At 58.5% G+C, this 138,280-nt stretch overlaps 4 protein-coding genes across 15 annotated transcripts; 2 read left to right on the forward strand and 2 right to left on the reverse strand.

Annotated features, from left to right (window-relative positions):
* The first annotated feature begins 9,574 nt into the window (after positions 1–9,574).
* On the forward strand, positions 9,575–26,554 carry CLPTM1L (CLPTM1 like). Of its 2 annotated transcripts, none has more exons than XM_058564386.1 (17): positions 9,575–9,882; positions 10,321–10,421; positions 11,339–11,528; positions 12,906–13,054; positions 14,279–14,357; positions 16,897–17,014; positions 17,366–17,460; positions 18,364–18,448; positions 19,535–19,638; positions 20,742–20,807; positions 21,974–22,024; positions 22,891–22,973; positions 23,671–23,705; positions 24,436–24,491; positions 24,572–24,616; positions 25,300–25,415; positions 25,992–26,554. In XM_058564386.1, the coding sequence occupies exons 1-17, from the start codon at positions 9,721–9,723 to the stop codon at positions 26,074–26,076; spliced, it is 1,620 nt and encodes a 539-aa protein (XP_058420369.1). In that variant the 5' UTR covers positions 9,575–9,720; the 3' UTR covers positions 26,077–26,554. The 2 variants fall into 2 exon arrangements, with proteins under 2 accessions (XP_058420369.1, XP_058420370.1); XM_058564387.1 differs by having other exon boundaries at positions 9,576–9,882; positions 12,909–13,054.
* Positions 26,555–40,678: 14,124 nt separating this feature from the next.
* TERT (telomerase reverse transcriptase) lies at positions 40,679–83,555 on the forward strand. 11 transcript variants are annotated; one of them, XM_058564390.1, is made up of 16 exons: positions 40,679–40,900; positions 41,042–42,434; positions 46,343–46,538; positions 47,878–48,058; positions 48,964–49,143; positions 49,931–50,089; positions 53,520–53,615; positions 54,264–54,349; positions 55,167–55,280; positions 55,724–55,795; positions 57,610–57,805; positions 59,774–59,900; positions 60,372–60,433; positions 63,066–63,190; positions 64,039–64,176; positions 64,791–65,184. In XM_058564390.1, exons 1-15 carry the CDS (start codon positions 40,682–40,684, stop codon positions 64,082–64,084), a joined length of 3,252 nt encoding a protein of 1,083 aa, XP_058420373.1. In that variant the 5' UTR covers positions 40,679–40,681; the 3' UTR covers positions 64,085–64,176; positions 64,791–65,184. The 11 variants fall into 11 exon arrangements, with proteins under 11 accessions (XP_058420373.1, XP_058420375.1, XP_058420376.1 ...); XM_058564392.1 differs by lacking the exons at positions 64,039–64,176; positions 64,791–65,184 and adding an exon at positions 60,626–60,814 and having other exon boundaries at positions 63,066–63,125; XM_058564393.1 differs by lacking the exons at positions 63,066–63,190; positions 64,039–64,176; positions 64,791–65,184 and adding an exon at positions 83,471–83,555.
* SLC6A18 (solute carrier family 6 member 18) lies at positions 71,262–89,682 on the reverse strand. Its single transcript, XM_058564401.1, has 12 exons — positions 89,523–89,682; positions 83,581–83,721; positions 82,672–82,809; positions 81,825–82,006; positions 79,601–79,711; positions 78,588–78,700; positions 77,333–77,461; positions 75,459–75,615; positions 74,754–74,958; positions 74,177–74,336; positions 72,536–72,698; positions 71,262–71,465 (listed from the first exon to the last, which is right to left on the reverse strand). The coding sequence occupies exons 1-12, from the start codon at positions 89,680–89,682 to the stop codon at positions 71,274–71,276; spliced, it is 1,851 nt and encodes a 616-aa protein (XP_058420384.1). The 3' UTR covers positions 71,262–71,273.
* Positions 89,683–94,233: 4,551 nt separating this feature from the next.
* Positions 94,234–113,227, reverse strand: SLC6A19 (solute carrier family 6 member 19). Its single transcript, XM_058564402.1, has 12 exons — positions 112,967–113,227; positions 104,631–104,771; positions 103,660–103,797; positions 102,012–102,193; positions 101,465–101,575; positions 101,017–101,129; positions 98,660–98,788; positions 98,390–98,546; positions 96,937–97,141; positions 96,661–96,820; positions 94,641–94,803; positions 94,234–94,434 (listed from the first exon to the last, which is right to left on the reverse strand). The coding sequence occupies exons 1-12, from the start codon at positions 113,166–113,168 to the stop codon at positions 94,234–94,236; spliced, it is 1,902 nt and encodes a 633-aa protein (XP_058420385.1). The 5' UTR covers positions 113,169–113,227.
* Between the last annotated feature and the right edge of the window lie 25,053 nt (positions 113,228–138,280).

Genomic DNA, 138,280 nt, shown 5'->3' on the forward strand with positions numbered 1-138,280 from the left:
TGTCAGACTCGAAGCCATGGCCTTTATAACAAACACTTTTATAGTGTCCTCTCACTCTGCTGAAATGAAATTCAGAGACAATGTTACCTACCTGTGCATATCATTTCAAAAAAAAATCAGTTTAATAACCTGTCATAAAAGGAGAAATAAAAGGGTGATTAAGTTTTACTAGCATAAAAGTAGCATGAACTTTGATTTCTGAAAGTGCAGGCACACCTCCACTGGAGGACGTGGTGTGGGAGCCAAAATCCCCTTCACAGGAGCAGGGGGCTGTGGCAGGGCCGAGTGCAGGTGACGTGAGTCCATGCTGTCCAGGTGATGACCCACTGCCCAGATGTTCTCAACAAAGCCAAGTACTAACCACCCTCAATTACCTTATCACAAATTGTAGGAAAATCAGAATATGTTAAAATCATGCAAAAATTACGAGTTTGTATGTAAACAGGTTGGAGTCTAGGCTCTAGCTGTTTAACATGTATCTGACAAGACTTTCCCAGTGTGCACGGGGGAGAGGCAGTTCTTCCTGGCATTTTCAGGGAATCCAGCATCCAATGCACCCTAACACCCTGCCTGTGATCGGGGCGATCAGTCAAAGGCCCCCAAATGTCCAGAGCAGCCCTCGGCCTGGTCCCACCCTGGGGAGGCGGGCATGGTGCCATGGGTGAAGACAGGGGGAAGAAAGAACAAAAGGAGCTGTTGATTTAACGGAGTGCCTGGACCCCACAGCTGTGTGGGACCCACGGCTGTGTGAAACCCACTGGTCTGAGCAGCTCTCTGTGCAAGGCCCAAGCAGCTTCATTCTACCTCTCTCATCCCACCGTCAGAGCCAAGTTTCCTCACCACTTTCCACGGACACTCGACTTGCAGATCTGACATTGGCTGTGACACTGAGATAAAAACGGAGAGTGTGGGTGGGCCTGTTAATCCTTCTCGAGGGCTTTCCGTCTGCCTTTGTATCTATCCTCACGGAGACGACGGGGCCGGAAGGGTTGAGAAAATGGGCAGAATAATGAAGGGAATGGGCTTCCTGCCTTGCACATAATCCCAGCAGCCCTCCCCAGCCTCACGCCTGGTCTCCCAGATCCACCAGCCCCAGCCTCGCCATGCTTCTGTCTGCATGCCACCCGGCCCCCCTCCAGATGCCTTCCAGACGCCTCCTTCCCTGACTCTCACCCTCACTCCACATGAGGGGGCATGGCAGTGCCCCCGAGAACGCGGGCTCCTCACCGCCTTCGTGGCTGGCCTGCTCTGTGGGCCCACCGTGCCTCTCTCTCCCACGGCTCTCCTGCCTGGGCCTAGAGCTTCCACGTCCACAGGGACCAATGCTCTGGCCGCTCCTTCTGACCTCCTCTGCCCAAAGCCGTCGTCTTCCACCCACCTCAGCCCCCGCTTCCTCTCCCGCACCTGGACCCATGCGTCCCACTCTCGGGCTGTGCCTCTGGCCCTCTGGGGTCACTGGTCCGATCACCACCATTCCAGTCACACGTCAGCCTCCTCACGATGCTATGTGGTGCTTCCACCACCGGGTCACCCCCCACTTCCTTCCAACGTGGATCCCGTGGTTCTGCCATACGCACTTCCCTCCAAGCACCCCTGACTCGTCTGTGTCCTTCTCCTCCTCGGTACTCACCTGGCAAAGCCCATCCTGGTAAGTCCAATGGTCCACTGCTCCACACTTGCACCCAAGGCTCTAAATTTGCCCCCAACTCCAGCAACCGTGCCACCTGACGTCACTTTAAAACCCTTCCGTCTCTGCCCAGTGACTCCCGCTCGCTCCTATCGACGTCTCACGCCCTCCTCCACGCCTGGCCAAGAAGATGAACGTCCTCAGGAGGGGCCCTCTGCTCCCGCAGGCACTCCACCCCCTCCTTCTGTTGCAGATGACTGTCCCTGCTCCTGCCGGAGGCCACCCGGCGCCCTGTACTCTGCAGCCCTTCTCCTTGGGCTCTCGGCGCTCTGCTCCGTGGATCCCCCACGGTTTGGCATCATGGGTCTTCTCCTCTCCATTGGGGCATCCCACCAGCAGCCAACACACCCGACATGGCACCTGCACTTGACACCACTAACCACATCCCCTTCCCTGCCGGCTCCCCCCCAGCCCCCGGGACTCGCCAGTTTCCTCTTCCTTCTGACGTGGACATCAGGGACCATGCAGCAGCCCGGGGTGACAGCACACCCACTGTCACAGGAAGTCTGGAGAATGCAGCCGTGGCCAGGGTTGTGCTTCCCTCCAAGCTTCCACGGTGGCCTGCAAGACTGTGAGGGCTTCCCCAGGGACCACTGAGGCATTGGCCCCAAGTGTCCGTCTCAGCACCAGAGAAGGGCATCTCTCTCAGCAGATATGCCCTGAGCTGTGGGGCATCCGATGTCCATAGCACCAGATCTGCCGTGTCGGCCCCCTGCAGCCCGCCCTGTCCCCTGGACCACGTGACGTTGTCCCTGTGTGTGTGTGGCAGGGTGCGAGGGACACAAGAGGCGCTGTCCTGCTGCACGTCCCCCTCTGATGTCTGCCCTGCAACCAGGCAGTGGGTGGTTCCGGGCCGACACTCACCAGCGCTCTGCAGTCTGCCGTTGGCTGCCCAGTGCGAGGGTCCCCAAAGTGACCCTCGGGTCCAGTGACTCACTAGAAGGACTCAGCTCGGCAAAGCTGATATACTCACAGTTGTGGCTTATTAGCCAAAGGTACAGATGACAACCAGCAGAGGGAAGAGACGCACAGGCAAGGCCCAGGAGAGACCAGGCACGAGCTTCCAGTCGCCCTCTTCCCTGCAGTCCTGGACAGTGCTTAATTCTCCCAGCAGCGACGGTGACAACTGACAGCCAGGGAAGCCCGTCCGAGCAGTGGAGTCCAGGGTTTTATTGGGCCCTGTGCTCTGCAGCTCGGGCGCAGTCACACAGCATTGCTGAGCTTAGTGTCCGGCCTGCCCAGAGGTCGGGCTGATAAAACCCCATGGAGATGGTGGTGTGGACAGTCTTGGCCAGATTTTTAGTTAATTCAAGTGGGGACCAAGGACTGGAGCTTCTGCTCTTCTGGAGGCAAGATGGCGAATTCTCAGACATTCAGCCTCACACACCAAGAAGGTGGGGACTTGAGTCAGCTTTAATGGAAGGAAACTCGAGAACAAATTAGCAGCGAGATGGAAACTGGAAAGCCTCAGTGTTTTGTTCAGGCTGAAAATAGAGACTTTGAGAACAGACATAAAGGAAGAGAAATCTGAACACTTAGAACAAGTTGACCTGGTGGCTGCATTAGAAGACTGTGTCCCCAGAAGCCACATCAGCTCTAAGCAGCTGCAACAAAACGGCCTTGAGAGCCCATTGGGAGACAGACAGCAGCCAACAGCCTGGAAGGCACCCTGGAGGGACAGCGTGCAAGGCCAACTCAAGACGTGTGTCCCTCCACCAGTGCGGGACACCTTCCTCTGCCCAGGTGACCCGAGCACACGAGTCACCTGCGGATGAGCCCACTTCTGGAGGCAAACGTGCCCTCCCTGAGGGTGCTTCCACTTTTCCTCTTCTAGCTTTACTGCTGTTAGGTGAGTGGCTGTGCCCCAGGCTCAGATGAAGTGTAACGGGAGTTATGCTCCTGGGGACAATGTCATCTCAATGCAGTTTATTTAAAGTGAGTCTCGTGAGCAGACTGTCTCCTGTTCCAGTTCTAGACGTTGTGGGGACGGGATCAGAGTTTGTATTCATGCCCCGTGTCTTGAACCACAGGAAGAGTTTGAATGAGCGGTGGATCTTACAGTTAGAGCCGTTGGAAACTCAGTGCCCTACTGTAGCCAAGGCTGAATTCGATCTGTGATAAGATATAAATGTTTACCTGAATAAAGTCCAGCTTAGAAGAAAAGCCTTCTGATGGCATAAAGTCCATGGCCTCCCGGGGCCCACAAGGCCCAGCCCAGGATGGATCAGCCCTGAAAGGCCAGGCAGAGACGCTATGCGGATCTGCCCTGGCTGCGCCCTGACCTCCGGCCCCCGGCCCCCGCCTCACCACGCCCATGCTGCTTCTCTGCTCCATGCCCCTCTCTCCCGCCACGTCCTCACGCTCACGTCCTGGATATCGTGTCCTGGGGGAAGCACTGGCTGATCTCCCACCAGGGACGGTTTCTGCGGTTCCACCGTCACCATACCCACACCGCCACCCGTCCTAATTTCCGTGATTTCATAACCGTGGGTGCCACCGCTGCTGGGTGTACACGGCTGCCCACAGCTCCACGTGGCCGTGCCTGTGGTCCACTTCTCTTCACTGACCCGACCCGGGTGTGCAGGGTGCAGGAGGGCGCTGACCACCCTTGCTGCTCCCTCGGCCCCTTGTGACTCGGGGGTCCGGCCTGGCTCCTGCGGCTGACAGGACCTGAGACACACCGTTGGGGCCTCCTGCCCATAGGGACCCTCCCATGCCTTCCAGAGGGCGGTGGGCACACAGGCAGCCCAGGGGGCCCGTGGCCCTGCTCTCTGGACTCTGAGAGCGGGAAGCCCCAGCGCAACAATTCCCCCAAGGAAGCCTTCTCCTGCAACCTTCCTACAGACCTTCCCAGTCCCAGCACCTGGCCCTTTACACACTGGTGGGGGGAGCCGAGGGCTCTGGGGCCATGTGGGCCAAGAGGGCGGCTCAGCAGGTGGTCGGGAGCCCAGACCACAACCCCAGATGCTTCTAGCCTCAGATCCTCCTCTGGAAATCGCTCCTACCTGGGGTGGGTTGTGGGTATTGCATTGAATTAATATGCGTTCAGGTCTCAGGACAGACGGTGTTTATTCTCTTTAAATACCATGACTCAACCTTGTCAGGTGCCCCTGGGGCTGTACCTGTTGGAGCTGTACCTCCTGTGCCTCACGCCTCACTGCCTGCGCACCTGACAGTGGGTGTTGTCCACACCTGCAGCAGAGTCTGCAGGGCCCGCGGGTGTCCCAGTGGACCCGGCCCTCTCAGCTGCGGCGGCGTCTCCTCGCTCCAGGGAGGGCCCTTCGCTCTTGCACCTGGGTTTCGATGGGGTATGTCCAGAGCTGTCATTATTGCCCTCAGTCAGGGGGCACTTGCACGAACAACTGGAGCCCAGGCTGGAGCCCAGGGCACGAGGGCAGCTGGGCAAAGCGTCAGATGTGCCACCTGGACTTGACTTCTCCTGCACAGAAAGGCCTATTTCGATAAGCTTGCAGTTTGGCTCCTCCTGTGCTCCAGAGAAGGGAATCTATTATTCGTTCGAAAATGAGTTTCCTGAGCTAACTGCAGGCCCCAATGTTGACAGTGTCACATTGAAGGCCCTGTGGGATGGTGCGCCTGGCGTTGTGTACGATAATGATAGGGCTGTGTGTTCTAAGGCTGAAACCCATCATCTCATTGATCCTCGGGGAAATTGGGCTGTCGATGAGGGAAAGGCCCTGCTGGGGCGCCAGCACCTCGCTGAGGTCAGCGAAATCGAAGGCCCCGCCCTCAACGCCTGCAGAGGCCAAAACTGCACCAGCCGTGAGGGTCCACTTCCCGAGACCCTCATGACGACCAGACCTCTCCCAGTGCCCCCACCCCCAGACCAGCCCCCTGGTTCAGACGGGACAGCACACGCTGGCACCCGTCCCTCCAGGTGGGGAACATCTCCTGGGACAGCGTGGGGCCCGCAGTCAGATAAACAGAGGAGCCCCGAATTCTGGAGCTGGAGTGCTGCCCTACATCCTGGCTCTGTCTGCACCTCCCTCCTCTCCATGACCCCATGCTCCTCCTCCCTCTCCTCCAGTCCCCAGAGCAACAGGGATCTCGTGACACTTTGGGGAGGATTTGCAATGGAGTTGGGGGGGCTGTTATGGGAGGAACTGTTTCCCTCCCAACTGATACGTTGGTGTCCTAACCCCCAGCACCTCAAAATGTGACTGCATTTGGAAATGGGGTCTTTAAAGAGGTAATTAATGCTAAATGAGGTCGTTAGGGTGGGACCTAATCCAAGCTGACTGCTGTCCTTATAAGAAGAGATCAGGACACAGACACGCAGAGGGACGACCATGTGAGGACACAGGGAGACGATGGTGTCTACACACCTAGGAGAGAGGCCTCAGGAGGAACCAGCCCTGCACACACCTTGATCTTGGACTTCCAGCCTCATGACTACAGGGCGACGAACTCCTGATGTTCAAGCCACCCCAGCTGTGGGACTTGGTTACGGCAGCCATGGGAAACTCGCACAGTGCAATGCCAGGCCCTTCCTTATTGTCTGCCTCCAGCCCACCCACCGTCCTAGAAATGACAAGTGATGGCTAACACGACATGGCTGTTCCCTTGTGCTCAGCACTGGGCTGTGGGTTTCTGATCACGTACTCTTCCCGTCCCCTCCACGAATAGGCATCTTATCCTGACTTCACGAAAGACAACACCAGGAAAGGTTATGCATCTCATCTGAAAACAGAGTCCAGTGTCCAGGACCGACCAGTCAGGGCCTCCTTCACTCTTCTGTGACATTAGAAACACGAGGCCGACTTGATAGCAGAGGGAAGGTGCACGGAGGTGGGGCGCTCACCCCCAGCTGCCTCTGCCAACTGCTCTCGCTGTTTCCCACATTTGTACCTTGGTGGCGCCTAAACTGCACTTTTCACAGTTTCCCAAACCCATAGAGTCACTTACTAGGATTTTACTTTTACTGAATGAATCCTGCAGACCTTGTCTCCACTGCGCTGAGATGAATGGTGGTGTTTATTCCTTGCGCTCATATAATACCCCACGTGCAGCACAGAATGGTACACAGAATAACCACAGCTCCTGCTCCACATGAGGCCAGTTATTTTTCATAATCAGAGAAATGTAAATGAAAACCACAGTGAGCTACAATATCTCACCTACCAGATTGGCACAGCTCCAAAGGTCTGGCTCTGCACTCTGATGGCAGAGCCATAGGGGACAGGCATTTGCATACTTTACTGGTGGGAATACAAGCTGGACACCACCTAAGGAAGGAATTTGGCAATATCTGGTAAATGCACATGTGCGTTTATCATTTGAATCAACAATGCCACGTCTAGGAGTCTATCTCAAAGACACACTGTCAAAAAAATATGAGAATGTGTGTTCAAGGTTGTTCATCAAAGCCTTGGTTTTAATAGCTAAAGGCTGGAAACAACCCAAATACCTATCAATAGGGAGATGGCTGAGGAAACTGTTTTACATCCACAAATGGAGAAATGTGCAGCTGTAAAAAAAATACATGGAATATCTCTATTTACTGTATGGCATTTCTCCAGGATATAGAAAAAAAGAATAAAAAACTCAACGGAACTTCTAGAGAAAAAATATAGCATATGACATGACAAATTCACAGGATGAGTTGAACAGCAGGTTGGAAACTGCAGAAAAAGATCAGCGAACTTGAACAAAAGCCATTAGAAAGAATTCAAACCCAAGCACAGGGAAGGGCAGGTTGAAAACATAAACAGAGCCTCACTGACACTGAAACAGCATCAAGCTGCCTCAGATACAGACAGCTGGAGTCCCAAAAAGAAGAGACAGACAAAAATAGTTGCAGAAATCGTGGCTGCAACATTTTCAAGTTTGATGAAATTCATAAGTTGAATAAGTTCAATAAGCCTCAAGCAGGACAGAGGAAACTACACTACAGCAGATCATCAACAGATTGCTGAGTACCAGTGACTTTTAAAAAAATTCTAATGGAATTAGAGCAGGGGGTGGGCATTGACTACAAAGGGGCAAGAAGGAGTCTTTTGAAGTGACAGAAATGTTCTCCATCTGGTAACAGGGGTTCATGGGTGAAGACATTTGTCCAAACTCACAGAAAAGCACACTTGGAATCTTTGTGTAAATTATACAGCAGTAACCTTGATTTAAAAGGGAAAAAAAGGCTAGCGCTAACAACTAGGATATCCTTTCAAGCAGATATAAAATAATGACTGGGAGAATCATCATCATTCCCCTTGTCTTTTGCAAGCATGCTGCTCTGAGAGAACTGAGGTTCTTTCTTCCCCTCTGACAGCAGCCCCTGCTCCTGGGAACCCAGTCCCACGGCGCATCCAGAGCAGCCAACAGTTATTCAACCTCAGAGGTGCTGGTGAGTAGTTCTTGGAGTCAAAAAATAAAGTAAAAAATTCGGATCATACCGAGTCCCTTCGGCTTGGGGCTTACCACAAGTGAAGTAGGGAAAGGCCCTTGGGGAGAGGGCGGGCAGGGGGTGGGCCACAGGAGAAAGCATGCGGGCTCCCCGAGGCCCTGGATGGTGCCCCCTCCCCATTAGGAAACGGAGCGCCGGGCTCTGTGCAGTCTTCGTATGGATACGTGCATCCGTGTGTTCTGATCTCAGCCAGCACAAACGTCTGAGGGACTCTGAGAATGAACTGCATCCCACTCCGGAGGAAGACGGTTAGCACTCGAGGGCCCCTAACCAGACGCCCACATTCAACAGTAAGTTCTCCAAATATCACCTCGCCGGCACCAGGAGGGCTGCTCACACACACGAGAGCTGTTACAGGTAACTTTCCAACGGCGGAATAATTTTCTTGGGTGGGAAACAAAATCCTGTGGGAGCCGTGTCCCGGCCAGGAGGGCCAAGCATCGGACAGGTCCGATGGCAGACACTTGGGAGTGACCTGTAGTCTGGAGGTCCGGCTGGTCCCAAGTCCCTGCCTATCACGGGGGTTTGTATCTGACCTTCCAGAAAGCCCTGCAAAGCCTTCTTCTAGTTCCCAGATGCACCAACAGCCGGACACCGGGCTTTGCGCGATGGCTCCTGTCCCTGCTGGGCAATATCTGCACCTGGGACGGAATTCAAAGTGGATCAGAACTCGGTCTGCGAGCGAGGAGAGGGGTGTGAAGCCGCGCCCGGAGCTGCGGGATCCGCAGCCTTCCCGGGCCCGCCCGCTGGGGCTCCCGCAGCCGGGGCGGGTGTCTGGCCCCCGCAGACGCAGGGCCCAGCTGCGCAGGCGACGCGGGACACGGCGCCCCTCCCCGCCGCGGGCAGCGCCGGGGCAGCGGTGCACGCGAGCCCCGCGGCCGCACTGCCCGGCCCGTCCAGCGCCGGGCCTCGCCCCTGCATCCCGGGGATGCCTCCTTTCTCAGGACTTGACCGTGAAACTGCCGCCGCAACACGACACCAGGGCCTCGCTTCTGTGACCCTACGGACCATGTCCCCTCTCTGACTTGTATGTGACGCCCCCCAGACCTGAAGGGCCCCGACAGCGCGGAGCCCGGCGTCCCCCGGCAGGCTCCGCGAAGGCTGGCGTCCACCTCCTCGTCGGTGCGCGGGCTGCGGGGGCTTGGGCACGGCGCGCCCTCGGGGGGCGCCCGGGGAACCTGCTGCTCCAGGGGGCCGCTCTGGACGCCCCCCGCCCACTCGGCCCTCCCATACCCGCCTAAGTCGGAGCGCCAGGACCCCGCGGGGCATGCCGGGAGCCCGGCGCTGGCGGGTGACGTCACTCCGCCGCCGCGCTCCCGTCGCGAACGTGTGTGCGCGGCGACCACGGGACTACGCTTCCCAGGGGGCCGCGCGGCGCTCGCACTTCCGGCAGGGCAGCGGACCCGGAAGCCGCGGCGGGCCGGCGAATCCCGCGGCGACAGCTCGGCGGCGGCGGGAGCATGCGGGGCGGCTGGCGGCCCGGGGCGCGCGGCGCGTTCGTTCCCTCGCGGCGGCGGCGCGTGGCGGCTCTCGCGTGAGCTGCGCGGCCGGAGCGGCGGCTGGGGACGGCGGGGCCCGCGGCGGCGAGGCGAGGCGGGGGCGGGGGGCGGGCGCCATGTGGAGCGGCCGCAGTTCCTTCACCAGCCTGGTGGTAGGCGTGTTCGTGGTGTACGTGGTGCACACCTGCTGGGTCATGTACGGCATCGTCTACACCCGCCCGTGCGCCGGCCACGGCAACTGCATCCTGCCCTACCTGGCGCGGAGGCCCAAGCTGCAGGTGAGCGCGGGGGTGGGGGCTCGAGGACCCCGGGCCGGCGGGGCTGAGGGCCCTGGCACCTGAGTGCTGACCTCAGGGCCCTTCTCTCCTGAGCCCACCCGGGGCCGGCTGGAGGCTGCTGGCCTGGTCCCTGACCTGGGGGTCGTACCCTAAAGACCCGGCCTGCACGGTGGCCCCAGACGGCCCGGGCTGGGGCCCGGGCATCCGGGGTCCGTGTCCCCCGCCCTGCCGATCCGGTGGATGCACACGTTAGCACATTGTGTCCGTGCAGCGGACACGGCAGGCGGCCGTCCTTCCACCGGTCAGAGTTCTGTCCCTCTGGAGTGAAAGGAAGCCTCTGCCGGGCGGCTGGTCAGATGGTCCTCCCTCAGTATAGCTGTCTGACCTGTGTTCTCTGCCAGGGGCCTGGGGAGCTAACTTTCTTGACGTCCTTTTCAGCTAAGTGTGTACACTACCACCCGGTCTAACCTCGGTGGGGAGAACAACGTGGATCTGGTCTTGAACGTGGAGGACTTTGACGTGGAGTCCAAATTTGAAAGGTATCCTTGTGGGACAAAGTGCCAGTGATGGGGTAGACGTTAATCTTGAGATGGTTTGGAAGTTAGCGTTCTGTCTGTAGTAAGGTTCTTATTATGAAGCAGGCGGCGTGCCCTGCTGTCTTGGATGGTGGAGCATTTTAAATGTGGACGTGTGTGATGCATACACAGTGAAACATTTGTTGTTCTTGAAGGTAGAGATGGCGTTGTCACTTAGGAAGTAGCTGACACCAGCCTCTGGTTGCCATGGGCTACACGGCCGTGGGGAGTTTCCAGACGAGCGGGTCTAGGGGTGGAGACACCGTAGTGGGGAACAGACAGCTTATGGTTGCCATGGTTCCCATGGCAAACAAGTGTTTCTCCCTAATGGAAGTAGCTTTAAAGTTATATGCAACGTGTGGTTTTAGTTTTAAGATCTCAGCAAGTATAATTTAAGAAACGATTTGTTTATCAAGAGTCTGCCTTTTCCCTCTGCACTGTCTGGGAGGTGTCAGATGACAGTCATGGAATGTGTGGCACTGGGCTGGACTAAGCATCCTCTATCCAGCCCGCCCCCTCGGAGAGCTTCGGGAGGCAGTGCTGTGGGCAAGGGAAGCCCGCACACTTGGGGCAGCCACTGCCTGCCGGGCCTCTTCAGCCTGTGACCTCGGTGAGTGACTGGCCTCTCTGAGCGCTGTGAAGTGGAGACAGGAAACTCAGGCTTTCAGCTTTCAGGGTAGCTGCCATGCTTTCAGGACAAGTTCTGTAAACATCTGCACTCAGGGCTTCAGGAAAGTCGAGGCAGGTGGGTTTCACTTTTAGTGCTTCTAAAGCTAAAATTAGTTTGAAACAGCATAGTGTATAAAGATGTCGAGTGGTCTCAGGTGCGTGTATCTGCATACAACACGAAGTGGTTGAAGTTGTCATCTGTTCTGCTTTAGGACAGTTAATGTCTCTGTACCAAAGAAAACCAGGAACAACGGCACGCTGTATGCCTACATCTTCCTCCATCATGCGGGCGTGCTGCCATGGCACGACGGGAAGCAGGTGCACCTGGTGAGCCCTCTGACCACCTACATGGTCCCCAAGCCGGAAGAGGTCAATCTGCTCACGGGGGAGTCGGCTACACAGGTGAGCGTCTCGTCAGGTTAGCAGCCGAAGGATGCCTGCGCTCTCCCCTTGGAATTCACACGTGCGTGTCCCTGCACATGCAGCCTGCGTCTAGGGTGGAGTGACTGCTGGAAGATAAAGTGATTTGTAGTTATTGGCATACATATCTATGTTTCAGCTGAATAATTGCCTGTGGGTTTGCAGAGAAACGTTACATCAGATTAGTGATGTGCAATTAAAGTAACCCATTGACGTTCTTTACCCAGATTCCTACTCAGGCTATGGTCCTTCTCAACGCCTAGAGCGTGTGCACCCCTGTGGGGTGCGGGACGGCCCCTGCTGCAGAGCTCAGCTGCGTTGTCACATAGAGTTGGGAGACTCGCTGCACTGTGTGTAGGACAGATGGGACAACTCTTGAGTGTTTAGTCTAAGAGTTTATTTCAAGATTATGAAATAGGCACGTATACAGATTACACTTGTACATCGTATAAAACTGTGGTACAAAGAAACTCTGGAAATCACCTGAGTGGTCACTCATGAAGCTATGGATGGAACAGACGGGTTCTGCCCCTAGGGTCTGTGTTGAATGGAAGGTGGGGTGACTGACAGAGAGGAGGCAGCTGCTTTCCTGGAAGTCTGACACTGCCATGTGTGTTGTGTCCTTGGGAAGACCCCTCTTCTCCCTTCTCTGGGGACAGCATGGCACTGCCTCGAAGGCCTTCCTAGGGCATCAGGGAGGCGGGGAGTGTAAAGGGTGTGGAGGAGTCCCTGGAACATAGAGATGCCAAGTAAAGGTTAGCTGTTGCTGTGACTCGGGAAACCATTTTTATTATAAATTATTATAGCTACACTGTGTCTTTACAGATAAATGATGGCACTGGTTCATAGAATTTATCAATTAGATCTGAAATAAAGATTTTCCCAGCAGTCAGTTGCTTTCTGAATTTAGTTGTGTTTAGGATTGATGCCCAGTTGTTGACACGTTTCCTTCCAGACAACTTGACGTACGTGGTGTAGAAGCAGTCTCCTTACACACCACGGGGCTGTTAGCTCCTGATTGGCTAGGCCTCCTGCAAATGTCCCAGGGCCTCGCCCTTCTCAGATCTGAGAAGTGGGCCTGCTTAGGCTGAGGACCCAAAGCAGGAGTCACTGAGATCCAGGACCACATATTGCAATCTCTGGCTTCTGTTGAGAGAAGCAAGTGAGGGTGCAGGGTCTGGAGGAACTGGCAGCCGTGGGCCCCACATGCCCTGCAGGCTCTGCTTCCCAGCTGTGCTGTCTCGGCACTTGGGCTGTTCCCAGGTGAAGGTGCCGACCGCCCTGCTGCCTCGGACCCTCTCAGGCACGGCATCCCACCCCAGGTTCCTCTTCTCCTGCCAAGTCACTTCTCTCATTTAGCAGCAGATCGAAGCGGAGAAGAAGCCGACAAGTGCCCTGGACGAGCCCGTTTCTCACTGGAGACCAAGACTAACACTGAACGTGATGGTGGACGACTTCATCTTCGATGGGTCCTCCCTGCCCGCTGACGTGCATCGGTACATGAAGATGTAAGTGCCGCTGGGCTGAGGGTGAGCTGAGGACCAGCACTGTGGGGGTGGCGCTGCAGGACACGGGTACCTGCCCGGCCCCGAGCATCGCTCGTTTACTCCCTGAGCTGACAGCAGAGGGGGTGACCCGGGGGTGTTGGAGGTGAAGGAAGCCCCCTGGGATGGTGGCTGACCAGAATCCAAAAACGGGTAGGCCACACTAGCATCCTTGAGCCGTCCCTGTGATGAGAGCCCAGAGGGCGAGAAGGCTGCCTGGAGCACGCCCAGCCTCACCCTCCTCTCCTGGAGGTCTTGCTCACCAAGGTTGCAGCAGAGCTTGGGAAGGGGAAAGAAAGAAAGGGGACGGAGTCCTCTTGCCCTCTGCTCTTGGCAGGGGTGTCCACTGGAGAGAAGGTGGAAGGCACTGATGAGACCGTGTCCCTCTGCACCCCGGGAGGTTTTTGTCCCGTCTGCGTACTGATTACCTCTGTTAGGAACCTCATGGTTTGTTCATTTTACGTTTTCTTGAAAATCAATTTTTAAATAGTTACGTTACTCTCCCTTGCCGTCATTAGTTAAGCATAACTATTGAAATTACTTCAAAGTAGATTATGCTGCATCTCCCTACTTGAAGATTCTCCCCTGTTAAGATCTCCGACTAGATCATCAGGTGGCACCTAGAAGTGGCTGTGATGAGAATTGTTTTCCTTCTTCACTTTTCAGTGGTTCCTGGGGTATTATCATGAGCGTTTTTGCCTTTTTAAAATTTTAATCTTGTTTTTGAATATGTAATACAGTCACATAGTTTAAAGTGTAAAAGATACAGAGAGGTCATTGGGTGAAAAGCGCCTCACTGCCGTTCTCCGATCCCTGGCCCCTCCCAGGTGTCAAAGGTAGATGCGTTTTTATTTCTGTTCTCACTGCATCACTGACTACGCCACATCAGTGCACGGACGGGCCCGTCTCTTTCTGCAGCCTGGATGGGTTCCACGTGTGGCCGGGTCCCCGTTTATTTCCCCATCTCCTCCTGGTGGCCCCTGGGGGTTTCCCACCCGTGGCTGTGACTCTCAGGGAAGACCCATCTGCTTGCATCGGGAAGGCAGCTGCTGGGACTATTGTGACCAAAAGCTACTGAAGGCATTGGTGGGATTTCTCTGGGATAAATGCCGTGTCTCTGTGCTGCATTCAGTCCTCTGAAGGCAACAGAGTTCACGTGGACGTTGACAGCTGTGCTTTGACCCTCAGGATCCAGCTGGGGAAGACCGTGCACTACCTGCCCATCCTGTTCATCGACCAGCTCAGCAATCGGGTGAAGGACCTCATGGTGAGTGTCGCTCCTTCTGGACTCCCGAGACCTCGCGTGTGGCTGCGCCGGCCCTGCTGTGGTCACTGGTGCGCGTGTTTCTCACTTGGCGTGGGCGTGCTCTGGGCTTGCTGCTGGCTGGCGGTGGGGTCCCTACGAGCCGCTCCCTCCCCAAGGCCTCACACCCTCGCTGTGAAAGGCTCTGGAAAGATCTTTTGCTAAATGGATGGTGGGTGTGAGGAGCCCGTGGAAGGGCCTCGTGTTGTTCGAAACTGCTTGTGAATGCTGCTCCATTGAACCTGAGGTTTCTGACTCGAAGGCACAGACTGATTCAGAAAGTGTCTTGAGCAAGCTGCTTCCTCCAGGGCTGGCCCTGTGTAGTGTCGCCACCGCCTTGGAGCCCATGGCTGCCCAGGGCGGTCCAAGGGCCCGGCTGAGGCACGCGGGTGGACAGGAGCTCTGGCGCCCTGTCCTCTGGGGCAACGATGGTGCCCCCTCTCTCAGGGTGGGTTGGAGGGTGAATGAGATCTGCCAGCCTTCGGCCAACAGTGGTCATGATGGTTGACGTCCCACATCACTTGCCATGTGCCAGGCACTGTGCCGAGCACGGGACAGACATTGAAAGTCCCGGAGCTGGTCCTGTGGAGGTGTCACTGCTGTCCTTGTTTCACGGGGGCTTTTTCGGGTCACGGGTGACCTGAGCAGAGCTGGATTAACTGCCCTGTGCTGCCGCTCATTTGTGAGCATTCACCAGGAGCCAAGCCATGTCTTCTCCCCCTTAACGTTTCCAGCGTTTCTGAAGTGGGCGCTTTGCCCATGTTACAGACGAGAAAGCAGAGGCCTGGAGAGCACAGGTGGCTGGCCGGGCCCCCGGCCCCGCCCTCCTGCCTCCTGCCAGCCGAGACACCCAGGATTGACCGTCACTGCACCGCGGTTCACTGGGGCCCCACGGGGTCCCTGAGACACTGGGCCCTGCGCTTTCTGGGTGCCGACGGCACCTGCGTGGCCTGCAGGCCAGGGCGGGCAGTTACAGTCCCTTCTTGGTGTTTTCTGGAGGGTGCATGGTGTTGCGTGCAAACCTCCGGCCATGCCCGGTTCTGCTGAGCCGCACAGACGGTGCTTTGTAGCCCTTGATGCCGCTGTGGTTGCTGTGGGTAAAGCCCCAGTGCTGGCTTCTCGCAGGGCCTTAGGAAGTGGTGAGGAGGGTGTGGTGGGGCCGCTGGAGGTTCCGGGGCGGCGTTTTCAGAGCACCTGCCTGTTCCCTGTCACGTGGGTTTAGTGACCCCGTGTTCCGTGGTTTAGTGAAAGGCCTGACGGTCAAGGGTGCCATTGTCCACAGACACAGAATCTCGCGTACAGGCAGCTAGCTTTTCCCAGATCCCCTCTGTGTCCCTAACGGTTTGTCTCGCTCGGAGCTGTCTGTGGACAACCACCAAGCCTGCTGGGGTGATGGGGCACTGCCCACTTGCCGGGGCCTAGACAGCGGCCCTGCCGTGGGATGGGCCTGGTCTGCCGCCCACCTGCCCTGAGGCCGGTGCCCTGCATGGGGTGACCCGATGCCTGGGCCTGTTGTTAGTTGATCTGGGCACGTTCTGGTTGCCGGGCTTACAACGTCAGCCACGTTCACTGAAGGGTCGTGGTGAGTGAGTTAGGTCCAGTGGGTCTGAAGGCACAGCCCTCACTCGATGTTGTGGAATGTGGCACTCCTGTGCCCGTGACCCTTGGGAGTGAGGGGGTCACTGCCCCGTGTGCTGCCGGGGGCCTCCCCGCAGGGCGTCTTGGGACCTGGCCACCATGGCCCACAGTACTGAGGGCCGCGTGTGCGCAGGACGCCGTGACCACGCCGTCCTTCCTGAGGCGGCCCTCCCCCCCATTCTGTGCGTCCTCATGAGCCCGGCTCAAGTTCGGCCTCTCCCTGAAGCTTTCTGCTGTCCCCCAGATGAGGGTGACGCCTGCCCGCGCTCCGTACTTCACCCTCTCCCGGAGCACTCGACCGTGTGTGTGGCTGGGCTGCATGTGCCTCCCACACGTTCCAGCCCTTTCGGGTGGGGTGCTGAGGCTCCCTCAGGCCTGTGCTCGGCTCAGCTGCGCGAGCAGGTACCTCTCACACGCTGGTGGAGCCGCTCCTGCTGAGGAAGGAGGTAGAGGGAGGGCCAGCTCACGGGGCTGTGGTCACGAGAGACGTGTAGGAGGGTGAGTGTGCCCTCAGGAAATGCTGTGAGCACTTCGTGGAGGGGGACCCGGTTCTGAGAGGACAGCGTCGTGGACACCAGAGCCCCGAGAGAGGGGCAGGAGGAGGAGGAGGGATGTTGGGAAACTCAGCCCCGGGTCTGACCCTGCGGCCCGACACCTGGTACGGGCGTCTAGAGCAGACGGTGGCCACGTGGGCCCCGGCTCTGAAGCTCCGCCTCTGCTGCGCACGGGCGTGGTTGGCGTGAAGCTTGCAGAAAGAGCTGTGCTCCCCTCCAGTGCAGTGTGGCCCAGGGCTCGTGGCTCGGGGGCAGGAGTCCCTGGGCAGAGGGCTGCGGCTGGGCTCTCACGGTGCCGTCCTCCCCCGCAGGTCATAAACCGCTCCACCACCGAGCTGCCTCTCACCGTGTCCTACGACAAGATCTCGCTAGGGCGGCTGCGCTTCTGGATCCACATGCAGGATGCCGTGTTTTCCCTGCAGCAGTTCGGTGAGGCTGCCCTACAGGCTGGCCCGGAGCCTGCTGGACGGAGCCATCCTGGAGCTCTGAGTCCAGATAGCTTTATGCAGACTCCAGGAGCCTCTCCGCCTCCCAGTGCGGGCTCCTGCTCATCATTCCAGTCAAGGGTCACCAGTGTCTTGTTTCCGTTTTCTGAGCTTGAAAACGTCCTTGTTGATTACCTGAATATTTGGTTCGTTCGGATTGTGGTATTTGAAACAACACCATTTGGGTTGCCGCCCTTCGCTGCTGACGAGACCAAGTCCTGCCTCCAGCAGCCACTCCGACTTCAAGTCAGGTCCACCCGCCCATTTCACATTGTGTGTTTTTGTGCCTTTTCAGGATTTTCAGAGAAAGATGCCGATGAAGTGAAAGGGATTTTCGTTGATACCAACTTGTATTTCTTAGCGTTGACCTTCTTTGTTGCAGCATTTCATGTGAGTGGGTCACTGCATTCTCGTCGGTGATCGGTCATGGTGGGTGTGGGCAGCTCCTCGGGCACCAGCCGTCCTCACCTGGGGGACTCGGGTGGCACTGCCCACCTTGACGGCCCCGTGGTGGCCAGCAGACCTGAGAATTGGCAGGCCGTCATCCTGGGGCCTCTCACCCAGCTCAGAAGAGGGGGCCTACGGCATCTGGACCTCGGGGCGCTGGCCACCGTAAGGTCTTGGGGCTTTTCTGCTGGTTGTGGAGGCCATTTTGAAAAGAGATCCAGAATCAGAGAGATTAATGAATGACTTTGCAAAATAAGTACTTCATTGTATAAATTGTAGAATGGCGATTTTAATGTTAAAAAATCCAGCCCTGTGTGTGGAATCCCTCTCTGAGTATGGAGTCTCAAGGCTGGCAGGAGAAAGCCGTCCCCACGGGGCAGCTGTGCTGCACTCGGGGTCCAGATGGGATGATGTGGGCCGAAGGAGCAGTGCTGCAGCTGTCGCGCAGAGCCTGGGGACTGGCTGCCAGTCAAGCTAAAGCTTTCCAAAACCGTGCTAGGAAACAGCAGGTGTCATCAACAGGTCAGCGTGTCAGGACGAGCCCGTGCACTTCTGAGGCAGCGGGCACACTGTGCGCTCACTGGCGGCACAGGGATGGGGGGAAGCTTTCAGAGGTCCCTGTGGGCCCCGCACACACGAGTGGAGTCAGAGATGCTCGCAGTAGACGCGGCCCCTGTGAAGCCCACGGTGGTAGATGAGACGCGTGGCCAGGGGATTTCAGGACACTTGGGGGCCGTCTTGGTGTGTCCTTGCGGTCTGGGCCCGGTGCACACCTGCGTCTCACGGAGCACATAAGTGACGGGACAGCTGCGATGCTGACGGCTGTCCTTGCTGCTGCTTTTTCAGCTGCTTTTTGATTTCCTGGCGTTTAAAAACGACATCAGCTTCTGGAAGAAAAAGAAGAGCATGATTGGAATGTCCACCAAAGCAGGTAGACGTGCTCCGACTTCTGCCCCACTCCTGTAGCGTACGCCGCTGTTGGTAAGGCAGGCTGCAGTTCACTGTGAGAGCTGACGTCGACGCACGTCTGCGAGAAAGGCTAGTTGCAGGCCTCATCCCCTGCCCTTGCTCAGGAGAGGCCTTGACCACGTTTGTGACAACCGGGGAGGGTGCTGTCTCCAAGGCTGCGGTGAATGTGGTGGAGCACAGGGCCATGGAGGTCCCACAGCCAGGCCGCCTCGGCGATGACGTGGATGCGGCTTCTCAGTGCCCGTCTCTGTCGGTCAGGGGTCAGGTTTGGCTGCCAAGCGAGTGTCTCCAACAAGAGGCAGTTCTTTTCCTCCCGTGGAAATGACACACCCACGTGGGTGGTCTGGCTGCTTGGGTGGCCCCCGATGTCATCCGTGTCTCAAGTTCCACTGTCCTGCCCTCTGCTTTCCTGGGAGAGGATGGGGCCCCCTGCTGGGTTCTCCTGCCCCCTCCCCTCGCCTTTTCAGGGTCTTACGGGGCAGCAGACGGCTATGGCCCTGAGCAGGGTTTGTGGGTCCCCGAGTCTGTGCCCAGGGAAGGCAGCAGGCGTCCTCCCCTCTGGGGCCCGCACCCCTGGCGAGCTCCCACATAGGCAGGACACTCACTCCATGCAGTGTCTTCTAAAGTACAGCTTAAAGGAAAAAGCACAGCTTCTAAAAGATAGACGCGTTATCACAGAACTGGTGTAAAAACAGGAGAGCATGGAGTCAGAGTACAGGGGAGCAAGTCTTCATGATCCCAGTCAGGAGCCCATTTCTCGGTGTGTTTTCTGTGCGTTTGTCTGTTTGCAGATACACTCATGTTTACAGAGCTGAGATTTCCTTCTGTTCCGTCCTGTAGCCTTTCATGGTCCTTTTAAAACGTTTTCCATAGCCCCGCATGGTCTATTTTTTAATGGATTCAGGGGGAGAAACACTTGAAGCTCTGTGTGCGTGCATGTGGAGAGCTGAGTGCGTGTTCTTGGGGGGCTGCACACGTGTGGGCATGTGTGTGAGGAGTGGAGGCGGCCAGCCCCTCTCATCACGGCCCACCCCGCTCCCATCCCCAGTGCTCTGGCGCTGCTTCAGCACGGTGGTCATCTTCCTGTTCCTGCTGGACGAGCAGACGAGCCTGCTGGTGCTGGTCCCAGCGGGCATCGGAGCCGCCATCGAGGTGAGTTGAATTGTCCCTCTGGGCGGTGGTGTGAGTTGTCCAGTCCCTGGGCCCGAGCGCCCAGTGCAGTCAGACCCTGCCTCCCTGCCTAAGGAGTGATGTGCAGGCAGGGAAAGGGTGCAGCGGCTGTGGGTTTTGAACAAAGCCAGAGCCTGGAAGGTGGCCTCTGATGGCTCTGCGTTTCTTGTTGTGGAGAAAGCATCAGCTCCTCACATCCATCCGTGGAGCATATTTTAACACGTTGGATAAACTCCAGCGCAGCCTGTGCTGTGCTGGACTCTGTACGCAGCAGAAGTATGCGACGTGGCCTCAAGAAGCTTGGTGCCCTGGGACCGGCCCGTGGGGCAGGCGGGCTTGGGGCCAAGCCTTGAGGACAGGGGTAGGGTTGGGATGCAAGAGCAGTGGAGGGGGTGGCAGGCCAGGGTGTCCCTGCTCTGCAAGTCCCAGCCCTCCTCGGGCTCTGTGCTGCCGCCCTGACCATGAGCCTCAGCTGTGGCCATATTCCTACCTCCTTGCCTGCGGATGCCGCTCATGTGACTGTCCCGTCTGGGACTGCACTTGCACTGCCCGTCGAGGGGGAGCGCTGGCAGGGGACCCTCTTGTAGCCTCAACCCACAGTGTAGAAACTGATCTCAAAGACAGTTGTCCTAGTCCTTCATCAGTGAGGCGGCAAGTGGGGGTGGGTCCCGGAGAGACCCAGAAATGGCAGGACTTGAGGCGGAAGCTTGGGGCCTACGGGGTGATTTTGGAGGTGGTGGGGTGGGTGAGCCAGCCAGCTGCAGGTGAGCTGGGAAGGGGCCGGGGCCCAGAGGAGGACGGCCAGGCCGAGTGCCGGTTTTGTGGGTGCCAAGGGGAGGTTGTAGCATCCACGTGGCCGACAAGCTCACTGGGTTGGTGTGGAGGCCACGAGCCAGCTCCCCGGGCGCCTGCGGTGAACTGTGAGAACGGCAGGGGAGGCGGAGCAGTCAGCCTGGGGCCAGGGGTGGAGACGCGGCCTGAGCCTACAGGCCCTGTGGTGGGTCACTGTCCAGTCGTGAGTTCCGGCCCTGCTTTGGTCACGGCCTCGGGATCGTAAATGTCAGTTTCTGGTTCTTTTCTCTCAGCTGTGGAAAGTGAAAAAGGCGTTGAAGATGACTGTTGTTTGGAGAGGCCTAAGGCCCCAGTTCCAGGTGAGCGTCTGTGCTGTAAGGACTCAGCCCCCTCCTCTCTGCGGACTGTCATCTCCCTCCCTCCTGTCCGCATGGACTTCCTTCCTCTCTTGACGGCCCGCCGCTCATCACACCAGATGTCTGCCGGTGTCTCTTTTAGTTACCCCCAGTCAGGTGCGGAACCCTGGGAGGGGGTGACTGTCACTTGATCCCATGGCTGGCCACCTGAGTAGGTGGGAACGCACAGGCGTCTCGGAGGGCGGCGGGCAGAGCTGGTCCCCGCCGTGGCAGCCCTGCAGTCCCCGTGGCCTGTCCTGTGTTGGCTTTGTGATGATGGCTAATTCTGGGTTCACATGGGGATTTCTTGATCATGGGCCTGGCGGTCACTTCCCACTCCCGTAACGGACACAGGACGAGGGTCTGGCGGGCTGGGTGTCACGGCTGTGCCTCCACGCGCTCCCTCAGGGGCGTGATGCTGCCGGGTTGCAGTTCACACCAGATTCCCAAGCAGCTGCTGCTCTGGAGAGGCACTTGTCCCCAGGTACTGGATGTGGGCGAGTTCCCGGCGGGTCAGGGCTGGGATGGGCGCCAGTTGGAGGTTTCTGGCCGTGAAGCTGACTCTTCTTCCTTCGATGGACTGTAGTTGAGAACCTTGACATTCATGACGCTCGGCTTTCCAGGTCTAAGCAGATGGAGGACAGAAAACTCAACAGATGGGGTGCAGTGTGTTGTCTCCTTAGTTACCCCAGCGAGTCCACCTTTCCTGGCTTAAGAGCTGTGCGAAAAGTGTATCTGTACAAAAGAAGTGGTTTCACTGCAAAAAATAGCAGAACTGGGACAAGGAAGCAGCCCTGGAGAGTGAAACACATATTACCGGGGTGGCGTCCCCCACACCTAGCACACGGTGTGGCCCGCGAGGTCCAGGCCAGGAAGGGAGAATCACTGCCCATCAGGTCCTCTCTGGGCCCCTCTGGCTCTGAAGGATGGAGAGAGCTGTGCCGTCATGCTGACTACAGGCCTTGACGGAGGGTTCAGAAAAACTCACCCTGGGGTCGCCAGAGCGCGGCTGGGCGGGGGGTTCCTGTGGGTCAGCATATGGCCTGTCGCTCCTTCAGCCACAGCTGAGCCGTGCTCGGACACCTGCCTTAGGTCAGTTAATTAACGTGGTTGTGTTGCTTTTGTAACAGTTCGGCTCTTACAGTGAATCTGAGAGGAAGACTGAGGAGTATGACACCCAGGTGAGCAGCAGGGGCGACGGGGGTGTGCGCAGGCAGGGAACGCAGCCCGGCATCCTGGGAGACGGTGCCCCTCCTGGACCGCTCATGGCGGAGAGGCCGTGCTGGTGGCACCTCCTTGAGCTGAGCTGCCGGGTGACCACGTCTCCTTGGATTTCCGACTTGGGAAGGAGGGCTGGAAGGGCTTCCCTCTGTTCCCTGTCCTTGCAGGTAACCCCATGTCCGTGTCGTCCCACGTGGTCAGGGGACATCTTTCTTTTTCATAAGGAGATCCTTCTCCTGTGGTTCACTGTGGTTGCTGCGAGCTCGCTCTGTCACCAAAACCGTGGTGACCCCCAGGAGGGCCCCGTGTCCCGAGGCCATCCTGTGGGAGCTGCGGTTTCCAGGGTGATTCATCACATGTCCTGGACAGGGATGGTTTTAGTTGTGGTTGAGTGGGCGTCAGTTTGCCTTCCAGTCTTTGTTGGGATCACAGTCAAGTTCAAGTCAGAATAGACAGCGTGACGTAACTGCATTCCTGGAAGGCAGTCCTGACACGCAGTTCTAGGAGAGCGTCCTCAGGTTTCTCCCGATACGTCCATTCCTTGCTGTGTCGTAGGTTGGTTTGTCTTTCGTGAGCCAGTGTTGACATGTTACTGTTGACGCCCATGGTTCACGTCAGGCCCCGCTCTGGCTCTTGCGTGTTCCGTGGTCTGGACGAATGTGTGCTGGCGTGTGCTCTCCTTTCCTGCACCACACAGACTAGTTCACAGCCCTAAACATCATAGGCTTTTTGCCCGTCTGTCTGTCTCCACCCTTGTGAGTTAGCTCCCTGCAGTACCCTACAGGGTCGGATGCTGGGATGCTAACCGGGGTGGTCTGTCCCACAGGCCATGAAGTACCTCTCATACCTGCTCTACCCTCTGTGTATCGGGGGCGCCATCTATTCGCTGCTGAACATCAAGTACAAGAGGTGGGTGTGCCCAGACTCCACACCTGCTGCCTGTCAGCGGGAAGGCCCGTTTGGTTACTGACAGCCCGCAAACCGTGCCCGGCCTGCTGCTGCGGCACTTGGGGCCAAGCCGGCTCTGGGCCTCTGTCTCCTCTAGCGTAGAGAGTAGTAGGGCCCAACCCATCCTCGTGGGGTCGAGAGTGCTCGTGGGAGCAGAGCTCGGAGTTGAAGACAGCCTGAGGCTCATCACACGGTATCCCCTTGTCCCTTTCTTCTGAGCGGTGGGCACATAGAGAGACGTCCCCAGCCCCGCACTGGTGTTTGAGACGAGGTTCGGAACGAAGCACAGCTGCTCTGTCCGGGTGCCGCAGAGGGGCTGGGGGAAGACGGGTGAGGACGTGGCTCTGAGAGCTGTGCACGGGCCTCTTTCGTTCTTGCATCTCAATGGAAGTTCTGAAGGAAGAAATCTGTCAGCGTGAAGTAGCCTGAGTTCCTCAGAACTTGTCCGTGCAGGTCTGCGCTGGCCGGGTGCCATAGCATCCGGGCGCCAGGCTCGGCCTCTGGAATCCAGCCAGGGCCCCAGGCTGCAGTTTGCAGACCCCACACCTCATGTGGGCACTGAGGGTTTCCACAGAAGAGTCGTTTCCGTCAATGTGACACCAACACCCACGAACAGGAGTCAGGCTTCCCCCGGTGACGGTTCTCTCTTGCGTTTCAGCTGGTATTCCTGGTTGATCAACAGCTTCGTCAACGGTGAGCCCCGGGTTTTCCGACACAGCAACAGCATTTACAGCAGCTATAACCTTTTATTGCTGCTGCTCGTAACCCAGTGGGATTTGAGGTCACCCGTGAGGCCCTCTGCCCTGCCCACCGCTTGCTGGGCCCAGGACACCTGGTGTGCCTTCGAGCACCCCTCATGGGCTGCCCGAGACGGGGAGCTCCGAGCAGCCTGTTTTTCCTAAACACGAGCAGTAACAACACTGCCGTGACACAGGATTCCTCGGAGCAGACCAAAGCACCAGACCCCAGTATGTGGTGCGCTGCATGGGCCGGGGTCCGCTCCTCGGAGGAGCGCCCCTCCTGCCTTAGGTGGGCGTGGCCGCTTCTAGGCTGGCCCTGGCTACAGTGCTGGCTCTCTGTGGGCAGTTAAGGGCCAGGGCCTGTCTACGGGGAGCAGACATGACAGGCTCCTGGCTGCGTGGTCAGTGGGTGTGATTCCTAAAAAGCCGCAGCTGCCAGGGCAGGGCTGTGTGGGGCAGGAGCCCCGTGTTCACTGCCCCAGCGCTCGCTTGCCGCTTTGGGTGAGAGTCACAGTGATTCATACAGAGGATTTGCTCCATGGAGTCAGTCTTTGCCAGCCAGAAAGCCACGGCCTGTAAAGACTGGCCTCGGGGCCTGTCTGGGTGTTAGTCCTCGTGCCCCGGGTGCACAGGGGAGAGGGCGTGTGTCCTGGCTCCTCTCCACGCCCGTGTCTCTTCCTCAGGGGTGTACGCGTTTGGCTTCCTCTTCATGCTGCCCCAGCTCTTCGTGAACTACAAGGTAAGGCCACGTCCCTGTCCCGACGCTCGCCCACGTCCGTGCCACCCACCACTGACGGCACCGTGTCTGCTTGTCTCCAGATGAAGTCAGTGGCGCACCTGCCCTGGAAGGCCTTCACCTACAAGGTCAGTGCTCGGCCGCGTGAGCGCTGCGTGCTGCCTGGCCGAGCTTCTGTGGATGCAGGGGGGGAGTCTCCTTTAAAACGGGAGCCGTGCTGATGCTGCAAGACTGTGCTTCTCGGACGTCGTAGCCACAGGAGACATTTCCTTGGGTTAAAAATCACATTACTTCTTGGCAATGCGCATCAAAAATCAGATGCCCCTTGACCCAGTGGCTGGGCGCCTGGGGCGGTGGATCCGTGTCCACCCGGAGGTCCCACGGGTTGGGCTGCCCTGAGGGTTGTCTTGGCACATCGAGGCCAGTCCCACGTGGTGGAGTTGGGACACGAGGCCTTCCAGTGCTTGTTGAGTCCACGTGACTCAGCCTTGAATTAGTGCTATGCGGTTTGCGAGGGGAACCTGAGTTAAAACGTGTGCTTCGGTTTTCTGAAGTTAAACAGCCCGTCCTGAGAAGGGCCCGTATGCTCCGAGCCCGTGTCTTCAGGACGGTTCTCTGGGTTTCCTGCCATGTGGAGCCTGGGGAGAGGCCGAGCCCCAGGCCATCCAGGGCCCTTCGTGCCCTCGTTTTTGCCTTTTTTCTATTGCCAGCGTCGCCTGCCCTGAGGATGACTGACACAGGGTGGGGTGGGGCTTGGGCCGGGAAGCGTGGCGGGCGTCCTCTCACCTTCCCCGTCTACACCGCACGGCAGGCATTCAACACCTTCATAGACGACGTCTTCGCCTTCATCATCACCATGCCCACCTCCCACCGGCTGGCGTGTTTCCGGGACGACGTAGTGTTCCTTGTTTACCTCTACCAGCGGTGGTGAGTGCGCCAGGGGTGGGATCGCCCGGGCGCCTGGTCATCCTGTGGGGAGGGGGCGATTTGCAGGTGGTGGTCCTCTCCTGTGTAAACGAGCGTTCCGGTTGCCAGTGGTGGGGTGTGGAAGAGGTGGCTCCCCCTGCCTCCGGCTGTAGGAGGGCTTGCTTCTGCCTGAAGGGTGTGAGTAGCCTGCAAGCACAGCTCTCCTTGGAGGACGCGAGCATTCGTCCTCCTCGATGTCGGGCAGAGCGGAAAGGACACTGCCTCAGGCCCCTGTGCTGCACTCTGCATCAGGAGGATGGGGCCCCCTGGGGCGGGCCTCCCCTGGGGGGTGTCCAGACCCCACTGCTTTGGCACAGCTGTCCTAGGCCTCTGATCGCAGAGCTCAGTCCTGAGTGCAGAGCTCTGGCCTGTCCATTAAAAATAAAACCTCAGCAGGAGGGCACAAGGTGAACCCCCGAAATTCCTCTCCCACAGTAAGCTTCAGATGATTCGATTCTTAGTTATTGAAAATCGAGAGCACAGCTGTTCTCCCTTCAGGAAAGGTGGAGCTCCAGGAGCGTCTTGGTGTCGTTGCAGGCTTTATCCTGTGGATAAGAGCAGAGTGAACGAATTCGGGGAGTCCTACGAGGAGAAGCCCCAGCGGAAACCCCACACAGACTGAGCCCCCCGCTGGGGCCGCTTTCAGCTGCCGCCACACAGCAAAGCTTGGACTGTCGGCTACTGAGTGTTTTTGGACGCTTCTGGTGGAATTCCCTGGACATTACATCTTCTGCATTGCCAAAATCTGAACGTTTCCCTTACGTCTCCTGAGCCCCCTTACGTTGTGTTGAGAGGAGCTGGCAGCACTCACGACGTGCCCCCGACGTGCAGACATCAGTCTCGGTCACTGGGCTGCTGGGTGCTCGGTGCAGGGGCCTCACCCAGTGTCCCTACCCGCAGACACCGAGGCAGGGAGGTGCAGATCTGCATTTCAGGGTGTCTGTAAGTGCTCCGTACGTGATTCAAATGCCTCTTTACACCCATTCCCCGTAGACTCTGGGATCAAATGGCTTTTATCCTTTTTGTTTAAATTTGACTATTTTAAAGCTTAATGTATGTATGTTTCTATTTTAAAATAAATTTCTCTGGCTGGAACATTTTTCTTGGCCTCAGATGACATGAAGAGTGTTTCAGATCCTTCAGTTTACCCTGTTCCCAGAAATGAACACGCGATGAGGGTTTACTTATGCATTTGTTAAAAGGAGCAAATTTAAAGAAGCTCTCCCAAGCCTTTGAATCATGAATGTTCTTAAGTATTTATGTCTGGTTTTGAAGGCTGAATTATTATACCGTTATGACCAGTCAGGTTGATCGTGTTTTTATTAGAGAAACGCACTACGTTAACGCAGAGAAAGAGAACAGGAAAGCGTCCTCACAGATGGGGCAGAGAAGGGCAAGATATGGTGGAGGGTTAATCGCATGTGCAGTGAATTTGGGTCTTTGAGAATCTGTCTTCAGTGTGCGTCTGGGTGGGTGTGAGCACACGCCCCAGCCACCCGAGTCTCTGGCTCCACCATCAGTGGCTCAGCCGTCAGTGTCTCGGCCCAGGCGGCACGTGGAGCCTGGCTGGAAGTTAGCCTTTCCCATCGGTGCAGTCATTTCTCTGCTCTTTGGCCCCTCCAGAAGCTCATCGGCGGGCCCCCCGGGGTAGAACATGGAACCAGGTGCGTCAGGTCACCAAGCCTGGCATCTGGGTGGCCGGCTCCCAGGGGGACATGTGTGTCCCCCCTCCCCGTCCTCGCTCACAGGCCAGTCACGCAGCCACACGGTGCCCGTCAGGGATCAGCAGGTTTCCGCTGAGGTGCTGTGAGGCTCACTCAGTGAGAGAAAAGCACTCTGGCTTCAAGTTGCTCTTTGTCACATGACACAGTTGTGCTGTTCGTTACCTGGGATCCTGCTGTGCTCGTGTCCAGCCCTGTGCCAGCTGCATAGAAGGCGGTTTGTGGAGATCAAATCACCAGTGCCTCTCCCTCCACGCCCACAGATTTCAAATAGTTTTTTTCTTTGAGGGAGTGGAGGCTTGCTTTATAAAATGCAGCCCCGCTTCTCTGAGAGTTCCTCCAGCACGTCTGGACGCGGCACCGACAAAGGTCTGTCAAGGGACAGGAACGTTCCCAAGCTTCTCGAGGAGCACACCACCCGCTTGTGTGACGCTGGTGCCACTTCCGGACGGTGTCATCATCATTCTCCGTCCTGCAGCCTCTGAGGGACGTGCCACAGGGGTTCTGAGCGCCTGGGCCCGGGTCCCTAGAAACGACGTCATGTGGACTTATTTCCTCGCGTTAGAAGCCTCAAGACTGGCCGATGTAGAAAGGTCTCTGCAGATGCTTTGCCCTGCTCTCGTTTTTCGGTTTCAACATAAAATCGTTGTTAGGAGGACTGTTGTTTTCGCCATAGCACAGCTCTTCATTTCGGCCAGCGGGCTGTCAAAAGGCCGTCGCAAGTGCCGGAACGGGTGAACCTGACGGCACTGGGGGCATGCTGCGTTTCTGGAAGCATCGTGAAAATCCCCAGAAGGCCGCCACAGCCGGGGGTAGTGACGGCACTTTCTGCTGGCAGGTTAGTCCGCTTTGGGGTCTCAGAGCCCTGGTTTTCAGCAGCCCTCCTGATCCAGGGACATTGTTTTCCAGGTTGCAAATCACATTCCACATGGACCCATCTTCCCTTGGGACTGTTGAAGTCACGTTCTTGTAAAAGTTCAGTCAATAGTTACTCACAGGCTGTTCCTTTTAAAAGCTATAGTCGTATGTTAATAAATTACTCACCTGCGGTCGCTCACGTGCCTGCCTCTCCTCCTTTCTTAAGAGGTTAAATACACCGAGTTTGAGTCTGGGGCCTTGAAGCCCCTTCCAGCTTCAGGACCGAGGGGGAGGGCTGCTTGTGGTACAGCTCTCACGGCATGGCGACCCACGTGAATGTGCGGCTCCGTGACTGCCACACGTCTGCACTCTTGTACCAGCCGCCCAGATCAGCCTCCCATGGAAACATGGGTGACCTTCGCCCCCGCCGGGCCCTTGCCGGCTCTTATATCCGCACAGACTCCCACACTCGACTCTTGGTGCCTGGCGTCTTCGGCTCAGGTTTCTCTCTGACGTTCGTCCAGGTTGCTGCATGGGGCACTAACTTGCTCTTCTCCTTTGGTGTGTCTTCCGTTGCGTGAAGAAACCACAGTTTATCGACGGTAGACAGACGTTAGGCGTCGTCCACTCGGCTGTCAGGAGTGAGGTCACTGTGTGTGTCTGTGTGCAAGTCTCTGGTGGACATCGCCGTCACTTCCTGGGCGCACGCTCAGGTGACCGGCGGTCGTGGAGTGTGGCGTGCTCGCTTGAGCAGCGCTCACTCCACCAGTCCACACGTCCGCCAGCCAAGTCGTGACTCCACCGGCGCCATGCCCTGGCCACGCTTGGCATCGCACCGGAGCTCAGCCTCGTGCATGCGGCAGCTCCTGCTGCGGTCCTGACTGGCGTTTCTCTGAGGACCATGGTGTCAAAGACCTTTTTGTATTTTTACCGCTTGGATCTCCCTTTTTTGGTGAAGTGCTTATTTTGTCTGTTTCCCATGTCCCCCGTAAGCACACATTTCTACTACCGTTCTTGTTGGGTTTGCCCACTAAAGCTGCGTCAGCCCCATGAAGTGAGACGGAAAGCGTCTCCTCTCTTTCTGTTCCTGAAGGTCATTCCTTATGTGGTTTGTGACACAGCTGGTGACACCATCTGGGCCTCAGCTTTCCTCTGTGGGGTCCTCTTTTACCACTGGCTTAGTTTCTGTAATTTTGTGGTTGTGGTACTATGCAAGCATTCTAGTTCCTCTTGAAGTTTTATTTTTTTGTTTAAAGAATCTGTCCATTTGATCTAAATTTTCAAACGTACTGGCATGAAGTTGTTTATAATATCCACCTGTTTTGTGTAACGTCTGTAGCGGTGTTTGCTGTTCCACTCCTGTATCAGCCTCCTGTGGCCTCCAGAAGTTCCGCAGACGGGGTGGAAAGCAGTGAGTTAATTAAAAAGACGGTAATACCGAGTGTAGGCGAAGGCGTGACGCAAGGGGCCTCTCAGGCTTCGCTGGTGGAAGTGTAAACTAGCAGAGATCCTTCCAGAAAACTGTTAGCTCAAACAACAGACATTGATTCTCTCCCAGTCCTGGAGGTAGAGGCCCAAGATCGAGTGTTGGCAGGGTTGGCTCCTTCTGAGGCTGAGGGAAGGACCTGTTTCAGCCTCTCCTTGGTTTGTAGATGGCCTTCTTCATCTTCACGTGGTGTTCTCCATGTCTGCCTGTCTGTCTCCACATTTCCTAATTTTATAACAACACAGTCTTTGTGGATTAGGGCCCACCCTAACGACCATCTTAACCTGATCATCTGCAAAGACCCTATTTCCAAATAAGGTCACATTCACAGGCCTAGGGTTCAGGTGGCAGCATACGAATTCTGGGGGAGATACAATTCAACCATCACAACTCTTTACGTAGTTAGTGATATCTTCCTTTTTTCTTGATCGATCTGCTTTGGCAATTTTATTAGTATTGGTCTTTTCAAAAAAAGTAAAGGTTTAGCTTTGCTGATTCTTTATATTTTATTTTCACTTTCATTAATTTCTGCTCAGATCTTTATTGCTTGTTTCTTTTTACATATATTGGGTCTATTTTGATATCTTCTTTCCTACTTTTGGAGGTGATCAATTAGCTCATTAATTTTTTCAAACAAGGCTTTAAGTTCTGTTTCAGGACCTGCTTCTGGACAAGGAACAACAGGGGCTGGGTGTGCCCTCCATCGGAAGTGACAACAACTGGACGAGACACATGAGCAACAGTCCTAAAGACCCTGAAATCAGACAGGAGAGACGGTGGTCTCTGAGAGGCCGGTGACCAAGGAGATGTGTCCACAGTTCCCACGTGGAAAGACTTTCCAGGCTCCAGTGTGCATGGGGGAAGCCTGGAGGTCTCCCTGAAGGAGGAGCTGGCGCTGGGCATCCAGGGAGGCCGCAGTGACCCAAGTTCTCAGGGCCGCCCTGGAGAGCAAGGCCCAGTGGAGGATGCCCTGAGCATGCAGCTGGCTACTGACCGTGTGAGCGTATCAGGAAACCACAGAGTCCACGTGGGAACCACTCGAGGGGACTTGAGGGAATGGCCCACAGAGCTCTCCCACTGACAGCAGCAGCACTGCTCCCGGGAGCCAGGGTGGAAACCTCGTGGTGCAGGAGGCCCCAGTGAGAGGACTCACAAGAGTCTGGCCTCAGCATTCAGGGAAGAAAAACTTAATTCCAGACTAACCACTGCTCTCATCCCACCAACGGAGCTTTAAGTGCAAGATACAAAATGATCGAGCTGTGTCCAGAGACTCGAAGTGTTTCCTACTAACAGTAAAAAGCCAAGAAAATACTTGTAGGAAGACAAAAGTATCCTTTGGCCAACAAGGTGAAATTCACAACATCTGCATCCAAATTACCAGATATGCAAAGAACAAGAAAATACAACCCACAAGGAGGAGAAAATTCAATCAACTGGAACCGAACCAGAAATGGCAAATGGGACAGAGTTTGTAGCCGAGGATAGTAGAACAGTTATGAAACTTACTCCTTACGTCCAAGAAGCCGGAGGAAAGATTAAAGACGTTCAGCAGAAACGTGGAAGATGTGAAAAGATCCAGTCAAACCTGTACAGATGGAAACTGCAGTATCGGAGGTGAGAAGTACGTGCAATGGGTCAGTGGAGTGTGACATCGCAGAAGAAAAGACATAGCGATAGGAACTCTGTGACGTGAAACAGAATAGAAAGACGGAGACAGAGCACAGAGCATCAGTGAGCTGTGGGCAAACATGCATAATTGGGGTCCCTGAAGGAGAAGAGGCAGGGGAAAACGAACTTGAAGAAATAATGTCTGAAAATTTGTCAAATTTGATTTACATATAGATAAATTTTATATATAGATAAATTTTATCTATATATAAAACCGTGGATCCAAGAAGTTTAACAAACCCCAGCAAAAGAAACAGGAAGAAAACTAAAAGGTACGTCACAATCAAATTGCTGAAAACCAGTGATGGAGAGAAAACACTTAAAGTAGCCAGAGAGAAAACGTGCATCACATACAAAGGAACAAAGAAAATGATACAGAAGATTTCTTGTAGGAAACAATGCTAGCCAAAAATTAAAACACGGAAAGGGAAAAATCTGCTAACAGAATTCTTTACCCAGTGAAAACATATTTCAAAATATATTTAAAATTTAAGGACTTCTACAGACATACAAAAGCTAGAAGAATTCATCACAGCAGAGCTGCTCCACGAGGAATGATAAAGGGAGTCCTTCCAGCAGCAGACGATGGTACTAGACAGAAATCTGATTGACACGAAGGAATGAGGAACACCAGAAATAGTAACGACGTGGATAAATATAAAGACTTGTTTTCTTATTACTGAAATTGTTTTAAAAAATAACAGACCACTTACAGCTAAAGTAATCACACTGTTTTGTGGGGTTCATAAGGGATATAGGGGTAAAACATGTGACAACAGTAGCACAGACTCAAGGTGTGGAGCCATGGCAGTGTGCTGCCATAAAGTTCTTATACCGGACATGAAGATGCGACGTTACTCAAGGCAGGCAGAGATAAGTTAAAGATCTATACTGTAAACCTGACAGCAAGCTCTAAAATAAAACAGTTATAGCTATTAAGCCAATAAAGGAGATAAAATTGAATCATAAAAAACATTCAATGCAAGAGAAGGCAGAAAAATATGGAAAGAGGAACAAAGAACAGATGGGAGAAATCAAAAACCAGTAGCAATATCTTAGATTTAAGCCCACCCATATCAATAATCACATTACATGTAAGTGGTTTAAATACCCCACTTAAAAGGCAGACATTGCCAGACTGAATAAAAAGGCAAGACCTAGTTGTATGCCGCCTACAAGAAGCCTACTTGAAATAGAAAGACTAACAGGTTAAAAATAAAACATTAAGAGAAGACTCTCCCCGTTAGCATTCATAAAAAGAAAGCTGGACAGACTATATTAATATCAGGAACAGTAGACTTTAGAGAAAGAATATTACAAGGAAATAAAGTCTTTTCATAAAAGTAAAGGTATCAGCTCATCAAAAGGACATAACAATCCTAAATATTTATACACCCAATAACAGAGCTTCAAAATATATTAAGCAAAAATTGTTAGAAATGCAAAGAGAAATAGTGGGATCCACAACTATAGGAGATTTCAACAGCTCTCTCTCAGTAATTGATGGAACAAACCTACAGAAGGTCTATAAGAACACAGAAGACTTGAGGGACATCACCAACCTGTGGGACCCTTTTATAGACACTCCATTCAATGTCAGAATACACATTCTTCTCAAAAGCACATAGAACATTTACTAAGAAAGACAACATTCTGGGCCATAAAACAAGCCTGCCTAAATTTAAAATGATTCAAGCCGTGCAAATTATGTTCTCTGGCCCCAGTGGCATTAAATTAGAAATAAATAACAGAAAGATCTCTGGGAAAAATCTCCAAATATTTGGAAATTAAACATCACATTTCGAAATAACACCTGGATCAAAGAAAAAATCAAAAGAGGAATTAGAAAGTACTTTGAACTGAATGAAAACTAAAACAAAAAATATCAAATTTGTGATAGCGTGATAGTAAGACGAAAGTACAGCTGAAGCAGTCAGTAAAGGGAATTCATGGCACTAACAGCCTATAGTAGGAAAAAAGGAGGCTTCAGTGTCCTCAACTTCTACCGTAAGAAACTAAAAAAGCAAATTAAATCCAAAGTAGAAGAATGTAATAAATATAGCAAAAATCAATGTATAGGAAAAAAAAGCGAGTACAGAAAATTACTGAACTCAGAAGGTTGTTCTTTGAGAAGATCAATAAAACTGACAAAACTCCAGGCAGACCAATTAGGAGAAAAAGAAAGAAAACACGAATCACAGCATCAGTGATGAGGGAGGTGACATCACTACAGATTCTTCACATATTTAAAGAATAATAGAGAATATTACGGATATGCAAATATAGTCAACAATTAAGACAAAATGGACAAATTCCTTGAGAGACACAAACTACAGAAGCTCGTGTGAGAAGAACTAGGTGACCTGAAGAGCCCTCTATCCATGTAAAAACTTGCATTTGTGGTTAGACCTTACCACAAAGAAAACCCAGGACCAGAGGGCTTCAGGGTAGATCCACCTAATATCTAGGGAAGAAATGACACCAGGGCTACACAGACTCTTCCAGAAGACTGAAGAGGACGGGGTGCTTCCCCACGCACCCCACGAGGCCAGCATGGCAGACAGACACAGCCAGAAAGGAACAGTGCAGACAGCAACTTCAGGACTCGCACCTGAGCAGCCCTCAAGCTTCTCTGCCGTTGTGGGCATTTTGGCATCTTTCTTTTTTGAACCTCACGGGAAATCTTCCTTGTATCTTACAAATGAGCCTCCATTTCCTCACTCGGGTTTCTCAGGTCACAGACCTTCTTTCCTGAAGTACACTCTTCAGAATTGGGCTGCCGGTAAGATCCGTCCAGGTTTATCCAGACAAAGCATCTTTATTTCACCTGCGTTCTAGAGGGTGTCACTCACAAGACGGTGGCTTCCTCGGGGTCCCTGCGGGCCTCTTCCTGTGTCACCACCGCTGGCGGTCATTCTGTGGGGAGTGGTCTGTCTTCTCCCGTCTGAATTTAAGCTGTTCTTTTTGACAGTTGTGCAGCCCCTTCTCTCGTTCTTTGGTGTGTAACACACTTATGTCAGTGGTGTCTTTGTGTCCTCCATCAACAATAGAAAACGTCACCATTTTCCCTCAAACAGTGCCTCTTCCACACTTTGCCCCCTCTCTCCTGCGATCTGCTCCATTCTTCTCTCTTAATCTCTTCCCGTTTCCAGTCTTCTGTCTCCCTATGCTGAAGTCTGTAGTGTTTTCAGCTAGACCGTTTTCCATATTGCCAATGTTCTCTACTGTGGTACTTCATCTTACAGGATTTTTATCATCATTATTCAGCCACATATGTATAATCGTAGACGTTCCACTTGACTCTGAATCCTCCTGGTCTTTTAATAGTCTTGCCCCTTGCCCTACCTTACCTTCCCACTCTTTGTTCTTAGATTTACAAAACAAATTTGTGCTGTGCTATGAATCTCCTTCAGTAGCTACAGACTCTGCGTCTGATTCTGTTGTGTTTTGTTTTTTATTTCTGCCCTCTCCCGTCATGGTGCTTTGTTCTCTTGTGTGTTTGGAGGTTTCTGATTGTGTGTTCATATGTGATTAAACTTAATCTCTAGGAGCCCTGAGACCTAGAATGTTGATGGTCCCTTCCAGGGAGAATTAGCGCTTGGTCCTATCCCAGGAACCTGGCTCTGTGGACGTGAGGTGCCCTGAGATCTCTCAAGGGCCCCGCTCCACAGGACTAGGGGAGGAGAGACCAGGCGATGCGGATTTCTGAAAGCCAGAGTAAAAAGTCTGGACTTCATTCTAAGCAGCAGTGAGGAGGCATTAGTGGGTATTAGCAAGATGTGACACGCTCTTACTTGTGCTTTTCAAAGATCATTCCGGATGCTCCCTGCAGACTGCAGCTGGCAAGAATGAAGGAGCTGGAAGCCTGTTGCAACAATGCCAGAGATGACAATGGCTACATGTGCACGTGCCAGAGAGGAATCAGGATGGCCCCTGGGATGGTGGCTTCATCTTTCCTTTATCTTAGGCAGTGACCGAGCTGTATCTGTAAGGAAGGTCGAGTTCAGTCCCTCCTTTTGCGGAACTGCTGAAGCCCTCTGCTCAGGAAAACTCAGAAACCCGGCTCCATGGTCATTCCCTCTTTTCTCTCCCCATCTCCCTGCTCTTCTGATGGGAACAGAGCCGCCCAGGGCACTGATTTGCCCAGCCCTGAGTTTCTCGGACCCCAGTGAGGCCCCCTCCTGAAGGGCTTCATGGAGGCGGCACTGACCCTGTGCCCTGAGCTGGGGAACTAGGATGGTCTGGGCCGGGAGTGGGTGTTCACAAAGGGAGTGATGAAAGGACTTAATTCTGTCAGTAAATTCTACCTTTCCACATCCCAGTGGATCATTTTATCTTACTGCTTTCTTAAATTTCATCAAATGACTTTCAAGAGTGCAGAAACCCACAGGCGTGCAACCGGGACCAAGCTGTGTTTGCCAAGGTGCAGGGACTGAGGATCGCGTGCAAAGGGATTTTTAGCCTTGAGCACATTTTATTGGTTTTCATAAGGTGATTTAAGGTGCGGGAGAAAGTATACAGAGACCTGGAAATAGATCAGGACGGATTAATGGGGCAGAGCTGCCAAGGGCAGAAGGTAAACGCCTCGTCTGCCAAGACAGTGGGGAAACATGGCTGTTTTCCCTGGGCACTGCCAGACCCAGCGAGGCTCTGGCAGCAGAGCTTGGCGTCAACCCAGGACTCTGACGCCCAGGCAAGCCATGTCCCCAGAGGCCCCCCCAACTCGCTGCCTTTCTCCTGGCTGTGCTGTGTCTCCCCAACCAGTGGGTGTGTGGGGGTACACTGGCCTTGGACTCCACAGTCCCAGCTCTGCCCCAAACGATCGGGATTTTCAGGAACCACCCGCTCCGAGCCTGTGAGAAAGGACGATGGCACCGTCCACCTGCTTCCCGGGGCTGCTCAGAGACAAGGAGCTCGTGGGCACGAAATCTCCGTGAGTCGTAAAGCTCTATACAAGCGAAGGCCATTATTCCTAGTTATTTATCTCTTCCACTAAGACTTAAAGGAGTGTTCCAGGAACCCCTGCAGGTAAGACAAACCACGCAAAGCAGAGGCAGAAACAATCTCTGCTTCACTGTGCTCCCGGGACCTGCCCGGACTCCTGAGTGAAGAACCTGGGGAGAAAATAAAACGGGGGTGCTCTGAGCCCCCAGGATGGGGTCATAACAGCAGCGGAGCATTGGGTTCCCTAGATTCAGGGAACCTGGGAGACAGAGGACAGACTCCGAGGTTCCGTAGGGCAGCCCCCCCTACGTGGGGGTCCATGCTACCAGGGACGGGGCTCCGTGTCGTCTGCTCCATCCGCCTCCCAATGAACCCCTTGGCTCTCCCTCGGGCCCACACGGAGGTCAGGCCCCTCTGCCCCTCTCTGCTTCTCCAGAAAACACTTCCTACACCCAGGTCCATAAACCTGCCTCATGGCTTTCTCTCGCCTCTCACCCCACGCCTGGTTGCAACAACAGTGCTTCTTAGGTTGTCTTTCTCCTAGGCCAACATCCTCTGAGCCAGAACCAGCCTCGAGCCCCAAGCGCAGGTCCTGGTGTCTTGGCCTGGCGCTCTGGCTCAGTCAGCGCCCTGCCACCCCCCCCAGGACCCCTCCCACAGTCTGCATTGTCGGGGCCCCTCAGGACCACGTGAGAGGCACTACACCCCACAGAGAGGCTACAGTGAAAAATCGTGACACCACCAGTGCTGGCAAGGACAGAGGAATGGGAGTTCACACACGTGGCTGGTGGGAATGCAGAATGGCACAGCCCCTCTGGAAAACAGTGTGGTGGTTTCCATAAACACTAAACAATACGACCCAGCAATTGCACTCCTGGGCATGTACCCCGGAGTAATGAAAATGTATGTAATTATGTACAAAATCCCGTCTACAAAGGTTCATAGCAGCTCTATGTGTAATAGCTTGAAAGGCGGGAAAACTAAATGTCCCTCAACAGGCGAACGGTTAAATTAACCGTGCACACCCACACCTCGGAATGAAGGCTGCTCCGAGACATGAGGGAGGTGGACCATCGACACACCACAGCTACACGGAGAGAGAAAGCCAATCTTGGAAGCTCACGTGACACAATGCCATTTATACAGCCTTCTTGAAATGACACAGTTTCACCCCAGAGCAGGCTGGTGGTCACCAGGGGTCAGGGAGGCCGGGAGGGCTGTGAGTGCAGCAGGGGCAATCCTGGAGGTGGTGGGACAGTCCGCATCTTGGTGGTGGTGCTGGTCACACAAATCTACACAGGAGATAAGATGACGTCGACCTGTACACACTCACCACGCGCCCAGGTTAGTGAGTTACGGGGGGTTAACCACTGGGGTGCTGGGGGGCCCAAGGCAGAACTGGGCCCTCTCAGCAGCTGTACTGTCTCTGCCACGCTGTGTCATGGGCAGACTGATGCCCCAAAGATGGCACATCCTAGTCCTGGCACCCGTGTGACCTCACCTGGCACAGGACTACGCAGATGGGAGTACGTTAAGGATTTTGAGGTGGGGGCATGGCCCTGGATCATCCGGATGGCCCTACATCAATCTGAAGGTCCTTGTGAGAGGCGGCAGGAGGGTCAGGGTCACAGAGGGAGATGTGATGATGGAGGCAGAGGGTCACAGAGAGCTTGGAGGATGCCTCGTTGAAGGCTCCACCAGGGAGCGAGAGGGTCAGGGCAGCACCAGGGGGCCTGCCTGTCTGTCCCAGTGTCCTGTCCTCCTGCCCCAGTGCTGGGCTTGGGATTGCACCTGCCTTTCTGTCAGCAAGGGCACGGTGTTGACCCCAGTCTTTGTTATGCTACCCCCTTTGTGGTCAGCTTCCATGAGGACAGAAGCCCGTGTGCATCCTGTGATGGGGCACTGGGTCTGTTCTGGCCGCTGAGACCTGTCTGGATCCCGATTCTGCTGTCCCACGTCTTGGCTCCTCCCCCAGCGGCAGGTCTGAGACACAAGCCACGTGCTCCCCCAGGACACTGCCAAGAGGGTGCCAGGCGGGGTGTGCGAGGTGCCCCAGGCGTGCCATCGGGTGGGTGTGGGGCAGTGCATGGCAGTCACTACCCTCCCCGTGCTGCCCTCCAGAGCCGGCTCTCCTGCCACCCCAGCCCCCGAGCCCTCAGTCCAGTCACTGTGACCCAGGAGCCACGTGGTGCCCCATGAACACTGAGCCCATGCACGGACCAACGCCGACCACTTACTCAGACGTGACCCTGTGCTCGTCACCGCACAGCCTGGAGGTGACGGATTCTATTTCCTCCCCATGCTCGGGGCTCAGCCTCTGTGGGTTTCTCTGTGATCTGCAGACCAGGGACCAGTGGCCTGTTGGTGTCTCTACAGGTTCTTGGAGCAACCAGAAAGGGGCAGCCCGCAGTCCAGCGGGGGCTCCCTGACTGTCTCTGCAGGGGACCCCCAATGTCCAGGTACTGGGCACACTGTTGAAAATCTCTTCATGTCGGTCCCCCTAGTTCCTTAGTGAGCCCCTCACTCACGCAGGGGGCTCCTCCCACTCCTTCAGTGACCGATGATGCATCAGGAAGCAGCAGGTGTGAAGTGTGACGCCCACGTCCCCTTCTGGAAGTCCTAGAACGGGATTTCGCTGTTGTATTTCTCGTAAGCCAACAACATACATTTTTTCTTGGTACGTTTTTCATGTCTGAAGACACAGTGATTTAAGACCGTGACCAGTTTCTCGCAGAGAGAAACCGTGCACAGGACACTGGAGGGAGCATTCCAGAGGGCGACGATTTCCATCTGAGCTGTATACTGACACACTGTTCATCACGCTAGCATGGTTTTCTGCCTCGGTTTCCTCTATTCTTTTTTTTTTTAATTATGTTTTCCATGCTGGTTTCTCCAGGTGAACCAGCGTACTGTTGTTGGAAAAGAGCAAATTTCCCGGAAGCAGCCCAAATCCTCCAGTGGCAGAATGAGCAGTTCTCAAACGCAGCCTTGGGCCTTGACCGTGCCCACTAGACACACTTCTGTCTAGAACAACAGCCCCGATCCCAAGTCGCATGAGCCCTGGCAGACCCTGATCCAGCAGACAAATATGAGACGCCGTCTGTCCAGGGAAGAGAGTGGAGGCTTGTTTAAATGCCACAGCCTTGAATACAATTTCCTGACTGGGTTTCTTACCTCGTGAAAGATTAACATTTGTTCAGCCTGTTCACTGTTTGCCACGGGCCTCTGGAGACCCAGAAGTTTCCCCATTTCTTAGCGACGCACACGTGAACATCCCACAGTGTCTGGGTTCGGGTGGAATCTCATTATGGTGACTCCTCTAAGCTGTCCTGTTCATGTGACGAGCCATTGTCAAAACTGCCCTCCTGGGTCTGGGGAGGGGCGACTCGTGGGGAGGGTCTCCACCCCTTGGCTGCAAGGCGGGGGCTTCTGGCTCTCTCTGGGGCACTGCAAGGCTGTAGGCGGATCCCTTGACCTGTCCAGTCTCCTCTTCCTCCCAGTGTGTGGGAGGGCAGGTGGTTCTGGGGGCTCGGGGATGAAGGCAGCCATGGGCAGGTGACACCACATTGGGAGCCTGCGGCTCCATTTTCTCTCCTTCCTTTGGTGGATGACCTCATGATCATTGATTATTAGGGAACTGATTTGGGGTTTTTGTGTATGGTTGGGACCACAACAGAAGCCTAAGAACCCGGAAAGAGAAACTACAGCCCGGGATCAAGGAGACCAAGTCGTCAGGGGAAGTACTGCACTGACCGCTGACCACTGCCAGCTGACTGCTGCCCACTGACCACGTGGCAAGGCCTGCCCACTGCACGCTGACCATTGACCGCTGACCACTGCCCACGGCGGGAAGAGCTCCGGGAGCACCACCTCATGCCCGTCGAGGATGCGCCTTTGCCCTCAGTTTCCCCCAACCCCGCCAGGCGGGAGCAGCGGTGTCCATTTTCTCCTTTCCAACGCACCTCATGACACGTTCGCTGTCTTGCTCCTTCCAAACCCCTTCTGCAGGACCCCAGAGCAGCCCTCTGTGCCAGGGTCACGGCCCACGTGAGAAAGTGACAACCCAGAAGGACCCTCTCCCCAGGGGGCGCAGAGCGCACCAGGTCCCTCAGGGACCCACGTTATGGTCCCCTCTCTCGGGTAACCCCCAGAGCCTCTCCGCCGTGAGACCCTTGCTGCGACCCCTGCACCCTGGGATGGGTGAGGGGGCTGCCAGGGTGCAGCTGGGCGGTGGGGGCACGCCGGGTCCTCGATGACACCTGGACGCGGGAATCCGCGGGCCGCAGGGAGGGCAAAGGCCGAGCACCTGCCTCCCGCGACCCCGCCCCTCGGGCCCGGCCAGACCCCGCCCCCGGGCGCTGGGCGACCCGGCCCCTTCCTCCCTCCAGCCCCGCCCCTCCGCGCGGCCCCCGCCGGGCCCCGCCCCTTCCTCCGTGCGGACCCGCCCCCGCCCCGACCCTCCCTCTGCCGCGCCGTGCTCAGGTGGATGCAGCTCGCGCTGCAGCCGCGTGTCTGCGCACGTGGAGCCCCGGCCCCCGCCCTCGCCTGCGATGCCGCGCGCGCCCAGGTGCCGGGCCGTACGCGCCCTGCTGCGGGGCCGCTACCGCGAGGTGCTGCCACTAGCGACCTTCATGCGGCGCCTGGGGCCCGAGGGCCGGCGGCTCGTGCGGCGCGGGGACCCGGAGGCCTTCCGCGCGCTGGTGGCCCAGTGCCTGGTGTGCGTGCCCTGGGACTCGCAGCCGCCCCCCGCCGCCCCGTCCTTCCGCCAGGTGGGCTGTCCCCGGGGACCTGGGTCGGGCGTGCAGGAGTTGGGGAGGGAGGGCCGTGAGGAACACGGCAGGACGCGGGCTGTGCGCCCCGGGTTCCCGGTCACCTTTGTCCCCGGCGAGTCAGAGCCCCCCCTCCCGCAGGTGTCCTGCCTGAAGGAGCTGGTGGCCAGGGTCGTGCAGAGGCTCTGCGAGCGCGGTGCGCGGAACGTGCTGGCCTTCGGCTTCGCGCTGCTGGACGGGGCCCGCGGCGGGCCGCCCGTGGCCTTCACGACCAACGTGCGCAACTACCTGCCCAACACGGTGACCGAGACGCTGCGCAGCAGCGGCGCATGGGGGCTGCTGCTGCGCCGCGTGGGCGACGACGTGCTTACCCACCTGCTGGCACGCTGCTCACTCTACCTGCTGGTGGCCCCGAGCTGCGCCTACCAGGTGTGCGGGCCGCCGCTCTACGATCTCTGCACCACCGCCGCGGCTCGGCCTGCCTCGTCTCCCTGCCGCCGGCCCACGCCACACGCGGGCGAGAGCCGGACGGGCCTCCGACCCACGCGCCAGACCTGGAACGGCGGCGACGTGGGGGCCAGGGGACCCCCAGGGCCACCAGCCCGGAGCGGGAGGCGGCGTCGGGTCAGCTCTGGGGGAAGTCCACCTCCAGCCAAGAGGCCCAGGCGTGGCCTAGCTGGGGAGCCGGAGCAGGGGCCCGTCGGGCAGGTGTCCCGGGCGCACCTGGGCAGGGCACGTGGGCCAAATGACACCGATCCCCACGTGGTGACACCTAGAGAAACCGCCGTGGAAGCCGCGTCTTGGGAGGGCGAACCGCCGAGGACCCGTCTCCCCGTCCCCCCTCTGCACCGAGAGCGCGAGGCCGGCTCCCCACCCACGCGGCGGTCACCGCGGCCCCGGGGCGCACACGATCCCCGAGTGTATGTCGAGACCAAGCACTTCCTCTACTGCTCTGGCGGCAAGGAACGGCTGCTCCCTTCCTTCCTGCCCAGCTGCATGCAGCCCAGCCTGGCAGGGGCCCGGAGACTCGTAGAGACCATCTTTCTGGGCTCGAAGCCCGGGCGGCCAGGGCCTTCCCGCAGGACGCGCCGCCTGCCCGCGCGTTACTGGCGGATGAGGCCCCTGTTCCGGGAGCTGCTTGGGAACCATGCGCGGTGCCCCTATGGCGCGCTCCTCAGGACGCACTGTCCGCTGCGGGGCGTGGCCACCCCAGCAGGGTCCGCTGACCAGGGGTGCGGTGGAGTGGGCGTCAGCGCCCGGGAGAGGCCAGCGGCGGCCCCGGAGGAGGACGCAGGCCCGCGGCGCCTTGTCCAGCTGCTCCGCCAGCACAGCAGCCCCTGGCAGGTGTACGCGTTCCTGCGGGCCTGTCTGTGCCGGCTGGTGCCTGCTGGCCTCTGGGGATCCAGGCACAACGAGCGCCGCTTCTTGAGGAACGTGAAGAAGTTCGTCTCTCTGGGGAAGCACGCCAAGCTCTCCTCGCAGGAGCTGACCTGGAAGATGAAAGTGCAGGACTGCGCCTGGCTGCGGAGCCCAGGTGAGGAGCCCGGGGAGGAGGCGGCGGCCCTGCAGCATCAGGCCCCCACCCGGAACGCAGCAGAGCCCCTCCCTACGCGGGTAACCCCACCTGTGGCTGTCGGGTGGCTCATCTGATTTCTCTGCCTCTGATCCCCTCTCCCATCTAGTTTTCATAAAACTGTAAGACCCACGTATAAACCTACGAGACCCTCATGGACTCAGGCAGGTTCTGGCAGACAGCAGATGGGACACACGTGGAGTAGGGCTCTGGCAGCAGACAGAAGTGTCCGAAGTTCTCCTCAGCGGGCCGACGGGTTATTCAGGATCCCTTTTTTGACATCAGGGTTTATCACCTTGAAATGGTGCCCCACTGATAGAAATGGGAGCTGGGAGATAAGCCTCCTGAGTTTCCTGGACACACCTGCTCAGCCACGCCTGCTCAGCCACGCCTGCTCAGCCAGCGTACAGATCTGAATTTAAGTTTTGATGTGTGTCTGCTGTGCCTGGGCAGGGCAGACAGAGGAGGGTAGAAGAACTGTCTCCTGAACAAGGACCCAGTCCCATCTTTAGGAAGGAAAGGGTCACCAGGGCGACGGGAGCGGCAGGGCTCTCCTGTTTCAGGGAAGTGGCCACCACCAAGGGTGCTGGCGGGGCTGCAGCTGGGGCTGCAGTGTCCCTCCGGCTTTGATTTTCTCGGTTTGATGTTGAGGTTCCTCTGGTCCAGCCACCACTCAGCCCCCTCTCTCCCAGTGCCTTCCTGGTGGGCACACCAACACCACGAGTGGACAGGACCAGCCACCACCCTCCTCTCCCTGATGGTGCAGCAGCGGCCAGCATGGGCCCCAGTGTTTTCGGCTTGACCCCCCCCCAAACTCCCACAACACCCAGGACTCCTAGAAGAAAGAATGGCAGAGCCTTCGTCAGAGCCACGTCTGCCCATGGGCTGCACGTTACAGTCTCCTGGGGTGGGGACTTTAAATATGCCCCGCCCATCCCCAAAGATCTCGATTGCCATGGCCTCCGTTGGGGGGTGCGGGGCACACCCTTTCTGGCTCCCCAAGAGGCTCTGCGGCCAGGTGATGCGGACGAGGTGACCTTCCAGCAACTGGGTTTTTTAAGGTTTTTTTGTTAATTGTGGGGGGGAAAAACACATGAGGTCTGCCCTCCTAACAGATGTTTAAGGGTACGGAACGGTATTGCTGAGTGTAAGCGCGGCGTCGTACTGCTGGTCTCTCTGGTGTTCTCATCTTGCGTGACTTGGCGCCTGTTGGCCAGCAGTCCCTGCCACATGTGACAGCGTGGATGAGCTGGGAAGGCGTCATGCTCAAATGTGTTGTCACATGACTCGTTTGTGCCCTTGGGGCTCCAGTTTGCTTTGAAAGGAGAGTCTGGGTTCTGTAATTTGGCTCCCCGATTTCAGATGAGGTCTGCCGTGCCCCTGTGTCCTGTGGGCACGAGGAGGTGTTGTTTCCCAGGCAGCTGGGACCCAGCCCCTGGACCACCCGGCATCCTCGCTGGCTTGAGCTGTGCCCAGGCGTGTGCCCCTTTCCGTGGCTGTGGCCCCGCGGTTGCCTACTGTCTGAATAAATGATGCACAGTATGGCGTTGGCCTCTGAGCCCCCTTTCCTGGTCACCTCTTCCGTCCTTTCCTGCTGGGACGCCCCTTCCTCTGTGCAGGTCGTCTGCCCTGCCAGGCACTCCATCAGCCCCCCTGGGCTCATTTGCCTCTGTCAAGCCAGCCTTGACCATTGTCCTGTCTGCTTGCTGCCCACTGACTCCCCTCGGCTCTCTGGTCCCCAGCGCTGGAGGCCAGACTTCTGGGGAGTCCACATCTGCTGTCAAGTGTTGCTAGAGATGTTGAAAAAAGGATTCCTGATGGCAACTCGGAGGTGCCTTGGCCCCTTGCTCACTGCCTCTCCCCTGGGCCCCTCATTGGGCTGGTGGCAACCTTTGCTCTCTTAGCCTGGGCGCAGATCAGGCTGCGCTCTGCCTCCACTGGCCCTGTCCCATCAACTGACATCTGACCACACGATCACTCTCCCTAAACTGTGGTCAGGGTGTATCCCTCCTGCTGAGGCCCCCTTGACCTTCAGAGTGGAGCCCCCATGTCCAGGGGGCCTTGTCGGGCCTCTCATGGATCTTTGTTTGAACTTGGCTAAGTTCTCTCTGGGGGTGAAGTTCTTTCTGGGGTGACATCCTTCCCTCTCTTTCTTCAGGGTCACTCAGTCATCCCACTTCTAACTTCTCCGGTGAGCATTTGGCTATGTGTTTCCCTCTCAGTGCTGCTTTAGCTGCACCCCACATTGGGCTGTGTCACTGCACATTTTGATATCAATTGGTTTTAAGTGTTTTCTAGCTTCTGTGATTTCTTCTTTGATCACGAGTTATTTAGATGTGTGTTTTTTATTGTGCAAATGGATGAGTATTTTAAATTATCTTTTTGTTATGGATTTCCAGCTCAGTTGTGTAGTGGTCTGTATGATCCCAGTTATTTGAAGCTGTGGAGACTTGTTTACGTTCCTTGTGTATTTAGAGGCCTGTGGCTGGTTGCTGTGTTCACCACATCCAGCTTATTAAGGTGCCGGAACACCGAGAGGGTGTGCAGTCTCACTCGGGGTGGGTTTGTCCATTTCTTCTTGTTCTCACGGTGTTTACATTGGGTTTTATTAGGCGCCTGCATGTTTTAGGATTTTTATCTTCCTGGTGAATGTCTAGGCGTGCATTTTATTAAAGTCCATTTTCACTGTTGGCAGAGCTGCAGCACTGGCTTCCTTTTAGTCACTGCTTGCTTCTCATATCTTTTTTTGTTGTCTAATTTTTATTTTCAACCATTTTTTAGGTATGTCTTATTAATAGCATGCAGCTGACATTTTAAATGTTTTTTCAATCCAATCTGACATCTTTGCCGCTGACCTGGAGAATCCGATTTCTTTCCATTTTTTTGTGATTACAGATGTGTCTGGATGCTTCTCTTTTCTCTCTGTTTCCAGTTTGTCTGCTTTTTCCGTGTCCTTATTCCTCATTTCCTGATGATTGTGTGCTCTCTCTCGCCATGTGTTCTCATTCTGGTTTTCCCTCCTGGCAGTTAGAAATTACCTGTTCTGTCTCCCTCTCTCACTGGTTACCTTCTCCCGAGCAGCCCGGGCCTCAGCGTGTGTCAGTCTGATCTCACCACTCCTGCTCCTCCCGCTGACTTCTCTGTGTCCACCTCAGACACCGTTGTTCCGCGTCCTGTGATCAGGGTTTGCTGCCTGTACCCCCTCTTTCTCTTCCTTCATTCACCATTCTGTCTTCTGTCTCACGCCTGCCTCTGGATCCCCTTTCTTCTCCTTTACACAGTGCTTCATGTCGGTTCTTGGTGGTAAAGCCCAGGCTCCACGTGTGCCGTGGCCCCTGTGGCAGCCTGGTGACACCTGTGGCCCTCTTCTCATGACATCTCTACGTGCATAGAATAAAATCAGAGCACTGCAAAGGAAGGCAGACATCCCAGCCTGTGGTGCATGTCGGAGCCCCCGTGGCATGTGGTATCCCTTAACTAGTGTGTGAGCAGCTCTGCTCACCTGGGTTGGTCAGCCTGGAAAACCCCAGGCATTTCTGGATCTTGCTGCTTGGTGACGATGCCTGAAATCGTACAGATCAGCGTAAAAAAGGAAAAGGTGAAACCAACTTAAAAATGTGTTTCCTTAAAGCCCAGTATGTCCAAACTGTTGCCACTGGAACACATGGGCAGGAGAAGCACCGTTAACAAGATGCTCCGTATTCTCCCACTACCCGGTCTCTGAGAGCCGGCGTGTGGGCTGCGAGGACTGCATAGCTCAGTGGGACCTGCCCCGTTTCCAGCGGCCGTGGCTGCCTTGAGGATGGTGTAGACGGGCGAAGCTCGCTGGGCCTTGGGTGAGACGTGGCTCCGTGCCTTTCTCGTTCCAGGGGCCCACTGTGTCCCAGCCTCAGAGCACCGGCTGAGAGAGGCGGTCCTGGCCAAGTTCCTGTGCTGGCTGCTGGGCACGTACGTGGTCAAGCTGCTTAGGTCATTCTTCTACGTCACAGAGACCACGTTTCAGAAGAACCGGCTCTTCTTCTACCGGAAGAGTGTCTGGAGCCAGTTGCAGAGCATTGGGATCAGGTATCACAGCCCGAGCGTCACCCCTGCGTTTCCTCCGTCTGCGCAGACGCTGGCCCTGACTCCTGCTCCCGGCTCCCCAGCCCCTCCACATGGGTCCATCACCCCCACTACTCTGGGGGGTGTGGGGCTCTCGGGGCCGGGAGCCAGGGGACTCCGTCATGGTCCTGACGCATGAGGGTCCCACACTGGGCACAGACTCCTGAAGCCCCCTTTCCTCACCTCTGGGGTCTCGAAAGTGGAAGAAGTTAGTACTGAGTGGAAACAGCAGTGCTGGCAAACCTCCTCCTCGTCCTGGTGTGTGGGTCGGATCCTGTTGAATTCATACAGCATAAACAGCGCTTGTGTCCTGTTTCTGCGGCAAGTGTCAGGACAGAGGCGTCCACTGTGAAACAGACCCTGAGGCGGTGACTTCGAGGTTCTGTGGCCTCCGCATGGATTTGTCTCAGTTGCTCAGCAGCTGTTTTAGGTTTATTTTGAAGGATTGTAGCGGATATAAGCTGGATTGGGTTAGGGATGTGATAGCCTGAAAGATAAGGCCTGCCCTTCTGCAGCCAGCCCAGCCATGGTGCCCAGTGTCCTCAGAGGGCTTGGCGAGGACCCCGAAGGCGCGAGGTCGGGGCTCCCAGGCTCCACGGCACGCCCGAGTCAGGACCCCTGCACAGGGAGGGGGACTCTGAGCCAGGTGGTGCTGGGACCCCGGGTCCTGCGTCTGGGAGAGGGTCTGAGGCCTTTATCGTGGGTCTGAGGTAGTACTCAGGGCACTCTATTTAATAATTTAAGTATTTCATGGCACATGATCCAACGTGGCCATGCAGACACTCCTTGTAGGGACCGTGGAAACCTTTGCTCTGTCTGGTGGGTATCCACGTCCCGTGAGGGGCTGTACTCTCAGAGCCCTTCTTTGCCAGGGCCACCAGCCCGGGGAGCATCCTCGGCCCTGGCAGGCAGGAGGTGGGGGCACCCAGCCCCTCCCTGTGGGTAGTTTTGGGGGAAGGCCAAGAGGGAGCTGGCGGGTCCACGGGGAGATGATTCTGTTTCTTGGCTGCGGCTGCACCAAGAGCCCCTGCTCGTTCCATGTGGAGGAATGTGGGGTCCTGCTGCCCAGGGGTCCGTCCAGCCCCAGCCTGCACTACCCAAGGCTCTCTACCTGAGGGAACTGGAGGTCCTGGGCACCTGCCATGGAGGATGCTCCAGCGGCGTCTGGTCCGTGTGTTGGCGTGGCCACAGCGTCCTGGGTGTGGGTGTCCGGGCTTTGCCGACTTCACGGGCACTGGTGTCCTCACCAGCCTGCCCGCCCTGGTTCTCCCGGGGCGGTGTCCCATGAGGCCCTCTGTTTCAGACAACACTTCGAGAGGGTGCAGCTTCGAGAACTGTCGGAAGCGGAGGTCAGGCGACATCAGGAAGCCAGACCCGCTCTGCTGATGTCCAGACTCCGCTTCGTCCCCAAGCCCAGTGGGCTGCGGCCAATCGTGAACATGGACTACGTTGTGGGGGCCAGAACCTTCCATAGAGACAAGAAGGTCATCGCTTTTGTTTCACTTTTGAGTGAAGTGCATTTAAACCCCAGGCTTGGTGTGGACGTACACAGACAGCCTGGAGGAGGGCCCACAGCCACGAGGCTAGAGCCGGCAGCATCTCGGGCTGTGGGAGGGCAGAGCGCGTGGACGGGGCGTGTTCCCGGGTCCAGAGAAGGAGCTCGTAGGAAGGCCAGGCCTAGAAGCTGGTCGATGCGCTCTGAGAATCCAGAGTTCTCGTGACACAGCCTGTGACATGCGGGACCCACATGGTGCCTGTGGTCCTGCCGTAGCGCGGGGCCGCTGCGTGCTTTCCGAGAGCCAGTGACAGCACCAGACTGCTCAGCTGTCACCAGCCCACCAGGGTTCCGAGGACCCCCCCGTAGGACCTCGCGCCCGTGGTTAGCCCCCCGTGGCTCCTTCCATGCAGCCACCATGGCATCTCTGTGTCCCAGTGGCTCTGACCCCTCCTGAGTGCCTCCCTCTAGTGTTTGGGGTGATTTTGTCATTCGTGATGCCCCCCCAAATGAGAAAGCGAAGCTGTCGATGTCGACTGGGGGCCTAGTTTGGTCTTGAGTGAAGATGAAGTCCTCGTCGCTAGTGGAGTGGGGTCCCCAGGAGGCAGATCCCTCCTCGTCTGTGGTGGGAGGATGGGTGGGTAGAGATGCTCACACGTGTAGCTAATTGTAGTTTTTCCTCTAGAGTTTCTGAGATCCAACAATGGGTCCCTGGGGAGACCCTGGGGTCTGGGGGCATTCTGGCCCTTCCAGAGTCTGAGGGAAGCGGGGCGAGCAGGGGGAGGCGTCAGGGGCAGGCGCAGAGGCAGGGCGCTGCCTCTCATCCCTGGGGGCCCGTGGGTGGGGTGGGGGACCCTCTGACGATGCTGCCCCTTCCTGCGCTGGCCCCTGCAGGCCCAGCATCTCATCTCGAAGGTGAAGACGCTGTTCGGCGTGCTGAACTATGAGCGGGCGCGGCGCCCCGGCCTCCTGGGGGCCTCCGTGCTGGGCCTGGACGACATCTACAGGGCCTGGCGTGCCTTCGTGCTCCGCGTGCGGGCCCAGGACCCAGCGCCTCTGCTCTACTTTGTCAAGGTGGGCTCCTGGCTCTGGTCCCCATCCCTGCCCCACCCCCAAGTGAACCAGCTGGGCATTGGGAGCTCCCCCCACTGGGTGACCCTGCATCCTGGGCCCCGGTTGGGTGTGGGGAGTGGCCGGCCTTCTTCAGCACCCCCGTGTCTGCCCGAATGAGGTGCCCCTTGGAGGAGCTGCATCTGTGTCCCATAGATTCTCTTGGGAGCAGGGAGGGCAGGCAACCCCATCTCCATATGGAGGTGTCCGGCCCCTGAGGACAGAAGCTTTGGGCCTTCCCTGCTGGCGTGGGCTCCATGACCCTGTGCCTGACTCCATGGAGGGCTTCTATTCATGGGGAGGATCTGACACTGCTGCCTGCTCAGAGCACGGGGGATCCCCTTTCAGAGAAAGACACACATCTGGCCCAGCTCCCAGTGCCTGGGTACCCTGTGCCCTGAACATCTGCCAGGAGCCTCCTGGTCATCAGCCTGCAGCTCAGAGAGAGGGACGCAGGCCCACCCTGGGGATGCTCAGAGTCGGGGGAGGAAGGGGTGTAGAGAGAGGGACGCAGGCCCACCCTGGGGTACTCAGAGTCGGGGATGGGGGTGTCTCCATCAGAGCCCCATGGCACAACAGGCATGTGTGGCTGGGACGGGGCTGTGGGTAGGGAGTTTGGGGCCTACCCATCATGTCCTGTTCACCCCAGGTGTTGCTCAGGGCAGGTCGGCGTGCAGGCTTAGCAGGGCAGAACCCCAGGGCACGGGGACACGGGCGGAGGTGAGCATGTGAGCATCTGCACTCCCCGTAGGTGGACGTGACGGGGGCATATGACGCCCTCCCTCAGGACAGGCTGGCGGAGGTGATCGCCAACGTGATCAGGCCCCAAGAGAACATGTACTGTGTGCGCCAGTACGCCGTGGTCCGGAGAACTGCAGACGGACACTTCCGCAAGTCCTTCAAGAGACACGTAAGATCCCACAGGGGTGTGTCCGTGGCACAGGCGTGTCCGTGACACAGGTGTGTCTGGTGCAGGTGTGTCTATGGCATGTCCATGACCCAGGCATGTCTGGTGCAGGTGTGTCCATGGCGTGTCCATGACACAGGCATGTATGGTGCAGGTGTGTCAGTGGCACAGGCGTTTCTGGTGCAGGTGTGTCCGTGGCACAGGCATGTCTGGTTCAGGTGTGTCTGTGGCATGTCCACGATGCAGGTGTGTCTGGTGCAGGTGTGTCCGTGGCACAGGTGTGTCTGGTGCAGGTGTGTCTGTGGCCTGTCCATGGTGCAGCTGTGTCTATGGCATGTCCACGTCCCTGAGGCCCTGGCCCTCCTCCGTGGGTGCTGTGTGGTGCTCCCAGTGCTGGGAGACACCCCATTGCCCTCACTCTTCTTCATGTTACGTTCATCGTCTCTTCAAGCTGGCTCTTGCCCCTGCTGTCCCTTCACAGCCTCGGGCCCCCTGGGACTGAAAATCGGGTTTGTGCAGAGCAGGAGGAGGCCGGCGGCAGCAGAACTGTGTACACATTTAGGTGGCTTTCTCATGGCTGCCGCCAGGAGCCCATGCCTGGCCCGTGGCTGTGAAGAGGGGCTGAGTGTGCTCCGTGGGCGGGCTCTGTGCTGGCTCTGGGAGAGGAAAGGGCCAGAGGGTGCCTCGCCAGGACACCTGGACCTCGCTTGCCATCCCTGCTTGAGTGGTCCCACAGTGGCCAGGGTCCTCGGGCCTCAGCGGGGCTGGAATAGGACAACTGGGGTTCAGGTCGTGCCTGAGGCCCCATCAGCGTGCGGGGGTTTCCAACTGATCCTCACGAGCACGTTGGAGCGTGAGGGCCCCCAGTCCCTATAGGCAGCGCCGTGGGGGAGGCAGAAGGGTGCAGAAGAGAGGGACTTCCCCCACGAATTCTCAGGAAAGCCACACGGGAAGCCCCGGGGCCGGGCTCAGGCTGGTGTGGTTTGCACATTCTGAGTGTGGACACAGATGGCAGCCGCCAGCCACGTCAAGACACAGAAGTCACCAGGCCCGAGGGACTTTCCCTGCCCGTCCCCGGGGCGCCCACCGCTCTGACTCCGTCTCGGGGACTCACTCACCAGTCTCGACTTCCGTGAACGTGAAATCGGGCAGAACTTGCCCTCCCGTCTGGCGTCCTTCGCTCCGCAGCGTGTCTGAGATTCAGCCTGCCTCAGGGAGCAGCAGCTCTTGCCTGTCCTCGTTGTGGGCAGTGTCCCAACATGGGCACGCGGCACAGTGGGGTCCTGCTCTCTGCTGCTGGTGGGCATTTGTTTCCAAGTTTGGAGGGTTTGAACGACACCACTGTGGGTGTTCCCGCAGGGTGCCGTTTGGTGGACAGAAGCTCTCGTGTCTGTGGGCAGATTGCAGGGGCGGAGTTGCTGGGTCACTCTGTGCTTTGTTTAATTTTAGGGGATAAACGGCCAAAGACTTTCCCCAGCTGGCTGTGCCAGGTCACACTCCCCTGTGCTGCAGGAGAGGGCCTGTCACACTCACGCTCACGACACCTGCGAGTGTCTGCGCTTCTGGTCGGAGCCCAGGTGTCCTGGTGGGTGCGGAGCCATGTGTACAGCTGTGATTTGTGTCTCCTGACGTGGGGGAGGTCGAGCGCCTTCCGTGTACGGGCCGTGTGGGTCTTTTCTGGTGAGACGCCTGTTCAGGTCGCCTCCTCGCTGTGCTGGGCTGGCTGCCTGTGTTGGTGACCAGCGGGAGGTCTGTGCGTGTTCTGGATGCGGGTCCCCTGTCAGCTGACATACTGCAGATGCCTTTTTGGCTTGTCTGCCTTCTCCGTCGCAGGTGGAGTCTTGATGAACAGAGGTTTTTAACTTTGTGAAGTCCACTTTCTCAGCCGTTTTGTTCTTTTTTGGTGAGGAAAATTAGCCCTGAGCTAACATCTGTGCCCATCTTCCTCTACTTTATGTGTGAGATGCCACCACAGCGTGGCTTGAAGAACTGTGTGTGAGTCCGTGCCCGGGATCTGAACCTGCAAACCCCGGGCTGCTGAAGCAGAGCACGCGAACTTAACCACTATGCCACTGGGCCGGTCCCTCTCAGCCTTTTTTGGCTGAAGCTGTGTCCTGTTGGATACACCCGCCTGCCCCCATGTCGCAACGACACTCTTCTGCGTTTTCTTGTAGAACGTTCATTGTCTCAGCTTCACATTCGTGTCTGGGATCCATTTTGATTAATTCTGTGCGTTGTATTTTTAATCTGTTTCCATCTCTGCTGAAATCTGGGCTTTTGCTACAGACTTGTTTTCCAGTTCACTCAGCTCCTCTCTCTCTAATTGTCTGTTACACCCACTCACTGAATTCTTAAGTTCTACTGTCCTGTTTCTCAGTTCTGGAAATCCCATGCGAATTTTCTCACAGGTTCCAGGTCTCTGGTTAAATTCCTCGTCTTTTCCTTTGTTCTATTGACTGCGTTATCTTTCTTGATTTTAAGTCCCCGTGACTCGGTAACCACTCACTGCGGGTGGGTTTCTGCTGTTTCACTTGAGGTCTGGGACGTGGGCCTGTTCTTCATATGCCTCGGTATTTTTTCACGAGATCCAGACTTTGTAAATAGAAATTCTTAAAGTACAGGTTTTGCATGACGTTTTCTTCCAGAGAGAGTGATATTTTCCCAACTGTGACAGAGTGGTGGGTGGCCCTCCCCTCCCGTGAGTGGAGTGGTGGACGGCCCTTATCTTCCACAAGGGTTGGTGTTAGACCGTGTTTTGCCCCTTCTCTGGCCGTGGCCCTTCTGCTGTCTCCCCCAAGCGCCGTGTACTCCCCTCGGGGGGCCCAGGCCCCTCAGCCCCGGGTGGCGGCGATGACCACACTCCATCAGTCTCCCCGGAGCACCTGAAGCTGAGGGTCAGCGCGGGCTGGACAAGAAATCCCACACTGTCTGGGCTCCTTCCTCTGTGGCTCCTCCTCCCAGACCTGCTCCTCAATCCCAGCTGCATTGGTGGCCCTGAACCCCCACTGTCTTCAGTCTCATAGCCTCCCACTTTCTGCTAGGGCTCCCCCTCGCACGGCAGATAGGCAGGCCTCGGGGAAGTTGGGGTGAAGGTGGGATGCACCCCGAGGACTGGGACCCCACGCCTGCCTGCTTCTTGCCTCTCCAGCACCCCCAGGCAGTTTTCATGGGCGTTTTATGGGGTGGTCATAGTGGTCATGGGGGAGGTGACCACAGGTGACCATTGGTGACGTCCCTGTGACTTTGTAGCACTTTCCCGGTCCCGATGCCTTTGTTCTCCTTTTCCCAAACACACGCTACGCTGCGGAGCCTCCCTGGCTTTGTTCCTGACCCAACTCGGTGATCCGTGTCGTGACTTCTGCTTCTCGGTGTCCCAGGTGGGCTCAGGGAGGGAGGCGTCCACCCCCTCACGCCCTCTCCTGTTTGCCGGCAGGTGTCTACCTTCACGGACCTCCGGCCCTACATGAGACAGTTCGTGGAGCATCTGCAGGAGATGAGCTCACTGAGGGATGCCGTGGTCATCGAGCAGGTCAGTGGGGGTCGGCACAAGTGTCCATGCGCAGTGTGGTGGTCACTCAGCTAACGACTTGGGGGGAGGGGAGGAGCGAGCTGTGGACGTGGCCGAGGACACCACCCTCCTGGGCCCCGAGCCCTGCTTCTGCGTTTGGCTGAATTGTTCTTCCCACCTCCTTTCCACGTTTTCCGCTGCGTCCAGCTGCTTTGTCATGATTTGCTGGAGGCGTCTTGTCCCTCAGTTTTCATCTTGAGCCAGAAAGAGGCGTGTCCCCTTTCTTTCGGAGGACAAGTTGGATTTGACTGTAGACCCACCTCGAGCTGACCTGTCAAGTGGGAAACTGTTTTGCTTGCATCAGTGGGACTGCTCCCCTGAGCCGGGGCCGTTGGAGGTGGGTCGGCCTTGCAGCTCTGTGGCTTTTTGCAGAACTGGTTTAGGGACAAGCCTGGCCACCTGATGAGGCTCTGAGACCTCAGATGACTTTCCTTTGGCCACTGGGGGCCCCGCCGGTGTACCGCGTGAGCTGTCCGGGCCGGTGGCCGTGGGTCAGAGCCCAGCCAGATCGACGGGTGACCCCAAGGCGGCATCCAGCGTGGGGCGAGCGCCCATCTGTGCCGCGCCCTTGCGGCCCGCCGCCCACCCGTGTCTCCTGTCCCTTCCCAGAGCTCCTCGCTGAACGAGGCCGGCAGCAGCCTCTGCGATTTCTTCCTGCGCCTGGTGCACAACCACGTCATCAGGATTGGGGGCAAGTGAGTGGGGGTCCTCCCCACCTCCCATCATCCTCTCAAGATCCCCTGTGCTGCGGCCACTTGGCTGGTGTGGCAGAAACGAGGTGCCCATTGTTACGAGAAGTCCCTTGGGACTTAAATGCCAGCAGATAATTTTTTAAACCGTGCAATCAAACCCAGACTTCCCTGGGCGAGCCCCAGCACGAGTACCCTAGCGTGTGTCTGACGAGAGCAGTGGTCCGGGGGGCCTCAGGCTCACAGCGAAGGTTGTTAGAGGTCAGCTTGGAAGCGGGCGCTTTCTCTGCCATCATTAGCTGCGCGCCAAGTTTGGAAACCTTTTAGTTAAAGGATTTATCTTTATTATTATTATTATGTTATAAATGATTGTAATACTTATTAAAGTAGAATTACATTGGAAATATAAAATAACGTTCACGTCCTGGAGAAACACCGTCACGGTGCACAGCAGGGTGAATCTGACAGAGGATGTGCCTGCACACACGTGGAAACAGCCCCCCAGTCGGAAGAGAGCTTTCTCCACGGAAAAGGCCACTCCTGGGACCCCCTAGTTCTCCCCCAGAGGCACCACCCACTCCTTGGCCTGCTGCGACCTGTATAAAAATGGGTCGTGCCACGTGTGGACAGGCAGGGCTTTGTGGGAAAGAGCGACAGATCTTGACTCGCACTCCCCCCGGGTGGGCATGGTATGGGTGTCTGTGTGAGTGTGTGTGTGCGAGTGTGGGTGCGTGCATGTGGTCTGCGCACGTATGCGTGTGTGTGATGTGACCGTGAGGCCTGCTGTGGCCTGCCCGCCCTTCTGACCACGCTTTCCCCCCAGGTCCTACGTCCAGTGTCGGGGGATCCCCCAGGGATCCATTCTGTCCACTCTCCTCTGCAGCTTGTGCTACGGAGACATGGAGAACAAACTGTTTTCTGGAATTCAGCGGGACGGGTAACGGACTCCTTCTGTGTGTGTTGGTTTGTTTCGACCCACTCGCCTCTCTGGTCCTCTAGAGACAGACAGAACCACAACCAGTCTCTTCATGCAGAGTCGCACGGGAGGCAGTAAGCGGGCCTGGGACGTGGTATGAGTGGCTTCTAGTGCGGCCGGGGTTCTGGGCATTTTCCCGGGCATCTGACTGAGGCTGCGTTCTGATTGGACGGGCCCAGGGGCCTGGGGAGCCCGGCCTGATCGCAGGGCCCCTGCTCGTCCGCCCCCCGGCCAGTGCCGAATCCCACAAGAGGTTTAAGTCTTAGTGGAGCCTCTTCGGAGAAGGTTACTTCATTCTCGTCCCTGTGAACTCAGACGTTTAAGTTTCTCGCCATTCACTCCCCCAAGGAAGGGCGTGATGTTCCAAGTGTGAAAGAAGCCCCTCTCGGCGTCTCTCCTCTCAGGGTGCTCCTGCGCCTGGTGGATGACTTCCTGTTGGTCACCCCTCACCTGACACAAGCGAGAGCCTTTCTCAGGTAGGGCCCTCGCATGCGTGTGTCTCTGCGGGCTCTTCTGTGGCCCGTGTACAGCTGATGTAACTCACGTAATAACGTCCTTCTCGCCTCACGCCCATGCTCCCCGCGGCATCCCAGCGTCTCTAGTGAGTGCGCAGTTGTGCCGTTCCGGGAAACCGGGTGTGCAGTTACCTCCTCCTGTCACTGGTGGGAGCCTGGAGCCATCAGCGTGTCATGAGGTCGCAGGTGCCACCCGAAGGAGCACAGCTCAGGCGGCGGGCGGGGCGGAGCGGGGTCCACGGAGGCTCCTTGGAAGTCGCAGGCACAGGAACACGTTGGACGGTGGAGAGAGCAGTGACGGCGGATCCCCATGCCCCGGGGCTGAGACCCGGAGGTGGCCGGGAGGGACGCACGCAGGAGGAGCCCTGCGCGCTTGTCTGTGGCTTCCGCCGTGGAGGCACTTTGTGGAGCTCACTCGGGAGAGAACGGAGGATTTGGACTTGAAAACGATGTGTTAAGAGGCGTGGGGATCGCAAGGGGGGTTGGTCTTAAAGTTCATTTTGTTCAAACCAAAGTCAGGCCTGTGGGATCCTCGCCTTAGAGCTGCGGTCTGCAGAGCACAGTCACTCTCAGGGGCCCCAGGGCCTGGGGGCTTGTTTTAAAGTGTTTTGTTCGAAGGGAGGAGAAGGTTATAAAACCGAACCCTAAAGAAGTGTCACTGCCTGGGGGCACTTTGCTTTGGTTGCTGGGCTGTCTCTGGAGACACCCGTCTGTACACTGTCCCCGCACCCCGAGTCTGCCCACGGAGGTACTCTGCAGGGCTCGGCCAGTGCGAAGTCTGCTGCGTGCTCAAGGGTTTGATGTCACACACGGCAGTGCAGGATGCCGTGCAAGTGTAAATTCATCAAAGTTATTCAAATGACAAATCCGGGTCCTCGGGGGCACCAGCCACATTCAGAGAGCTCAATAGTCACATGTGGCCAGTGACTGCGAGAGGGGACAGCACAGAGAATGTCGCCTCCATTGTGGAAAGTTCTGGGGGAGGGCACTGCTCAAGGGTGTTGGGCAGGGAGGTGGCTCAGAGTGTGTCAGTCGAGGTACCCACCCCGCCAGGAGACAGACCACTGGGGGCAGATAGACATATCCAGGAGGCAGTTTTTTGCAAGGAATCGGCCCACACGACAGTGGGGATGCTAAGCAAGTCTGAAATCCATAGGGCAAGCGGCAGATGGGCGGGGGCTCATGCTGCAGTCAGAGGGGCTCCACAGTTCTGTTCTTTGGGCCCCTGCACTGATGGGTGAGCCTGCCCCGCTGTGGAAAATAAGCCCCTTAAAGCCGGCTGATTGTGGATGTCGACCACGTCTATGAAACACCCCAGCTGCACCCAGACTCGAGTTTGCACACCTGAGCACCATGGCTGCACCGAGTGGGCACGTCAACTGGCCATCGCAGAGAGGATGTGACCTCTTGGCCTCTGCCCTCCGAGCCCTGCCTCTCCCGGTTCTCAGCCGGGCTCCCATGCTCACTGCTCACCTGTGAACAGGGTCATCCAGGCTTCTGCACATCCTTCAGGATCCAGCCCTGGTCTGTGGGGACTCCATGCTCCGTACCCTGCTGCCTGCCTCTGATCGTTGGCACCCAGTCTCCAGAACGCTTTGGCGACGAGCACCTGGAGGCCAGTGCAGGGCTGGTCTGACCTTCCTTGGTGCCTGCCCGCTCCAGCCCTCCGCTACCCGGCTACCTCTCTGGGTTTATGTAGCATTGGACGAGTACTTCCAAGATGCCCGGACGGCCTCCCTGTCCTCCTGGAGGCTGACATGGCCTCTCTGCTTCAGGACGCTGGTCAGAGGCGTACCCGAGTATGGCTGCGTGGCGAATTTGCGGAAGACGGTGGTGAACTTCCCTGTGGACGGCGGCGCCCTGGGCGGCGCGGCCCCCCTCCAGCTGCCGGCCCACTGCCTGTTCCCCTGGTGCGGCTTGCTGCTGGACACTCGGACCCTGGAGGTGTTAGGTGTTCTGCGACTACTCCAGGTGAGCACGCCCGGCAGGTGGACACGGTCGGTCCAGTCCCGTTCCTGTTTCCGTGTGCCACAGGTGGCTGCGACCCCGAAAGGTCAGAGGCCTGTCTTCCCGTCCAGAGGAGGGCAGAAGCACGTCCTTCTGTGGGAGTGAGGGGACTCTCTAGGTGAGCAGTTGTGTGGGATTTTTGGTAAAAGACTGTGTGGCAGACTTGGGGGCACCAGCACGTTCCGTGGGGAGGCAGTGAGATCTGAACCCAGAGATTTCAGGACCTGCTGGACATGAGTGTCTTTAGGGCACATGCTTTAATGCCGGTCCGTGGCCTCACCGGACGTTATGAATTTGTGGTCACCTCTGGTCCGTTGGGGAAGCAGGGCTGTGGCGCATGGGGCCTGCTCTGTGCGTGATACCATGGGCCCCTGTTGTAGTTAGCTTAGGCTGCCGTAGAACATACCACAGACGGGGCGGTGTACACAGCAGAAATTTATGTCCTCTTAGTTCTGGAGGCTGGAAGTCCGAGATCCAGGTGTGGCCAGGGCTGGTTCCTTCTGAGGCCTCTCTCTTCAGCTTGTAGACAGCGTCTTGTCCCCATGTCTTCACATGGTCATCCCTGTGTGTTTGAGCATCTCTAGTGTCTCCTCTTTCTAGAAGGACACCTGTCACTCTGGATTAGGGCCCTACCATAATGACCTCATCTAACCTCAGTTACCTTCTTAACGGCCCCATCTCCAGACATGGGGTCAGGGCTTCATCCTATGAATTTGGGGGACATAGTTCAGCCCCTAACAGGGCATTTCCTCTGAGCCTGGGAGCTCACAGCCCAGCCTCAGGCCCTGCACAGACCTGAACGGACTCAGGACAGACACAGATGAGGAACCCGTGCTCACTCACTCATGAATAGCACAGACTCCAGAGCCGTGGTGGAAGGCGGGCGTCCCTCCTGTGTTGTAATTCCAGTTGTCCTGGCCTGGACACTCAGGTCCACAGTTGTCCCGTTTCCCAGGCTCTTTGGGAATTTGCTCTGAAAGGGGAGAGGCAAGTGCAGGCCCTTTCTGTGCGTGGTCCAGATGCGTCTGTCTGTCTCTCTGGCCTCCTGCTGCTGTTGTGCGGCCCTGTGTCTGTGCTTCTGTCTTCTGACCCCGTTCCCTGCCCGACTCTCCGGCTCTGTCTCCCTATCTTCGGGCCTCCACTCAGCCTCCCCAGGGGTCCAGCTCCCCCCGCCCTCCAGGCCCAGTTCTACCACAACAGCCCGAGGCCCCATTTCCCTCACGATGGCGGTTCCTCTGCGCTCTCCCGTTGCGGGCGCTGGAGTCGGGCGAGGACACTTCACTCATTTCTGAGGGTGTGGCAAACGGGATGACTTTTCTGGAAAGCTGCCAGTTTGTGTTCAAGTTCTTAAAATGTTCAGACGTTTTCCCAGTAATTCCACTTCTAGAAATCTGTCCTGAAGGAAAAGTCAGAGACGTGATCAGAGGTTTTATTTAAGTGCTCGGGGTAGGGTGCCTTAGCACAGAGACGAAACAACCGACATAAACAGCTGAGTAGATGTGATATGTCACCGAGAAGAAGCCTTATTCTGCGTTAATGTTGTTTTCAAAGAATATGTGATATAATGAAAAACTTATTTCGAGATAAGAGTGTTTAAAGCTGATATAAAAGATCCCACCTGGAGTGTAGACTGTGTCTCGTCTGCTCGTTGTGGATGCCTGCGTGCAGGCAGTGAGTGGTATGGTACCCGCGGTTGTGGTGAGCGGGGCCCTTTCCTCACACGTCCTGACGCTCACGTTTCCCACCAATGACTGCATGGCTGGTCGGCGGGGTCAGGCCGAGGGGGTGTCAGAGTCAGGGGGCGTCCTTCGTCTCCTGGTTGTGTGGGCGGACACCCGCACGTGAGGTGTGATCAGAGCAGCATTTGATGGCGTGGGGTGGGTGGCCTGCATGTCTGGACTCGCGAGGTTCATGCCCGCCGTCGTGTTGCAGTTACGCCCGGACCTCCATCAGAGCAAGCCTCACCTTCCAGCAGGGCTTCAAGGCCGGCAGGAACATGCGTCGCAAGCTCTTCTCGCTCTTGCGGCTGAAGTGTCACGGGCTGTTCCTGGACCTGCAGGTGAGCGCGCTGCCAACAGGCAGCAGACTTCAGACGCGGAGACCGCTGGCTTAGGTTCCCCGTGAGGCTTGCGTGGTTCATGGGTCCCGTTATTGTGGGTTGTGTGTGTGTGTGTCGAGGGCCCCTTGCCCCCACGCCCCTCGGGCCCCACCATCCTCGGCCCCAGGGCCCTTCCTCACAGGGTGTGGGGGTCCGAGGCCTCGGTTGGCTCAGGCTCCAGAGCCGTGGGGCCCAGGACATCCTCCGGGCCAGGCTGGGCACCGCCCCCTTGTCCCTTCCTGCTGGTGCCCTCAGGCGGCCCCAGCGGAGTCCGGGCCCCCCAGTGAGTGAGGACTCGGTGGGATCTCACTGGAGAGACGATGGTTTCTTGTCACTGGTCCTCTATCTTACTCCGTTTGACAAGAAGATAAAGGGCAAGACAGGGACTTGAATCCCAGGATCTCCCCTCCGTCTCTCTCCTTGTGGCTCCAGGTGAACAGTCTCCAGACGGTCTTCACAAATGTGTTCCAGATGTTCCTGCTGCAGGCCTACAGGTGGGTCCCCCGGGCTGCGCCGCCACAAGAGGGAGCACACGGCCGCGGCTGCAGGGCCGGCCTCGCCCTGGCTGTCCCACGGCGGGGACGGTGTTCTGCCTGCCGGGCTCCCAGGCCTTCACGTGAGAGCTCGGGTTTATGAGAAAGTGGTGTTTGCTTATTTTCAACAGCCCACGCTGCCTCTTCATCCAGGTCCCAGGTGGCGGTGGGAGGCCAGCGTGGCCCGGGGCGTCCCGGCAGGACACGGCTCCCTGACAGCCCAGCCACCATTCCTGCCCCACAAACTGGCCCGTGCTGAGGCCCAGCTGTGCTTCTGGAACATTCCAGGACATCCCCTGTCCCTGGTGGTCCGCAGCCCCCCTGCCGAGGACTGGGGCGCAGGTGGGAGATTGTACGGCGTCGTTTGGGGTGCTTTCCTAAGTCTTTGCTGGGAAAACGTTCCCACCTTCAGGCTGTGCCCCTCGGGAGGATGGACGCCCGTCCTTCATTAACCAGGTCACCTTGCCCGCCCGGCCTCGGGGACACAAAGCCGAGCTTTGCTCTCTGGGGTCTCCAGGGGAGACCTGCGCCCGGGCAGCTCCAGGAGGCAGCCAGCTTCCCAGGACTTTCTCTGGGGAAGTCAAGCCGTGGTCGCGGGGCTGGACGAGGGGCAGTAGCGTCTCCCGGGTGATGGGGAGCCCAGTGTCTGTTCAGAGCCTTTGAGAGTTCGCGTCATCCAGGGTTGTGTATTTGTTGTGAGACAAGGTTGTTGTCTCTCGCAGGAGCTGAGTGGGGCTCACGGAGCAAATTCCTCCTAAAACGTCACGCCAGGAAAGCTACTTTAGCCCCAGAGCCCCTGTGTTTCGAGGGCCGCTCGTGGGCTTCGTCCGTCCACCTCTGTGTCCTGGGAGGTGTGGAGCCCGCTCGCCCAGTCCAGGCCTCCCTCAGTACTCGGGGTCCCCCAGCTCTTCGTGGTCGTAATTATTCCTTCATCGCGTCTTCCTAACCACGTCCCCGTCCCCTCGTGTGTCAGCTGCCTCTGCGCCTCTCTGGACATGTGCTCAGCGTGTAAACGTTGAGTGTGCCCGTGTGCCGCTCCCAGCTGAAGACTGGGGGTGGCTGTGACACCTGCTTGCTTCTTGGGGCCCCTCCGGGGGTGAGCCGAGCAGCAGGCGATGCTTCCAAGGCCCTGGGGAACCGCGTCACCTCACCTCGCCCTCATGTCCCCACTAGTGGACCCCTTGCTTGTGGGGCCCTGGTCCTGGACACCTGCCCTCCAGGGGACGTTGCAGAGACCTGGGTTCAGAGGAGGCACCCTTCCGCAGCTCCCCGCTCCTCGGTCAGGGCTGCTCCCCGCTCCTCCGTCAGGGCTGCTCCCCGCTCCTCGGTCAGGGCTGCTCCCCGCTCCTCCGTCAGGGCTGCTCCCCGCTCCTCGGTCAGGGCTGCTCCCCGCTCCTCCGTCAGGGCTGCTCCCCGCTCCTCCGTCAGGGCTGCTCCCCGCTCCTCCGTCAGGGCTGCCACACGCTCCTCCGTGAGGGCTGCTCCCCGCTCCTCCGTCAGGGCTGCCACACGCTCCTCGGTCAGGGCTGCTCCCCGCTCCTCCGTCAGGGCTGCTCCCCGCTCCTCCGTCAGGGCTGCCACACGCTCCTCGGTCAGGGCTGCTCCCCGCTCCTCCGTCAGGGCTGCTCCACGCTCCTCCGTCAGGGCTGCCACACACTCCTCCGTCAGGGCTGCTCCCCGCTCCTCCGTCAGGGCTGCCACACGCTCCTCCGTCAGGGCTGCCACACGCTCCTCCGTCAGGGCTGCTCCCCGCTGCTCCGTCAGGGCTGCTCCACGCTCCTCGGTTAGGGCTCCGTGCAGCCCTGAGGTGACGGGTCAGAGAGCTGCTGGCTTCCCCACCCAGGGGCGTAAACGTTGGCTGTTCCCAAATATAGGTTAGGGAGGTCTGAGAACCCCCTTCCCTTTGAGGCAGGAGGCGGGGTCATAAAGCTGGGCCGTGGTGGTCATGGCAGCTGGGGCTGTACGTGTGCACGTGGTGCTCGGAACAGGATGCTCACCAGGCACCGTCTGAGTGGAACCTGCCGGGCTCAGCGCCTTCCGTGGGAGATGGAAATCCCCACTGGTGGAGGCCTCTCCCTGCTGCACACTAAGCACCACCCCTCCCTCGCAAGAGGGTCCTCCACCTGCAGAACGTGCTCCCCTGCTGAACTGGTGGTGTGTCCCCGACCCTGGGACCCGGGCACGTTAGGTTTGTGTGTTTCCAGACCTGGCTCCCCTCTCCCGTGAGTGGGGAAGAACTTCCCACCCAAGAGGGGTTTTGGGAGTGTGAGATCAGATTGCCGGCTGGACTGGCACTCCCATGTTACTCCCGAGAGGGCGCAGGTGGTCGGCGGGACCAGGAGCACAAGGCATCTGGCAAGGAGCTGGTCTTGTGGTCGCACACACACACGTGCACACACCAACACGTGGACATACGTGACTTGTAGACATGCATGCACAACACGTACCAACTGACTACACATGCACACACGTGCCTGCACACAGCCTGCACACAGCACGCACGTGCACGCCTGACTCCAGGTGTACACTTGCTCACACTCGTGAACACATCCTAGCCCAGAGATTTCCTATGACAAGGGTGGTTGTCTCCTAGGTTCCATGCGTGTGCACTGCAGCTTCCGTTCAATCAGCCAGTGAGGAACAACCCCTCATTCTTCCTCCGGGTCATCTCCGACACCGCGTCTCGCTGCTACGCCCTCCTGAGAGCCAAGAACGCAGGTGCGCAGGGACGCAGGGCGCGGCCGGCAGGGTCCAGGGGTTGCCCGTGGTGCTGGCGAAGCTCGGACGGCTCCCTGCACGCTCCAGCACGGAGCTGCCGTGTGCTCTGGGAGCCCCACAGCCAGAAAGCACCAGCCCCCTGTGTGGCTGAGTTAGGAGGCTCGGCTTCAGGCCTTCTGCCGCTCTTGGGCAGGGTTCAGCTTGATGACCGCTCGCTGGCCTCCTCTCGCGCCCTCGCCGTGTGGGCAGATGGCGGCGTGGTTGGGGTGTGACGTACGTTTGGGACCTGGCTGTTGGTCCTTCCCTCGCCCACTCTGCCTCCCCCTGGGTGCCCTCTCTGCGGTGCTCTGAGGGCTGCACAACCCCAGGCTACGGTCCCTGTAGCCGCTCTGCCCGTCTCGGGGAGGGAAGCCACGTGCGGGGCGCCCACGCGAGCTGCTCGCCCGCCTCTGCTTCAGAGTGCACTGCCCTCTGGCTTGGCTTTCCTCTGGGCGTCTGCACCTGGACCTCCTGTGGAACCGCTGTCTGTGCTCCCCCAGCTTGTGGTGCGCGTTTCTGATCAGTCTGGTGTTCAGGCCAGGCAGTATCTCCGTGGTCCTGAGCCTAACGCTCAGCTTTTTGTTGTTTCTGTTTCGTGGAAGTTTCTTTGGAGAAGAGGGAAACGTTCAGTTGTCAGAATTCTCTGGTGCTTGTGTGGGACGGCCCCTGAGTGAAATTGCCCGTCTGCCCCCCGCCTCCCAGCCCTGCGCTCGGCCTGGAGGGACCCTGGGCAGCGTCTGGAGTGCATGGTCTCTCCTGGGCGGAGCACGGGGCTGGGCAGGGGCCTCAGCCTCTCTGTGTGTCCCCAGGGATGCCACTAGGGACCAAGGGCGCCTTGGGCCCATTTCCTCTTGAAGCCGCTCAGTGGCTCTGCCTCCGCGCCTTCCTGCTCAAGCTCGCTCGTCACAGCGTCACCTACAGGCCTCTCCTGGGGGCGCTCCGGGCAGGTAAGAGAGGGCAGAGTCAGCGCCCGGCCCCAGAGACCCCCCCACCCCATCCTCGAGCGTGCGTGCGTCTGGGCCCGCCCTGTCTGTGTGGCAAGTGGTGGGTGCAGGGTGATGGGATGAGGGGCCCGAGGGTCTCGGGCTCCCCCCCTCATTCAGGGGCCTGGCACGCCCACTGGGCCACCCATGTCTCCAGGCCACACCTCCACAGCCTATATCCCTACCCACGGGAACTGCATCTAGGTGTCTCCCTTCCAGCCCCACTGGCCTACGTGTCCTTCCTCCAACCCCCGACCTGTGTCTCCTCGGGTCCCTGCCCTGGCTGCCCCCCGACACTGGTGTGGGGGTCATCAGCTTCTTCCCTGAACAATCCCCCCAACCTGCACCCTGTGCTCTGAGGGTCCTCACTGGGACCCTCTGGGTCCTTGTCTGCTCCCTGGCGATGGTGGGTGCTGCCCCTTGTTGAGGTTCCTGGCACCCTGAGCCTGGCCTGCCAACAGTAGGCACTCAGCACACAGACCGTCCTGCCTGGACTCTCAGCGGTGTCCTGAGCCTAGGTTGAAGGTTGTTCTCAGTTTCCTCGAGAAACAGGTCTGACATCAGTCATCTCCTTGCAGCCCAAGCACAGCTGTGCCAGCAGCTCCCGAGGGCGACACTGGCCGCCCTGGAGGCAGCAGCTGACCCGGCCCTGACCACAGACTTCAAGGCCATCTTGGACTGATGGCCGGCCCTTCTCATAGCATAGGGTGGACCCCCAGGGCCCTCAAGCCCCATCCCATGTGGTTCCACATCCAATGTGGTTCCATGTCCCATGTGCTTCCACGTTGTGGAGGGGGCTGGCTCCACCGTGAGGGTCTGGCTCCTCTCCCCCAAGACCCCAGGACGTGTGCTGCTGGCCGGGCTGCTCCCGGGAGGGGCTTGGCCATGTCCTCAGGAAGCAGGGCCTGCCTTCCACCACCCTCTGGTGATGGATCTGTCCTTCAGCCCTGATGGTAGAAGGAGGCAGGGAAGGGAGGGGGAGGCGGGGGGTGGGGAGGAGGAGGCAGGGGAGGGAGGAGGGGGCAGGGGGAGGGAGGAGGAGCTGGGAGGAGGGAGGGGGAGGGAGAGGGATGGAGGAGGAGGGGGAGGGAGGGGGAAGCAGAGGGGACAGAGGAGGAGGAGGGAGGGGGAGGCATGAAGAGGCAGGGGAGGGAGGGAGAGGCATGAAGAGGCAGGGGGAGGGAGGGGGAGGCATGGGGAGGCAGGGGGAGAGAGGAGGAGGAGGGAGGGGGAGGGAGAAGGAGGCAGAGGGAGGGAGGAGGAGGCAGAGGGTGGTAGAAGGATGCTGGGGAGAGAGAAGGAGAGAGAGGGAGCGAGGGGGAGGGAGGGGAAGGCATGAAGAGGCAGGGGGAGGGAGGAGGAGGCAGGGGGAGGGGGAGAGAGGAGGAGAAGGGAGGGAGAGGGAGGAGGAGGCAGAGGGTGGCAGGAGGATGCAGGGGAGAGAGGGGGAGGGAGGGGGAGGCGTGAAGAGGCAGGGGGAGGAAGGGGGAGCGAGGAGGAGGCAGGGGGAGAGAGGAGGGAGGGAGGCAGAGGGAAGGGGAGAGGGGGAGAGAGGAGGGAGGGAGGGGGAGGCAGGGGGAGGAAGGAGGAAGCAGTGAGTGGCAGGAGGACGCAGGGGAGAGAGGAGGAGGGAGGAGGAGGTGGGGAGGCAGGTGGGAGACCCTGGCTGGGGCGCTGGGCATCTGGACTGGGGGTATCAGGCCCTTGTCCCCTCTTCTCTGTGGGGGCTGCTGTGGTCTGGAGCGATGGCACATGTGTCCCGTGGACACAGGGGACACGTAGGTGCTTAGTGGTGGGCATGGGCCCCTTCTCGCTGACCCATGCAGCTCCTGGGCTCGGATCCTCACACCTGTCCTGGGAGCAGCACCAGCCCGGCTGTCCCCCAGCCGTGGGGTCCAGCCTCATTGAGCTTCCCCGGAAGCAGAGGGCTCTGTCGGCTGTGTGGTGCCCGTCCCCACGCCCTGTGCAGGCCCCCTGGAGCCCGAGTGTCCAGCACACCCCACATGTCACCCCCACTTCCAGACTCTTCCCCACTGGTCCCCACTCAGCGCATGTCGCCACCTGCACGCCTCCTACCCCCCCACCCCCACCTGGTGTCTCCACAAGGGCTGCGGGAGGAAGATGTGGAGCTTTGGTTTATTTTCATAGTTGTTAAATTTTCTCTTAGCGTTTGTATTAAGGTGTGTGCTACTCAAGTACTGCCATCTGTGATCATAAAAACATGTGTCTATCAGGTGCATGATGCACACGGGTCCCTGGCCTGGCGGGGGTTGGAGGGGTTTCGGGTGTGAAGATGTGGCAGGAAGGAGACGGGAGGCGGGACAGGCGCTCCCACGGTGCGGGTGCAGCCAGGTGGGAAGACCCCAGCCCAGCACCCACCACGCTGACAGCCAACTCAGGCCGAGCTCCTGGACACTCAGGAGAAGGCAGGGAGGAGAGCTGTGTGACCTGGGCATGCACTTGTCCTTTGGCCGTCGCCGTCACTGTGGGCCACATGGTTCTGCTCTTTCTGGAGGGTTCCTCAGAGTGGGCAGCAAGGGCCGTGGACACAGTGGGGTTTGGGAGGGTGGGTGATAAGCCGGCCGCCCCTGTCCCTCCTCTCCAGGCTGCTTGTCTCCTGACCTGCCCCCATGTTCTGGACCTGGGCAGGTGGACGTGCTGTGTGCAGCCGGTCCCTGTCCATCCACCCCCGAGTCTGTCCTGCTGTGCCATCCTGGGTCTGCTACCCGGGTGGGGGCGACCCTGCCTCTCTCCCATTACCCCATCCTGACCACCGTGAGTTCCTTTATTGGTGTGTTGTCACGTCCATTTAGCTGAACTTGGGAACACACCCGGGGAGGAGGCACACGTGGGGCAGACGTGTCGGCTGCAGGCACCCTGGGTTTGGGAATGGGGGTCATGGAAGTGGGGGCTCTGCGGAGGAAGAGCCGTAGATCTGGGTCCTGGAGGATGTGGTCTCCCTCACGGGTGTCCTGCTCACACGGGCAGAGTCCCACACACACGGGGATGGCAGGAAGGGCTGGGAGGCTGGGATGTGGCGCTCTGCTCAGGGTCAAGGGTCATGTTCTGGAGGAGACTGGATTGAGGACCTCGGGGAGAGCAGTCAGCCCCCCTGGGTCATGGAGAGAGGTGGTCAGCCCCTGACTGGGCCGTGGCCAGGAGCCCCCGAGAGAGCTTGTTGGGGGAGGCAGGGCAGCTCAGAGGAGACCTGGGAGATAGAGGAGCAGATGTCAAACTGAGCTCCGGGTCCCCTGGAGGCTTGAACCACACAGATGCTGCCCCCCCAAGTTTCCAGTTCAGGGAGTTTGCATTTTAACAAGTTCCAGGTGGTGCTGATGCTGCTGGTGGGGTAGGGGGCCCCAGCCGAGAATCACTGCTGGGGGGAAAGGGGAGGTCTGGGGGCTGTCTTCTGTGGGTGGCCATGGGGTGGAGCAGACAGCGGCTGGCTGGGTCCAGAGTTGGAGGTGGATAGAGGGCGAGGCCTCCTCGAAAGCAGTGACCTGAGGTTGTGGAGGGGCTTGTTTGAGAGTGGAGGGTCTGGGGCCTTGGTGACAGCAAGGAGCCCTGCCCACCTCCCAGTAGCCTCGCCAGCTTACCCCCAGGGTCCCTGATGGATCCCTGCCTTCTGGGTCCCCAGCCTCAAATCCCTGTGAGGGCCCCCAGAGAAAGAGCATGTCGTGGAGCTGCAGGTTTCCCTCAGGGCGACAAGCCCAGTTCTGCCCTCGTCCTTGTTGAGGACGCGCCGGCCAGCAGGAGACAGTCAGCGTGCCCTTCCAGACCACGGGTGGGTGGGGCCCTGCTGGGTGCAGGTGGACTATACAGGGCGCTGGACAAACGTCCTCGAACAAATGGGAGGAGCTGGAAGGCTTACACAAAGGACAGGAGGGGAGCAGCTCCAAGGGGGTGTAATCTGTGAAGGTACGGCCCCCCCCAGGGGCGTTGGCGTTCTATCTGTCCCCCCAGGGCAGCGCGAAGGCTGGTAAGTGGCATTTCACATCAGTGAGCAATTCCCAAGTCTTCCTTCCGGGATGTCCCTGATGGGGCCACCTACGCTGGCAGGTGCCATTGAGTGTACCTTGGACGGGGTCAGTGCTAACGCAGCCCACACTGGCTGAGCGTGAGTGCACATTGCGGGTCGGGGTTTATGGATATTGCCTTGTTTACTGCTGCCCGGAGAGCATCCGAGCGACTGAGCTTACGCATTTATGACGGCCCCAAGGCCACAGAGCCATCATAAATGCACTGGAGAGATGAGCGGTGAGGGCTGAGCCCCACCTGCCCCCGGGTGTGGCCTGGCGGGGCCCTCGCTGTTATAGAGGGAAGGACTGACCTGCCCCTCGGGGGCGGGTGATGCTCAGGGCGTCAGACAGGACATGATGGGGACACAATGGGGCCCCGCAGCAGGTGCCTGAGCTGACCCGCCACCCGCCACCGCGGACTAACGGCGCCCGGGCCTGTTTCTGGCATTTCCGTAACCGACCAGCCCAAGCAGTCGGTTATTGCTGTTATCCTTCCTCTTCAAGTCTCCAGAATCTGGTTTCTCTAGCAAATGTTTTTGTCGAGACTTTCCACAGGATCACGTGTATTTTGGCTGAAGTGAAACCCTTGAAAAGGCAGATGGACAGGCCTAATTCACTAAGGGCTCTTTCTGATTCATCTCTTTTTTAAAACCGCGTGCAGACTGCCAGTCTCCTCAGGGTGAAATGTGAAAACGATAAAGTCTTAAGAAGCAAAGAGGGGCCAGCCCTGTGGCGGATAGGTTAAGTGCGCACACTCTGCTTCGGGGTCCCGGGGTTCATGGGTTCAGATCCCAGGTGTGCACCGACGCACCGCTTGTTAAGCCGTGCTGTGGCGGCGTCCCATATAAAGTAGAGTAACATGGGCACAGATGTTAGCCCAGGGCCAATTTTCCTCAGCAAAAAGAGGAGGATTGGCTACAGATGTTAGCTCAGGGCTAATCTTCCTCACACACACACAAAAAATTAAGTAAATAAAAAATAAAAAGCAAAGAAAAAAATCTAGTTTTGGGGCTTTCCTAGATCTAAACTGCACGTAAGGAAGCTCATTACTCCTGTCGTGTCCACAGCAAGGGGAATTCCAGACGAGAAAAGGAAGCAAGATGGAGAGCGAGTGTGGACGACGCCCCCAGGACCCCCCAAAGTGCCGAGAGTCCTCCCCTCCCCCCACCTTCCTGCCCTCCTTCACTTGCCAGAGCCCCCAGCTTGTCCTCGGCACAGCTGTGTGGATGCTCACCTGTGAGGGGCACCACGGAGCAAAGGGATTCGCACACGTGGGCAAATACAGAGCCTTGAGCACTTGTGAGAGGGAGAATAACGATCCCACAAAGGTGCCCACATCCTAATCCTGGAACCTGGAGTATGTTACCTGACATGGCAATGGGGGTTACAGATGCAGGTGGAACTAGGTAACTAGTCAGCTGACCTTAAGATGGGTATCATCCTGAATTATCCGGTGGACCTGGTGTGATCACAGAGCCCCTAAAAGTGGAAGGAGAAGGCTGGCAGCGTGTCCCAGAGATGCAGCGTGAGAAAGACTCACTGGCCGTTGCTGGCTTTTCGATGGAGGAAGGGGCCACAAGCCAAGGATCACAGCATGGGAGGGTGGGGGGCAAAGTGCAGGACTCGCCCTACCCATGGGGCCTAGAACACGCTTTGGAGGGCACTTGAATTCACCCCATTTTAATACTCAGCTTCTCTTAGGCGGCAGTAGTGCATGTACTTCTGTTCACGAGGGTCTGGGCTGGCCATGGGCAGGGACAGGTTCCATAACGCACGCCTGGCACAGGCCGTTTACAACCCGCCATATGCATTGTCATCTGGAGCACTTTCAGCACCCTGGACAACGCTTGCCCAGCCAGGGACCTGCTCCTGGGTCTTAGAGCTGTTCCTAGCAGCACGAAGCCAAGGACATGCGTGGTCTCCATGTGGCAAATTAGAAGCCAGCTTGTGTGTCCAGAGCCCAGCACCTCGGACCTGACCCCTGGCTCCTCGGTAGTGTCAGAGGAGGGCAGAGGGAGGAGGGAAGGAAGGGTGGGTGGATGGAAGGGTGGATGAATGATGGGTGGGGCGGGGGGAGGAGCGCAGGAGGGCAGGTGGAGGCAAGTGAGCGCGTGTGGAGTGGGGAGAAGGCGCCTTTCTGAGGGCTCCAGAATGGGGCGGATCATGGCTGAGGGCTGCACGGATGGCTTCGTGCGTGGAAGGCACCCAGAGAGAGACTGGGTGAGTGAACGAATGAGTGAAGGAGTGAGTGATGGTGCTGCTCTGGAGAGAATAGGAACCTGAACGAGAATCAGCCTTTTTGTACCTTCTTGACAAGAGTTGAGCCCTTGAGAAAGCTTTTAGAAAACAAAAGGCAGTGTTTCTCAGAAATAACCGCCAGCCCCCGCAGCCCTTCTCGGCCATGCTGACTTTCCCAGCCAGCGCTCACTGGCTCACTTGGGGGGATCCATCCTGGGGCGAAAGTGCGGGGGCCTTGGGTTCTCTTGACAAGACACCCACACGCCTGCTGCATGCGAGGTTCCCCACCACATACACGGTTATGACAGACCCAAGTGTTCTCGGTAAAGAAAGGGGATTTCTGCAGGCCAGGGCCTTCCCTTCCGAGCTCACCATGGAGACGGCCCGCCACTTTTCCTTGAAAATCAGCCCTGCGGATTCCCTCCACTCATGTGGCGCGAGGACACCCAGCTGCAAAGGATGCGGATGTGGGCCTTCTCAGAGGTCCCTCTGCCAGCCTGCTTACCCCTTGGTACCCCCCTGCCATTTTGTCCGTGGATTTGCCCAGAGCAGTGCGTGCTGACGGTGCCATGCAGGATCTGGACTGCAGGGGCCCAGGAGCCAGGCACCACTGTCTCGTGTTTGGAAAACAGCGTGGACCATAATGTTGGAGCTGGGCTGTGCCATGAGCAGGGTCTGGAGGGCGTGAGGGTGTCGGGAAGCAACAACCACAGGTCTCAGGGTCGGAGGCAAGCCTGTAATAGGGTCGGGCGCTCGGTACTCTGTGAGCCGCACACAGGCTGGGCCCTCCCTGCCACTCTGCCCTCAGCAGGCCCTGCCATCCTGTGGCTTTGGGTGCGTGTCCTGCAGTGTGTCCTTCTGCTTCCGTCTGCACCTGGCAAGCAGCTGGGCCAGCGCGACGGCCGGGACCAACAGTACGGGCAGGAAGGATAGGAGCACGCAGGTGGCCTGCACCCAGCCCGGGTAGATCTTCTCCTGCTGCAAGGGGAACTGGTCCTGCAGGGATACGAGGCCATGGGTGAGCATCCGGAGGGGACAGCATCGCCGAGACCAAGGGCTCTCGCCACTCTGCACCCTTCTGGGGGGAGCGAGGCTGACCCTCAGCTACAGCGAGCGTGAGCTGTGTGGGGCAGCTTCACCCCGTCGTTCCCTGACAGGCAGCAGGTTCCTTCATTCCAGGTGGATGGAATCGGCACACGGCGGGGACAGTGAGGACACAGGGAGCCCACGTGCCGGGACGGGGGCCGCCTGGGCTCGGGGGGCTGCTGTGGCCTGAGCTGCTGGGCCTGCTCAGACCCTGTGCTCCCCTCCCCTACTCTCTAAAAGGGGGTGACACCACCCACGACTCAGGCACTTCCTGTGAGGGTGACACGAGACCCTAACACATGAACCTAGTGGCACGGTATTCACGCAAAGGCCTCCAGAAATTCAGCACATTCCTCCTCCACCTGCCCTGCTGCTGCCCTATGGGTCTGCCGGCACAGCTCCCTCGCTGAGGAGGGTCCGGAACAGTTACTCCCACAATCCCGAGAAGGGACAGCACAGGCGAGCTTCTGAGCGGCCAGGCGGGGCAGCAGGTTGGCCGGCCCACACGGCCCAGAGCGCAGCCCTGCAGGCAAGAGCTGGCCCCAGAGTGCGACCCGTGCACCCTTCCTTCTGATGGGGCTCGGTGGCAGTCAGTGACTGCCTTCTCTCGTGTCAGACCAGGAGTGGACTGTGCAGTGCTCATCTGCACAGCACGTGGGGAGTGCAGCTGGAGGCCACATCCCCGTGTAGGGGCTACAGCGACCCGTGACGTCGCCGGAGTCTGGAAACTGCCCAGTCCTCCCACCACTGACCAAGAGCCTTGCCCAAGGTTGCTCAGGGCTCTCAGAGTCAGCTCTGATGCCCCAGGGGACGCTGGTGGTCTCGCAGCCTTGGGTCTCATAGCAAAGGCAGCCCACATGGTTACTTAGGGTGCGAATGTCCACCCTGAGGGTCATTTGGGCCCTGGATGGCACCAGGGAGGGGCCAGGCCAGGCCCGAGGTTGGTCCCAGAGCTCCCAGGTCCCACCCAAAGGACCTACGTATTGGGGGTTCCAGGCCCTGTAGCTCGGTGGCGTCCTGGCCAGAAGGGCGATGTAGGCCACAAAGATGGTCAGCAGCAGCAGGGGGCTGACGACCTTCCAGGTCACCCGCCAGTAGAGGCCAGGCCGCCTCCCGGTCATCCATGCTATGTCATCGCAGAACCTGCCACGAAGACACGAGGCTCAGGCTCTCACACCTGATCCCAGGGTCTGACCACCCACCCTCTCAGCCAGAAGCCTTTGTCCAGTGTCACCAAGACATGGCCGGTGGGGGCTGTCACCCACCTCCACTCTGACCTTTGCCCCCACACCTTCCTGAGTGGCCACCGGATAGGCAGCCCTCTGAGATCTTGGTGAGAACTCAACCTCCTGGTGGGTGTGAGAAGACCCCAGCCAAGGGAGAGGGCTGGGTAGGTGGCGCTCCAGGGGTTTCTGGCCCTGGCCCGGCCCCGGGGAGGAGGGCATCCTGGCCCCCAGCCCGGCCCCTTGGCGAGTTGCCACTGGACAGGACCTGTAGATTTTACCCCTGGGAGGCTTGGGCCGCTGTGTGAGAAGCAGCAAAGCCCTCGCCGGCCTCAGCTGTGGGAGGGAAGAAGGTGGTACCTGACCTGACTGCCATCAGGGCCCCTGGGGGGGGGCAACAGAGGCGACCCAGGGTGTGCAGCAGCCGGGGCATTAGCCACACCCAGGGGCCGCAGGAAGACTAGACCCTCCTCATGGCCCTTGCCTTGCCTGCTCCCCACCCCTCCTCCCAGCTCTGTTCCAGATGGCTCCTGAGTGCCTCCTTCTGATACCCTGCAGCTGGTCGGAGCCCAGGCTCTCTGCTTCTCCCCGCATGACCAGGCCAGCCTATGCCAGACGGCTGCCTCTCGCTTCTGCCTCTCTAGGTGGGCAGCATCCCACCTCGGGACAAGCCCACTGGCCCCATGCCCACAGAGCAGGGGTGAAGACCCTGGCATTTGGGGCCTTCCAGGAGCCCCTGGAGACCAAGGACAGAGAGCACAACCTCTAGGACCACCTAGGCAGGGCTGTGGTCAGGAGTGGCAGGTACAAGTGCAGGTGTGACAGTGACAGGTGTGAGTGCTTTGTGACAGGTGTAACAATGAGAGTGACAGGTGTGTGCAGGTGTGTGACAATGAGTGACAGGTGTGAGTGCAAGTGTGACAGGTGTGAGTGCAGGTGTAGCAGGTGTGAGTGACAATGAGAGTCACAGATGAGAGTCCAGGTGTGCACCGGCCAGAGCCTGGTGGGCATGGGCAGGACCAGGGCTGGGTCTTCCAAGAGGCCTCCGGGAGGGCGTCCGGGCAGGGCAGGGCTCAGAGCCCTCGGTGGGCCTCCCAGTGCCCTAGTGTCCACTTGTCCTTGGGTTGCAGGAGTCCACTCGCATAGCTGGAGACCAGCCATTTTGTCACCTCTCACAGGCTGGGAGGCTGGAGAGCCAGGTGGGGCAGCCTGGGGGTGCTTCTCTGGACCCTGGGAGCTGCCCTTGAGTGTGTCTTTGGAGGGGCCCAGGTGGTACCGTCTCGTCCTGCGGGTGCCTGGACACCAGCTGCTGCCAGGCCCGTACATCACACACAGGATGCCCTGAGTAGCAGGGCAGGACGCTGACCCCGACTGGACCCCAGGGGAGGCTGAACTCACCGATTCATCCCATATACGTAAATGATGCCGACCACCTCTAGGAACGCAAAGGCGATCAGGTTCAGGGAAGCGGCGTAGCGGTCGAAAATCTCGAGCCAGTAGTTTCCAGACTGCAGTGTGAAGCAGATGGAGGCGAGGAAAAAGGCCAGGCAGACCACTCCTGAGGGAGAGCGACCCCACGTCTGAGCGGGTCGCCCTGACCACTGCTCTCCCAGCTCCCAGCACCTCCCCTTCCTGTCCACTCCTGCCCACCGCCTCCCTGCTCTGAACCCAGAGAGGGAGGGGTCTCGGCCTCGGTGGGCATTGCGGGAGTGAATCCCCTGCCCCCTGCCCCCTGCCCCTCCCTGACCCTCGGCTCTCCCGTGATGGCCCATGGGGGACGTGGAGTCATCCCAGAGCCAGCCGGACCAGCCCTGAGAGGTTACAAGGCTGGCCAGCCCTCCACTGGGACTGCGACACAGTCCTCAAGCCCTCACGGAAGAGGGGCATCTGGACGGTGGGTGGGAGTGGACAGAGGGCTGGGAGCTAGTGGGACAATGGGGACAGACCCTCCAGGGTGGCCTGGCTGTCCACTCACCAGTCAGGACCTCCTTGGGGACCCATCTGGGCATGACCTCCATATCCAGGAGTGGCGTAATGACAGCTTCCGTGTTCCCGAACATGGATGACAGGCCCAAGGTGAAGAGCATCCCGAAGAAGAGCACAGCCCAGCCGGGGGCCCCCGGCATGTGCAGGATGGCCTCCGTGAAGACCATGAAGGCCAGGCCCGTGCCGGAGGCGCTCTGTAACACAAGCGCACGGACACCATGCTGTGACACGTGCATCGACACGCCCCTCACTGTGACGCACGGACACCCATGCTGTGACACGCATGTGACCAACACCCCTCCTGGCGTCGGGGCTGAGGCAGTGGCCCTGCCCTGTTTGGGCTGCGCCATGACACTGCAGGTGCGCCTCTGAGGGAAAGGAACCTTTTCCCCTTTAATAACCTGCAGCCAAAGGTGACCGTGGGGCCTGGGGGCCTTGGGCTCAGGTGCCATCAGACTGCTGCTCTGAAGACCTGCCTCCTGACTGCACCCCCAGCCTGCTGCCCTTGGTCCCCCGGTGTCAGCTGGCCCTGTGTGAGGCTGCCCGACTCCGGCCACGGCCTGGCTCTGTGACCCTCACTCTGGCCCCATGTTTGGGCTCTGTGCACCAGCGATGCCTGCTCTCCTGGTTAGCCATCTGCAGCAAGGCCTCGGCCCGGCACAGCCCTGGTGCCCCATGGCAAGGCCCCAGGTACCTTATCCAGAAAGTCTTCCAGGTGGCAGGACTCCAGGTGGAGCCTGGCCACCCTCCCGGGCTGGGTGGCATTCAGATGTGCGAGGACGGCAGGGTAGTCGTCCCTGGAGATGCTCTGGTCGGGGAGATCAAATGCGTTGATGAGGCTGAGGATGTTTCTGCAGTACAGAGAGAGTCCGGGTGAGCGCTGGGCTGGGTGCCCAGCACCCCACAAACACAGCTGGGAGATGCCCGGGAAGGACAACAGTGTCCCTCAGGTGGGGTCTCGAGGACACCTGCGGCGTGCTGGTACTCGGGGGCACTTCTTTACTCCGTGCACACTCAGGGAGGGAAGGCTGTTCTCGACTCCCAAGGGGACCCCAGACTTGGAAGGGGGACGCTCCCCTGTGGGGTACGAATGGGGCGGTGGCAGCTCCCTGGCCTCCTTGATGTGTGGGTCCCCGATCAGCACTGGGGACAGCGCTCCCGAGGGGCTTCTGGGAAGGGCGGCGGCCCCAGCGCTCTGTCCTCCGCCTCCACTGTCGGAAGTTCACTGTCTTCAGGGCTCGCAGCTCACACTCACCCGTGAGTGTTGCCATATTTGGGAATTCGCCTACTCGCTAGAATTCATTTGTAACCTAGATTTCAGTACTTGTGCTCCTGCAGTTCTGTGTGGATGTGTCCAGAGTGGCAGAAACTTTGAGTCGCCCCCATTCCCAGCTGAGGCCCAGGTCGGCCAGGGGACGCTCTGCCTTCTCTGGGGCTGCAGACGGGTCCTCACAGCTGGTTAGGGCCACCATGTTTGCGTTTTCCTGCTTGTGGTTGGTGATTTTGCTGTGTAAAGTGTCCCCTAAGCATAGCACTGGAGAGCTGCCTGTGTGCTAAATGCAGCAAGAGGCCGGGATGTGCCTTCACCACCTCCTGAGCTTTCTCCAGGCCTGAGTCCCTGCTGTTGGTGGGCGCAGTGGACATGGATCAGCCCTGTGTTCACTGGGCGTCTCCGTGGAAGACCTGCCCCTACTGCTCTCGAGGGGGGTCACGCTGGTCACCAGGGTGTGGGCCCTGCAGCCTTCCGAATGTTCCACGAGGTGCACACACTCAGCAGCTCCCAGAGCCGTGGGGCTCAGGCTGCGCGTGGTGCGGCTGCCCCGTCCTCCTCTTCCTCCCTCTGCGGACGCGACCCAAGCGTGGTTAGAACGGTGTCTCACCGTGGCGCTGTTGCCCCAGGGCCGGACCGCTCCATGGCGCCCCGGGCGCTGTGGACATTTAGCAGCGTTGTGGAGGGGCTGCTTGTGCACCTCTGATGGGTTCTCGCTAGTAGACCACGTCTGGAAGGCCATTTGCAAGCAAAATTGGACAGTCAATGTCGTGCCATTTCTCGTGGTAATTCCAGGTGTCTGTGTCCTGGGGCGGTTGTGACAAGTGACCGCACACCGGAAACTCAAAACCACAGACATTCATCCTCTCTCAGCTCTGGGGCCAGGAGTCTGACAACAAGGTGTCACAAGGCTGCGCTCCCTCCAGAGGCTCCGGGGGAGGGTCCCTCCTGCCTCTTCCAGCTCCTGGGGCTCCGGGCATCCCCCCAACCTCTGCCTCCATCGTCACGTGGCCTCCTCCGCGTGTGTCCCCTTCTGTCTCTTATAAGGGCGCTCTCACTGGGTTCAGGGCCGCATGTCCATTAGGACCTCTTGTTAACCAGCAGTATCTGTGAAGGCCCTGTTTCCAGACCAGGTCACGCTCTAGGTTCTGGGCGGACGTGCACATCTGGGGACACTCTCCACCCCACTCCCTAAGGACATAAGAGGTGGCCGTGTGGGACTCCCCATGAGCACGCAGCGTCTGGTGGCCATGCTCCGAGGACGCCTTGTCCCACGGAGTCAGGGGTGCCAGGCTCACCTGTCCAGGCAGTGCCCATGGTCGTTGCCCGCCTTGAATCCCAGGACGGAGAAGACGATGATGGCCGCATAGAGGGAGGTCATGCTGTTGATCAAGGCGACGGTCACCGCGTCCTTCTCACAGTTGTTCCTGGGCAGACACACACATCATGGGGCTCTGTGGTTAGCGCGCCTTTGGTAAAGAAACTAGAAGGGGGCTTGTTGCCCCGCACCCCCACCCAGGACGGCCCCCACTGCACCTGGGGCCACTTTTGCATGACCCAGGAACGCTGGCACTGTTCCTGGTGGGCTCAGGGCGGTCTCAGACCCCTTCCTCCCCGCTGACCCCTTCCCCACTAATCCCCTCCCCACTGACCCCCTCCCCGCTGACTCCCTCCCCATCGACCCTTCCCTGCTGACTCCCCACTGACTCCCTCCCCACTCACCCCTTCTCCATTGACCCCCTCCCTACTGACTACCACCCCGCCGACCCCCTCCCTGCCAACACCAGCTCAAGGCCTCCGAGGGTCTAAAACACATTCAGCCTCCACCCTCCCCGAGGCTCAGGCGACAGGGAGCTGGGGGCAGTGGTGAGGCCTTCAGGGAGGCAGAATGTCGATTCTGTTGAGATTAACCCCAAATGAGAAATGTACACAAGCTGCTTGAAGTGTGAGTTGAGGCAGTGACACGTCAGTACAGCGGTTTACAGCCCCCAGGGCCCAGCTCACCCTTCCACCCAGAGGAACCCTCCGCCCTCCATCTGCCGTGTCCACGTCCGACCCGCCGTGAGGAGCACATGGAGTCAAGTGTGTGTGAGGTGTGTCACGGTATGTCACAGTGCCTCTAGCTGTGCGGATCCACTTGAGCGCTGTGGGCACACTGGGTCTCCTAGAGTGGAGTGTGTGGGTCCTGGTAGCAGGTGGCAGCCTCGAGTCCACCTTAAGTGACTCGAGAGGCTGACATCTGCATCTCTGCTCTTATGATTCCAGCGTCACACATGGTTCGTTTTAGTCTGTGCCAGCCCCACTTACGGCCTTGTTTCTGGGTTTGATTATCTGGGTTCTGTTCCTGTGGCTGGCTGCGGAACGTACTGGAAGCTGCCAGAAAAGGCCCTAACTTCCAGCCCTCGGGCGATGACTCAGCAATTGCTGGAACCCCTGAGTCTGTTCTATCACAAGTTCATGCGGGTCACCCTGCCCGGTGGCGGATGTCACGATAAAGAACCGCTTTGTGGGGCCTACGTCTCTGCTGGAAGGGCTCCACCCAGCCTGGCTTACCTCGGTGGGTTGTAACTTGCGAAGGCGATGTGGCCCCCAAAGGCTAGGGACAGAGAGAAGAATATCTGGGTGGCTGCGTCCAGCCACACCCGCGGGCTCTGGAGAATCTGCATCTGGAATGAGACGGGAACCTCGTTATGCAGCAGACAGACCACACTGGCCAGGGCGGCTGCTGTTCCAGAACATCCCCAAGGCTTCCTCTGGGACAACCCTCGTTAGCGGCATGACCCGCTCAGGCCCAGGAACAGTGTAGGGCCGAGTGTGAGGGAGCTCGCTCAGACCCGCAGTTAGCACAGCAAACTTGGCCTCCCGGCCCCCGTCCATGTGGACGTGTGGGCTCTAAGCACTCAGCCCGCAGACCTCTCAGGGCTGGGAAATGGTCTGAGCAGCTTGAACTGGGGTGTGTCTGTTCTGCTTCTCTCAGACCTGGTGGCTTTGAGTGACCTGAGGCCCAGGCCAGGTTCCACGTGCACATAGTGCCTGGTGTTTCTGCTGCTGGGGACCCAGGCAAACCCACACCCACACCAGGCGCCCTCCCCTGCCCTGGGGCAGGGCACTGCCTGGGGAGGCTTCGGGAGCCTGCTCTGCAACCCCTGGACACCCCCAGGGAATGCAGGGGTCCTGGAGGGGATGAAGTGTCCAAAGGGGGCAGGATCTGGTGGGCAGGCCCCTGGGTCCTGTGGTTCCTTGCCTGGTGGGGTCGAGTAGCTGGACAAGGCCCTCAGAGGTGGGGGGTCCCAGACACTAGGGGTGGGACATCTGGGTCCCCAGCCGGCCTCTCCCCTGAATCCAACCCTGCAGGCAAGGAAGTCCGCACGTCCCAAACCGCCTCCTCCTCGGGCCTCTTTGCCTCGGACCCTGACCTCCTGGCCCTCGCCCCCACAGGCCCTGGGCAGCCTCCCCTCTGGCTCACGGCGGCTCACATGGCCGGGGGATGGGACAAGCTGGGCTGTGGCCCCCACTCCTGTGCTTTCTGGAGCGTGGCCCCGGGGTTGGATTCGAGACCTACTTACGTTGGGAGTGAACAGGTAGACTAAGCCTTCAGTGGCCCCAGGCAGGGTGAGTCCTCTGATAAGGAAGATTGTCAGGACCAGGTAAGGGAACAAGGCTGTGAAATAAATCACCTTAAAAAAAGACGGATTGTTAGACTTCTTAATGGTGTCTGCTCCAGATGAAAACCTTGAGCGTGGCCGGTGTGCCAGAAACCCCTCGTGTCCAGGGCCCCCCGTGGCATTCCGGGTCGGGGCGGAGGGCACCGTGGGGGATGCTGGGGTGTGGGCTCCGGTCAAGCTGGGAGGGTTTGGGGCTCGCCGTGACTGACCGTCACGAATCCATACATGGATTCACGTATGCTTTTGTGGCCTGTGGGGTCAGCTGAGGTAAGCATGGACCACCCCAGGCGGGCAGCCTCCCTCTCATCCGCGCTGCAGGCTCCTCAGCTCTTGCCACCTCAGCATCCGCTTCCTTCTCACCACGATGCCCACCACCTGGCTGCTCTCTGGGGGTTTTAGGCTGCGTACCTGCCCACACCCCTCCCCTCAGCACAGGCCAGTCCCAAGTCTATCAGGTTTGGACAGGGGTCTGCACAAAAAAATCTACAAATGGACACCTTCCCTCACTGCCCCCGTGTCCTCAAGTACAGACTGACTCTGGGGACTCACCTAGGGACGTCTTCAGGGACTTTCCTAACAGGATTGTGTGGAATTTCTAGCGGGCTGGTTGGGCCTAATGGTGGCTTTGTCTAATTCAGTAATTCCAGTCCTCACATGAGAGTAACTGACTTCCACACGCCAACTGAGAAGACGCACGGGCATGGGTGCACACTTGGATCCGTGCAAAAGCTCCACAACCATGGATCGAGAGGCCTGGAAATGCATGGACCTTCATTGCAATCATTTAAAAGGACTGATCTGTATATAAGATACTGGAAGTATCCACACCCTGAGAGAAGAGGGGGTGGGAAGCCCCTGTGCTGCGTACACTTTGAGAGGAATGCTTGTGAGCTGGAGGTGCAGGCTCCCCTGGTCCTTTCTTCCTGGAAACCACATGAGTAACTATTGTCACGTTTTTTTCTCATCATTCCTCTCTTTAAAAGATAAGTGATTGTTTAAAACAAAAATGCTAACAATGCATTTGCTGTTCATAACACATTATAAGTAAAATGTGTGACAACAACACAAAAGCTGGGAGGGAGGAAGTGGAGGATAATGCTGTGAGGTTCTTCTACCATACGTGGTACAATATCAATCAGAGACAGACCATGATAAGCTAAAGATTGTGCTATGACCCCTAATGCAACCACTAAAATAAAACAGAGTTAACAGCCAACAAGCCAACAAAGGATGCAGAGTGGGATCCTAGAAAATAGTCAGAAAAAGAAAGAAACAGGAACAGAGAACAGGCGGGACATGCAGAAAACAAATACAGGTTTTGGGCTTAAACCAGAGCAATAATCACATTAAATGTAAATGGTCAAAACACTCTAAACAAAAGACAGAGATTGTCAGACTGGGTAAAAAAGCAAGACCCAACTGTGCGCCATCTATGAGAAACACACTTTAACCAAGGGCCCAAACAGGTTAAAGGAAAAAGAATGAAAAAAACACACAATGTTAAGATAGTCAAAAGAGGGCTGGAATGGCTGTGTTAATATCTCAGTCGACTCCAGAGCAGAGACTGCCACCAGGAAAAGGGCGGTCATTTCATAATGATAAAGGGATCCATTCTCCAAGAAGGCAGTAGCCAGCTCTGGGGGTCTCGTAGTTAAGATCACTGCTCTCATGGCGGTGGCCTGGGTTTGTTTCCCATCAGGAAACCACGCCACCCTTCTTGGTTGTCACACTGTGGTGACTGCATGTTGCTGTGATGCTGAAAGCTATGCCACCAGGATTTCAAATACCAGCAGGGTCACCCATGGTGGACAGGTTTCAGTGGAGCTTCCAGACTAATACCAGGAAGAAGGATCTGGCCACCCAGAAAAAATTGGCCATGAAAACCCTGTGAATAGCAGGAAAGCATTGTCTGATAGAGCACCAGAAGGTGAAAGGATGGCGCAAAAAGACCAGGCACAGTTCCCTCTGCTGTCCACAGGGTCCCTAGGAGTCATAATCCACTCGACAGCACTAAGGACAACAGGCAGAGCCTCTAAACCTGTGATGCAATCACCGACAGAAACTGGGAAGGGTTCTCTGGGGCTGGAGGGAGCTGGGGAGAAGAGACTGGCCCGAAGACGCTCACCTTCCCAGTGGTTTCGATGCCTCTAATGACGCACAGGTACACGACTGCCCAGCAGGCCGCCAGGCAGACCAGCAGCCGCCACTGGATGGAGCCGCTGTCGTTGACGTCAGCCGTGATGTTCAGCGTCTGCCGGTACCAGAAGTAGCTCACGGTGCTGCTGCCCTGACACTCCTCCACGAACCCTGGAACCAGGAGGGTCCCATCACAGGCTGGCCGAGAGGCTCGACTGGGATTCAGGCTTCACAAACCACCGTCCGGGAGCACAGGCTGTGGATAGCCGGTCCTGGGGCTGCTGCCCGAGCACTGGGCACACCAGGCAGGGCAGGTGCTGCCCTGAGTGAGGGCAGGGAGGCTGCCAGCAGCCGGTGCCTTCTGCTGCCCAGGGTGTCCAGCCACGGCCTATGGGGCCGCCGTGGGGAGCCTCCTGCCCAGACTCACCATCTGGGCACCCAGTGCTGACCTTGATCACAGGGTGCCAGATACCATGTTCATATCGGCCAGAGGCAGGAAGGGAAAGAGGGTTAACCCAGCTTCATGAGCAAACTTGAGAATGCTGTTTCCCATGTCTCAGAGATCTCCCCAGATGGAGCACTTGACTGAGGTCTCGACCTAAAGGCTTAACTCAGCGAAAGCAGCCATGCCGTCGCTCACCCTCTCCTTGCCAGGCATGCACACTGCTGCGAGGGCCCGCGAGCTGTGCTGGGAACATACGGGGTCTCCGTGGGCCCCCGGGTCCCGCAGTGAACAACCATAGGGTAAAGAGAACCGGATCTCAAATGTGCTATTCAGGGGAGACCGCGGGGGCTCCGTGGGCAGCACCGAGTTCCCTTCAGGCCGTGGGCGTTACCTGTCCGGTTGAGGTCTGGCGGGCAGGCGCTCCAGGGCAGCGGGTGCTGGAAGGAGTTGAGGAAGTACCACAGCACCCAGGTCAGGACGACGTTGTAGTACAGGCCGATCAGGGAGGACACAGTGAAGCAGCCCAGCCCTGCGGGCACCGGCGAGTGTCAGTGCCTCCCCGCCATCACCCTCCCTGTTACAGAACATCCTGATGCCCTCTCCACCACTTCCACTCCCCTAGTTACCCCTAGGGGCCCCTGCGGCTTGCCCCCTCTGCGGGCCTGCATCTGGCCGCATCCGCCTGCAGGCAACACGTTGCTTTTATGGCCATGCGGGCCATGTTTGGCTGGGCCACAGTGCACTGGCTTTCTAGGTTGTTTCTAGGTGGGGCTTTCAGACGGTGCTGCAGCTGCCAGGGGGCACGTCACAGGCCCAGAGGATGCCGCCCAGACCACCTTACCGCAGCACCACATCACAAGGGCATGCAGGGAGCTGGGTGTGCCCTCTGTCCAGGCTTCCCGATACCCACGAGCTCCCGGGATGTGCAGGCTCGGCACCTGGAGTGTGCACAGGCCTGGGCGATTCGCGACATCCTGCTGCTCTGTGGGGCAGGGCCCAATGCCTCCTCCTCCTCCTACGCCCTGAGCTCACCACACACCACCCTGCGCCCAAGCCCTCCTCGGGCTCAGGGGAACCAATCGAGGCTCCTGGAGGAGGCCTCCTCTGAGTGTGACCAGATCAGCTCCCACAGGGACGCTGCGGCCTGGGTTTCCCTGCCCCTTTACATCAGGCGCCTTCTTCCTCTACAGGTTCGAAACCACTGAATGTGATGAGGAACACACAGCACACGTGGACCTGCCGCCCTGGGCCCCCGCCCTCCCCGAGCACCCTCGGCAGGAGTCAGAGGGCAGCCTCGTACCTACTCCGCTCAGGTAGGGTGAGATGGCCCTCCACACCCCAATGCTGCCCCTCCGCAGGCGCTGGCCGATGGCGAGCTCCATGTGGAAGAGTGGGATTCCCTCGAAGGCCAGGGCGATGAGGTAGGGGATGAGAAAGGCCCCTGCAAAGAAGGGCGGTCAGTGGACAGTCGCCGTCTGCCTGGCCATGCCTTGAGCTGGAGGATGGCACATGGGAAAGCACCGAGGCCTCCCTGAGTCGGGGAGAACAACTCGAAAGACGGGGACCTGCTTGGGGCGGGTGAGACCCCCAGACGGGCTGCCTGGCTGCCAGACCTTGTTCTGACTTTGGTTCAGTCTGCGTGACCAGGTGACCCCCAGGTGACCCCCAGACCTCAGCCGTGTCTTGGAGGGGTGAGGGGCTTAATAAGGAGCCGGCTCACCCCCTGAGCCAGGACATGGGGTCTGAGCGAGACCCCCGTCTTATTCAGAGTTTGCTAAAGGTGCTTCGTTGTTCGAGGCACCTGCTGACGGCCTCTTGGAGCTTTGGTGGCCAGCAGTTAGTTAACACTTGGTCCATCTGTGGGAAGAACGAGGCAGTGGGGACAGGACGAAGGAGCTCCAAAGCCTCTGAGATGTGTCTCCCAGAAGGAAAACAGCTCCTTTCATCAATGCGGTTTCCTGAAATTCACAAGTTCACGGACGCAGTGCTGCCTGAGAGGTTGTGGACCGTCCGGAGTTACCTGGGAAAGGCCGGGCTCGCTGTTGTTTACCCACTGAGCAGCGTCCCCCTACACGGTGCTTTGGTGGTAGGTGTCATCAGCTAAGACCCCAGGCTCACCGGGGATGGGAGCTGGTCTTTGTTCACGGAATGTGGGAGAAAGTCAATGCCTCGGGTCGTCTCTTAACCTTCACCTGAGTTGAGGCTGGGACCCGTCTCTCTTCCCCTTCGCCTGCAGCATACCCCCGCCCCCTGTCCGGATGTGGGAAGTGGACACCCACAGCAGTGGCGGGAGGAGGGCTCCATCCACGGTCCCTGGAGGGAGCACGCACCCACGGCCTCCAGGGAGCCAATGGGAGAGCAGGCAGAGGACGGTGGTGATGCCTCTGCACGGTGAGGGGCGCAACGAAAGTCTCAGTCCACGGGTGCCGAGGAGCACGAGCGGGGCCCTGGCCTCTCCCAGAGCCCAGACCACTGAGGCTCCGCCCACACAGCCCACTTCTCTGCACCCCACTGGACCCCATGGACCTTCTCCTAACTGAGTCCCTAGCGCCCGTGTTGGCGTCTCAGTCCTCTGGGGCCGCGCTGCTACTGGGGCCAGTTGACTGTGGTCCACGGGCTTTGGGAGGATGCGTATCGGCACTCAGATGCTCCAGGACCGACGGCAGCTCTTCCCCATCCACACACACGCATTCCTGGTGACGCCAGGCAGCAGCCCTGACTTTTAGGCCTCCTGACCTATGACACTGGCCAAAATGGATGCCAGTCAGCGATAGCGAGGCTCTTCCGTGATACCTGCCTCTCCACCACTCGGCAGAGGCAGCCCAGGCCCGGCATCCGAGAGCCATTTCCGAGAACCACAGGCTTGACCCTGAGCTGTTTGCCAGCACAGCCTTCTTCTGGTTTTCTTCGTCACCATCAGGTGTTTTGACACTGAGTCGGAGCCCTGGAGAGAGCAGGTGGCCATGGAGCCCTCAGTTCACACTGGCTGCTACATAGGACTCCAGGGCCAGCATTTGGGGCAAAACAGTGCCGATTGGTATCTCCTATGCAGCAGCAAGAAGGCGAAGGAGCATTAAAGAAGAAAGTTAAATTCTGGGGGGCCTCCGCCTCGGAGGAAGTGCTGGACACCCAGGGAGGCCCAGGTGCCTGTGGGCCAGGGCTTGGAGTTGGGGGGTGTGAACAGTGCCAGGTCCCCTGGAGCTCCTGGCAGGGAGAGGTGCCATTCACAGGGCAGGGGTCCAGGGCACTCAGGGAGGAGCCCTCCACACTTCTCCCCTTCCCAGCCCGTCTCCAAGCTGCACCGGGGGGGTCTCGGGCAGGTGTGCGGACCTCCCAGCCACCCTCGGGCCGCTGGGCACACACCTGCAGCATGGTGAGGGCTGCACAGGGAGCGGCTGCACGGGCCTGGGACGGGGGCGCCCAGCCATGGGGCAGGGCTCTAGGTCCCACGTACTGGACCCACTGTCGAGAAGGGCTGCAGGCTCCCGGCTGGCCAAGCCCTGGGTCCCACGGGCCCCCTTCTGTGCGGAAGGTCACAGCCAGACGGGGCCAGGACAGGCCTGGAGCCCGAGTGGGGGCTTAGGTGCCGGCAGAGGTCAGCATGGCAGGGACCACCCAAAGGGAAAGATCCTGGGGAGAGACGGGAGCTTCTTTTTGTGGCTGAATCTGCCATGTTTCGGGGAGAATAGAATGGGCAGCATTTCTGTGATTACAAGATTGAAGCCATATGGTCAGGGGCCTCGACTCTGCACGTTTCATGCATTTTAACCTTATTCAGGCCACCATGGGGATGGTAACTCAGGTAAACCAAACACGTGCAGACATGTGATCTGAGGATTGGAGCTTTCAGCCCCTCCCCCGACCTCCGGAGGGGAGGAGAGGGACTGGGGACAGAGCTAATTACCAACGCAGATGATCACACCTACGATGTGGAACCTTCATAAAAACCCAAAGGGCAGGGCTTGGAGAGCTTCCCGTTGGGGAACACGTGGAGGTGCTGGGAGGGTGGTGCCTGGAGGGGGCGGGGAGCTCCGAGCCCTTCCCCGGACCTAGCCCTGCGCGTCTCTTCCATCTGGCTGTTCCAAGTCGTATCCTTTATAAAACCCGGTGATAGGAAGTAAGGTGTTTTCCCGAGTTCCGTGAGCCACTCCAGCAGATTATTGAAACCGAGGAGGGGGTCGTGGGACCCCCCTCGGTGTTTAGCCAGGTTGGACAGAAGCTGTGAGTAACCTGGGGACCCACTGTTGAGATTAGCATCGAGGTTGGCGGGTCTCGTGGGGCTGAGCCCTTAACCTGTGGGGTCGGCATTAAACTCAGGCAGACAGTGTCAGGAGTGAGTTAAATTGTAGGACACCCAGTCGGTGTCCACGGAGAATTGGAGAGCTGGTTGTGCAGGGAAAGCCTCGCACATTTGCTGTCAGAGTATTCAGAGCAGAAGAAGCAGTTTTTTCCTTTAGCACCAAATAGCTGGTGCACGTAATCCGTCTCTGCTTTGCGCACACCTGTCGAGTGGAGACTGTTGTGGACTGTGGACCTTGTTCGCAGTTGCCCACGTGATGGGTGTGGAAGAGCCCCGCTCATCACCAGCATGAGGGACGCTGGATGCAGCGCACACGAGTTCAATCCACCAAGCAAGTGTCGTGGAGAAAAAAGGTGTGTCTAGAACAGCCACAGCGGCTGATTAAAGCTCGCCCAGGTCTCCATGGAGAGTCTCACAGAGGACAGAAGTGAACCCGGGACAGGAGGGTGACACGCTGCCTTCCGAGTGGGACGACTCAGTGTTGTCAAGGTGGAAATTCTTCCCAAATCTGTCGAGAAGTTCAATGCAATGCCGATGAAACCCTGAGGGTCTTTCATGGAAACAGAAGGCCTGGCTGTAAAGTTCACGTGGAAAAGTGACAGCCGATTACAGTTAGAAGAAGAATGAGCAGAAAGGACTTTCTGTGCTCGATGTCAAGATGTGTTCTAAAACTACAGTAATTAGTGCAGCACAGCTTTCTGTGCCAGGATCCGTAGGCCTCTGGAGCCGGCAGAGACGGAAGTTCACCCGCGGCGGTGCGGAAGTCACGGGCCACGTAATAAATGACCCCACGTGTGTGGCCACGGACTCGGCCGTAAATCCTTCCTGGGGTGAAACCGTGACCCCGCGAGTGTTCGGAGTCTCCAGCGGCCTGAGCCCAGCGCTGGGTGTCTGTGGTTCCGCATTCCTGTGACTTAAAGATGATAAAACAGCTCGCCACGAGATGACGTTTATGTCACAGAATCACTGTCAGTTTTTGTCTCAATGTTCTGCTAAATTCTGTCACAGCGTTGCCTTTAAAGTCTTGTCTTTGAAGAGAAAGTTTACCCAGCCCAGTAATCACGAATGGGAGAGATAACATTCACCCTCAGTAGGAATGAGTTGGTGCAAATTAAAAATGCGTCACGTTATCTGCTTATCACTCGCATCTTCTTTCCAGAACACCCAGTGGTGGTGAAAGTGAGACCACCAAGGGCCTTCCCACACACGGGGCGCTTTTTGAGGAAAAGAATGAGTTGAAATTTAAATATCTCATGATGTGTGACGAGAGCTTTCACGTCTGGAATGGAGCCTAAAGAAGAATCTCAGAAATGGGGCCCCCAAAGCCCATGGCATGGGGAGGAGGGTGGGGGCTGCTCTTGGCCCTGGTCTCGCAGGGGACAGCACCACCACGACGGCCTCCTGTCCACCCTTGGGGAGGACAGCCCAGCGTCGGGTGTCGGTGATGAGGATTCGGGTGGGAAGCTCCCGGACGCTCGGCAGCAGCAGCTCTGAGCGGTGGGTGACCGGTTACGGGTGGTGAAATGGTCACAGAACTGTAGTAGCCGCCTGCATCCGACCTGCCCCATCTCGCTCTCCTGACGCAGACGGCAGCGGAGAGGCCTCCGGGACAACCCATGATCTGCTGCCCCTGCATTAGGGGGTTTGTGCTTTCCAGGGTGCCTTCAAGGAGACTCTTACTATCAGGAGACCCCAGTTCCAACGGGCCCGCGGGCCCCAGAGCCCCGTGTGGCTCCGACCCCCGGGGGCAGGAGTTACAGGCCAGTCATCTCCTTCTCTCCATTTGCCATGAATCTTCTTATAATCAAGAAAAGAAATAACTTTAGAGAAGCAGGATCCGTACAGCTAGGGGCGCCGGGTCAGATAGCACTCGTGTCTGCTCTGACCCACGCAGCTCCCGTGGAGCCCTCCTGTCCTCGCAGCGGTTCACTGTCCACCGGTCATCGCCAGGATGGTCATCTGTTTGTCCTGGGAAGGGGGAGGGATGAATCCCCGGCCAGAGAGCCCAGCGGGAGAGTTCACCGGCCTGCAGTGTCTCTCGTGGCCCCGGGTCCTGGGCGAGAGGCCAGAGGGATCGCCCCTGAAGGGCAGTCCCCACATTTCCAACCAGAGACCTGGTGGAGCAGGGGCGTCACCGTGGGGGACTCGGGAGCCCTCGGGTCTCGCAGGAGCAGAGGGAGCCTTGAAGGCAAGTCGACCTGGCACCGAGCCCAGACTGGCCCCCAGAGGTTGGGCTCCAGAAAAGGATGAGCCTGGCCTGGGAAGTTCCCTGCCGTCACCTCTGGGGACAAGTTGGGTGATGTTTCACGTCAGCTCCCGAGGCCAGCGGTTTGGCCTGTGGCACCCTCGTGTCCCCAGCACTGAGAACCCAGCGTGACAGCCGCACATTCACGGCTGTGCCGGGAGAAGCAGGTGCCCCGAGTGGGGGGCGGGATCACGAGAGGCGCTGCTCCCCCTGTCACCAGTGTGCGTCTGTGGTGCGAGTCTGACGTCAATAAAACGACTAACGGGCTGAACCTCCCGGTAGCACCTCAGCTGCCTGTGGAGGTCCGCTGTCTTGGGGCTGCTCATGGGCAGAGCCGGAGCTCTGGAGAGGGGAACGGGTGCCCTGAGGGCCTGCAAAGACCCAGGAAGCAGACGGCTAGTGAGCACGCGCCTGTGGGCGAACCTCAGGCGAGGCTGAGCAGGACGCCATCGGACTGGACCCCAAAGTGACTGTTCCTCCCTGGGTCATGTGTAGGACTAATTCCTGGGAGGAACAGCTCCCGCCGATGGCCAGGGACCAGCGACCCACCGGAGACCAGTTGGAGATGCAGGCTCCCCCCTCCTGCCATATGACGGCCTGCAGGTCCCCTCATGGGGACCTGGGGACTCCCCTCCCCCGTGGGCCGGGCTCCCCTCCCCCGAGGGTCATGATCCCCTCCCCCGTGGGCCGGGCTCACCTCCCCCGTAGGTCTGGCACAGGTACGGGAACCTCCAGATGTTGCCCAGGCCCACAGCGAACCCCACGCAGCTCAGCAGGTACTGGAGCTTGTTGTCCCACCTGGGCCTCTCGTCCCCACTGCTGTCCCCAAGTGAGTCTGGTCCCGGGGCGAGTGCCATGCCCGCCATGCCCTTCTGGCTGCCCGCCCCGGGAGCCCTTCCGAGCCTCTGCTGGAGTTGGAAGCCAGGAGCAGTGTCCCCTCGGGGTGTCTTTTTTGGTTATTTAAGGGAAAACCAGTGGAGCCGGTTAATTGGTAACTCAGGCAGTCCCTCCCTGACCCCGTGGCCTCTGCCCACGTCTCATGCCCGATGCAGGCAGACTGCGGGCTGGGCCACCACCAACGCGAGAGCCGTTCCCCCTGGGGACGCTCAAGGACTCCCAAGACGGGGTGTTGTTTTTTCAAAAATTATATACTTTTTAATTAAGCTTTTGACTGTGAGATAATCGTGGATTCACACGTCGTTGTAAGACACAGACAGCCCACTCGCCCCGTTTCCCCGGTGGTGACATCTTGCAAATACCTGTCAGCGTCACAGCCGGGACGTTGAGGTGGGCAGTCAATTCAGGACACGTCTGTCACCGGAGGGTCCCCCCTGCCCCTTTCACGGCCACATCCACCTCCCTTTCGCTCCTACCCTGTCCCTAACCCCCAGCAACATCCGATCTGTTCTCCCTCGCTACAGTTTTGTCATATAAGCGTCAAGGATGTCACATAAACGAAATCACGCAGGGGGGACCTGTTGGGGTGGGCTTTCTTCTCTCAGCCTCCTTCTTTGAAGCTCTGACTCCTCTGTCGGGTGTGGTGTGAACCAGCTGCCATCCATGTGCACGCTTGCGGGAGAGGTCGGGGCCGTCGGGAACAAGCACTGATTTCTGCATGGACATGGGTAAACCCCGGGGGTGGATTGCACGTCATGTATTGTGCTGTGTTTATTTTTTATTTTTATTTATTTTTTATTAATTTATTTTTTGTGTGTGAGGAAGATCGGCCCTGAGCTAACATCTGCCAATCCTCCTCTTTTTGCTGAGGAAGACCGGCCCCGGGCCAACATCCGTGCCCATCTTCCTCCACTTTACATGGGACGCCTGCCACAGCATGGCCTGACAAGCGGTATGTCGGTGTGTGCCCGGAACCCGAACCGGCGAACCCCGGGCCCCCGCAGTGGAGCGCACGCATTTAACTGCTTGCGCCACCGGGCCGGCCCCCTGTGTTTATTTTTAAACCACATTTATTTTTCAAAGAGATCTCCAAATGTCTCACATGGTCTGAGTGTGGACTTTCCGACTGGTTCCAAACGTTCCTCTTCTGAAGAGGTCCAGGTGGGTTCTGGAAGACCCACCCTCACCTCTGCCTCCGTCGACGCCCAGCGCCTGGCAGTGCCTGTACCTGGCCCAGCCCCCTGCTGGTGCCCAGGAATCTGCTCCAAGTGTAAGCCTGCCACGTGCCACGGATGGGAGCTCGGAGAGGGGGTCCTGCAGTGCAGAGGGGCTCCCTGGGGTGGGGGCGGGGGAGAGGGGCTTCCTCCTCTTGTGCCCTACACTCTCAGGAGGCGGGGGGCTTCCCCCACCCTCAGCACCCACTGCCGCCCTTGGTGATACCCCAGCACATGGGGGAGGGGTGGGTGCAGCCAAGTTGGGGGGAGTTGTGAGGGGAGGGGGCGGGGGAGGCGGAAGGGAGGTGTGGCCTAGCCCCCAGTTACCTGCACTGTCCTTCCCATGCCCTGTCCTGGCCCCCAACCCAGCCAACCTCACCAGCAGCCTCACATCCTGAGGCCAAGGCCCACGCTGCCTGTGCTTCACAGGGTGCCCCGGGCAGTGGAAGGGGCCACCCGCCACTCCCTGGGCTCCGTGGACACAGCCTGGCGGCTTCTGTGGAGAAGATCCCCCAACCAGAACCGCAGCCCCGCATACCCCTCGTGCCTGGGCCTCCACCATTGGCTCGTCCCTCTGCCTTCAGAGCACAGCAGTGAGGCCGAGAATGTGAGATTGAGTGATTTACTTAGACAGGCACATGTTACGCCCACAAAACCCGCATTTCTAGCAATTTGCAAAGACACCAAGTCTGTAAAAGAGGGCGGGCCTCAGGTGACATAAAGTACCTGGATCAGCCCCCCAATGTCACCGCGTGAGTCGCTGCCCCCCAGGCCCCGTGGGTGGGACAGCGTGTCAACAGGCACTGATCGCTGTTTTCCCAATTGAAGATCAGAAAGTTTGAGGGAGAAGAGGAAATTGGGTCCCAAGGAAGCCATTGGCGCTGGTGTTGGGGGGAGGCCCGCAAGGCAGCATGGGACTGTGGGCTTCCTGGCAAGTGCGTGCCATCATGGCCCGGGGTGGAGGACCATGGTGGGCCACCCACTCTGCCTCCAGAGTTTCTGTAGCTCGTGACATCCAGGTGGCCGGCCATACAGGACTCTGGACATGCTGAGGTGTTTGGAGGTTCTCGGCCGGGACCCACTCTCCACTCTGATCTCCCATCCCTGCCCAGAGAATTCTCAGAAAGTCCAGTTTAACTTAAACTTCTAGATTTTTCCATGGAAAGTGGAGGTGACTAATTCATTGAAACAAACACCCCAAGTCCCAGGTCACTTTGGCTGAGATTGGCTGTCACGTCCCAGAAAACAACCGTCCCGTGACTGGAAGGAAAAGCCAATGCCAGCTTCACTGAGTGGCACCAAGTGGATGGTCATCCAGGGACTTCTCAGTCCCTGACGCTGCTCAGGACACGTGGACTGTCCTCAACCTTGGTGGCTGAGGCTGAGTTACCCTATAACTCGTCCTTTCCAACATCTGGCTAAAAATTCACGCAGTTGATTCCTCTTAAGAAAGCACAAAGGGTGTTTCTTCCTTAAATTATACCAAGTTGAGTTTTATTTAACTGTTCAACTATTTGTGGCAGCCAAAAGCAATGATTAAACAGATTAGCATTCATTAAGCCAGAATCTTGCCAACACTCAGAAACTCTTCACAGGCTGGCAGATGGGCAGGACCCAGAAGGACTCGACCAGGTTTCCTCAAACTCACCGGCCCGGGGCCATGGCCGCATCTAAATGGGCTTGAGAAGGGTGCACCTCGGCACAGTGTAGAAAGCACACCGACTCTACTGAAGGAGTTCCTGGGTCAGGGAGTTGACCGCAAGGGGAAGGGGTTGGGGGTGATGACCCTCGTTCCAAGCAGCTGAGGCCACCACGCGCTCCTGTCTGCCGCGGGGTAAGCACAGCAGGCGCGGCCTCCCCACCCCGAGGCCTTCAACTTTCCTTCTGAGCGTGCGCAGGGTGTGGCAGGACCGAGCAGAATCTGCTCCCGGGCGGCAGCAGGCACCCCACCACATCCGTGATGAAGGCAAGCAAGAGGACAGCCAGGCCCCACGTGGCAGGCGTGCGTGCAGTGGGCAACATGCGTGTGTACACACAAACATATGCACATGCATGCACGCACGCACAGCTGTGTGTACACACACACACGTGTGTACATACGCTCATGCACATGGCACACATATACACATTATCACATATACTCACATGCATATACACACATACATGTGTATGCAATACACATGTACACATACTCCGTACACACATTCGTACACACTCTCTTGTATACACAGGCACATGCACACACTCACACGTATACACACATGCATGAGCACATATGCACACATATACACACAAACATGCACACATGCTCATATGTATACACACATGTATGCACATGCACACACACTGTACACACTCACACACATTATGCACATACGTACTCATACGTGTGCACATTCACACAGTATACACACACTGTCACACATGCATACACTCATGCACACATATACACATGTACACGTGTGTACAAAACATATACATGTACATACACTCATCACATGGCACACATATACATATTATCACATATACTCACATGCATATATACACATACATGTGTATGCAATACATATGTACACATACTCTGTACACACATTCATACACACTCTCTTGTATACACACTCAGGCATGTGCACACACTCACGTATACACACAGGCACGCATGAGCACATATGCACACATATATACACACAAACATGCACACATGCTTACGTGTATGCAGATACACACACACTGTATACACACTCACACATATTATGCACATACATACTCATATGTGTGCACATTCACACAGTATACACACAAACACTGTCACACATGCATACACATCCACACATATACACATGTACATATATGTGTACAAAACATACGTGTACATACACTCATGCACATGGCACACATATATACATGCTCACGTATACTCACATGTATATATACACATGCATGGGTATGCACACGCACGTGTACACATGCATGCATACACACATTCATATACACTTGCACATGTGCATACACACTCATGCATGTGCACACATATGCATGAGCACATATGCACACAATACACAAACATGCACACACGTATATACACACATATATGCACATACACTCATGCACTGTATACACACTTGCACACATGTACACACGTTATACATATACATACTCATATGTATGCACATTCACACAGTATACACATACTCTCACACATGCATACACTCATGTGCACACACATATACATGTGCCCACACACATATACACATACGTGTATGCATACACATAGTCACACACTCCTGTGTATACACGCTACATCAGGTCCCCGTTCACAGAGGCCGTGGACAGTGTGCTGACCAGCCCCCGGCGGTCCCCTGGCCTCTGGCAGCGGTTCCTGATGAGCTTGTAGATGGCGAAGCCAGGGGTGGTGAGGCAGGGCACCCCGGCCACGATGACCACCACGACGTACACCCAGCTCGGGTATGCGACTTTCTGGGATTTTGGAAATTCCTCCTGGGGACAGAGGAACCACAGGATAAGCAGACACAAAGGCAGCCAGCGGGGTCTCCTTCAGGGGGCAAAATGCCCCCGACCCCGGTTTGTCTCACCCTCCCGCCTTGTGGGGAAGGGGAGGGAGACCAAGGCCCCTGACCCCCACATGCCTCCTCACACGTACTTGACCCCTGGCTCCCCGATCCCGGTGGCCCCTGCATGCTCACATAGGCAGGGTCCCAGACACTGTATATCAGCTCCTCGTTGACCTCGACCACGAAGAAGAACAGGAAGATGATCAGCATGAGCAGCGGGCTGACCACTCTCCACATGACTTGCCAGAAGATGTTGGGCTTGTGGCCAATCATAAACTCGATGTCCTTGTTGAACCTGGGAGGGACAGAGGCCAGAAGGGAGCCATCACCTGGTGGACATCACCAGGCCTTCAATCCCATCAAGGCAGAGGGCGGGCCAGTCTCCCGTGACAGATGAACGGCCACCGTCCTGCAGCACCGCCCTTTCCCTCATCACAGTTCTAGCCGCGCTTCCAGCAAAGACACGCCTCCAAGGGAAGACCCCTGTCGGCACAGCGAAAGCCATCTCGGGGGCGTCTGGAGACCTCCGCCGTCCTCCGCCCAGTGCTCCAACTTGTAAACTCCCATCAGAGGCCTCATTTTCCTCACACGCCCTGGGCGGGTACTCACACAAAGTCAGGGTCAGTACTTCTGGGGGCGCGGAGGAGGGAGGCCATCCAAGCCGTCCCCCCTCAGCCTCCTCCACAGGGCAGTGGCCCTGAACCTGGACAGCCCATCATCTCCTGCCTGTCCTATGCTGAACGAACTCTCTTCTGCACAAACGAGTTTATTGCTGTGCAAGTCAGAGGGGAGCGGGCAGAAGGTCAAGGGGAGGTCCAGGACCGCCGGCGAACCAGAGGACGCTTCTGAAAAAGCACAGATGCCAGGCCTTGTAGCAGCAGGCCCCGGGAGCTGTGCTGAGCCCCTTCTGCTCGGCCTGTTCCTCCTGAGGCAACGTTGCACAGTATGCCCGGGGCCGGGGGCCGGCTTCAAACTGTCCTCGGGCCGTTCACAGGTGGACACGCCTGCTTCACAGCCAGAGCGTGGTGTGCGCCACACCCGTGCGTTTCTGTCTGAACATCCTACCCCAGGATTGCTGGTGTTACGCCCAGTGGGTCTGCCATGTACTCCTCAGGCTCCCCCACGGCTGTTTGCGTGGTGTTGCTGAAGTGAGCATCCTGCACACGTGCCCTCACACCCGTGTGCGCTGGGTGATGCAGAACAAACAGGCGCCCAGAGTGGGAGCCCCGGCAGGGCTTGGGCACATCTCCTCATTCCATGTTCATAGATCTGGCACATTATTTCTGAGGTTGTGGCAAGTCCAGCCCCTGCCAAGAGCACGGACACGTTTTCTGGTTCCCACCATCTATGGTAATGGGGCGAGGCCCTGAATGTCAGCCAAGGGGACAGCTGCCTGTCTTTGCCTGAGGCTGTGTCTGTCTGCAGAGCACTCTCTCCCCCGAGAAAGGCCCAGAGCACCCCCCCCAGGAGCACCTGGCCATGGGCCCCGAGTTGGAGTAAAACACTCAGCTCACTCCCCCTGGGCGGGCGCCCGGCAGGACCTCACAGGGAAGCCCATCACTCACACCAAGACCCCTTCCTGTCCACTCCCCGCCCCTCATTCCCGGGGGCTGCTGCTAGCCCGACTGAGACACCGAGCGTCCTTCTGCGCTTCAGGCCCATCAGTTTGCAGCGGCGGCTCCCTGGTGTGCGAGGCGCAGCAGTGCCGTCGACGCGGTGCGGCTGCTTTCCTGGCTCATTGTCTGTCTCTTGACTTTGCTTGTGACACTTGGTTACAGCATTTTTAATCACACGGTCAGATGAGAGGTGTCCGTGTTTTCACTTGTGGGAGCCATTTTCTCTCCCCCCCACCAGGACATGCAGAGTCTCCTCGCTCTGCTGTCAGTGTTTACCGTTGTATGTTAGTCTGGAAGCATCTGGAAGCTGGAAGGGGTACAGTTTCTATTGCTCTGGACAAGCATCCGCCTGGGATCCACCTCCTCTCCCTCCACTCTTCCGGGTGCCAGGCCCCGCACCCACAACTCTCTCCCACCGAGGGAAACGCACGCAGTCCCGTGTCGCAGGCACCCGTCTCCCACCCTGCCCTGGACGCGGGACTGCTCGCCCCACCATGGGGATTTCCTGTGACCGTCAGATGGGCCGTCCCTCCTACCTGTCCACGCCGTACACGTAGACGACAGAGAACATCTCGCAGAAGGCGACGACGAGCAGCGGGATGGAGCCAGCATAGCTGTCCATCAGAGAGAGCCAGTACTGGCCCGAGTTCAGCGTGAAAATGAAGGCGATGAGATAGGCCACTAAGCAGATGAGGCCTGCGGGCCGGACAGGGAGCAGAGCCGCTGTGGACAGAGGCTCCACACCTGCCCCACGGCCGTGATGCCCAGAGGTCACTCTGGAGGCTTTGCTCACACGGCCTGGCCCTACATACCTGTGAGCAGCTCCTTGGGCCACTTTTCGGGGGTGATCTTAAGGTCCTGCAGGGGCACGACCACCCCCTCGATGGTCCCGAACATGGATGAGAGGCCCAGGCAGAAGAGCATGACGAAGAAGAGCACAGACCACAGCGGGGACACTGGCATCTTGGTGATGGCCTCGGTGAAGACGATGAAGGCCAGCCCGGTGCCCTCCACGCCCTGCAGGGCGGGCAGGCACGTACCCTTAGCACAGGCTTCCTGGCACCCTGGGCGTGCTCCCCAAGGGTACCCCCTCGGCCCGCTCATGTCCCTCTCCCTTCCTGTCAGTGACCCATCACCGGCACATCCCTGGACAGCTCTCCGCCCGCCAGGCAGCACCGTGCAAGTGTCAGGCTGATCTGAGCCGTGTATGAAGTAACCAGATCTTGTCTTTTGGGCCCAAGTGTAGTTTTTGTTTTTTGTGAGGAAGATTAGCCCTGAGCTAACATCCGTTGCCAATCCCCCTCTTTTTGTGGAGGAAGATTCGCCTTGAGCTAACATCCATGCCCATCTTCCTCTACTTTATATGGGACACCGCCACAGCATGGCTTGAGAAGCGGTTTGTAGGTCTGCGCCCAGGATCCAAACCCAAGAACCCCGGGCCCCCACAGCGGAGTGCGCGAACTTAACCACTATGCCACTGGGCCGGCCCCCCAAGTGTATTTTTAAAAGCTAAACTATGTTTAGAACCAGCATAGCGAGTGCATTGTCCAGCAGTGGTCAGGGCCCCAAGCTGCCTGGACAGAAACATGAGGCAGACACGTAGCGACCGCCATCTGCTCGCTAACAGGGACCCCCGCCCACTGGATGCTTCCTGAGACGCACCCCACAAGGCCCGGGTTAAGAGTGCTGAGTGTTGGGCCGGCCCTGTGGCTTGGTGGTTAAGTGCACACGCTGCGATGCTGGCGGCCCGGGTTCGGATCCCGGGTGCGCATCGAGGCACCACTTCTCCATCCATCCTGAGGCTGAGTCCCACATACAGCAACTAGAAGGGTGTGCAGCTATGACATACAACTATCTGCTGGGGCTTTGGGGGGAAAAAATAAAATAAATAAAATCTTTAATAAAAAAAAAAAAAGAGTGCTGAGTGACTTCAGTGGGGTCTGAGCGAGTCCCTTAAATAGATGCCTTGGACCTGTGACCCGTCCACTAGGCTAGAGCAGGTGGCGAGGCAGGCCGTGTGCACAGACGGGCTCGCGGTGCAAAAGCACGAAGTCTCCTCACTGCTGGGCTGACCCTGTGCTGCTGCATCAGGCCCCACGTGGGTCAGCGAGACCTCTGGCACTGGCTCCTCCCTCCCGAGGGGCACAGGGGGTGGGGATGGCTCAGTAGGAACTCAGCTCCTGGGGAAGCTCAGTGTCCACCCAAGGGTCCTTCGCTCCTGTGTCTTTCTGCTTCTGAATCAGAGCGCCGCCCAAGAGGACTGACCTCGGAGAGTAAGGAGTTCATGTCGCAGGTCTGGAACGTCAGCTGCGCGAAGGCCACGGGGTCTGTGGCATTGCACCACCGCTGCATTTCTTCAAAGTTCTCCTGCGTCACGTTGCCTTCAGGCAGGTCAAACCCGTTGATGAGTGTCAGGATGTTCCTGGAAAGAGAGCGAGGCTGACTCTGGCCCTGGGCGGGTGCAAGCCTGGTGGGCTCCTCGGAGGCCAGGCGCACAGGTGGCACAGCGCGTGGGAGTGGGGGATGGGCACTCACGCACTGAAGCAGTCGTCGTAGCGCTCGGTGGCCCGGAAGCCAATGATGGAGTAGATCACGGTGGCTGCGTACACGGACGTGAAGCCGTTGATGATGGACACGATCAACGAGTCCATCTCGCAGTTGTTGCTGCGGATGAGAGCGGCATCTGGTCACCGCAGACCAGGGGACGCCGTGTCCGCCCGGCCCGGCCCACGTGGGTACACAGTGGAGGACAGACGCAGAGCTCCGCCTGGGAGCCGAGCCTGAGAGGTTCAGCGGCAGGTGTGCTGCAGGGGAGGGCGCGGCCCGCCGTTCTTCCACGACCGTGCAGGCCCCGAGCACAAGGTGACCTGAGGGCCTGTCCCCACGCCCCCTGTCCACAGCCACTAGCCCCTCGCTCTTGCCATTCTTACCACTTCACAACGCCACCCCCGCCACAACCTGGTCGCCCTAGAGACCCCTGAAAGCCCTGGGAACCCCTAAAGCAGCCTTCAACCCCACAGCTGGAGCTGGAGACCCCGTTGTTCAAATCCCTGCTCTGCCAATGTCTGCTCTGGCCTCACCCGGTCAGGACCCATCCCCGGGCCTTGCCCCCCACCAGCTGCAAAGGCTTCGAGGAGGTGGCCTGGGCCAGACCCCCACAACCTGTACCCCTTCTCCCACTGGTATCCCCTCCCAGCCTCCCCACCTTGGGGGTCTCGCCTCCTCCCAGCTGAGGACCCCCCCATCTCCACCTGGACACCTAAAGCCACCCTCAGCTCAGCACGCCCAGAACCCCACCCATGACCTCCCCACCCAACCCAGCAGTTCTCCCCCTCCACCATCTGCCGACGCTGACACCATCCTTCCAGAGGCTTCCATCCAAAGCCTAGTCCCTCAGCCCTCCGTAAATGCAAGTCAAACCAGAGTGAGACACCATGTCACAGCCACCAGGGCGGCTAGAACCAAAAAGTCAGATAACAGATATTGGCGAGGGTGTGGAGAAATTGGGGCCCTGCGACGTGGCTGGTGGGACAGTGACATGAGGCAGCAGCCTTGGAAAACAGCTCCTCAAATGATTAAGCCTGGAGCCACCACGTGACCCAGCAATCCACTCCTAGGCGGACCCAAGAAAAATGAAAACACGTGTCCGCACAAAAGCTTGTGCACAAATGTTCACAGCAGCCAAAAAGTGGAAACAACCCCAGTGTCCGTCGGCAGGTGGGTAGGTGAGCACAATGTGGTCCATCCACACAGTGACCACTCTTCAGCCACAAGAGGAGTGAAGCTACTACACGGATGGGCCTCGAGGACGTTATGCTCAGACACAGAAGGACAAAGCCTATAGGATTCCCCATCTGTGAAGCATCCAGAAGAGGCAAATCCGTAAAGGGAGAAAGCGGATGATTGTTGCTGGGCTCGGGGTGGCGGTGGGGTGGGGGACTGCTGATGGGTCCAGGGTCTCTTTTGGGATGATGAAAATGTTCTGGAATTCGTGGTGGTAGCTGCACAATCTGTGAATATCCTAAAACCACTGGATTGTGCTCTTTAAGTGGGTGAATTTTACCATGTGGGAGGTGTCTGAATAAAGCTGGAAGAAAATTCGCCCTCAGCTCCCTCCTGCCCCATCCGCTGGGAAGCGACCCCAGGACTTCACCAGGGCCCTGCTGGCCCCACCCTCTCCTGACCCGTCCCCCACGGCCAGCAGGGCATCTGCAGCCACCCCTCCCACCTGAGTCTATGCTCACACAGCACCTTTTCCACCCCGAGCCTGCTCTGATGGATGAGGCCCCTCCAAGACCCCTCGTCCTGCTCTGCGCTTTCTTTCTCTGCATCTTTTATCTCCTATGACCTGACATTTGTTCATCCTGGTGTTCATCTCTCTGCAGAACTCAGATCCCAGGAGGTCGGGTCCCGACGCACCAGGGGGCACACAGTGGTGCTCTGTTAATGCTTGTGGGGGTGAACTAACGCCAACTGCGTTCCTTCCTTCAGAGGCCCCTGGAGTCCTGGATGCTGAGGGGTCACCAGGGGAGGGGCGTGGTGGATGGAGGGGAGAACACCAGGGCTCCTGTCACTGGGGCCGAGGCCGAGGGGAGGCAGGATCGGAAACAGGCCTCCCTCGCGGTACCCAGCTCATGAAAGTCCTCACTTCCTCCCTGCCTCTCCCAGCCCTGTCCCCCAGAGTCCAGATGGGACTGGAGCAGTGAAGATGCGGGTCGACACTCGCATGTAAGCTGCACCTTCCCCTGCACGCCTTTTGCTCTTTCCACCTTCACCACAGAATCCCACAAAGTCTGATGGGGAAACTTAGGCACACAGCACTCCAAGCCTTGGTGGAGGCCCCACAACTCCCGACGCCCAGGCCCGCGGGACCCTCTCGTGCACACACTCACTGGACAGAGTTGTAACTGGAGAAGGAGATGAGGCCCCCGAAGGCCAGCGAAAAGGAGTAGAAGACCTGGGCGCCCGCATCCAGCCAGTTGACCGGGTTGGCCAGTTCCTGGACCTGCAGGCAAAGAGAGATGCTCAGCTGGGCGCTGCAGGACTCGGGCCCCAGGAAACAAGGGGGCGGTCCCGGGAAGAAGCTCGAGACCCGAGCCAAGGCGCCCAGCCTGGTGACCGCGGAGGCCGCGGGCGGGCAGGTGGTCAGGACAGACGATGCCCCTGCAGGTGGCAGCTGATGCCTCCCCACACGGTGGCTGCCGTCTGTACGTCCCTGCAGAGCCGCAGTCAAGCAGCCCCTTGCGGGCCCAGCACACACACTAGCCCCGGGGGAGGCCTGTCCCCCAGCACACCCCCCACCACGGGGTGGGCGCCCAGGGCAGACAGCGGGACACTCACATTCGGCGTGAAGAGGAAGACGATGCCATTGGTGGCCCCCTTCAGTGTCAGGCCCCGGATGAGGAAGATTGTCAGGACGATGTAGGGCAGCGTCGAGGTGATGTACACGGCCTGGGGACGGGGCAAGTGTGGGACGCAGGGGCAGCCAGGCCCACGAGGTGGAAGGGCTGGTCACGCAGGACCCCGCTCCGCCCTCCTCCATGCGTCCCTCAGCCCCAGGCTTCCCGGGGAGGGGCCCTGGCCTCTCTGCCGTTCCCATGGTTCTGGTGGCAGTTGTGGTTGTTGTTGTGACTGTGTAATCGCGGTTGTTTAGCCCCTCCACTAGACACACTGCATGTATCGCTCTTGCATGCTTCTCTCTAAGCACATTTGAGAGCATCCTGGCCAGCACCGAGTGTCTGGCCGCCAGCCTGGGCGATCAGCAAGGCTGGGGGCAGCAGAAGCACCCCAGACAGAGGGCACGCCGGGGCCGTGACCCTCAGAGCTGGTTAAGGGTGTGGCGGCTCAGACAGGGCTCTGTGAGCACCCGTGGCCCACCCGGCCTCACCTTCCCGGTGGTCTCGATCCCGCGGATGGTACACAGGTAGAGCACGCTCCAGGCGCAGGTCAGGGAGAGCAGCATCCACCACTGCACAGAGCCCGAGTCGTTGATGGAGGTGGAGATGTTGAGGGTCTCCCGGTACCAGAAGTAGTCCACGGAGGAGCTGCTGGCACACTCCTCCACATAGCCTGGGGGACGGGCCCTCTCATGCTTCAGTGTGTGGTCACAGAGAGTGTGAACCCATGCGGAGGACAGAGCACGGGGAAGAGCCACAGGGAACACGGGCTGTGCTCCTGGGGCACTCATGCTGGGACGTAGCACACACGTGTGCAGGCACGTACATGCACACAGATGTGTGTGCACATGAGGATGCCTTGCACAACTACACACGTGCACACACATACCCCATGTGCGCACACATCCACACTGACCCACATGTACACACAAGCACACCTGCACACTCACATACACACTCGTGCATACATGTATCCATACAAGCCGTGCACATGCATGTGGACGCAAGTATGGTGTGCACCCCGGGGCCTCGACTGCCTGCCCCCGCCCTCTTGCCCCTGCTCCAGGCAGGCGGAGCCCCACAGGCCTGGCTGGGAGTCGGTGCCCAGGCAGGAGGCTCAGCCGTGCAGGTCACCGGTCTTTGGGGCTCCCTGACCAAGGCCCGTGCCGGGCAACTCTGTTCAGCCTCACATGCTGGCACCACTGTGGGTCCCCGGGTCCTTGCTGCCCCTCCAGGCTCCGGAACTGCACGGAGACCCTGCTAAGAGGGGAGCAGTCTAATCCCAGAAGACCCCACCCCAGCCCCGGAGACAGGGAAAGTGCCCCGAATGGTCCGAGGGCAGCAAGGGCAGCCTACAGGCAGGGCCTGTCCTCTTCTGACCCCAAGGGGCCCATCTTGGCGGCCCGACCCCAGCACACCTGGAGGGACCCACGCAGTACCCCACACCGGCCACTCTTTGCCTGTTAGAAACGGGCAGTTTCTGTCCTGGTGCAGATGTATGGAGAGCTGCCGTGCTGAGCACACGTGCTCCTGTCCCCCATGGGCCACCGGCAGAGGGTCTGTTCTCCCATCCTCCCTCCCGGGGGGTCTCAGAAGGACCAGATGATGAGGGGTGGATGATCCTGGGCACACGCCCTGGGGAGAAAGAGACTCCGGGGAACGTGGAGGGAGGGGGGCACCACTCTCCATGATGTGGGGAGCAGCGTTCTCCGGAAAGTTCCACACACACCCTGGCTGGTGACCTGGAACCCCACACCCAGTGTCCTCGCTCTGAGGCCAGGAGACAGGTCTCTGTGTAATGTGGGGCCCTTGGCCCGCTGCTTCCGAGAGGGCGGCACAGGGCGCTGTGGGAGAACCCCCCAGAGAGGGCCCCCCACCGCTCCTTCCTAAAGACCTTGGCCCCGCTCCCCTGAGATGCAGCTTGTAAGAGCTTTTCTCTCGCAGGGCGATTTTTTAATGCTCTGTTGCCTTAAATGTGCCCTGGTTTTTCCCAAACCTGAGCTGTAACTATCGAAATTTTAGAAAATCAGAGGACGACAGGTCATGAATCATCAGTTTGCATGTTCAAAGGTGCAGGGCGGCCCCACACAGCCAGCAGATCCCTGACCCTTGACCCCTGACCTCTGCTCCCAGGCTCACCCGTCCGGTTCTCGTTGAGTGGGCACTGGCTCCATGGCAGAGGGTCCTGGAAGGAGTTGAAGAAGTACCACAGGACCCAGGCGATGATGGTGTTGTAGTAGAGGCCCACCATGAAGGACACGATCATGGACGTGATGCCTGGGAGGGCATCAGAGCTGGGGTCAGGGGTCAGTGCTGGGGTGGGGGTCAGAGCTGAGGTAGGGGTCAGACCTGGGGTGAGGGGTCACTGCTGGGGTGGGGGTCACTGCTGGGGTAGGGGTCAGACCTGGGGTGGGGGTCACTGCTGGGGTGGGGGTCAGAGCTGGGGTGGAGGTCACTGCTGGGGTGGGGGTCAGAGCTGGGGTGGGGGTCACTGCTGGGGTCGGGGTCAGACCTGGGGTGGGGGTCAGAGCTGGGGTGGGGGTCAGAGCTGGGGTTGGGGGGTCACTGCTGGGACGGGGATCAGAGCTGGGGTGGGGGTCAGAGCTGGGGTGGGGGTCACTGCTGGGGTGAGGGGTCACTGCTGGGGTGGGGGGTCACTGCTGGCATGGGGGTCACTGCTGCGGTGGGGGTCAGAGCTGGGGGCCTCCTCACCAATTGTATGTGAGTGGATGGAGGAGTCCGGGAGAGCAGGAGGGCAGCCTTGGTGGTGAGCCCCGCTCCGGGTCCCTTGGGTGCTTGCTGAGCCCTCTCTGGGCAGGAGTGGGGGACCCTGCTCTCCCCCAGCGTCCACACCCTCCCATGCCCCGGGCACCTAGGAACTCGGGACAGCCTCTGCTGGCTGGTCCCTGGTGGCCAGGAGCAGCCCTGGCCTGGACCCTGCAGCCTACCCTCCCATGAGGTTCTAAGGAAAGGTTTGCAAAGGCCTGTGGGGGGAACAAGCCCTGGAACTTCCTCTCCCTGGAAACGGGCGGGAGGAGGGAAGAGAGCGGCTCTTTCTGCCACTACCAGGCCCCAGGCAGGGGTCCCACCAAGTCGGCACAGACACGCACCTAGGCCCTTCAGGGCTGGGTGGATAGCGCTCCAGACGCCCACGCTCCCCTTCCGCAGCCTCTGCCCAATGGCGAACTCCAGGTACAGCAGGGGGACTCCCTCCACCACCAGCAGAATGAGGAAGGGGATCATAAACGCCCCTGGATGGGGAGAAGGAAGCGATGCAGTCAGCTGACAGTGCCCAGGAGGACAGAAGGCCACCTCTGGGGACACAGGCATTTGCAGAAATTATCTGCAGAACTTTGTCACAAATACAAACTAGGGCCATCAACAACACCACTGCCCGTGATGGCCACTGGCGTTGCAGAAAACGGTGTTGCCTGCCACAGAAAATTCTAGAGATGAGCAATCAAGGACCAGAGCTTCAAAGTAACAGCAAGACCCCTGGATTGGGGTCAGAGCTAACTCCACGTTCTAGAAGGCCCACTCAGCAGTGGGACACAGGAGAGTCCGTGCTCTCATCTGTGCAAAGTCCATTGTCCTTCAGATGGGTAAGAAATGACTGAAATGGGAGGGCATTTGGAATTGTTTAGAAAGTGTAGCAATTCCGTGCTGGGGCGGAGCTGGAGCAGGAAGAAGTTGTGCAGGTGGTGAGGGAACCAGGAAGGGGAAGATTCCCTGTTGAAACCAAGGTTCATTTTTATGGTTTAAATTGACTAGAACGTTAAGTTCATTCAGGATGCCTTTTAAGTAAACAGAAGATAGAGATGTGCTTACCCTAAAAAGAAAAAGCAACCCACCGTTCCTATGAAAGTCAGGTTTAATGCTTGGGACCATCCTAAAAGCAAAGGCAGCACGCAGAACGCTGCCGCATGTGGATCAGTAAACGCAGCTGCGTTTCCTCACGACGTCTTTAGATTCTGACTCTTTAGAGAAACTCAAGCTGGAGGGTGTGGGCTGGCCTCCTCTCCGAGCTCCAGACAGTGGGCACCCGCCCAAAGGGCAGCACTGAGACGTTCGTGCGTTTAAACGTGTAGAGACACGCTTGTCATTCTGACAGCTCCCTCTTCTCGCAGGGACCCATGGACTCCCCCTGTCAGCCCTGCGTGGTAAGAGGGGCCACCTGGGCAGACCGCCGCTTGTTGTATGGGGAGATGCTTTGTGCCGCCTCAACAAAGTGGCCAACCCCACAAGCCCATGCCCTTCCCACGGGGTGGTGCACAACAGCGCTGGGAGGTTAGGAAGGTGTCCGCGGGCTGGGCGGAGCGCGGGGCGGGGCACAGACCAGGGTGAGCCAGCCAGGGGAGGCGTGGAGAGCACGTGGAACCTGCACTCAAAGGCACGGAAAAGTCAGAGGGGAGAGGCCACGGGAGCCCAGGGTTCAGAGGGCACGTGGGATGTCTGCATCGGGGGTCTTCAGTCTGAGCCTTAGGGACCCTGCTTAGGGACGTGGAGGAGTGTCCTCCAGAACGTTCTGCTGGACGCAGGCACAGTGCAGGGTCTGTTGGCTCTGCTCTCTGATGGACACCAGGGCCCAGCCTGGCACTGAACGGGAGCTCCGTGACCATCTGCTGAGTGGAAATGGCAGGACAGGGTCACAATTCCCGCTGGGGTGGGGGAGCTAGCCTCTGTGGTGAACGTGGTCCCATGTGTGGTGACCCAGGCTCGGCAGTGGAATCCCTTCCCTTGCGTCACGATTCCCCCCCGCCGTGTTGTCAGGACCGCGCTGGCGGTTCTACAACCCCTCCCCCGCCCCCCGCCCGACTTTACTGCAGGAAGGAGGTGAAGGTTAGTGACGGTGAACCAGGTCAGGGGTCCCAGCTGCTCCCTTCCGCCCGCCCCCACCGCGGGGCCAGCGGGAGATCCGAGGAGGTTCTCCGGTGCACTTAGCGTGGGAGGGTCCTGAGCACAATCTACAGAGATTAGCACAACTGTGGTTACAAAGGTTGTGAACACTCACTCAGGACGATGTTCAGCACAGCTGAAACCAGGAGATAAGAATTCAAAACACACTCATGGCTCCAGGACTGCAGCGCGGACTCGGTTCCCAGCCTGACGGGCCCGTGGGCTGGGTTCCCCGGACCCCCGTGAGTCATAATCCCTGACTGGGAGGCCTGGGGGATCCAGCCTTGCACCTGCTGAGTGATGGGGGCCGCCCACGCCTGCCTGCTCCCCCTCACCCTGACGTCCCCGGGTCTCCCGGGGAGCGGTGCCCACGACACCCCACGTCTGGAGCGGTTGCGCAGCCCCAGCCCCTCAGCACGCAGCGCCCCCGGCTGCTTGCTCGGGCTCCCATCCCTCTTGCTTCTCCCCGCCCCTTCGTGTCCCAGGAACCCAGGAGGAGGCCATCTCCACCTCCATCCCGTCCCTTCCCGGCACACTCCTGCTGTTTGTCCTCCCCTGAATAGCTTACATGCTTCGCTTCCTTCCCCTTCCCTGCCCTGCGCCTCCCCACCCCGACCACCGCCTCCTGCATGGGTCTCTGGTCAAGGCAAGTGTCAGACGCTGAGCCAGAGGTCCTCAGTGGGGTGGCAGTGTGTGTGCATGAGTGTGCGTGTGTGTGCGAGTATGTGTATGCATGGGTGTATGTGAATGCGTGCGTGTCCGCATGTGTGTGAGTGTGTAAATGTATGCACACGTGGGTGCGAGTATGTGGTGGGTGGGCGTCCACATGTATGTGCATGCCTGCATGTAAGTGCGTGCATGTATGTGTGTCCTTGTGCGTGTGCATGCGTGGGGATATGTGAATGTGTGCATGTCCGTGTGTGTGAGTGTGTAAGTGTGTGCACATGCACATGCGAGTGTGGTGGGTGTGTGTCCACAGGTATGTGCATACCTGCGGGTGTGTGCATGTATGTGTGTCCTTGTGCCTGTGCATGCGTGGGTGTATGTGAACGTGGGTGCATTGTGAGTGCATGTCCATGTGTATGTGCATGCCCGAGCGTGCGTGCATGCGTGCGCGCGCGTGTGTGTGTGAGAGAGAGAGAGAGAGAGAGAGGCTCTGAGGGGCATGGGAAGGCAGGGGCAATCTCGCCAGCAGCTCCATGTGTGCTGCTGGGTTGACTCCCTTGGCTTCCCTCTTTCTTTCTCCTCCCTCAGTCCGTCCCTCTGTCTGTCCATCCACAGTGCCCTCACCGGCTGGGACTAACAGGCCCCCTGGAGCCCAGGGGCACCTCCTCTGCCCCGTGGGCTGTCCTCTGTCCTGGGTCTCCACGCCAGGACAGAGATAGGTCTCCCTGGTGCTGCGGCTGCGGCTGCGATGGGGCTGAGGGTCTGGCACCCCAGGAAAGCCGGGCCTGTGGGCCACAGGGGATGGGGAACTTAACGTGACAAGGAGGTAACAGCACAGAGCAGTTGTGACCCACCAGCCGCCTCACGGGAGGGCAGCCCCGGATCCTTGCTCTCCCAGATGAGCGGGTGCTGAGCTCCCGGAGTCCCCTCTCAAGAAACTCCAACCATGCCAAGGGGTCTTTACAAATCAAGCCCGGGAACATGAACCTTTCCCTTTTACACCCGCTGCTTCTCACTGTGGGTGGAGGTGTAGGAAGGAGGGGAGGACAGACAGGGAGGGCTGCAAGTCTCAGGGAGGGAGGAAAGCATGGAGGGCGCCCAGGCGGGTTCCAAAGGTCCCCGGAGCCGAGCCTCCCAGCGCTGCCCCGGGAGCTGGGGATGTGTGCTCTTGCACACCGATGCACACTCATGGCGGGACGAGGTGGACATACCCCACAGGAGAAAGACAGCTGGCACAGAAGTGCAGATCTTTCTCTCTTTGAGAAATTAGGAAACAAGGGGGAGGGAGGAGGAAGAGGACGTTGGGGGAGAGATGCGTGCTTCTGAGGCCGGTCTGAGCCTCCGCGTGTCTCTTGCCCGCACGTGGCTGTTTGGCACAGAGTAAAAGCCGGAGGAAAATGTGCTGAATCGGTAGGCACAGGGCCAGGACCAAGAGAGAAATGCAGCCCCTGGAACCAGGCTGGAGAGAAGCCTGGAGACAGCAGTGGGGGGATGGGGGACACTGCCTCCTCGGGGCTCTCCCAACCCCGCACACCAGCTCTCCCAGCTGCGCAGTCACTGCGAGGATGAGATGGGGTAACGTGGGCACCAAGTATTGGGAGTGATGCCTGTGGGACAGACTGGGATGGGGGCGACATGCGTGGAGAGAGAACGCACTTTCACCCACGTGCAGGCTCTCCGGCATGGTGCACATGCAGAACTCTCGGCGAGGACCGTCTAGTCCCCAGGACGTGGGGGTATGGCCGGGGGTGCCCCCCCAGTCCTCCTGCTGTTTCCTGAAGGCCAACTGAGGGGGCTGCTGTCCCCTCACCTGCAGCCTTCCCTGCTGCCCACGTCCAGACTCACAGCCCACGCAGAGCCACCACGAGACCTGTGCCCACGCGACAGCCCTGAGCGCCACAGAGCCAGTGCTTGGGAGGGAGATGGTGGTGCTGGCAGGTCCTGCCCTCCCGCATCTGGCACACCCTGCTGGCCCCCGGGCTCAGTCCTTTCAGACTGGCTGTCTCTGACCCAGTCGGCACCCGGCAGACTGACCAGAAATGCATGTGGTTCTCCCACGCCAAGGGACACAAGAGCCCCAAGCCTGTGGTGTCGCCTGTGATCACAGCAGCTAGTGGGGGAGGAACAGAGAGGGGGCCCAGGGACGGGGCAGCTTGTCCAGGGTCTGGAGGTGGGACCTAGAAGTGGGACCACCCTCAGACCCGGGCACGAAGATCCCTTCCTGCACTTCTGAGGGCCCTGTGCTGCCTTCCCCACCTGAAGCCTGCCCCCTGGAGCCCATGCCCAGGCCCCTTCCAGGTCACACTCAGGGAATCAGGGTCCAGAATGCTCCAGCCAAATGGGCCAAGTCATCGATTCATCGGGCCTGTGCGGCCCCTTCCCCAGTCTCCCAAGGGAGCAACCAGCTGGTGTGCCCCCTGGGTTGTGAGTCGGTGGGACCCGCCACGATGGCTGTGGAGGCGGATGTGGACAAGGTTTGGGTGTGGGGGCTGGGGAGCCACACATGCACTGTGAGCACATCTCCTGGAAATGCAGAGGCAGCTGGGGAGGGCGGCAGCGGGGCAGGTGGAAATCTAAACTGAAGCGTGGCCTTCCAGACTGCGGACTCTCGGTGTCGGGACACTCCTTGCTCGTTTGTTGACCGGATTTAGAACTGCGAACATGCAGACCTGCAGCAGGTGGGCCAGGAACGCTTCCCAGGGAACGGCGGGAACAGAGGGAGTTCACTGGCCGCGTGGCGGGGACACAGAAATAACCGAGGAGCCGAGTCTCCCTGGCCAAGGAGAGAGGCTTGTGTTTGAGCTCTCAAAGGAGGAAACCCTGACCCGTGGCTGTGAGGAGGGGGTGGCGTGGGCATCCCGCTGCCCGGAGGACGGGTCGGGGTGCGTTTGGGAGAAGTGATGGAGAGGGAAGACAGAAGTTCCTAACCCGGGCGGCCCTGCCCACGCCAGGGCTGCACCCTCTCTCGCACAGTCCCCTCTCACACCTCTCCTGGCCCCTAGAAAAGCCAGATTTCTCCTTAAACCAGAGTGACGCTGGCACTTTCCCATTCCCAGACCCGTGCCCATTCCCGCCGCAGCCCCTTCCCAGCTTCGGCTGTGCGAGCCTCTGCCTGGTGCCCACAGGGCCGGCTCTGGGTCAGGGCGCTGGTGATTGTGCCAGTTTCCCTTTTGTGGTGAGGCTGTGACAGTGGATACGCCTGAGGGTGCACTGTCCCTCGCTGGGTCACAGATGTTTGCTGTTTGTCGGCAAACACACAAAACCTCAGAAAGATGCGAAAGCAGGCGGGCCCAGGCTGGGCAGGCCCAGTGTCCACCTGCCCCGCTCGTCACAGAGATGCCGGGCCCAGGCAGAGCTCCAGGTCTCCGGCCTCCTACGTGGCCACACATCATGCAGAAGTAGGGGCTTTTCGTGTGTGTGCGTGCACATGGCCACATGCCCAAAATAAACATGCAACATGTTGCTGACGGCTGAATCTAAGTCATGGGAATAGGGTCTGTACTGGAGTTTCCTCCACTTTTCTGAATTTAATTTTTTTCATAATACCAAGTTAAAAATAAAGTAAATGATCACTTGTTTTTACTTTTTGAATTACCCCAATCTCCTGGAAATAATTGGAGACAAATTAAGTTTCCACCAAACCAAGACTCGTCATTGGGGTCCTCAAATGTGTCACTTTCTTTTCAAGTGACACAACCGCTCCCCTCCCCCATAGCTGGGGCTCGGGGTGGGGAACATCCACATGAGGGGTCACCAGCCACCGGCCACCTTGTCACCATTCTCAGTGACTGTCTCCTGGGCTTGGAAGTCAAGACGCTCAGCTCCTGACCTGAGAGCAGACCCGGGGGATGGAGGACAGTGGGGAGGCCCCCAGGAGGGCACAGATGGACAGGGAGAGGAATGGGCGGCCTGGACTGGACAGACGGTGAGCCACCAGGGCGGTCCCGCCGAGCTGGGAGGTGGCAGCCTCGCCCAGAATGTCAGGGGCTGCACCGCCCCCCCTGCCTCCCCACCTCGCCTGCTAGAGCCGATGGATTGAGGACCCCCACACTTTGTTGTCTGTCCCGGGGACCCAGGGTCGGCCCCCCTTCCCTGGGGTGATGCAGATGCTCCTGTCCTCAGTGTCTGGAGGCAACGTTCCCGTGCTGCCCCCTTGGGCTCATGGTGAGTGTGTGGCTGCACCCCGAGAGCCCCCATTTCCCGTGGGTGAATTCTTCTCAGTAAAGGGGCCCCGCGGCTCTCTGGGAATTTTCGGTCTCCGTCATTGTCCTGGTCGGTTGCACTGAGGACTTTGAAGTCCCTTCAGCATGTTCCTGGACATCCTCCCCAGCTCTGGTGCTCCCAGTCCCTCTCTTCTCAGGGGGCCCCAAAAAGTGGGTCCATCCTGTGTTGCCGGGGGCCCCAGCACAGGGGGCGTGCCCGGCCCCTCCTCCCTCTCCAGCGGGCTCCTTCCACGCCCCGGGGGAGGAAATCCCTGCTGTGCTGGGCTTCCCCTTAGAACTAACTGCCGCTGGAGTTGCAGAGGACGCTGGGCCCCTCCCCCGGGACGGCCCCCGCAGTGGGGGGCCTGACCAGGAGGTTCCAGAGGGAAGGGAGAGCCGGGCTCCCTGGGGCAGCTGGGAGACGGAACTCAGTGGCCCTACCGCTGGGCATCCCAACCTTGCAGGCCCCAGGGTCCCCAGCCCCACCCTCTCCCCCGAGCGCAGAGATGGCGGCAACCAGCCGGGAGGTGCAGGCTGGACCAGAGGCGGGTAATACACAGCCTCCCAGACATTCTCGAGCCCGGGGTGGTGCAGAGTCACAGGTTCTCCGGGGGCGACCACGTCTGCTGTTCTCAGGGACACTTTAGGTCACAAAACCCGGATGAGAGTCAGCAGGTCTTCAGAGTTAGAAAGAAAACGATGCCTCCTAACTCGCATCACTAGAGAGTGAACATCCTTTGAAAGCCCGGAACCTGTCTACCAGCAGAGTCCCCAGAGTGTCCAGCCAGCTCTGCGGGCTGGGGGCCCAGGGGAGACAGAAGCCCTGGATGCGTGGGGGCCAAGGGGACCACGGGTGTGACCTCCATCCCTGCAGTCGTGGACATGGGAGGATGGGAGGAGGGACAAGGCTGTGGGGGCTCTGTAGCTGGGGTGAGGGGGCGACCTCTGCCATGCAAGGAGACCCTGGGCTCCAGGCAAGACCCTCAGCGGCCTCTGGAGGCGGCTGGTCAGGGGGGAGCAGCTCCCCCGCCTCTGGCCTGTGTGCCGTGGGTCAGGAACCGGCCACGTGTCCCACTGTGGGCCACCTGCTCCTGGCCCGGCTCCCTCCTCTGTCCATCAGGGAGTGTGCTGCCTGCCTGTGGGGTTAGGACATGACATGATGCACAGGGAGGACTCTACCCGGTGCCCGTGGTGGATGTGCAGAGGGCTGGCCCTACTGCCCCTCGTGCCAGCACCTTTCATGCTCCACCCGGAGGAGTGGCTGGTTCCTCTCCCCCCAACACCCAAGTCCCTCTGTCCTCTGGGAACAGGGCAGGGATCCCGGGTCCTGGAGCGCGGGTGGCACGCGGCCTCCTGGAGCCTGACATGCCAGCATTGGACATGCGGGCCCGGGCAGTGGGCCTCTCTTGCCAACCCCTGTGGCCAGGGACGGGGTGCAGATATCAGCGCGCAGGCCACCCGGCCCAGGCCCGCCTCTGCCCAGCCCTGCCCTCGGTGCAAACTCGGGGGCTCAAGTCTGCAGTGAAGACAACCCCCGGGTGGAAGACACAGGTGTGCGCCTGCCCCGCCTGCAGCCCCCGGCCCCCCAGACTCCTCCCCTCTGTGGAGGGGATGCTGGGGTCCAGGGGGGCGTCAGTGTGGCTCAGCCCCATCCCCCGCCCTTGCCCTCTGCCCGGGCCTACCTCCGCCGTGGCTCTGGCACAGGTAGGGGAAGCGCCACACATTGCCCAGGCCCACGCAGAAGCCCACGCAGGTGAGCATGTACTGGGCCTTGTTGTCCCACTTGGGCCGCGAGCTGGCCTCCTGCTCCTCGATGCACTCCAGCTCCGCCAGGGACGGGATCCGGTCCTCCAGGCCTGGGTTGGGCAGCACGAGCCTCATCATGGGGGTCGCTGGGCGGGTCCCTCGTCGCCACAGCAGGCCAGGAGCTGGAGCACAAGTGGCCACGGCCTAGAGCCCCAGCACTTTATAGGGAACCTTTGATACCTCACCCCAAGCACCTGGGCCTACAGTCAGCGTCAGCAGATCTGGAGGGCGAGTCCGCGGACTGTTAATGCCTTATCTGCAGAGGCGCCGCCGCCCGACCCTCGGAGGCTGCTCAGCCTGCGCTGCCGGCCCCTCCCCCTGTGCAAACACAGACCGGATGTCTCACAGGTGAGCCGCCCCCCAGCTCCCAGCCCTGCATGTGGGCCGAGGGCCAGACTCCAGGGAGGAGGGACCCGGGGCAGAAGGACCGTATCCGACCGCCCCCAATGGCCCTGCCTGGCTCTGCAGGATGCTAGCTCTCCCCCAGACACGCAGCCTCCAGACCCTCCGAGGCTCCGTCCACTGACCACACCCCACCCCATCTGCAGGAGGAGGCCGAGGAGGGGCCCCCTTTCCCAAACTCTCTCTGCCAACAGGCTGAGAGCTGGGACGTCCCTGACCCCTCCCAGTCCAGGGACACTAGTGGAGCCCTGGGTCCTGGGAGCAGCCCACTGCCCTGTTCACTCTGAGCTTTCTGCTGTCTGGACCCCTCCTGGCCTGAGCTCTGGACTCTAAACAGCTCCTCAGAGACCCTCGAGGTCCCACTAGCATGGGGGTAACCAGAGGTGCTTCAGACTTGGGGGCCTCCAGGCTGGGCCCTTTGAACCCAGAACGGCCTCCAGGGTGCTCGTCCCTGTGGGCTCTCCAGGGCTCCGGGAGTGGACTGTCCCCAGAGCCATCGCCCTGCTGCCTCCCAGGCTCTCCCCACAGCTCCAGGAGTGGACTGTCCCCAGAGCCTGTCCTGGAGGCTGGGGGACAAGGAGAGACCCCACATGGGGGTTATGTCTGAATGGAGACCCAGAGCAAAAGGGGTTTTCCAGCGTGGTTTCTGGTCCTGATCCTGAGCTCAGCGATCCCACCTGCCCGCCACCTTCCCGTGGGCTAGTGACCATGCACCCCCAACCGACTGAGGGGCCTTTTCCCAACCTCCATCCAGTCTTCGGGGTCAACCTTTGGGACTACCTGGGCTCCACGGCCCTCCCCATCCTCCCCACCCCGTGGCCTTCCCAGAAGGACAGACTCTGTCATCCTGTCTCTTGGCTTATCCATCTCATCAACAGCTGTGCTGCTGGGGGGTGACGTCCCCGAGGCTGGGCTCTGTCTGCCCCCAGGACCCCCACCCCACACAACTGGTTCACACCCATGTCCACTGAATAATCCAGGGAAGGAGGGTGGCGGTCACTTGGGGTGAGTGAGTGCAGGAGCCCAACATTTGTCCCAGAACAAGAGGGAAACTGGGGAGCCTGGGGCCCAAAAGGAAGCGATTGGGTGTGCATTTAGGGACGTCTGTCCTGAGACAGACAGACTGGAGGGCAGGACGGGCCTGGGGGAGGCCACCGCAGAGAGAGAAAGACAGAGAGAGAGAGATAGAGAGAGAGACAGAGAGATAGAAAGATAGACAGAGGGAGATAGAGAGATACAGAGCGATAGAAAGACAGAGAGATAGAGACAGAGAGATAGAAAGAGAGAGAGACAGAGACAGAGAGAGACAGGCAGCAGAGAGAAAGAGAGAGAGACAGAGAGGAGGGAGGGAGGAGGGAGCCACAGGCTGGCCCAGGCCTGGTGGTGGGGACAGGAGAGGCAGACGGTCTGGAGACAGGAAGGAGGGGTTGCCTGGACCCCAAGGCCCAGCAAGGGAGGAGTCTGGAGTGGGGTTCCGTGCTGGATGTGTGCAGTGTGAGGCCCCCACCCCCCAGGAGTCAGAGGCACGGAATCCAGGTGTGTGTGGGGGGGGTCCCCGCCCCACAGCAGGCCACGCCTGGGCTCCACAGTGGAGTGTGCCAGGGGCTTCCTCCTGGCCGCTCCCTCTGGAAGTTTCCCCAGAGGAAGCCGGGAGTGGCAGGAAGCTGGACTTGGACCCACGTTCTGTGGACTTGGACCCACGTTCCCTGGAGCAGCTGAGCCTCCCGAAGCCCTAGCTCCACCGCTCTCAGTGCCCTGAGATCCAGTGTCCTCATTTGTAAAACACAGTAGTAATGTGGAGCTCCGCGGCTGTGTTCTGAGAAAATACCAGAGACGGCACCTGGCAGACAGAAGGCCTAGTGCCCAAGGGTGGAGCCCAGGTGGGGCAGGGTCCCGGCCACAAGGACCACGGGGGCTGCTGCCCACTCAGTCAAGGTCTCAGAGTTAGCTCTGGCCTGACACCAGGCCCGAGGCCCCCTCCTCACGCGTCTCTTCCTTCGCGCTCCCCGTGACAACTTTTATCACGAAAGAAACACACGCTCGACAAAGAGAAGGGAGAGTGTTCAACCCGCAGCTGGAGACGAGCACTGACGGTTGTCTCCTGGATCTGTGGTCGCACAAACATGCTTGTACGTGAGACACACACTCACTGCACGAAATTACGGTCCGCGACATTGGTACTTAACGTTATGATCGAGAATTCTCCTTTCCTTAAATTTTAATATTTTTAACTAAATTTAAATTTTTACTTACTGTATTTGTTAATTTTTTATTAAATTTTCTTTCAAGGATCTTTTTTGATGTGGGACATTACGAGTACTCAGTGTGTTGGGTATACTATAATTTATACAGAAAACTTCCCTAACATGAAGTTTCATTTTTCCCCATTGTAAATGTTGCTGTGGTAAATGTATTTGAACACATGTTTTTCTGTGACTGTCTTACAGGTTGATGAATTTTCATAAAGCAGGCATATCCACGTAACAATCGCCCAGATCAAGAGACAGAACATTCCAGAACCCAGAGGCCCCTGATCCCTCCCAGGCAACACCCATCCTCCCAAGGTGCCCACGCGGCTGGCTCCCTCCCCCTCAGGTCCAGGTCTGGTTACCCCACCGCCAACTGTACCCATCTGTGCTTCTCCTTCCTCACAGCATCGTTCCTTCTCCTTCCCCACGCCATCCTTCCTTCTCCTTCCCCACGCCATCCTTCCTTCTCCTTCCTCAGACCATCCTTCCTTCTCCTTCCCCGTGCGATCCTTCCTTCTCCTTCTTCATGGCATCCTTCCTTCTCCTTCCTCACACCATCCTTCCTTCTCCTTCCTCACACCATCCTTCCTTCTCCTTCCCCACGCTATCCTTCCTTCTCCTTCCTCACACCATCCTTCCTTCTCCTTCCCCGCGCGATCCTTCCTTCTCCTTCTTCATGGCATCCTTCCTTCTCCTTCCTCACACCATCCTTCCTTCTCCTTCCTCACACCATCCTTCCTTCTCCTTCCCCACGCTATCTTTCCTTCTCCTTCCTCACACCATCCTTCCTTCTCCTTCCTCACACCATCCTTCCTTCTCCTCCTTCGCACCATCCTTCCTTCTCCTTCCTCACGCCATCTTTCGTTCTCCTTCCTCACGCCATCCTTCCTTCTCCTTCCTCACAGCATCCTGCGTTCTCCTTCCTCACCCCATCTTTCCTTCTCCTTCCTCACAGCATCCTTCCTTCTCCTTCCTCACGCCATCCTTCCTTAAGCGTTTGTAGTAACTTGGCTTATTGCTTATGCTCCCTCCTCCCCACGAGACCGTGAGACCCATGGACAGCCTCCACCCCCCGTTCCTGCTTCCTCAGCTCAGGGAGGTCTGTGGGGTTCTGGGGCTCCATCACACCGAGAGATCTCCCTGATGAGAGGTGCACAGTTCATCTATCTATCGTACAGGTGCTGTCCTGTGTGGCAGGACAGCGTCCAGGCTGTGCCGTTACCACAGAAGCCCCTCTTGTCTCTCGGGCATTGGAGTCGGGTCCAGAGCCCTGAGTGGACCTGCTGCCTCCTCGGGCTGCACATGCCCAACTTGAAAAGATGCTACCAAAGGGGCTCCAAGAGCGCCCGCATCCCAGGGGGTGCCCCACAGCCTCCCCCACGCTGGGTGACTGGTAGCCCTGGGGCAGCACTGCAGGAATCCATGTGGTTGAGTCTGCGAGCTCCATCCTGCGAGTTTATAAGCCACCGGCCGTCCTCCCTGGAAACGCCTGCTCAGATGCTCTTTTCTGTTGGGATGCCGGCTCCTTCCTATTAACTCTCAGGACACTCGACTGTGTTCTGGAATACAGGGCTTCACGAGCATCCCCCTCCCTCAGTGTGTCTTTAATGACAGAAAATCTTCATTATAGTGTTGTCCCACCATCAATCCTTTCAAAAACCTTTGCCTCCCTCAAGGTCAGAGATACCCTCTTATGTTGTATTCCAGAAGCTTTATTCTTTGGCCTCAGACGTTTGGAATTGCTCTTGATGAGTGGTGTGAGGTAGAGTCAGGATTCTTGGGTTGGAAGTCCAAACGATCCGGCACCGTTTACTCAGGATGTGGCGCTTCCCCACTTCCTGCGGGCTGCCCCGTCCCTGAATCCACGGTGCCTGTCTGTGCGCTGTGTCCTCACGGTCCCGTCTGCCCCGCTGGCCTTTCTGTCAAGGGCACTCGGTCTCAGTTCCCGTAGCTTTAGGCAGGTCCTCACGTCTGATGGTCCACGTCTTCCAACTGTGCTTTTCTTCGAGAACATACACATTTTGGGGTAAACTTGTAAGTTTCCACAGGACACCTGCTGGGATTTTGATTGAGATAAAGTAAATCCGTAGATCTGTAGATCAATTTAAATGGAATTTTAACAATGTTGAGTTTTTCAAACCAGAAACCTAGTATATCCCTCCATTAATTTAGGCCTTGTTCTCAACAATGTTGATAGTTTTGTGTGGGGAGGTCTTGAAGATCTTTCATTAGATTTATTCTTAGATATTTGATTTTTTATGGTATTGTGAATGGTATGTTTTTAAATGTTTATCCTTTAATTGTGTATTGCTGGTATGTATAACAATGCAATTAATTTTTGTATATTGACCTGATGTCAAAATTTTTTCTAATACTTTTAACCATTGATTTGTGTGTGTGTGAGGAAGATTCGCCCTGAGCTAACATCTGTTGCCAATCCTCCTCTTTTGCTGAGGAAGATTGGCCCTGAGCTAACACCCATGCCCATCTTTCTCTACTTTATATATGGGATGCCGCCACAGCATGGAGTGATAAGCGGTGTGCAGGTCCGCATCCGGGATTCAAACCTGCAAACACTGGGCTGCCGAAGCAGAGCATGCACACTTAACCACTATGCCAGTGGGCCGGCCCCTAGCCATTGATTCTTAAAAGAGATTTTTAAATCAAAATTATGCCAATTGAAAATGAGAGTTTCTGTTAATCCCTCCGGTCCCGTTGCTTTGTCTTCTTGTGTTTTTCTCACTCCGGTATGTGGTGTCCAGCTCAACGCTGGACAGAATGGCAGACAGCAGGCGTCCTGGACTCATCCCCGTCTGTGAGAAGCTGCCAGTGTTTCACCCCTGGGACCAGCGAGGACGACTGAGATTTCTGTACAAACCCTTACCAGATTAAGGAATCTCCCTTCTATCCCTGGTGTACTATGAGATTCTTCTGTTTTTTGTAACAGTTTTCTTGAGCTACAATTATCACAATATAAATTCACTCGTCTGAAATGTCAGTTCACTCCTGTTAGTGTATTCATGGCATTGTGCAGCCATGACCACAAGCAAACGTAGAACATCGTCATCGCCTCCAGAAGAAACCCTGCACCTGTTAGCTGTCACCTACCCCACCCTTGAGCTCCTTTTGTGTTAGGAATGGATGATAAATGTTATGAACTGCTTTTCTACATTTTTGGGATAATTATTAACTTGTTCTCCTTTACTCTCTTGCTGTGATGATAACACAGTTTGATTTTTAAATATGAAACCAACCTTACATTCCTAGAATAATCCAACTTGTCCAGGATGCATAATCGTTTACATCACTGGATAGTTTCCCACAAATTAGAGTCTTTCCATCGATGCTCCTCACCATGCGAGTCGGTGCACAACCCAATGGCTTCTTTAGGGCAGGTGACCTCGTCCTATCTATGCTGGGCAGGGAGCCGAGGCGAGGCGGCCTACTTCTGCGATGTCCCTCAGGACACTAAAGGACAGGACGACGCCCCCCAGCCCTAGGATGGCACAGCACGGGGTCAGGAATTATTATTAGTGCCTCCTGTCGGCGGGCCACACACCGCCTCTGAAGTGCTCCAACACCGAGCAGGCACAGCAGGTGAGGGGGGGCCGCGGCCGTCGCCTGATCCCCAGAATCATTAACCTTTGTCTTGAAAGGGAAGGAGTTGTGTTTATAAGGCCTGAGTTACTGAGTTACTGAGGAGGATCCTCAAAAGTCACGAGAGGTTTGGTGCTTCTCCGCCCCCGCCCCGCCCCTGCGCCTGGATTCATTGACTTTTCAGCCCAGAGTTAAGCCCACAGGGCGAGCTTCACCCCCATCTGAGAGTCCACTCTGCTGTTTATGTGCACTACCTCTGCCTCTGTCTTCCCACGGCGCAGAGGGAGAAGAGCGAGGTCTCTGCAGGGGCAGGAGATGAGAGAGAGAGACAGACAGGGAGAGAGAGAGACAGGGAGAGAGAGAGAGACAGGGAGAGAGAGAGACAGACAGACAGGGGGAGAGAGAGACAGGGGGAGAGAGAGAGACACGGAGAGAGAGAGACACAGAGAGAGAGAGACAGAGAGAGAGAGAGACAGGGAGAGAGAGAAAAACAGGGAGAGAGAGAGACAGGGAGAGAGAAAGAGAGACAGGGAGAGAGAGAGAGACACGGAGAGAGAGAGAGACAGAGAGAGAGAGAGACACAGAGAGAGAGACAGGGAGAGAGAGAGACAGGGAGAGAGAGACAGGGAGAGAGAGAGACAGACAGACAGGGGGAGAGAGAGAGAGACAGGGAGAGAGAGAGACAGGGAGACAGACAGGGAGAGAGAGAGACAGAGAGAGAGAGAGAGACAGGGAGAGAGAGAGACGGGGAGAGAGAGACAGGGAGAGAGAGAGAGACAGGGAGAGAGAGAGAGACACGGAGAGAGAGAGAGACACAGAGAGAGAGAGACAGAGAGAGAGAGACAGGGAGAGAGAGAGAGACACGGAGAGAGAGAGAGACACAGAGAGAGAGAGACAGGGAGAGAGAGAGAGAGAGAGAGACAGGGAGAGAGAGAGACAGGGAGAGAGAGAGACAGGGAGAGAGAGAGAGAGACAGGGAGAGAGAGAGAGACAGGGAGAGAGAGAGAGACACGGAGAGAGAGAGACACAGAGAGAGAGACACAGAGAGAGAGACAGGGAGAGAGAGAGACACGGAGAGAGAGAGAGAGACAGAGAGAGAGAGACAGGGAGAGAGAGACAGGGAGAGAGAGAGACAGACAGACAGGGGGAGAGAGAGAGAGACAGAGGGAGAGAGAGAGAGACAGGGAGAAAGAGAGAGAGACAGGGAGACAGACAGGGAGAGAGAGAGACAGGGAGAGAGAGACAGAGAGAGAGACAGGGAGACAGACAGGGAGACAGACAGGGAGAGAAAGAGAGACAGGGAGAGACAGGAAGAGAAAGCTGGTCCCCAACTGTCCCTTTGCCCTGCGCCTGCTGGCACTAGCAGGTGCTCAAGGTGACAGTCATTGCCTCCCAGAAGGCGTCATGTCCCATAGCCGTGCTCGCGGGAGTGGGGTCCCCAGTGCACCTGCCCTGAGTGGAGCTTGCACCCAGGGCCGCTGACTTTGCCCACACTCCCCCTGGTCCCCTGGAGGCCTGATCCTGCTGTTTACTGCTGGGTTATCAAGACAGCCGGTTGTTACCAACCTGGGTCTTCGAGGAAATGACCCAGAGATAAGCCGGGACGGGATGCGGTGTGGCTCTGCCTGTGCCAAGATTATGGCTGCCCTTGGGGCCCAGCGGGGAGCAGTGGGAGGAGCAGAGGGTGCTGGGGGCCCTTGGCCCCCTGAGTGGACGTCCAGGGGGCCTGGGGCGGGAAGGCCCGCCCGGAGCCCAGGGTCCATCACACAGAGCTCTCTGCTCTATTGTGCACAGATGGAAAAGTGGATGAGGCGTTAGCTAAGGAATCTAGGGCAGTTTTGTCAGATAAATGGTAAGACATACACATTTATATTTTTATAACTTTTGTGATTATAAAAGTAACATATTTTTGTAACATAGTCGGAAAATGCAGAACAGATATAAGAGATGAGTAAAAAGCATTCATAATTTTACCTTCCATAGATGGTCATAAACAGTTAATTTAGCACTTTCTTCTGATGTGTATGTACAGATGTGCATGTATACACATGTTACACATATGTTCTGATATGTATATTCATAATTAGTATTGTTTTGCATTTTTCCACCTAATGTAGTCTCAGTGTTTTAACCCACCCTGTGCACCAGTCCATACGCAGGGATGTATTAGGATGGAGTTACCCCTTTTCCTGTTGTTGGGCAGTGGTGTCCTTCCAGCTCTTAGCTATTGTTAATACTGCTGCAGTAAACATCTTCGTTCAAAAATCTTTTTCCCCATCTTAGAACTCCTAGGACAGCTTTTTCTGGAAGTGGCTTGTTAGGTTGGGGGGCATGAAAATTGCTTTCCGGAGAGAACTTGATGCCAGACTGTGGATTCCACTCGCCCCGTAGAAGCCCGGGGTGTCATTTTAATCTTTGCCAATTTAACAATGAGGAGTTGGGTCTTACAGGACCCGTCTGTGTGCCTGATCTCTGTGTGTATTAACACGTTTCGTGTTTCTTAGCTATTTGTAGATTTCCTGTTGCACATTGCTAGGCCCTTTTCCCGGGGGGGGGGGGGTCTGGGCAGTTTTCTGGCCCTTCTTCTTGGTGTCCACACCTGGAGGCGTGAGGCAGTGATCTGGGCCTCAGTCCCTCCTTCTGTGTGGTCAGCTTCTGGAATGAGCTTCTCCCGACCTCCCTGCACATCAAGATGACCTCCCACGACCCCCAGCCCGGGGCTGCCAGCAACCTGGACCCAGTGGTGTCCTTGAGCTTTCGTTCAGCCGGGGGCCAGACTTGTGGGTGAGACGCGGTCCCTCAGTCGGGAAGCGTCCAGAGGCTAGAAGGGGGAGATTCCCACCAGTGGGCGTGGCAGTCTCGAGGGCACCCTGGCTGGAGGACACCTGGACAGGACCAATGCCCAGAAGGAGAGAGGCTCGATTTGGGGACCACAGGAGACGGAAGAGACCTGGAAGTAGAGGCCGGGCCAGAATGGCGCTGAGAGCTGCTGAGAGCCCCCTCCTGAGAGCCCAACCGCCCAGGGCCCGGGTAGGGGGTAGGAATCGGTCAGCAGGACATTGCAACCGCACCTGCCAGTGGACCGGGGAGGGTGGGGAGGCCGGGAGGGGCACGGGAGCGGGGACTGGGACCAGAGGAGGGCAGGTGCCCCAGGGCTGGATGGCCCTCTGGCCCACATCTGCCCCGTGTGGCCAGTGACCCTGCATGTACCCGGCCCTGGGCCCTGGAGCTGGACTCTGAAAGACTCAACACCCCCACTAAGGCAGCGTCCGCCTGTGCTGTGTCCCCACGGAGGACTGGGGAGGCCACAGAGCTCGGAACCCAAATTCCAGGGAGGAATTGTCCAGCCGTTCTGGGGGTTCCGACCACGTCTTAAATCCGTTCCTGGAACTCTTTGTTCAAATGAAGCTTGGAGAGGAGGTTCAGTCTACAGTGTGTGGACAACGAGAGAAGACGGGGTAGGCTATGGATGGCGGGGCTGGTGGGGCCTTAACCCACACTACAGCGCCCCGCGTCACAGTGCCCCTCACACGGAGCCTCGGTGGACAGCAGGAGGGCTGGACCCTCTGGCACAGACAGGGAAACTGAGCCCTAGGGCATGAAGCCCACCAGGCAGAGGCAGAGCAGGGACCAGACCCCAGGCTTCCCTCCTCCTTCCTCGCTGCCCCTGCCCCACGGCTCCTCTGGGGGCTCCCCTCCTGCTGTCCCCCTACTGAGACAAAGACTTCTGATGGCCTCTCCTAGGGGTGCACCACCTCCCACCTGGGGGCCTCCAGGGCTCACCAGGGCCTGGCCGGGGGAGGGAGGGGTTGGTCGGTGAAGAGCCCCCATCCCCAGATCAGGAGCTCCAAGCTCCCCCACCGCAAACCAGAGGAATGGCAGCTGGCGGTGGGTGCAGGGAACCAGGGTCCCTAGTATGTGAGGAGGAGGGTCCTCACGTCTGTCCACCTAACCCTAGGGCCTGAGAGAGCAGAGGAGTGGCCCAGGCCCATCCTCCCTGAGAGGCACGGAATTTATGAGGGGGTCGGGGGCAGAGGGCAGCCTCCAGGGCTGCAGGCCGCCCAGACCGCCTGGCTATTATTAGCTCCTCCCTGCTCAGGGCATTCCCAGGAACCGGTCAGATTGTTTTCAAGCAGACAGACGCAATTAACCATCAACCCCGGGAAACAACTTCTGAGTGACTCCCTGGCGGGTACTTTTCCAAGAGGCCCTGCCCCCGCCCCCACCAATGTCCGTGGAGAAACCCTGGGGGGCAGAGACCTCTGGGAACAGTCAGGAGCCCTGCCTTTGCACCTTTGGCCCCTTTGGGGGTCCCCATGTGGCACCCTATGTGGCAGCCCCACCTGGCACCCCCACTCCTCCCAATCCAGGAGCCTTCTCCACAAACTTCCTGGCCCCTCACCCCTCTTCTCGCCCCCTCCCCAGGGTCACCCCACACCAGCCCCGGCATCTTCCCTGCCCCGCAAAAGTCAGCCCCTTCTGGCATCCCCAGTCCTCCGTGATGCTCGAAATCCTTCCTCAGTCCTCGCGGAAGTTGCTCAGGGCCCCTGCTCTTCACTGGGCAGAGGGAGGCTGCCTACCTCACAATTGCCCCATCTGGGTTTCAAGGAAATCTCAGCACACAGACCCCACAGAGCAGGTCCAGGTGTCCGCCTCTGCAAAGGACCCCAGAGCCTGGTATATCTTGTGCATCTGTGCCCGCACCCAGGCCTCGGAGCTGACCGCAGAGGACGGGGCAGTGCATGCTCACGGGCTGAGCGCGGTTTTTTTGGGGGGAGCCACGCAGCTGCACATGAGCAGGGATGGTCATTGAAAGGACATTGGGTTGGAGTCACGTTGATCTTTGACGGGCAAAGTGGGGCGACTGTGCAGCTGTGCCTTGAAATCGAGGTGCTTTGAAGGAAGTGTAGTTCGGGGAAGAAAATCCACGGCTCACCCATAACAACCATTTTGAACTGTGTCTCAGCGGACCCACGGGCTCCCTGTGCACAAGGGGCCACAGGGTGGATTCAATGGCAGCGCAGCTGATCACGGGCCGGAGCAGGCGATTCTCGCATTTGCCTGGCGTGGACTTGTGTCCTTGCAGACTCTGCCTTCCTGTAACAAACAGGAGCTGACCGAACACCACGGCTGGTGTTTGTGTGCCTCTGTCACCGACAGATCTGCTCACTGAGAAACCTCATGAAGCCTTGCAGAGCGGTCACTTAGGGCCTTTGCCTCAGCAGGCCCGGGGCAGACAGCCCATCTGGTACTGACCCGGCACCTCCCCAGCGCCCACTGTGTGCTGGGGCGACACTGCCGCCCCTGCCCTGGACGGGTGACAAACACCAGCTCACAAACTGCCCGAGCCTGGTGGGGGCAGGAGCAGAGAGAGCCGGTGAGGAGGCCCAGGATCCCCGTGGTCAAGGATGACCAAGGGAGTCGGGTTGGAGAGCAGAGCCGGAAAGGCAGCAGGGGTTCAGGCCAGCAGGGCAGGGGCTCACCACCCAGAGGGGGAGGGGTGTCCCAAGCCCGGTGGCAGGCTCAGGGGCGCTCGGTGTTTCTGGAGAAGGTGCTGGATGAATGGACAGAGCAGGGGGAGGCCCTGGCCGGGGAGGGAGACGGTGCCTGGACCGGGGTTGCCTGCAGGTGGGCACACAGAGGATGCTCAGAGCACCCAAGATCCATGCCCAGAGAACAGAGGAAAGTGGGCTACGGAGACCTCCAGCCTGGATGCCAGCCCCACGTAAGATGCAGACGCACAGGCACCGGTGTGGGGGTCCCCACGCGGGTCCCACAGCTACTGGAGGATGCAGAGCTGGATGCACCCGGGGTGGGGGTCGGGCAGACCTCGGGGTCCCCATGATCAGAAGCCCAGAGTGGATCTTAGAAGGAGAATTGAGTGAAAGGAGTAAAAAAGAAGGAAGTTCCAAGAGAAAATCAGGTCCGTCCGTGAAGTAAACTACGCATGTCTGGCAAGAACTGGAACTGAAGATGGTTCCTCCTGAAGAGCTGCCGGGCGGGAGGGGAGCCAGAGGGAACAAGGAACAGGTGTCGGGTCAGCTCTCTCACCTGCCCCCAGGCTGCCTGAGCTGGAGGGGGAGGGGAGGGGATGGCGCACGCAGGGGTGGGCTTGAGAATGTGGAGCTCAACTCCCAAATCTCCCAGCAGGTGGTCAGTGTCAGGCTGGACGTCAGGGCTGTGGACGCCCTTGAAAGGCTGAGATGGGGGAGGGGAAGGAAGAGGAGCAGGGATGCAAGTCCCGAGCTGCTGGGGACCCTCACGAGGGGTGGAGGGCACCCCAGCGGAGACGTGGGTCTCAGAGAGGACTCAGGAAATTTGGAGGAGGGGTGTGAAGGGCCTCCTCACCCTCCTCAGCTGGGTCTAAGGGTGGTGCTGGGGACAAGGTTCTAGAGCATAAGGAGAGGGGAGTGCAATGGGCGCAAGGTTGAGGGTCATCGGGAGCCTGGCCGTGGACCCTGAGGCTGGAGAGCCAGGTTGTCAGGGAGGCTGCCACGCATCTGTCCAGGCTGGGGGAGAGGCGCCGAGGGCGCTGACCCACTGACCAGGCCCAGCTGGCAGCGCAGCCCAGGACCCTGGGCCAGACACCGGCTGGGGTGGGATTGGACGCCAGGCAGGGAGGGTGGGCTTGGGGAGTGACAGGCTGGGGTGTGGTCTTGGATGGTGGCCAAGGTTCAGAGGGCAAGGTCACAGGCGTGGAGGCCCAGGGTGGGGCCTGTGCCTGAGTCAGCCCTGTAGATGCTGAGGAGCAGGGGCAGGGCCTGACCAGAATCAGCAGAGGAGGCCCTGAGGTCAGAGGTCGGAGGTCAGAGGTCAGAGGAGGAGGTGAGGCAGCATGGGTGTGGCTGGGGGAGCAGGGCGGACCATCTGCCCTGAAGTCCACGGGGCGGGGAGAGAAACTGCACCTGGGGAACCCCTTCCTCAGTCCTTAGCCCAGCCGCCCTGAGCGGGTTGGGGCCACCTCTCCTGGGTCAGGAGCCCCCTCCCTGTGCAGGTGGGAGGCTGAGCAGGCCCCACTTCAGGTGGGAGACCCAGACCCGCCCTCACACCCCCTCCTCAGTGCAGGGACAGGTGTGGCCTCTCCCCACTCCTGGGCCTCTGCCTGGGGTTCACCCTCAAAGCCCAGCCCGTTCTCCTTCACCTAGGCCCCAGGGGAGGCCTGACCCCACCGTAGACCACCAGCCGCTGGAGCTCAGAGCCTGAGTCCACAGCCACGCTCCACAGGAAAAATGCAAGCCGGAGAGCAGACGACCTGGGGCCACCGCCACCCTGAGTGGCTGGCTTAGACAGGGCCAAAGGGGAGCCACCCAGGGATCCAACTGACCACCCACCAGAGCTCCTGTCTGAAGCGCTAAGAGGACCAGCCAGCCCCCTTTGGTCCCTCAGGGCCCCAGAAAGCTTTCCGGAAAAGGAAAAGCCGGAGAAGGGGCAATGGGGCTGGTTCCAGCAGAGAAGGCCTGGAATTCCCTCCAGGAACAAGAGGGGTCCCAAGGGAGACTCTGTTCTGCCTCACGCATTCCTAGAAAATGCTCAAGAGGGGGAGCAAGGCCATCTTGTGGGGAGCCACACTGTCCTGCTAGAGGTGGGGATGGAGACCCTGTCCTCTCAGGTCCCCAGACCCCAGTGCACTAGGGCTGGGGATGGAGACTGTGTCCTCTCAGGTCCCCCCCACGACTGCCCAGAGGCACTGGCCCGGGATCCAGGTGCTGCGTGGGGATTGCCTTTGTTGAACTGGGGCACAGGGATCCCGGCCCAGCAGATACTCCTCTCCCTTGCCCCCTCCCTCTGAAGACTGCCGAGGGTCCCAGCTCAGTGGGGTCCCTGCTTTCTGCTGGGGGGCCTGGAGTCTCCTTGCTGTGGGACCTCCCGTGCCTTTGTTCCTGCATCTCAGCGCAGCCTTCTGTCCCCATCCTGCTGACGAGGCCTTGTGGAAGGGTAGTGGGGCTGTGGGAGGATAGTGGGGCTGGGGGCTGGAGTCAGGCAGGAGAGGGAGGCTGTGGCCCCCTTAGATGCAGTGGACCTGCCTGTTGATACCTCTGGACGTGGCGGTCCCCGTGCGGATGGCCCTGAATGAGCCTGGGGAATCTCCTGTGATCCATAACAGCCCCCTGGGTCCACCCCCACCCCCATGAACACAGGGTCCTGACCCCTCCACCACCTCTGACCCCACTGCAGGCACACACTGTCTACCCTCCCCGCCATGCGCACCTCACAGCTCTCTCCAGGCACCCCTGGACCCCCACACCACGATCTCCCTCCTCTCTGGATGACACGTGTCCAGGCGCCCCCTCCTACCCATCCTTCTCTCTCCATGGACTCCGTCACTGCTCTGCTCAGAGGCCAGGCAGGTCCCCGGGTTCCCAGCTTGGCCAGCCACCTGCAGGAGTGAAGGGCCGCCCCACACCGACCAGCTCTGGACCACGCGGTCCCCTGGGCCTGGATGGGGGAGGCGGTGTCCAGGGAAGGAGGGAGTGGTGGGCCTCTGCCTTCCCCACCAGGTGAGTGTGGTCCCAGCTGGGGTCAGCAGGCCTGCTTCTCAATTCCACGGAGAGTTGGGAGGGAAATCCCACCCATGTCCCATCCTCGTGGGTGTGGAAACCTGACCCCGTGTTTGCTGGATGAACCATGGAGTGGAGGAGGAAGGAAGGAAGGACCGACAGCAGGGCCTGACAGCCCAGCACAGCCGGGAACAGGAGATGGGGCTGAGCACATCTGGCTGGAGTTTCCCATCACCCCTCAGGCTGCTGTGGGGAGAATGCAGGGGGGTGGGTACTCAGGCAGGGAGACCCATGGGAGGGGCTGCAGGGGTCCCAGCAGACAGGAGTGGAGACGTGGGCCTGGGTGCCTTGTGCCCAGGAGAAGGAGGGTGTGGGAGTGGGAGGAAGGGGGGTGGAGGGGCAGAACACATCAAGGAAACCCTGCAGAGAACAGAAGGAGAAACTTGCAGAGGGCGAGAGGCCGCCACCCCACACCCACTGATCCACAACCCAGCCTGTCCCCTGCCTTTCCTGCTTTCTGGAACCCTCGGATGGTCCCCAGGACCCGGAAGAAAGCCGGAGGCTGCACGCAGTCGGGGAGGGCGCCCTGAGCGAGGCTCCAGGCTGCAGGGCCCCACAGGGAGCCGGGGGGGGGCAGGGGCGGGTGGCTCAGCACACACCACGCCCTGCGGGACAAGCACTACACAGCCCCGCAGGGGTCCAGGAGGCATGGGGTGAGCGTTGGGGCTCCATTCGGGTCTGGTGGGGCCGAGCGTGATGGCTGTGCTGGGCTCTGCTCGCCTGGACCACAGGGTGAGCCACCCCGGGCCGTCCCCACATTCCCAGAGAGGCATCTTCAGGAGAACGTCCAGCACCCCTGCCCTACCCAACGCCTAGCGGCCTCCCCTGCATCCCCTCCAGCCCAGCTATTCTCTGTCACCAAGACCCCTGGTGACAGGAATGAGGGGGGCCAGCAAGGAAGAGGATGAAAGATCCGCCTAAGGAGCAAAACCACCTGCCCTCCAGAAGTTCAGAAGACTCCTGAGCACGTGGGCTGGGCAGGGCGCCCCTGAACCTCAGGGTCACTCAGCAAATGAGGAGCGAGATTAAGTATTCCGGAAGGTTCTCTTATTCCCCCGTTGAATCGCTTCTGTACGTAGCAAAGGAGAGGAAGGAGATAAGAAACATTTTTCTGTCTGTGTCCACACCCTTGCCACTGCTCTGGGTTCTCTAGCAGGCGGAGCGCGGGCCCCCTGGGGCCCTCCTCCATCTGCATCCCTCCTAGACCTCAGGGGCTGGGAGCCGGACCTGCATTTCCAGAACACTGTCAGGGACAGCCGGTGAGCCGCCCCCGGCAAGCATCCAGAGATTTGAACAGCGCGTGTGTAGGCTTCCCTGGACAGCAAGCAATAGGGTGCCAGCGGCTTCTGCATCTTCCTGGGCCTCTTCCCCGAGGGGGGCAGGCTGCCCTACCTGTATTTCCCTCAGATGGTTTCCTGACCTCTGCCAGCCTGGCCCTCTCTGCCCCAAATGCCTGGAGGGGTCTGTGTTCCTGCTGGTCCCTGTCTGGCCCCGTGTTTGACACAGGAGTGGATCTAAGAGCAGATGCTCAGAGATAGGTGTTTGGTCTGGGTTACTTGACCTGGTGACTCGATTCTAGTGGCCTGAGCTCCAGGAGCCCAGACAGTCACTTCAGTCGTTGCCCGTGGTTGTCTGGGATGAGGAGCTGGGGGCGTGTCGGGTTTGAGGCAGGCCTGATCCCTCCCTTCCTGGTGTGCACAGGCCACACGACCATCCAGCGCTGAGACCCTCTGCCTCCCCTGGGTTCCGGGCTGGCTCTGACCACGGGGATGCAGCAGACGTGACGCTGTGCCCCCATCAGGTTAGTCGGTATCAAACCAAGTTGATGTTGCTGGCTTTCCAAGTCTGGAGTGAAAGTCAGGGTATGGAGATGGGGCCTTTGGGGTGGAGTCAAATGGTCTGCAGATGCCCAGCTGCAGACACCTCCTGCGTCCTGTGTCAGCATTCCTGCCTGCTCTCTGCGGGAGGGGCCGCCTCCCCGACTGACTGACAGAGGCCCCTCCAGGCCTTCACCTGCCATGATGGTCCTGAGAGGGGTGCCGACGCTCCACCAGACGCCCCAGCCCCCCGTAACCTGATAAAGTCAGACCCAGAGGCCAGAGAGGGAGAAGCACAAACTGACCAAGAAGAGATGTACCCACCCCCCCAGGACTGCAGGACCTGCTGTTTGTATGGCCAAGACCTGAGGGCATGCTTCCCGAGGACGTTAGATGGGGAAAGAGCGTGTGTCATAGGGTGGACATGACCCTCGTGAGGATGCGGAGTCCTGAGCCTTGGTGGCATTCCCAGTGTCCTGGAGGTGGCGAGACAGCCCCTCTAGAGAGCAGAGACGTGGCTGCTCCAGGCGCCTCTCACCTTAGGAAGCAGGCCCCACACTCAGCCCCACACTGCTCCTTGGACACAGCAAGTGCCGCATCTTGAGGGGGTGAGTCAACTAGTTTCCTGGGGCTGCAAGGCTCCTGGGCGGTGTTGCCTGGTCCTCGGTGTCTGCACGGTTCGCTCCCTCAGGTGGGGGACACTGCTGCAGCATGACACGCTAGTGTGCATGGTCCTGAAGGGCCTCCAGCCTGACTTCTCGCTGGTCATTCACTTGTACGGAAGGAGTGGTGGTCAGAGGTGCCTTCGACACCAATTCCCAGGCCGTGGCTAATAGTTTGGCTTATCAAAGACTCGGAAGGGATGCAACCAGAAAGTTGGTGACCAAGTGGCCTGGAGCGGTGGCTTGCAGACAGACATCTCCAAAAGCACACGGAGTGACAGTATATTTGTGCCCCGTGCACGCTCTCCAAAGAGCACCCAGAGGAAGGTGGACGACACGTCCTGCTCTGGGTGGGACAGCCTCTTCCCCAGGCCCCGTCCTTCCTGCGTGAGCTCAGGGGCCACGACCGTGGAGGCAGGAGGAGGCGGGAACAGTCTATGCAGGTGGACGGCTGGCCCCCCTCACCGAGGCTGCACTCGCTACCGCAGGGCCGCGTGCGCCGTCCATCGCGGAGTAACCAGTCCCAGTGACAGTGCTGGGAAATGGGCTCTTCCGTCTCGGCGACAACGGGAGCCTTTCCTCATGGAGATAGATGCCGATTTGGGATGTTTATTGGCCTCCCATTTCTGATGCTTTCCTTAGCATCACCATCCCCGTCTTTCTGAGTGCTCATTCAGAAGTTACGGTTTTCCACACAACAACCTTTCTCACCGAGAAACTCATCTCACAGCAAAGCGGTGGGGCATGGGCTCATGCTCACAGGATTCACTGGAACTGAGTTCCTGTCGTCTGGAAGCAGCAGGCCAGAAGAAGGACTGGCCCCTGCAGACCCAATGACGGCAGTCCTGCAGGATGTAGTGCTCTGTGCTGTCCGTCGGTGCCCATGTAGAGGGTATCTGCCCCCAGGTGCCACAAGGGTGGGGCGAGAGCCAGCGCTCTTACCCACTGGCCGAAGGCTGACCCCGTGCCTGCGGCTTTGGGAGTGAGCTCCCTCGGGGACATCGTGGGTCCATGGCCCCGCAGCAGCCTCTCTGGCTGCTCGTGCCTCTGAACCACATGGCACCTGGCTGGAGCGACTGCTCTTGATCACTGAGGAGGACTGTCAGCCTGCTCTGGTGCCATAGCAAAGTACCCCAGGCAGGACAGCTTAAACAACAGACACTTATTCTCACAGTTCTGAGGCTGGACATCTGAGATCAAGGTGCCGGCCTCCTCCTGGCTTGCAGATGACCACCTTCCCCTGTGTCCTCACAGGGCAGGGACAGAGAGCTCTCTCTGTCTCTTCTTATGAGGACACTAATCCTATGGGGTCAGCGCCCGCCCCACCCTTATGACCTCATTTAAACTTAGTTATTTCTTCAGTGGCCTCATCTCCAAATACAGCCACACTAGGGCTCAGGGCCTCAATATATGAATTTGGGGGGCACAACTCAGTCCATGGCAAAGAGTGTGCCTGGAACCCAGGCTTCTCCGAGGTGCCTCTGAGCCACTTCAGCAGTGGAAGTCAGGAGGAAGTGTCAGCAGCCAGAGTGGGCAGGACCGCAAGTGGCCAAGACCACTCTGGAATGAGGCACGGGTCATCCACCAGGTCAGGGCCGCACGCAGCTGAGCTCTGGGGAAGCAGGAGCACGGTGACCGGGGGACTGTCACCGACCGGCGGGGCCAGGGGGAGGAACAGAGGTGCCATGCAGATTTCCATGTCGCCCCGCTGGGGAGCTTTCTGTGCTCCCATCTCTCCCATCTCTGTTTCTCTTTTATTATACATGCACGTGTTGGTGTTGCTCACCTTACAGTTTAGTCTTTAATCCAAGGCGGGTGCCTGAGGCAGACGAGGAGGGATGTCACCAGGAGTGAATCGATGGCTCTCAGAACTTTGGACGTCCTTTTGGGCGGAGGAGACCATCTTCATCTGTACGGGGTAGGGGTAGGGGGATGCATCGTGCTGCTGAGAGCATCAGCTTCGATGGGTAAACTCGGGAAAAAGCCTCCATCAGTGCCAGCCTCTCCTCAGTCCCAGGCTCCCCCAGCACAGCCTCCAGCCCAGCCTCTTTCCCAGGCTCCCTCTGCACCTGCCTGTCCAGCCCCAGCCTCTGCAGCCTTTGGGTGACAGTTCCCCCTCCCAGGGGAAGCTGAGCCTGCTGTCGGGGGCCCCCGCCCCTCTGAGCCAGCACACGGCTGAGCCAGCACTCTGCACAGGTGCTCAGGATCTGGTGCACAGCCCTCCTCACACAGGGCCCCCGTGGAGCCCTGCCTGGCCCCCCACCCCAGCTCTGCACACGTCACAAGCACCAACACCCTCTGAGGTGGGAGCCCCCAGTTTCCTCATTTTACAGATGAGGAAACTGAGGCACGGCGAGGTTAATGGCTTGTCCCAAGTCTCGTGGGTGGTCATTTCCACCCCGCCATCCCTGCAGGCCATGGAGGGTGGGGACCATTCTGTACCCGGCTGTGTTCCTTACAAGAACAGAAATGAACCGAGAGCTCAGTCAGCATCCAGCAGACAAGTGAAGTGGTAGCCTCTGGATGGGTGGACGAGCGAGTGAGTGGACGAGGGCGGGAGGCAGCGACTGTGTGACTGACCAGATCTGCTCCTGGGGTCCAGAGGAGCTGCCAGACTCGCAGGTCACGGTCATCCTGGAAGCCAGCAGAGGGCACTAACACCCAGAGAAATAGGGATTGTACACACACCACACACGCATACAGACGCATAGACACCCACGCACACTCACACACACACTAACAGGCCCTGGACACAGGCGCACGTGCACACACAGGCAGACTAACGGGGCCCAGAGATTCCCGAGATTAAAGTTTGCAAATCAGCTCACGGAAGCCACATCGATCCACGATCCACGGCTGAGAGGTCCAGATGCTATCGACTGGGTGAGTCATCCCACAGATCCCAGCTTTTATGGGACCTGGCAATTAAAGGGAGGGAGGGAGAGTGGGCCAGGGAACCAGGACTGTTTCTACACTTATCCAGCTTGATCTGCCCTTCAGCTTTACAGCCTCAGGGACAGCAAGCCCATAAAGAGGATGAGATCATGGGTCACGAACAACTTCTGTGGAAGATCGCCTGACGTCCCCGGGGAGGGCACCAACAGGGGACTTCCCGACGAGCACTCAACACTGTTGCCTCCACAGGGAGAGAGAGGTTTGGACAAAATAAGCCCCAAAGTCTCGTTCAAGTTTAAAATTTGTTCATTTTTAAACAACTAGGTAACGGTGCTCTTGTTGCAGTATCAGCGACGATCTTTTGAAATGACATTCAGCCTCTGTCTCTGACATTCTGTCTCCATCTTTCTCTGTCTCTCTCTGTCTGTCTCCATCTCTCTCCATCTCTGTCTCTGTCTCTCTCTGTCTCCATCTCTCTCTGTCTCTCTCTGTCTGTCTCTATCTCTGTCTCAGACCCAGCTCCCAGGAAGGGCCAGGGGCGCTCCAGCTGTTCTTCCTAGCAGAAGAACAGTCAGGGCAGAGGGCTCTGGGAAGACAGGATGGGGCAGGAAGGTAGGTGCCCTGGGAATACCCCTGAGGGTACAGCAGAGAAAGGCTGTAGAAGGGTCCCACCTGGTGTTCAGCCTAGCCTAGCCTCTTCAGCCAGGAGGGCTCAGACCCACCTGGGGTCAGTGTGTCATCCTGGGGGGTGAGGGATCATCTCCCGACAGGCTTGCACGTACCCCACACAGACAGACCCCACGTTCCCAAGCCCGGAGGCAACATGCCTGACTTTGGTTTGTTAATAATTCAGCCGAATCGGTATTGTGGCCTGGTGGTGGAGGGCCGGTCTGAGGTCTGCTCCTGTCCTGGCTGTCCCCCAGGCCAGGGCGCAGCCGTGCCAGGAGTCAGGGCAGGGTTTGGCTGGTCCTCAATGTCCACTGTCACACTGGGTTCTCCAAGCAGCCGTCAGCTGGCCTGGTCCTCGGTCTGCAGCCCTGGGCCTCCCTCACACTGTCCGCAGGCTCCATCCCACCCTGGGGGGCTCTCTGTTCTCGGGTGCAAAAAATCCGGGGTCTTTGCCATGCAGACTCCACATGCATGTCCACCCCACTGGCCATTTCTGCTCTGTGCTTGACCTGCCTGGAATTCTGCCACGGAACAGGAAGCTGTTCCGGCACCCATGGAGGCTGGCGAGGAGCCCCCAGGACCTGCCTTTCAGTAGGGTGGCTGGGGAGGCCTCTCTGTCTCCGGATTCCACGGGGTGAGGCCAGCCGAGCTCTGCTCCCCGTCTTGGAGTGATCCTGCTTTCTGGATCGGGATATGCCTTTCTTGGTCCATGTGGGGGCTCCTAAGGCAGCCTCCGCCATCCCCTGCCCCTCTGCACGCCCCCCCAGGGCAGCAGAGCCCCTCCCGTTTTGTGGCTGAGGCGTGGGGACTGCCCGGGGAAGGTGATTGAAAGGGGATGATGGGCCATGTGAAGGGCATGAAACTACACCGAGCTCGGAGACAGAGGCGGGTGCCAGATGAGTAAGAGACGCCCTGGAACCGGGGGCAGGGACAGGAAACGTGCGCAGCTGTGCGGACAGCAAGGAGTGTTTTTCGACTGGGGAGATGTTCCTTCTACGTTCTTGGAGAAACTTCAAGCAGATGTTGCTCTCTATTTTAATACGTACTTGAGAGACTGAGTATACAGAGGGACGGAATATACGATGGCCAGGCCACCTATAAAAGCAGAACTCTGACCCATGACCTGCAGCCACCAGCCCGGGAAGCCAGCCCACCTTCTACGGTAATCAGTCAGGAGGCCAAACCATAACCCCTGTAACAATCGGCCCCAAACAGCCAGGAGTTGACCAATGACTGACCACTTCCATCATTTTTTTCCATTTCCAACTAAGGCCGATCACAGAAAGCCAAAACACTCCCCTAACTAGCCACACGGGACGCCCCCTTCTAGTGAGCCGCCCCAGCCTCCTCAGGCCCACGGCCCCATCAGGGCACCTGCGCCCTGCTCTGTCGGCTGTGATGCTCTCCCCTCCTCAGCCTGCCTGCGGGTCTCTGCCGCACACAGCACCACAGCCAGCTCTGCGGGCACAGCCTCTGCCCGTCGCACTGGAGGTCTTCGCTTGTTTCCGCATTTGGCCTCATGCCTCTTTTGAGGGTGACCCTTGCTGAGATGGGCCCTGGGGTTACACAGGGTTTTACGGCCGGTTAAAGGTCTGGTTCCCTTGGCACCGGCTGTCTGGATCCCCAGTGGAGCTGAATCACGGGAGCCGTCTGCGGACACATCCTGCCAGGGGGAGTCTCAAGGGGGCCGGCCACCCAGCCTCCTTTCCCGGTCACCACCCTCCTGCCTCCGCCCTCCCTCCCTGCACACCCCGTCCCCCTTCACCCGCTGACCCTGTGGCCCGGGAACCCAAGTGGGGGCCACCTGGCGACGTTGCTATGTGCAGTGATGTTCATGGGCCAGGCTGGCCCCGGGGCTGATGGGGAGACACCAGGGGGCATTCAGGCAGTTATCGCACTGGACTGGTTTGGACACGAGGGCTCTACAGTTCAATTTTCAATATTTTTTTCTTTTTAACATATGGTTGAGCAGAGGTGGTGACTGGCTTTTCCCTGTGTCTCCTCTCTGTGCTCTGCTGGACTCGCGACGGGCGAGCAGTGCCGTGCAGGAATCTCGCAGAGGAGCAGAAGGGCCAGCCTTTCTGTGCCATATCCGTCACCCGTGGGGCACGCGTGGGGGTTCACATGGTCTGCATGTAATCCTTGGCTTTGAGGGGAATGGGTTCTCAGGTGCAGGGGCTGTGACTTGTCCCAGGCAGCAGCTGGCAGAGCCAGAGGTGGGCTGCAATCTGCCCACCTGCTGGCACATGTGGGGCCTGTTGAGGCCTTGACAGCCCCGACCCTCAACTTCCCAGAGGAGGAAGCACCACCCAGAGCGACCTGGAGCCGATGGTGCGGAGGGTGAGGGGCATTTAAGGTGCAGTCAGTGATGGAGGAGGATGTCGGGGGCTCCAGGTGGAGATCCCAGGGGCCACCCCCACATCTGAGTCTGGGGTGCAGGGGGACCAGGATGGAGACTTGAAGGTGAGGTCATCAGCACACAACGGCGTTACGGCTGGGAGACTGGACACGAAGATCACAGGGAGGGTGGCCCTGGGGCCCCAGCGCTTGGGACACGAAGAGGAAAGAGAAGCGGAGAGGGGAGGTGCCCTTGAGTGGTGCTGCCAGGTCCCATCGAGGGACTGAAACCCACCTCTGGGCCGGCAGCAGGGGGCCCTCGAGTGGGAAAGAGCCCCCAGTGCAGCGTCTGTGAAGGGAAGGTGTAGCGGGGTGGTAGTGACCCCCCAAATTCACATCCACCTGGAACATAGAATGTGACCTGATTTGGAAATAGGGTCTTGCAGATATTATTGGTTAAGATGAGGTCATGATGGATAGGATGGGCCCCCAATCCAATGACCCGTGTCCTTATAAGAAGAGGAAACACGTGTGAAGATAGAGGCAGAGGCTGGAGCGACGTGGCCACAAGCCCAGGAGCACCTGGGGCCACCGGGGGCTGAAAGAGGCCAGAAGGGTCCTTCCCAGGAGCCTCTGGAGAGAGCGTGGCCTGACCCACACATCGACTTCCAGCTGCAGCCTGTGAGGACCAATGTGCGTGTTCAAGCCGCCCGGCCTGTGGTCCTTTGTGACGTGGCCCCGGGACTCTGACACAGAGGAGGGATACGGGATAGTCTCCAGGGGAGGTAGCAGCATGTCAGTCAGTGCACAGGCGAGGGTCCAGGAGGGGCGACCAGGATGCTGCGTGGATGCTGCTTTGACTGTCCAAAGCCCCCAGGAGACAGAGGAGCTGGATGCCCAAAGGAGGGCATGTTCTGGGAGCCAGAAGGCCCAGAGCTGAGCACAGAGCCAGCGGGGGGTGCACCTGGGGGCCCCTTCTGCTCCCTCCCAGCTCGTGGTGAAACCAGGCAGCCAGGTCAGTAGCTGAGGGGGGGGGGCGAGGGGATGGTGGGGACAGTGTCTGGGGTGTGAATGGACTAGGGCCACTGTCCACCACTCCATCCCTCACGCCTTAAATGCCCGACTTTTCAAGGGGCTCAGACCATGACCAGCTGTTTCAAGGGCCCAGGAATGGGGCTCAGAGGTGCAGTCACCAGCTGGACGCCACTTTCCTCAGGCACATAGCACTTTTGCCATGCTGGTGACATTCTTGTCACCTTGGCCTCTCGCCGTCCAAGTCTGTGCTCTGCTCCTGCGCCCATCTCAAAGAACAGGCTGTCTGGGATGTAAGAAGCCTTTAGATTCAGACTGCCCACCTGTGGGCAGTGACTAGGCCACCCAGCATGGGAGGCAGAGTTGATCAGGTGTGCACCCACGGAGGCTTGACACAGGCTCTGATACACCACATGCCCCCCAAGCCATGGGGGGCAACTTGAGGAGGCTTGGGGCCAGGGTCATCCCAGGCACCCCTCACTGGAGCAGGCTGAGACGCCCAACCCAGGAAACCTGACCTCTCAGGGGAGCGAGGGGCCAGAGGAGCCCAAAGGATCGGGTCACTGTGCTGAGCAAGGCAGCGGGTCGGGTGGCCCAAGTTTCCGTGTTACGTGTCCAAAGTGGGGCAGGGCTTACCGCAGGGAGGACCCACCACCGAAGGCTGACCAGGTGACCTGGGAGCAACACGGCCAGTGTTGGAACTAGGGCTTCCAGGTGAGGGAGGACAACGGGTCCACTATGGGGGTTTCCGCGCGTTCGGCTCCTGGGATCCCCAGGACTGATTTCAGAACCGGGGCAGACTCGTCTGACGCTGACCGGAGCCCCACAGCGCTGGACAGCAACGCCAAATTAGCCCAGACAAGGATCAAGGCTGCCTCCCACTGCACTGGCCACAGGGTAACAAGCAGACAGACCATCTATCCAGGCTCAGGGTCCCCACACCCCTGCCACAGGCCCAAGGAGGAGACTGCC

This window comes from Diceros bicornis, chromosome 20, assembly GCF_020826845.1.
Source record: "Diceros bicornis minor isolate mBicDic1 chromosome 20, mDicBic1.mat.cur, whole genome shotgun sequence".
Lineage (NCBI taxonomy): Eukaryota > Metazoa > Chordata > Mammalia > Perissodactyla > Rhinocerotidae > Diceros > Diceros bicornis.

Excerpts from the sequence above, each read along its gene's own strand:
- TERT (XM_058564388.1), top strand. The coding sequence starts at position 40,682 with ATGCCGCGCGCGCCCAGGTGCCGGGCCGTACGCGCCCTGCTGCGGGGC. Across the intron at positions 48,059-48,963 it reads CCTTCCATAGAGACAAGAAG|GCCCAGCATCTCATCTCGAA; the intron begins GTCATCGCTTTT and ends TGGCCCCTGCAG. Across the intron at positions 57,806-59,773 it reads GTGTTCTGCGACTACTCCAG|TTACGCCCGGACCTCCATCA; the intron begins GTGAGCACGCCC and ends GTCGTGTTGCAG.
- SLC6A19 (XM_058564402.1), bottom strand. The coding sequence starts at position 113,168 with ATGATGAGGCTCGTGCTGCCCAACCCAGGCCTGGAGGACCGGATCCCG. Across the intron at positions 98,789-101,016 it reads TCCAGTTACAACTCTGTCCA|CAACAACTGCGAGATGGACT; the intron begins GTGAGTGTGTGC and ends TCTCATCCGCAG. Across the intron at positions 96,821-96,936 it reads GCCCAAGGAGCTGCTCACAG|GCCTCATCTGCTTAGTGGCC; the intron begins GTATGTAGGGCC and ends TCCGGCCCGCAG.
- CLPTM1L (XM_058564386.1), top strand. The coding sequence starts at position 9,721 with ATGTGGAGCGGCCGCAGTTCCTTCACCAGCCTGGTGGTAGGCGTGTTC. Across the intron at positions 22,025-22,890 it reads CTGAGGAGTATGACACCCAG|GCCATGAAGTACCTCTCATA; the intron begins GTGAGCAGCAGG and ends TCTGTCCCACAG. Across the intron at positions 22,974-23,670 it reads CTGAACATCAAGTACAAGAG|CTGGTATTCCTGGTTGATCA; the intron begins GTGGGTGTGCCC and ends CTTGCGTTTCAG.
- SLC6A18 (XM_058564401.1), bottom strand. The coding sequence starts at position 89,682 with ATGGCACTCGCCCCGGGACCAGACTCACTTGGGGACAGCAGTGGGGAC. Across the intron at positions 72,699-74,176 it reads TACGTATATGGGATGAATCG|GTTCTGCGATGACATAGCAT; the intron begins GTGAGTTCAGCC and ends TCTTCGTGGCAG. Across the intron at positions 71,466-72,535 it reads GGGCCTGGAACCCCCAATAC|GACCAGTTCCCCTTGCAGCA; the intron begins GTAGGTCCTTTG and ends GTATCCCTGCAG.